Raw genomic sequence first — 141,651 nt, forward strand, 5'->3', positions numbered from 1 at the left:
TGGGCTGTAAAGAGAAAGCGCAGAAGAGAGCTTTTGGGAGGAAATTCTGGATCTTAAGGCAAAGTCACATGAAGGTTAGGCTACCAATGATGGATAGATTCAAGTCAGGGAATGGCAAGAGTCCAGAATGATAAGAATGCAGACATCTCAGAGGATAGTCTGGCTGGAAAAGGTTACCGAGATAGGTATGGACGAGGGAAAGATTTGAAATTGTGCATGAAAATTTTAAAACTCAGGCATTGCTTAACTGGGAGTCAAATTATTCAGTGAACACTGGGACGATTGCTGAATAGGACTTGGTGCAAGTTAGGACATGGACAGTAGACTTTCGGGTGACCTCAGGCTTAGCAAGGGTAAAGAGCGAAAGGCTAGACAGAAGAATTTTGGAATAGTTGGAAAATTTGTTACAAACAGATCCCAGGTGAGGTTCTTCAATTCATTACAATTCCAGATGGGATACCCCAAACTATTAAAATCTTAAGTGAGGAAGGATGAAGTGGCTGCCTTTCTTTATTCACCCTTCCCCTTTGATTGCAACAAGGTTAGTTTCAAAAGGATTCCTTCTGTTTTCTCAAAGATTAATCAATACTTTAAAATAGGAGCCAATTTAACCGTACACATTAGAAATAAGAGAGGAGTCCAAACGTTAAAAGTGAAAAAAATAACAGATTATGAGGGTCACTCTCTGAATAGTTTGTGAAGGACTGGTAAGACAGCTGTTATGGAATTACACCAGTCGCAACGACACTGCAAGTAGAACAGGATTTGGAGATGCCGGTGTTGGACTGGGGTGTACAAAGTTAAAAATCACATAACACCAGGTTATAATCCAACAGGTTTAATTGGAAGCACTAGCTTTTGGTGCGTCACTCCTTCATCAGGTTGTTATGGAGGACACAATCAGGTTATTGTGTCCTCCACAACAACCTGATGAAGGATTGACGCACCGAAAGTTAGTGCTTCCAATTAAACCTGTTGGGCTATAATCTGGTGTTATGTGATTTTTAAACAAGTAGAACAGTCAGTTTCACCATCCTTGGTTTGCAGATTGGTTGACATTCTTTGGGTGGAATGTTAACAATGTGGGCTGTGGTGATATATAGGGCAGAATCAGGTGAGAGACCCAGTGAAGCCTATCTCAACAATAGACAATAAACAATAGACAATAGGTGCAGGAGTAGGCCACTTGGCCCTTCAAACCAGCACTACCATTCATTATGATCATGGCTGATCATCCACAATCAGTATCCTGTTCCTGCCTTAACCCCATAACCCTTGATTCCACTATCTCAAAGAGATCTATCCATCTCTTTCTTGAAAGTATCCAGAGACTTGACCTCCACTGCCTTCTAGGGCAGAGCATTCCTTATATCCATCACTCTCTGGGTGAAGAAGTTTCTCCTCAACTCTGTTCTAAATGGCCCACCCCTTATTTTTAAACTGTGTCCTCTGGTTCTGGACTCACCCATCAGCGGAAACATGCTTCCTGCCTCCAGAGTGTCCAATCCTTTAATAATCTTACACATCTCAATCAGATCCCCCTCAGCCTTCTAAACTCAAGTGTATACAAGCCCAGTTGCTACAACCTTTCAACATAAGATAGTCCCACCATTCCGGGAATTGACCTCGTGAACCTATGCTGCACTCCCTCAATAGCCAGAATGTCCTTCCTCAAATTTGGAGACCAAAACTGCACACAATACTCTAGGTGTGGTCTCACCAGGGCCCTGTACAGCTGCAGAAGGACCTCTTTGTTCCTATACTCAATTCCTCTTTTTATGAAGGTCAGCATGCCATTAACAGGAGTCCATCTTAACAGCATGCCACCTTTTATGCTTTTCACATGCAGCATGGCATGATTCTCACTAAAGAGCAGCAAATTACCAATCAATGTCAATCAATGCTTTTTAAACATCTTTTTTGTCAGCCCAACATGTCTCATTAATATTTAGCTATCTATTTTACCAAACTCATCAAACAAGCCAGACATGGAGAAATCTCAACACAGAAAGCAGAGTGAGTACCTGACAGATTCAGTTCACCAAGGGTCTCCATTTTGGATATCAGGCATTAACACATGCAGGCACCCTCCAAGGGCACTGGGTCACCATTACACATCCCATGTCCACAGACATTGGCATTCAATACGTGTCATCTCTAAGAACCCTCATGGCACATCTCTGATCCATTTACAGGATACCTTTGCATTTCAATGCTGTATTTCAGACCGCACGAGTAACTCTAATTGTAACACTGCAGCGAGGACACTGTGTTCAGGAGACACACCTGGCTCATGGATTGGACCGGGCTGCATCTGGAGGTTCTTTCCTCACTGTCACAGCGCTCACTCACTCTGAAACGACCTAGATGATCACAGCTTCTCTGCCTTGACTTGCCTTTTTGAGCTTTGTCCTGTCATCCAGAGCTCATATTACTCCTGTCTTGCCTTGCAGTTAGTGCAGACACAAAGGAAGAAAAGGTTGTCAGCAGACCTCAGTAAAGTCAAGACAGATCAGCTTCATTCAGCGGGCACAGTAAGTCATGGGTAGTGCCCAAGTTAGTTCAGGAGTTACTCAGGGATCCTCTCGATAGAAAGTGTGAGGAGCTGAATAATGAGCAGCCCACCTCCTGCCTTGACTCTTCCCACTCTATTATGAGCTGTTTTCCTCCTGGAATGACAGAGAAGTAGGTATTAAGGCAGATGATGGTGAGTGGCAAAGGTGTTATGTTTGTTGCAGATTGCGAGATGTCCCGAGGGGATGTAGGCAATGCAGAGGGCATGCAGAGTTCGCGGTGTTGGGGGTTGATATGGGTAAAAACAAGTGAGGCAAGTTATGCAGGCATCAGTGAGAGTCATACAGCATCACCCTTGTGGAAGAAGCAGAAATAGAGTGAGGTATTTGAAAGAAGCTGGGTGTACTTATGTTGATTGTGTGGGGAAGGTCAATGACCTTCTTCCTATAATTCTGTGCATTCCTCCAGATGGCTAAGACTGCAATAGCCTGGGTGCAACCTCAGGCTGAGATGGTCTAGTGTCTTCTGCTGGTCATGGGATGAAGAGGGAGCCCATCTATGCATCCCCCCAACTGGCAGGACCTCCCGGACTCTGCCCACAAAGCAGGGCACTAAAGTCCCCTTATCTACCATGTCTCCAGCAAATGTCAGGAACTGTAATGCACCTTCAGTCTGATAATACTTGCTGGGGTGAACAATGAGTTTTCAAAGATGGTGCAAAGCCAAGGGATGCCAGTGAGTTGTAGGATATATGCGGGGTTGTGGATTGTTCCTGGAATAGTGCAGAGTAAGATAGGACTGGAATCTGATGTAAATGATACCATTGGAGCAGGGTAATTCACTGGTGAAGTGAGTTTGGTAAGATACATAGAGAGGACTCGCTAGCCTCACTGTATAAAATTCAGCAGAAAACCTGACTCAGCAAAATAAAGGTACAATTCAACCATCTAGTTCTGCTACCTTTTGACCACAATTGAATTTGGTATTCAGGGTGAGGGGGAGTCTTTATGTTGTCCTGTTTCCCTTTGCTCTAGCTGATTTCTAACATTCGGAGTGACAGTCTCTTCACCTGCAATGTGGGTGATTCAAGGCTAGTTCTTCAATTGTGATGTTCACAATATGTTAACAGTCAAACCCAGACTGGCCCACATGAGAATGTTCAGTCTACTAGTACACTCCAGTACGATTGAAACTGACTTTTTAACTCCTCTCCTTGTGTATTCTTCAATGGAAAATAAGACAAAATATGTCTGCAATTTGGGACAATCTGCAGAGCATTCCTTGCTGTTGAGCAGAGGTTTGTATGCCCCCTCATTATTTTAGCAGTCACCAGAGCAGTAGAGTCTGAGAGTTTTACAGAATAGAAAGAGGCCCTTTGGTCCATTGTGTCCATGATGATCATCAAGCAGCTAGCTATTCTAGTCCCATTTCCCAGGATATGGCCTGTGACCTTATATGCTATGGCACTTCAAGTGGTCATCTGAATATTTCAATACCTACCTCTTTCAGATGGTGAGTTCCAGACACCCATCACTTTCTGGGTGAATAAATTATTCGTTAATCCCAATCCAAACCTCCTGCTTTGTACCTTAAATCTATACCCCATTGTTATTGATCCATCTACCAAGGGCAGATGGTTTCAAAGGTTTATTTCTACATTATCCTATGCCCCTCAGAAATTTATATGCCTCAATTAGCCTTCTGCACTCCAAAGAAAACAAACCCAGACCTTCTGTTCTCTCTTCAGAGCTGCAGGCCAGACAATATCCTGGTGAATCTCCTCTGCAATCTTTTGAGTGCAATCACATCCCTCCTGTAGTGTGGCAACTGGAACTGCACACAGTGCTCTATCTGTAACCATCTCTATCTTCTCATAGAGGTCCATCCTAAGCTTTCTGCTCGTACATTCAATACCTTGACTAATCAAGATAAGTAACCCATATGCCTTCTTAACTACCTTATCTACATGGTTTCAAGAATGTGTGGATCTGCACACCAAGGTCCTTCTAATCCCCTGTACTTCCTGCCATTCAACCTGTATTCTCTTGCCGTGTTAGTCCTCCCAAAATACAGCACCTCACACTGTTCAGGATTAAATTCCATTTGCCGTTGTCCGTCCACCTGATTAGACCAGCTACATCGTTCTCCACTGTATGGCTTTTCTACTCTTCCCCAATTTACATGTCACCCATGAGCTTACTGGTCAAACCTCCTCCATTAGTGTCTAGATCATTAGTGTACACTACCTACAGCATAGGACCTAGCATCAAATCCTGTGGTATGCCAATAAACACAGGTTCACAGTCACAAACAACCTATTACCAAGATTCTCTGCCTCTTGCCACTAAACCAATCTTGAATCCAATTTGTAAATTATTCTGAATCCCATGGACTCTTACCTTTTTAACCAGTCTGTTACGTGAGGTCTTGTCAAAAGCTTTACCAAGTCCATGCGGACTATATCCACTGCACTACTTTCATCCACATTTCTAATCACTTCTTCAGAACCCTGGTTATTTACAAAATGCTTTCAGGTTTTCCTATTTTTTTTCCGCCAGTGTTTTTTACAAGCCCCCTCTTCGCTTTCCCACTTTGTCTTTAAGCAAATCCCTGCACTTTCTATATGTCTCAAGGGCTTCAGGTGTTCTTTCCTTAGCCAGTGTTGTGCAATACACAATATCCAGGATTCTCTAGGATTTTTGTTCCCACACTTCAACTTTACAGGAACATGTTGGCCCTGCACTTTCCAATAGAAAGACTCCCATTGCTCCAAAGTAGATTTGCCTACAAATAGCTGGTCCCAGTTCACTTTGGCATATTAACATATTAAAGCAGGCCTTCTCCCAATGGACCATTCTGGTCAATCTTTACCCTTTTATGTGACTACCTTAGTTAACTGAGTTATGGTTGTATCACTGAAAGGCTATCCCATTGACACTTCTACCATTTTCGCAGTTTTGTTCCCAAAAATAAGATCCAGCACTGCCTTGTTTCTTGTAAGTTTCTGCATGTTGGCTTTAAAACAAATCCTGGATAGATTTTAATAATTCCACCTTCTCTCAGCCTTTCACTTTTTGTCTATCCAGATAATATTGGGGAAGTTGAAATCTCCTATTATTACTTTCTACACTTCTCTGAAATTTCTACAATTCTCTGCATGTATGTCCTTCTATCTCTCCCTGACTATTTGGAGGTGTATACTAAACTCACAACACTTTTAATTTTTAATCTCTATGGTCTTAATTACAGAACCTTCTAAGATATACAATTGATGGTAGGGCCTTGGGCAATGTTGTAGAACAGAGGGACCTAGGGTTTCAGATACATAATTCTTTGAAGTTTGCAACACATATAGACAGGGTGGTAAAAAGGCCTTTAGCGCGCTTGCCTTCATTACTCAGTCCTTTGAGTGTAGGAGTTGAGATGTCATCTTGAGGTTGTACAGAATATTGGTGAAGCTTCTTCTAGAGTAGCGTGCCCAGTTCCAGTCACCCGGTTATTGGGAAAGATATTATTAAGCTAGAGAGGGCTCAGAAGAGATTTTCCAGGATGTTGCTGGGTATGGAAAGTTTGAGTTATAAAGAAAAGCTGGATAGGCTGGGACATTTTTTCATTGAAGTGTAGGAGATTAAGAGATAACCTCATATAGGCTTATAAAATCACGAGGGGTATAGATAGGATTAATGGTAATTGTCTTTTCCACAGAATGGGGAACTTCAAGATTGGGGCATATTTTTAAGGTGAGAGGAGAGAGATTTAAAAAAGACATGTGGGGCAAATTTTTTACAGAGGATGGTTCTCATGTGGAACGCACTGCCTGAGGAAGTGATGGATGCAGGCACAGTTAAGACATTTAAAAGACACTTAGATAATTGCATGAATACAAAGGATTTGGAGGTATCTGGGCCAGGAGCAGATAGGTGGGACTAATTTGGTTTGAGATTATGTTCAGGCATGGACTGGTTGGACTGAAAGCTCTCTTCCCATGCTGTACAACTCTACATCATCCCTTTTTATTACAGGAACTGACTCTTTGATTAATTGCAGTTCCTCTCTCACCACCAATAATCCCTCAACCCCCCATCCCCCCAACTGCCACCTTCTCGCCTGATAATTCAATGCCCTAGAATATTGAGTTGTCAGTCCTGGCAACTGGCTCAATCTCTTCTCCATGATTGCAATGTTTTCAAACCCCCATGTGATAATTAGCATCTTCAAATCATTTGCCTTACTCACAAAACTCCTTCCATTAAAATAAATGCCACCCAACCTTGCTGAGATTCCTTGTGTCTTAACTAGACTATATGCACACTGCCTGGCAAATTGACTTGGTTTTTCTTCTGTATTTGTCAATACATCACACACTATTGTACATCTACTCCACATCCCAGTCCACTGCCAAATTAGCTTAAACCCGAGCAATTGCAGGAAGAATACAAGAACTCACAGTCCAGTCTGTTTGAAGTTTCTTTTCACACTTTTAGGTGTTACATCCCATCAGACAGGCAAAAGTGAAGACTGCAGATGCTAGAAATCAGAGTTTTGATTAGAGTGGTGCTGGAAAAGCACAGCAGGTCAGGCAGTATCCGAGGAGCAGGAAAATTGACGTTTCAGGCAAAAGCCCTTCATCACGAATGAAGGCAGGGAGCCTCCAGAGTGTAGCGATAAATGGGAGGGGGGTGGAGCTGGGGAGAAGGTAGCAAAGAGTACAATAGGTGAATGGGGGTGGGGATGAAGATGATAGGTCAGAGAGGAGGGTGGAGCAGATAGATGGGAAGGAAGATTGGCAGGTAAGACAGGGCATGAGGATGGTGCTGAGCTGGAAGGTTGGAACTGGGGTAAGGTGGGGGGAGGGGAAATGAGGAAACTAGTGAAGTCCGCATTGATGCCCTGGGGTTGAAGTGTTCCGAGGCAGAAGATGAGGCATTCTTCCTCCAGACAGCGGGTGGTGAGGGAGCGGCTGTGGATGAGGCCCAGGACCTGCATGTCCTTGGCAGAGTGGGATGGGGAGTTGAAATGTTGGGCCACGGGGCGGTGGGGTTGATTGGTGCAGGTGTCCCGGAGATGTTCCCTAAAGCGCTCTGCGAAAAGGCATCCAGTCTCCCCAGTGTGGAGGAGACCACATCAGGAGCAGCAGATAAATGATATTGGTGGATGTGCAGGTGAAATTTTGATGAATGTGGAAGGCTCATTTGGGGCCTTGGATGGAGGTGAGGGGGGAGGTGTGGGCACAGGTTTTGTGATTTCTGTGGTGGCAGGGGAAGGTGACAGGAGGGGAGGGTGGGTTATTGGGGGCGTGGACCTGACCAGCTAGTCACAGAGGGAATGGTCTTTGTGGAAAGCAGAAAGGGGTGGGGAGGGAAATACATCCTTGATGGTGGGGTCCATTTGGAGGTGGCAGAAATGTCGGTGGATGATGCGGTATATGCGAAGGTTGGTAGGGTGGAAGGGGGGGTTCTTTCCTTGTTACGGTTGGAGGGATGGGGTTTGAAGGTGGAGGTGCGGGATGTGGACGAGATGTGTTGGAGGGCATCTTCAACCACGTGGGAAGGGCAATTGTGGTCTTTAAAGAAGGAGGCCATCTGGTGTGTTCTGTGGTGGAACTGGTCCTCCTGGGACCAGATGCAGCAGAGGCGGAGGAATTTGGAATGGGGATGGCATTTTTGCAGGAGGTAGAGGTGTAATCCAGGTAGCTGTGGGAGTCGGTGGGTTTGTAAAAAATGTTAGTGTCAAGTCGGTCATCATTGATGGAGATGAAGAGGTCCAGGAAGGGGAGGGAGGTGTCAGAGATGGTCCAGATGAATTTAAGGTCAGGGTGGAATGTGTTGGTGAAGTTGATGAACTGCTCAACCTCCTCATGGGAGCACGAGGTTGCGCCAATGCAGTCATCAACGTAGTGGAGGAAGAAGTGGGGAGTGGTGCCGGTGTAATTACGGAAGATCGACTGTTCTATGTAGCCGACAAAGAGACAGGCATAGCTGGGGTCCATACGGGTGCCCATGACTACCCCTTTGGTCTGGAGGAAGTAGGAGGATTCGAAGGAGAAATTGTTAAGGGTGAGGAGCAGTTCAGCCAAATGAATGAGAGTGTCAGTGGAAGGGTACTATTGGGGACATCGGGAGATGAAGAAACAGAGGGCCTGGAGGCCCTGGTCATGGCGGATGGAGGTATAGAGGGATTGGATATCCATAGTGAAGATGAGGTGTGGTGCCAGGGAAATGGAAGTCTTAGTGAAGGTGGAGGGCGTGGGTGGTGCCTCGAACGTATGTGGGGAGTTCCTGGACTAGGGGGGATAGGACAGTGTCGAGGTAGGTGGAGATGAGTTCGGTGGGGCAGGAGCAGGCTGAGACAATGGGTCTGCCAGGGTGGTCAGGCTTATGGATCTTAGGAAGGAGGTAGAATCGGGTTCCTGGACTACCAGGTTAGAAGCTGTCGGTGGGAGATCTCCTGAGGTGATGAGGTTGTGTCAGGTCTGGGAGATGATGGTTTGGTGATGGGGGGGTGGGGTCATGGTCAAGGGGGCGGTAGGAGGAGGTGTCTTTGAGTTATCCCATCAGTCCCACTTGATAGCCAGCCAGCCACTGGATTTGCACCTGCAATAATTCTGCCTCTGTAGCAATCCTTTTTTTTAAAAAATACATTTTCATATTTCAGGCTGGAAAGGCCCGTACCAGTTCAAGCTTCTAACCACACATTATAACAAAGTGAATAGTTTATATAGCAAGTTGTATGGAGTTACTTCCAATATAAAAAAACCATTAACATTACCACTCTTCTTCAATACAGCAACATCATTTTTTTTGTGAAATCACTTATTAAGATTGATTAGTTACATTTGCGAATTTCATTGTGACCAAACTTTATTTTAAAGTAATTGTTATGAGGTTGCAAATAAAAAAGCACTAACATCAAAATACATTATATTTGAGACATAATCACTAGACATAGATATAGATTTCTGTGTAACCATTGAAATTTAATTTGTTAGTTTCAAAGTATTCATAACTCACCAATTTAATGAATGTCAATACATGACAAAAAGGAAAATGACTGCATACACCATGCATTCTCGTTTTTTAAAATCAATGTGAGAACTGAAGAGGGAGACTGAAGTGTTGTTTGTGACTGATGAGACCATTATAAGTACATCCATCAAGCCACACACTAATTATGCTTAATCACCATTCAAATGAATTTACAATGTGAAAGCCAGTTGTGCATCTGACCAGAACGAATTTTTTTCTGGTCCTCCCTCACAATAATCGCAGCTCTGATCTCAGTCAGCCTTGTAATAAACCTGTTGAATAATAGTATCACCAATCTCCAGGGCAAAGGATACAACTTTCAATGAAAAAAGCTGTGTGAATTTGAGATTACTGGGCTAGCAATTATATAATGGTTTGTCAGTCGGCCCTGACAATAATAACTTTTGAATAATTTGATTAGAACTTCCTCGTATCTTCTTAGAATTTGCCTGAAATCAGAGTCTCCAAGCAATTATCTTTTATTCTGTTTAGTAATTTAATTCTGAATGTCATATGCTGGTGTTTGAGAAGTACTTTCGGGACAGTATTTTTTGAATGTATATTGTATTGTTTTCCATCTGAACTAAAGGATGGAACTGCCTTGTTAACCTTTTGAGTATTGAACTAGTGCAGTTGGAAAGATAATGATTCCTTCTTGTGGCAAGTAATTCTGTATTTTAATACACATTTCCAATCCTGAAATATAATGAAGTTGGGTTTTAGCTTCTTTTTTACCAGTTACAGCCTTCCTCCTCCTCAACTACATGCTTTGTTCTGTCTCTAAACCTCCTGGCTTAGCTTGGGTACCAGGAGCCAATGTCAGGCGTTCAGTGAATCTTTCCAAAGGGCCTAAGATTTTATCAGTCAATCATTCTATGACAAGACCAAGAGAAGAGCTCACTTGTAGGAAAGAAAGAGATCCTTTTTGAACTAGCATTATGGCAACCAATCTGAGGTGATGTGTGAATAAAGAAGGGAAGCCAGTTCATGTCGCCTCTCCCAGAGGTTTAACCATTCGGGGTGTCCCATTTGGAACCATGAAAAATTGGAGAGTCTAACCCGAGATCTGGTCATAGCAGAAGAAAGCTTAAACAGCTTTCATATTGGTAGGTGGTTGGGTAAGATTCCAAGTAATCTACCCTTAGTATTTGCAATGTTACATTGAGTTCCTTTATGATCTCCAACACTGAGGAATAATGGATCAGTTGGGCTTTTATATCAATTGGTGCTTGTTTCATTACCACCCTTCTGTTATTTATTTTGTGGGATGTGGGAGTCACTGGCTGGGCCAACATTTATTGACAATCCCTACTTATCCTTGAGAAGGTGGTGGTGAGCTATCTCCTTGCACTGCTGCAGTCCATGTGCTGTGGGTTAATCCACAATCCAATTAGGGAGAGAATTTCAGGATTTTGACCTAGCAACAGTGAAGAAATGGTGATATATTTCCAAGTCAGGATGGTGAGTGGCTTGGAGAGGAAGATTAGATTAGATTAGATTAGATTAGATTCCCTACAGTGTGAAAACAGGCCCTTCGGCCCAACAAGTCCACACCGACCCTCCGAAGAGCAACCCACCCAGACCCATTCTCCTGCATTTACCCCTGACTAACGCACCTAAAATTATGGGCAATTTAGCATGGCCAATTCACCTGACCTGCACATCTTTGGACTGTGGGAGGAAACCGGAGCACCCGGAGGAAACCCACGCAGACCCAGGGAGAGTGTGCAAACTCCACACAGACAGTTGCCCGAGGTGGGAATTGAACCCAGGTCCCTGGCGCTGTGAGGCAGCGGTGTTAGCCACTGAACCACCGTGCTGGTGTTCCCGTGCTGGTGTTGAAGGTGGTGGAGTTCCCCTATATCTACTGCCCTTGTCTTTCTAGATGGAAGTCATTGTAGGTTTAGAAGGTGCAATCTGAGGATTTTTGTGAATTTCTGCAGTCCACCTTTTAAATAATACACATTGCTGCTACTGAGCATCGGTGGCATAGAGAATGGATGCTTGTGGATGTAATGCCAGTCAAGCTGGCTGATTTTTCCTAGATGGTGTCAAGCATATTGAGTGTTGTTGGAGCTGCACTCACCAGGCAAATGGGGAGTGTTCCATCACACTCCTGACTTGTGCTTGTATGTGATGCATGGAGAGTTAGGAGGTGAGGCTTTGGAGAGGTGAGTTACTCACCACAGTATTCCTAGCCTCTGACCGGCTCTTGTAGCTTCTGTGTTTATGTGGCAAGCCCAGTTGATAGTCCCAGGATGTTGATAGTGGGGGATTCAGTAATGATAACACCATTGAATGTCAAGGGGTTATGGTTAGATTGTGATGGTCCATTGCCTGGCATTCGTGTGGTGTGAATGTTATTTTCCAGAGTTCTGGAGTACAAGTCTTTTGTCACATAACTATTGCTGGAATGTTGTCAGGGTCCGTAACCTTTGCAGTATCCAGTGTCTCCAACCATCACATGGAATGAATCAAATTGGCTGAAGACTGGTATGTATAATGCTGGGGACCACTGGAGGAGACTGAGATGGGTCATCAACTTGGCACATGTCAGAAGATTGATGTAAATGTTTCACCCTTATCTTTTCCACTGATATGTTGGGATCTTCCATCATCGAGGATAGGGACGTTTGTGGAGCCTCCTCCTCCAGTGAGTTGTTTAATTGTCCACCATCATCCAAGGCTGAGTGTGACAGGACTGCAGAGTTTAGACCTAATCTGTTGGTTGTGGGATCACTTAGTGATGCTGCCTGAACTGCTGTGCTCTTCCAGCACCACTAATCCAGGATCACTTAGTGCTGTCTATCACTTGCTGCTAATGCTGTTTGACATGCAAATAATCCTGTTTGGTAGCTTCACCAGGTTGACACCTCATTTTCATGTATGGCTGGTGCTGCTCCTGGCATGCCTTTCTGCATTCTCCATAGAACCAGGGTTGATCTCCTGGTTTGGTGGTAAAGGTTGAGTGGGGATATGCCGGGCCATGAGGTTACAGATTATACTGGAGTACAATACTACTGCTGTTGATGGTCCACAACGCCTCATGGATGCCCAGTCTTGAGCTGCTAGATCGGTTTGAAGTCTGTCCCATTTAGCACAGAAAGTGCCACACAACACGATGGAGGTTATTCTCAATGTGAAGGTGGAACTTTGTCTCTCCAAGGACTGTGTGGTGGTCACTCCTACCAATACTGTCATAGCAAGCATCTTATTGAGACTAGCTTTCAATTCTAGCTTTATATTCTGAATTTAAATTCCACTAAATGCCATGGTGGGATTTGGACCTAGTCCCCAGTATTCAATCTTAGACTTCTACATTACTTGACCTGAGACATTATAACCATCGCCCTGTAAATAGAAATGTGGTACAAGTCAGGGTGGTGTGAGGCTTGAAAAGGAACTTCAGCTGATGTGCACACGTTGCTGTCGTACTTCAAAATGTTAGATTTTGGAAGGTATTATCGGAGAAACCTTGCTAAGTTGTTTCAGTGCAGTACACACTGCTTCCACTGTGCACTTATTTTGGAAAGAGTGGATGTCGAATGGGATGCATGGTGTACCAAAGAAACAGGCTGCTTTGTCCTGGATGGTGTCAAGCTTCTTGAGTGTTGTTGGAGTTGCACCCATTCAGGCAAGCAGGGAGTAATGTACCACGTTTCCGACTTGGACCTTGTTGATGATGGAAAAGTTTGAGGAACATAACTTAATTCTATGTTGCAGTATTGAACCAGTGCTACACTCTCAGAGATGCTGTATTTAAAATTAAACATTTAACCAAGGTCCTTATTAATTTTTCAGCTGGACATTATATATTCCGTGCACTCTTTCAAAAGAAGTAAGAATGATAACTGACTTCAGGAGTTTAGTTAAGGGAGAGACTATACAAATAAGGCTGTTTTCTCTGGAATTCAGAGGGTTAAGGGGTGCTCAGATTGAAGTCTTCAAGATATTAATAGGAAAGGACAGGGTAGATAAAAATAAACTATTTCCACTGCTTGGGGATTCAAGAACTTAAGGAACATAGACTGAGAATTAGGGCCAGACTATTCAAGAGAGATATTAAGAAGCAGTTCTATGCAGAAAGGGTGGTAGAGGTTTGGAACTCTCTTCCATAAATGTCACAGGATGCTGGACCAGTTCTTAATTTTAAACTTAAGATAAATTTCTATTAAGCAAAGGCATTATGCACCAAAGGCACAGATTTGGAGTAAGGCCACAGCTCAGCCACAATCTCATTGAATGGGGACCACTGGAGGAGACTGAGATGGGTCATCAACTTGGCACATATCAGAAGATTGATGTAAATGTTTCACCCTTATCTTTTCCACTGATATGTTGGGATCTTCCATCATTGAGGGGCTGAATGGCTTACTTCCGTTGTTATGTTCATATAAAGGTTATCTCCACAAGTATTTATCAACATTTATTCCTCACCTTTAAAAAGCACAAGAACTTGCCAAATACTTCAGCGCTGAAATTGGCGGCTTCAGAAATTGGTGGTTGTGTTTCCTACATGACAACAGCGTTTATACTTCAGAAGCATTTAATTGGCTAGAATCTGCTTTGTGACATCCGAAAGGCCTGAAAGATGCTGCATAAAATGCAAGTCTATCTTCTTTTCTTTTAATAGTGCTTTTACACATTGGAAACTTGTTACATGCAATCATACTGCAAAACAGCATAGAAAAAGCCATTTTAGCCAACATATGACTGTCAACTCTGCAAAACGTACCCAATCATAATCACACCATCGTTCTTTCTTTACAACCCTACAATTTATACCTTCAAGTATTCACCCATTTCATTTTTGGGAATTGCTATTGAAGCTGACTCCACCAATCTTTCAGACAATAAAATCCAGATCATAGCAATTCACCACATTAAGAACAAAGTTACTCATGTTGCTCGAGCTCTTTTGCCAACCAACTTAAACCGGTAATCTTCTGTTGCTGGAAATAGTTTCTCCTTCTTTACTCTGTCAAAACAATTCATGTTTTTTGAACATCTCTATCAGTTTTTTACTGAGAGCAGCTTGGTTTCTCTAATCTCTCAATGGAACAGACATCCAACATCATAGTAGTTTTCTAATAAATCTCCTCTGCATACACTCTAATGTTTGACATTCTTCCTAAGGCATTATGCCTGGTATTGCCATGATAGCTTATCTGGGATCTAACTCATGTTTTGCAATGGTTTAGCATAACTTCCTTGCTTTTGAATCCTGCCTCCATCTATAAAGCCAAATATCATATAGAGCATTTTAGCGGCCTGCTCACCTTGCCATCTTCAAAGCTTTGTACAAATATTCCCCAAGCTCTCTCTTTCCCAAACCCTTTAGGAATGTGCCCTTTAGCTTGCATTTCTCTTTCTTCCTAAAAAAAACCATCACCTCACACCTGCCCTGCCATGAGTTGATATATACTTGTGGAGATAACCTTTATATGAACATAACAACGGAAGTAAGCCATTCAAATGGTGAACCCCGGTTCACCATTTGCAGCAGAGGCCTTGATCCAAGTGTAGGTGTTGTCAGATTGGTCTTCACTAGCTTTCTTCCTCAGACAAAGAAAGGGGTAAAGAATGCTGTTGAGTACCAGTACTGATGGGAATGCAGCAGCCTGATACCCTGATAATAATATACCTGACCTTGTTCCTTATCTGATTATCAAGTCCTTTTTATGGAAATAGGAAAATTCTGTTCATTGAGTCTGTGGTAAGATGCATTGGGGCAGCTGCTGACAGGCTCAGGCCTCTCACTGGCAAGAACAAGCAGGTGCTGGGTATTCTGCCTGCTTTCTGACTCTACTCTGCTGACAGTTAAAATCCAATTTTATATTAAATCGATTAAACTTCTTTTATAAATTCTCCTTCTCATTGTGAACTGCTTCAGTTGATTGTAAGGTCCAGCATTAACAAGGGTTGATGTTGGGTGTTTGTCCATGAAGAAGGGCTGATGCCCGAAACGTCGATTCTCCTTCTCCTTGGATGCTGCCTGACCTGCTGCGCTTTTCCAGCAACACATTTTTAAGCTCTGATCCCCAGCATCTGCAGTCCTCACTTTCTCCTGTTTGTCCATGATGCCTATCTCTCAAAATGCTCATTGCACAGTTATGAAATGATCAGCAAATGTGATAATGAACCCTAATTAGAGCTTTTGGAACTCCACATAGATCATAAAAGCCTTGTATAATCCTGATACAGCAAATTCCAACAGTAAGCCCTAATTAATGTGTACCTTACTGCTTGCCAATTTCTTACAGATCATTATTGTTAATTCATTCATAGATCATTAAGATACACATTGTCACCTATATAGACTTCAATTAACCACTGGCAAAATGAACCAAATACAACAATACTGGAATTTCTAATAAAATTTATTTTAATATCTGACCAGCAAAAATGGTGTTGCGAGCATCATCAAAATATCAGACTGTGTCTATCCTTGTTTTACATTTTATATATCTATATTGTTAAATATTGACCCTAACCCTGTCACAGTCCCGGTCTTCATCGTATAAAACAAAAAGATACAGAGACACTGGGAAAAGTATAAAAAAGACTCATAAAGTTCATGTCAAAGTCATGAAGGTTATTGACCTGAAATGCTAACTCTGTTTTTCACTCTACAAGAACTATCAGACCGGCTGAATATTCCCTGTAATTTTTGTTTTTAACTTTGGAATTCCAGTATTGCAGTATTTTTACAATATTAGAACTGAACATTTATAACTATTAGAAAAGAATGAAAACATTGGAGCGCTTTCTTCATGAGTGGCAGATCTTCAGCTTTTGTGAGGGCAGTAGAGAAAATGAGTTCATTCAGAAGGTATCAAAAATTAGAGATCATAATTATAAGATACTCATTCACTCATAAATCCAATAAGAAACTGAAGAGAAACTTGTTTAAAATGTGGAACTTACTATTGCATGATATAGTTGAGGAGATTAGCATAGATGCAATACAGTGGAAACCAAATGATCAGGCGAGAAACAAAACAGAAATTGCTGGAAAAGCTCAGCAGGTTTGGCAGTATCTGTGGAGAGAAATTAGAGTTCACATTTCAGGTGAGTAACCTTTCCTCTCCACAGATGCTGCCAGATCTGCTGAGCTTTCCCATCATTTTTTTTTTGTATTTGATTTACAGCATCCACAATTCTTTCTGTGATCTCCTGAGAGACAAAGGAACAGAAGGGTATGCTGATAGAGTTGAATAAAGGGAGGTGAAAGAAGAATTGTTTGGAGAATAGACTAGGTAAAAAAGCTTTTGCCCGAAACGTCGATTTCGCTGCTCGTTGGATGCTGCCTGAACTGCTGTGCTCTTCCAGCACCACTAATCCAGTATATGGAGAATAGACTAGATGAGCCGAATGACCTATTTCTGTACTGTATACAAAATGTAAAAGTAGTTCATAGCAAAAATCTTTATAGAGGATATGTTATATAACACTTTAGCTTACTAGTGCATTTAAAAAAAACAAAAATCCCACAGGGGACAAAACTGACTTATTTTTTGCCCGTGGACAAGCCTGCTTTACACTTGCCCACCAGTATTATATTTTCCTTGACTACTGACAAAAATCAATTTAACCACCACAGCCCCAAACCTTTATCTTTTGCATCTGTCCTCCTGTCTATGTTTCCACAGTTTGGAGAGCAGTGTGCATACTTCATGATCTGATCACAATTACACTGTCACCATTGTTCAGTATAATGCAATGAAAAGTAAAAAGGGGGAAAACAGTACAAGTCTATTTGACACCCAGTGCGAGAGAACAGATGCATACACACTGATTCAATTACTGCCGCTGTAGGAAACCGCATCAACCACAGCTGCTCCTACTGTGCGAAGATGTTGTAAAGTTGGACGCAGGTGAGTTGCTTTCACTTCAGACAAGCAGGAGAATTCCCCATGGAAATTCTCCAACTTAATATTAAGTATTTGGGCGGGGTGGGAGGGTGCGGTCAGGCTTAACTATGAAGAAAGTGGATTTGCATTTACCAAGCACCTTTCACAAACTCAGGACATCCTAAAGTACCTTCCAATGAAATAAACATTTTCAAAATGTAGTTATCAATGCAATATAGATAACATGGCTGCCAAACTGTGAATAGCAACTTCCTACAAACAGTAATGGTCTGTGCTACAGCTGCATGTTAAGGAAATGTGTTGGGGTGTATGGGGGATGTTTGTGAGGGCTAGTATCTATTATTCTCTGCCAAGTCACATGCCCACATCAGGAAGGGAATGGGTACTAGAAACCAGTGTCCCACAACTCTCACTACAACTCCAGCGCACCAGCAGCCATAGTCTGGGATCTGGACTCAGCAGTGATGCACTCCTCCAATTCAGCTTGGATGGAATGACAGCATCAGCCCCTTCTGATGTGCGCTAGGTCTGGGAATAGCAGTATGAAGCGCAAGGTCATAACAAGTTAGTAGGTGATGCTTCAGAAGCTGGAAACCGTCAAGCTAAGTGACACATCCAGAACACAGTAATGACACCAGGGCATGCAGCCAGTCACCTGTGAAGGGTCTTGAATCTGACACAATATACACTCATAGTTAGTCATGGTGAGTTGTAGGCATATCATGACAGTAGATGGTAAGATGGGTTGAGGGATGATGAAGAAGTTGCTATTCTTCAAATATTCTCAGGGTTTCTGTACATTCCTCTTCGAGGGCAGAAAGGACCTTGATTTAAAATGTCTAATTTGAAAGGCAGCACCTCTGACAGTGCAACATCTCCACAGTCCTGCATTGGAGCATCAGCCTAAATTAGATGCTGATGTCTTTAGATTGCTGCCATTTCAATACGGTCATCTGACATGAAGCACAGAGACACTTGGCACTTAGTGGGAGACAGGAAATACATAAGCAACATGCACACAGTGGAAAGGAATAAGATGAAAGCTGTTCTGTCAATATATCCAAAGGAGAAAAAAATTATTGAAGTGCCAAGCTATAGAACATGAGGGATTGAACATTACAAACAGGAGTCTTGCATTACAAACAATGCAATAGATTAAGCAGAGAAATTGAGAAAGTGCAATTAGGTTTCAGAAAAAAACCAACTTTCTTGGCAAATCAATTTATAGTTTGGATGGGAATGAGCCATGATCCATAGTTGAACTGCACTTCATAATTCGAAATGAAAATCAGGTAGAGGTATAATGGGTTGCTGAAACAGTATTGGCTGTTTTACACTGTGCCTTAATGTCAAAGTTACATCCCCAGGACTTGATGCAAATTTGAGAGTGTGAAGCTAATTAATTCTTTCCGCGAAATCAGTCTGTTACAGTTTAATGGTGAAATTTTAAAACTAAACTTTAAACACTTTATTTCTATTTACAACTGTAACACTACATATTGTACAGGTGTCTATATACCTCTGATCATTTACACTTTATTAAACACTGCAACATGCTAGCAGCAATTCCGTATAAATATCAATGTAGAATCTACAAAGCATGTTATCTATTTTGAGTTAACAACCACAGAAATGGCTATTTATCCATGACATTTGGGCAAAGCTTTTCATTCAGGTTCAAAATTAAACTGAATTGAAATATATATTTTTTCAACCATAGATAGTCTGTGCATTTTATATGTCCCAAGCAATTTAGAAGCAAAACAAACTGAATATAAGATGGACTACATATGGCACTCCACATAAGATTGGGAGATTGCTTTTGGCAAACTGGCTCGTTTACATATCTTTCTACTAAAAATGGATGGAAGCCAGGTCACACGTTACGTCAGAAACTTATTATTGCTTCCAATCTCTTTGAGCTTGCTGTTTTATTCATTCAACATCTTAGCAATTGAGTGTCTTTTTTTTCACAATGCCTTGGTTGCAATATTTCCACACTGGCTTTATATAGAATTCCCTTGTGGATATGAACAGCATAGGTCATTATGAGGACGTAGGCTGAGGTCAAGAACAAGCCTGAGCTATTTCCAATATTCTACACTGAATATGATAAATATCCAATAGCATTTTCACTCTTTCTCCTTCTGTACTAACCTCAGGATTTTAGTCATCGAGTCATAGAGATGTACAGCACTGAAACAGACCCTTCAGTCCAACTCATCCATGCCGACCAGATATCCTAACCTAATCTAGTCCCACTTTTCAGCCCTTGGCCCATATCCCTCCAAACCCTTCCTATTCATGTACCCATCCAGATGCCTTTTAAATGTTGCAATTGTACCAGCCTTAACTACTTCCTCTGGCAGCTCATTCCATACACGCACTACTCTCTGCGTGAAAACGTTGCTCCTTAGGTCCCTTTTATATCTTTCCCCTCTCACCCTAAACCTATGCCCTCTAGTTCTGGACTCTCCGACCCCAGGGAAAAGTCTTTGTCTATTTACCCTATCCAAGCTCCTCATGATTTTATAAACCTCTATAAGGTCACCCCTCAGCCTCCAACACGCTAGGGTAAACAGCCCCACTCTATTCAACCTCTCCCTATAGCTCAAATCTTGCAACCCTGGCATCCCTTGTAAATCTTTTCTAAACCCTTTCAAGTTTCGCAATATCCTTCCGATAGGAAGGAGACCAGAATTACATGCAACATTCCAAAAGTGACCTCACCAACGTCCTGAACAGCTGCAACATGACCTCCCAACTCCTGTACTCAATGCTCTGACCAATAAAGGAATGCATACCAAACGCCTCCTTCACTATCCTATCTACTTGCGACTCTACTTTCAAGGAACTATGAACCTGCACTTCAAGGTCTCTTTGTTCAGCAACACTCCCTAGGACCTTACCATTAAGTGTATAAGTCCTGCTAAGATTTGCATTTCCAAATCATGAAGATGTTGAATCATTTCTGTTGTGCATAAAAACATACAAAGCTATTGAGAGTGTAGCAAAGCAAGGGCTTGACCTGAGTCAAGTGTGTGGTGCTGGAAAAGCACAGCACATCAGGCAGCATCCAAGGAGCAGGAGAATCGACGTTTCGGACATAAGCCCTTCATCAGGAAGAGCTTGACCTGGAAGCATTTAAAGTCTGGCAATGTGACACAGTAGTGATACTTAGCCATCCGAATAGTACAGCATTGCAGATGATCAATAGCTTTTTGTTAGATTAAGGTGTAAAGGGTTAGGGAGCTTATGTGGAATTGACAGAGTCATAGAAATCTACAGCATGGATATAGACCCTTTGGTCCAACTCGTCCATGCTGACCAGATATCCTAAATTAATCTAGTCCCATTTGCCGGCACTTGGCCCATATCCCTTTAAACCCTTCCTATTCATAAACACATTCAGATGCCTTTTAAATGTTCTAATTGTATCAGCCCCCACCCCTTCCTCTGGCAGCTCATTCCATATATGCACCACCCTCTGCATAAAAAGTTGTCCCTTAGGTCCCTTTTAAATCCTTCCCCTCTCAATTGAAACTACGCCCTCCAGTTTTGGACTAACCTACCCTGTGGAAAAGACCTTGACTATTCACCTTATCCATGCCCCTCATGATTTTAATACCTCTATAAGGTCACCCCTCAGCCTCAAACACTCCAGAGAGAATAGCCCCAGTCTATGCAGCCTCTCCCTGTAGCTCAAACCCTCCAACCCTGGCAACATCCTTGTAAATTTCTTCTGAACCTTTCAACTTTCACAACATCTTTCATCTATCTTAATGCGTTAAAAGGTGGAGCATCCTCCTCAGGTCAAATAGTTCCTGGTGCTATGTTCCTTGTACTCTGACACAGATACCCCACTGAATTCAATGATAATAATTTGACAATAATTAATAAATTATCCAAATGCTGGCATGTACTGACATTTCTGAGGTAGAAATAGTAAAATGCATTTCTCTCAGGTTTTATAACTTCCCAGTCAGACAGTCAGGAAATTCAGAAAATACTTTTCAGATCCTGAAGTAGAAACTGTGTAACAACAGGATCTAATTTTAACAAACAAATCCAGAAGTTCCCACCAATTTCACAGGTGAACATTCTCCTGAGAAAGCAGTAAGATCCCAGTTAGAATTTCGAGTCTTTACTCATTAGTCTATCATAGTTGGGCACATGCTAAGATTAGTGAATTGGTGTTGAGATAGGAAAAGGAAGAGTATCAATCAGAGTTCTTCATCCTGCTTGCCATCCACTACACCCACAGGCACGACTGAGCTCAGCTCAGTTCTAAAAATGAACAAAGCCAATTTATTGAATTATCAGGAACAGTTGCTGTACTCCAGTAAGAATTAGAGGTTTTAAGGAGGAAAATGTGAGAGAGCAAAATAACGTCAAATTTAAACTCAGTGAAGGATTACAGTATGAAGCATCTGTCATTCAGCAATAATTTGCATTGATATCATGCATTAACACAATAGCAATTAAACTTAAAAACAAATGAAAAGGCTGTTAAGTCCTTTATCATTTTGTTTAACAATGCTCATAATATTTAAAAATGAACAGACATTTGAAGAGGTAAATCTTTGCTTGAAATGAAATGAGTTTGCACTGTCACAAGAATAGTTGTGTCACATTAAATTTCTGAGTTTTTTTAAAAATCTGATCACTATTTGTACATAAGGTTATTTTCATGCTTGAAAGATCATATCCACCTGAGCAGTATTATTCATCTTTAGAGCTTCCTGGTGACCAGTCCCTTAAGCAGAGAGAGTACATTATATCTCAGTTCATGATGAGCCAAGTAAAAGATCAGAAACAGCTATTTACCTTTTCTGATGCTTTCTTATTTCAGAGCAAGTGTAACGTTAATTTCATACGACAGGCAATTTTTCATTGAGTGGCATCTCTCGTCTACTGTCAGTTGATAATACAGTTGCCATGGTGCTGCCTTGGACAGATGATCCAATAATCCAATCACAACTCATTTAGTTCCAGCAACAATAATGCCATGTGTTTGTTCAAGTCTGGAGTGCTAAGAAACAAACCATGTACTCCATCATAAAAATGAACGCAGGGAGTGTTCGTGTGACTGCCAGATTGGATTCCAACCAGATGATTTGCTGAAATTGTCCTATTAGCCTAGTGTACCTTGGCACGTATTTTTTCTCTCTGTGTTTAATGCAACCCAGTCTGACTGCATAGGTTCACACTCTTTGACAGCAGGAAAAGGTCTTATGGGAAAGTTACTTATTCAGCCTGAAACTGTTGCCGGGTTGTTCACAAATCCATATTGTAAAATTACCCACAATTTGACACAGATTGACTTGAAATTGGTAGGCTCACTTTGAAAAGCTACAATGATACTTGTTATGGCAAATGAAAACGTCACATTGCTGTTAGAAGGCAATGCTTTTCTGAATCTGTTCTGAAGGACATATCACTGAGTTAATATAGGTTTAACGTAAGCAGGTCTTTTCCTGACTTGAAGCCCACACTGTATGCAACAAACACTCATGTTAAGTATCTGCTTTCAGTAAGAAAGATGCTGCCAAAATAATCATTAAAGAGGAGGTACATGGATCACTGAATAGACTGAAAATGGAAAAAGAAGTGCTCCAAGAAGGTAGGTTATATTCGAAGTTGATCTGTCACCAGGACTGGATGAGATGCATTCAAGGATGCCAAGAGAAACAAGGCTGAAAATTATATAGGCACTGGTCATAAATTTCTAATCATTCTTAGATACCAGAGTGTGCTAAGGACAGAAGACCTGCAATCAGTTGGTGTAGATGTTTTTAATAAGTCTGTTCTGATAAGTTATGAGACATCTCTGGAACACATAGGACTTAAACCGAGGCCTTCTAACTCCAAGATAGGAACACTACCACTACACCACAGGAGCTCCTTGCCTTCCCACTTAGACATTTTTAATCAAACTGTTCAGATATGCTGTGACACACCTCTGGAGCAGGTGAGACTTGCACCAAAGCATCTTGGCTGACAGGTAGGGTCACTACCGCTATAACACCAAGAGCTCTCCTGGTGGATTATTCTGTCAAAGTCTGGACACCACAAGGATGTAAATGCTTTGGAAAGAATGCAGAGAAAATTTTTGAGAATGGTTCTGGGAATGAGGGAGCCCACTTACATGGATAGAGTTGAGACGCTGGGATTTTTCTCTTTAGAAGAGAGAAGTTAGAAAGGATATTTGTTAGGGTGGCTCAAAAATCATGAGAGATTTAGACAGAGTTGTTAGAGGGAAATTGTTCCCATTTTTGGAAGGGTTGAGAGGTAGGGGACACCAATATAAGGTAAATGATAAGCCATGCTGACTATCCCTAATAAGACCATTCTTCTCCAATTGTGAGTAAATCCTTCCCTAAAAAATCTTCCCCAGTAATTTTCCCACCACTGACGTAAGGCTCACCAGCCTAAAGTTTCCTGGATTATCCCTGTTGCCCTTCTTAAACAAAGGAATAGCATTGGCTATTCTCCAGTCTTCTGGGACCTTGCCTGCGGCAAAAATGGATACAAAGATCTCTGTTAAAATCCCATCTTCAGTGTCCTAGGACAGATCACATTTCGCCCGGGGACTTATCTACCTTAATGTTTTCCAAACACCCAATATCTCCTTTTCAATATCGACGTGCCCCAATATGAACATATCCCTCCTTAATCTTATCTTCATCCATGTACTTCTCCTTGGTGAATACCACTGCAACATTGTCATCAGGCTGACTACATGTATAAAATTTAATTGCTAATGTCCAGAAGCATACAATACAAAATAAAAATTGCTCTTGGATCAAACAACTACTGATGATAATGCTAGTGTTGAGGTACTAAGACTACAAAGATGAAGTCAAATTACAGTGTGATGCCAGTGAGACAGGACATACAAAAATTACTATGCAGCAAGGACAACTCTTTACATTCACATCCAGAACATTAACAGAAACTGATTAATGTTACACTCAGATAGAGAGTGCCCGGCTATTAGTTTTGCTTGTGACAATTTCAGCAATATCTTTTTGAGAGATGCAAAGTGACAGAGGAATCTAACCTCCAGTTATTTCAAAGCATCTCCCACAAAACATTCTATCTGCTCCAAACACCTACAAATAATATCACTACATGTGAAAAGATTACATACAAACAAGGGAAACAGATATATATTGCCAATATGCTGTCAAGAGCAGCAGTCCTTATGAAGAAAATTGAGGAGGTGAAGACAGGGTGTGAAATAAGTGAGAAGCAAAAGCTTGGCAGATTGTGGAAAGCATCGACCCAGGGAGACATTGCATCTGAAAGACAGGTATCTTAGTCAAATCAAGTAAACTATGCAACTAGGTTCAACTCTCCAAATGTTGCAGGAAAGAATGATGGAAAGATGGTCTAAAAGCATCAGGGACAGATCAGAGGAAGTAACAAAGAGGATTGATGAGGGCAGAATGGTAGATGTGATCTATATGGACTTCTGTAAGGCATTCAACAAGATTCCCCATGGGAGACTGATTAGCAAGGTTCGATCTCACGGAATACAGGGAGAACTAGCCATTTGGATACACAAATGGCTCAAAGGTAGAAGACAGAGGGTGGTGGTAGAGGGTTGATTTTCAGACTGGAGGCCTGTGACCAGTGGAGTGCCACAAGGATTGGTGCTGGGTCCTCTACTTTTTGTCATTTACATAAATTATTTGGATGCGAGCATAAGAGGTACAGTTAGTAAGTTTGCAGATGACACCAAAATTGGAGGTGTAGTGGACAGCGAAGAGGATTAGAACGGTTGAGGGAAGCTGGAGAAATCTGCATTCATCCCTTGTGGTTGAGGAAATGAGGAAGCTTCTTCATTTCCCCTCCCCCCACCTTATCTCAGTCCCAACCCCCGGATTCAGCACCGCCCTCTTGACCTGCAATCTTCTTCCCGACCTCTCCGCCCCCACCCCCTCTCCGGCCTATCAACCTCACCCTCACCTCCTTCCACCTATGTATTCCCAGCACCCCTCCCCAAACTTCCCTCCCCCCTACCTTTTATCTCAGCCCGCTTGGCACACCAGCCTCATTCCTGAAGAAGGGCTTATGCCCACAATGTCGATTCTCCTGCTCCTTGGATGCTGCCTGGCCTGCTGTGTTTTTCCAGCATCACATTTTTAACTCTGGTCTCCAGCAATTGCAGTCCTCACTTTCTCCCAATGAGATTAAAGACCACATTAGTCAGTGTGGTGCTTAGAATGAATACCAAAGTATCCAACTTGATAAGCACTGATGACATATGACATCTCAGACAGACCATGGATGAAACTTGGAGTAGATCTCTTCACCCTCACAAGAACAGATTATTCTGTCACCATTGACTACTATTCTGCCTCCTGTGTGCTAGAATGGCTGATATTAATGACTACTGGACAGAATGTTGAATGCCTGAAATCACACTTCGGTCATTATAGCATTCCAGACATTGTAATGTGTGACAATAGCCCTCAATTCACAAATGAAAAATTCAGCTGCTTCATGAAGGATTCAACACAATACATCATCCTCACATTAGCTCCAGTGAACTGCAGAGGCTGAGGCAGCAGCAAAAAAGATCAAAGGAATAATAAAGAAATTGAGCAAATCCAGCACAGACTTGTACAAAGCAATCCTTGTGTGAAAAAGCAAACCTCCTGAAGGCACAGAAAGTAGCCCAGTCCAAATACTAATGTCATAATGCACCAAAAAAAACTACTGAAGCCAGAAATAGTAACAGGCATGAATGACAATAACAAGGTAAAATGACTGAAAGTCAAATTGCACTTTTATAAAATTGCCAAGTCATTGTCTAAGCTGAGCATTGGAGAGCCTAAGTGTAAACTTTCAATGCTTTCAACAAAGAGTCAAACCAAGTGGCAACTTGGGACCTGTGTAGAGCAGTTGTTACCTCAACTGTATGAGGTAAACATGAACAACAAGACAAATCAAAACAACCCAGAAATATACGTGCAACTAAAGAAGCTGTTCCTTCACCATGGGCCCTCAATTGAGAAGAAGCAATCTCACCAGTGTACACACTGACCATCAGCCCAGCAACAGGAATGGATCAGTAACAACAGTCAGCATGCCATCATTACTTAGCATGGAAATGACATTCTCTACAGGAGAAACGTCATCCTATGAACCACCAGATACCAATAAATCAGCCAACAACAACATGCACACATACATTGAGAAACCTGCACAATTTAAAGATTATATATGAATTGCATGTGCAGTGACTTATGTAAGAGGAACTGACTAGAGTTAACACACTTTTTTTTAGATTACTTCGGCCCAACAAGTCCACACCGACCCGCCGAAGCGCAACCCACCCAGACCCATTCCCCTATATTTACCCCTTCACCTAACACTACGGGCAATTTAGAATGGCCAATTCACCTAACCTGTACATTTTTGGACTGTGGGAGGAAACCGGAGCACCCAGAGGAAACCCACGCAGACACTGGGAGAATGTGCAAACTCCACACAGTCACCTGAGGTGGGAATTGAACCGGGGTCTCTGGCGCTGTGAGGCAGCAGTGCTAACCACTGTGCCACCGTGCCGCCCTAAATGATCATTTTAATTGTGATCATATACATTGGGCAACTGACATAACTTGTAACTGCAAATCATAGAGGATACATGTTTTCTTTGTTTTTGTATGGAGAAGAAACTGTGCAAAGAAATGCTCTTATACTCAGTATACAGACTGGTTTGCTGTAGTCCTGTGACCCTCAACTCTCACTGTAAGTGCCTTTGGGAACAGTCTGTAGCAGCCATTAAACACCAATGACATGAAACAAAATAAGCACGGACCTCATACACAATTGATTTATCGAAACATATAAACTACACACCTACCTCCCAGACAATGGTCCAGTTGGTCGCCTAACTGCGAGCTCTTAGATTCAATATATTCTGGTGTCTTCTACTTCACAGCCAAAATGCTCTCCATATTCCAGTGTTTCCTCATGTAATCAAGATATTTCTTGAAGAACTTCATTTCATTTCAGGACTATGAGTGATATGTGAGTATATATATTATGTAAGGGTATCAAGAGAAATGGGGCAAGAGACTGTGGGTGCAAATCAGCATTGAAGTATTTGAATAACAGAGCATACCCAATGAAGCTGAGTGATTTAGTCTTATTTCTAAATTCCTACAGAGAACCTTATTGGGCCCTGCCCCCAGATTAGAGCAGCATTTACACCATAATTGCAGAGTCACTGCAAAGTAAAACCACTTTGTGGTGATACCAGAATTGGAGTTTCAGTAGAAAAAGAAAAGGTTTTCAATCTGCGAATTCCAAAACTGAGCATTAAAGATGAAAATGTAGACTTGCACAGCTACAATAAGACCATCTAATTCTGATTCATGATTTCTTTCTGACAGTCTTTAGACCTAAAATGTTTTCTTGTGAACAGTGGTTCAGCTGGTCTTTCTAATTATTCGCTTGCAGTGTAATTGTTGGGTACAGTTAGGTTAATGGACAAATCACAGCTCAAGGGAAAAAACTGTACCAAGGCAGGTGTGTTAAAATGAGAGCCATGTGATAGTCGGGGGTGAAACTATGATTTGGGAGCTGACGTTTAATTTGAGTTGAGAGCACAAATACTAGCCAAAATAGTAATGATTGGTTAATGCATGCTATCAATCACACCTGGGGCCCCACACTGCTCTAAGTGACTGGGATTGATTTTGATGAACAGAGTTTGAGTTCTGTCATCAGCACCGTTAGTGGGATAAATAGCCCTGCTTTTATCAGAATGCATTGCTATAGTCCTGGCCACAAACTCTGTTTGCTGTAGCTGATAGTCTCTGAATAATTAGCCTCTGAATAATAGTCTGTTTTCTACAAGTCCTTTTGTAAGCCATGCCCCGTCTCCCAACTGACTGTTAATAGATATGTTGTTGTTTCCATTCAAGGTTTGATACATGTGAAATGTGTTGTTAGTTTGCCATGAAATGTGACTCAGAAGATGGTAACAACAGAATGTTTAATTATCAGCTTTCAAACATAGATCTAAGAGACATCTTCCTGAGGCTGGGTGGGGCTGATGTTCAATGATGAGCAACGTATATTACAAATTCAGTTAAGCTCTACCTGACCCATGAATGCTGAATCCCGTTGCCGAATTCCTGAAGCCTTCTTCTTCCTATTTCTAACTTTAATGGACAGAAAAATTCAACAAAGTGGTATTTCTCATTCTTTTTGCTGAAATTTTTATTCACTTTGTGTATAATGTTGTATGTTTAGTAATTATTCGCTTTTGAAATAAATAAGAGCTCAATCACAGTGTTTTTGTAACTGTGTACAGTATGTCAGCACAACATATCCATTCATGTGTGTTTTGCTCAAAGGCACGTCCTTAGCTCATTCATTATTGATTTATCTCAAGCCATCTTTCTTGGCAGTTCTTGTCAGTGATGGTTTGCCATTGCCTTCCAATCTTACAGGCAGGGAGAGGAGGAGGTCCCAAGTCTATCTCAGCTAGAATGAGAATGCAATCTGCTCAGTTGGTGTTATTCTGAATCACATATTGACTATCTAGCCAACTGAGGCACCAACAACATGCTAATTATTTAGAAAAGAATCTTTGAAGTGAAATTAATTCGATCCCTACTGTAACTGATCAGTTTTCTTTGACTACTTAGAATTTACAGCGAAGAAACAAGCTATTCATTGCCATTGGTAAGGCACCACTCAGCATTTTCTACTTATTTCATCTTACTTTGTCATGTACCTATCAAGTTTCCACCAAATTCATTTATTCTATTTGCCTCAACAATCTGATTGTAGTGGTGAGTTCCATACCCTCAGCCCCCTCTTGCCCTCCTCATTCGATTTCTTAGTGAATGTTTTATAGTTTTAGCTCATTGGTTTTGATTCCTTCAGACGTAGAAGCAGCTCCTCCATATCTACTTTCTTAAACCCACTTCAAAATTTTAAAGGCCTCTATAGCGTCACTTCTCTAGAGAATGGAGATTGAGGAAAGAACTTCAGCCTATTCAATCTTTCCTGACAATTGTATCCCCTCAGTTCTCATAACTGTTGATCATTTTGAAAGACTTCTTTTTTGTAATCTGCTGACACAAAATCAAAGTAATGTTTACAATGTCAGTGAAAATACAATAGGAGTCAAAGTGACTCAATAATCCAGAAACTACACAAAAAAATTAAAATGTACGTTTCTTATTGGAGAATGAAATGTAGCAATTGAAAAGCGAGGTGTTGGCCCAGTGGTATTATCACTAGACCATTAATCCAGAAACCCCAGTAATGTTCTGGGGCCTGAATTTGAATCCTGCCATGGCAAATGGTAGAATTTGTATTCAATGAAAATTTGGAAGTAAGCGTCCAATGATGACTATGAAGTCAGAAATAACTCTACTCCAGGTTTTAGTCCAACAGGTTTATTTGAGATCACAAGCTTTTGGAGCACTGCTCCATCATCAGGTGAAGTCTCCTGATGAAGGACCAGCACTCCAAAAGCTTGTGATTTCAAATAAACCTGTTGGACTAAAGCCTGGTGCTGTATGACTTCTGACTTTGTCCACCCCAATCCAATGCCGGCACCTCCAGATGATGACAATGAAATGATTGTCAATTGTTAGGATGTTCACCAATGTCCTTTCGGGAAGGAATCTGCCATCCTCTCCTGGTCTGACCTACATGCCCCTCCAGATCCAAAGCAACGTGGTTGACTCACAAATGTGATTAGGGTTTGGCAACAATTGCCAAGCCAGCAACGCTCACATCCCATTAAAAAAACTGCACAAAGGTGAATGAAAAATGAACATTAATTTTAAAATATTGACTTATTTAATAGATTTCCATATATCAAATTTTGTTGCTTTGAGCAACAAAATACAAGGTCTAGATCTCTCTGAGAAACCATTTTATTTGGTGATTTAAATTAATGCAAAAAACAGCAAAAATGTTGTTTCTCCATTATTTGACTATTAGAATTTGGGAAGTTTTAAACCACTGTCTTATTGATTCAATTCGCTTGTTCTGCTAGAAATGGAATGCTGAGCAGAGTAACCAGAGAAGATCAGTTAATGACTTTATTTCATCCATTTTCCTTCAACAAATATCACCTCAGCAAACTAACCCAAGTTCACATGCTGAAGAAAATATCTCCATATCAATCCAGAACCTTTGAAAATGTGAGCTGTCAATCCAAAAATCTTTGTGCTTCAAACATAGTAATTGAGACATGAGGAACAGAATTCCCTAGGGCATTTTATCCAAGGAGTGCATGGCCTAGATAATGCCATGCTACTTTCAGTTCCCTGCATTATGTGAGGTTAACTGTCCATGGGTGGTTACGCTCTCACCTCTAAATGAGGAAAGTTGTAGGTTCAGTTCTTGCTCCAGATGCATAAGTGGCAAATCTAGGCTGACACTCCAAATCTGTGCTAAGGGATTGCTGGATGATCTGAGGGGCTATGTCTTCGATCAGGTGATAAACTAAGGGTCATTCTGCATTCTTGGGTGGAAGAAAGTATTTCAGAGTGACCTGGTCAGTGACTCCCTCAAACTTCATCACTAAAACGAATTGCCAGAGGAAATGGTGGAGGCTGGTATGGTTACAACATTTAAAAAGCATCTGGATGGGTATACGAATAGGAAGAGTTTAGAGGGATATGGGCCAAATGATTTATATATCTATGACTATGACTATTATCACTTTGATTCTAGTCGGAGTTTGCTTTGCTTTGAAAATACTGTCTCTCTATTGCCACAGAGGGCACTTTTACATCTTAATTGATTGCTTGTTAAGACGATACACTGCTACAGATAGCTTTGCCCTTTTCTGAGTTGGCTTTCATCTATGAAACTAGGACTCCAGCCTTCTCACTGATGACATCGCACCTGTAATGTTTCCAAATGGGTGACATTTTGCATTAACTAATGTCGCTGAGTGTACAGTGACTAAGTGAGCACATAAATATACAAAAACACAATGGTATTTAAACCACAACAACTTATATAGTGCATTTAACACAGAAAATTGTCCCAAGGCATTTCACAGAGCTGAAATCAAACAAAAGAAAATGCCAGCCACACAATGCCAGCCTCAGGAGGTTGGTATGCGCATTTTAAATGAAGCCCACACAACCTTTCTGTTCGTGAAGACCGAAAGCTATGATGGAAAAACGAACAACAGTTAATACTGATAACCTATGGGCAGGTTGGATAGAAAATACATGCTAGCTGCTATTTAGACAACACAATTTCACAATAGAAAGCATTATTGTTGAAAACATTATATGTCCAAAGGCTCCACAGGATTCTCAGTCTCATCTTATTGGTATCAGTTTAATAGAACCTCATACTGTCAAACCACAAGTAACAGAAGAGTAGTTGAATAATAAATGATGTGCGCTGAAGGCTGGGGATTCCTGTTAGAAAGGTCTGGTACAAATCAACAAAGAATAAATATGAGGAACCTGAGAAAAGTGCATCACTGCCCTCTTGTGGTTTCAGGGAAGATTGTTCTTCCATTTTGTTGAATTTCCCACAGAACTTAGCACCAAAACTAATCATTTACACTGATTTCACACATGAAACAGCATTTGTTCTTTATAGTCCTTACCGAATTATTTCCATCCTTTCGTTTGTTTTATGTTCCCTCGTTTCCGAGATTCATCATGCATTGTTTTCTGTTGAGAAGTCATGTTATAATCATGAAAGCCAGTTGGTAAAAAAATAGAACTGGAACCAATATTATATTTATATACAGAAGACACACATTACAAGCATTCTTCTTCTCATCCAAAAACTCCAGTTTCACTCCAAGTCAATTTATAGAGGCATGAGTGACTCCCCAGTTAATGCCCACCACCAGCATATAATTAAACACAATAAATATACAATATACAGATCAGGTCTATCAACTTCTTTCCCTCATTCATTGCTGCACTGGCCTTCTACAGGCACCTTCAATAGATTTGACTTCAATTTTAATCCCCTTCTGACTGCAATTGTTCTTTCTCAACTTGGCTGCCATATACAAGTACAGAAAATCATTAATAGGGAATCAAATGGTAAAGCTAAACTTTGTCATCCTATAACAGCACACTAGGATTGAACTTATTCTTGGAGTTTTCATAACACGGCTGCCTATCACTAACTGGGCGGCACGGTGGCACAGTGGCACAGTGGTTAGCACTGCTGCCTCACAGCGCCTGAGACCCGGGTTCAATTCCCGCCTCAGGCGACTGACTGTGTGGAGTTTGCACGTTCTCCCCGTGTCTGCGTGGGTTTCCTCCGGGTGCTCCGGTTTCCTCCCACAGTCCAAAGATGTGCAGGCCAGGTGAATTGACCATGCTAAATTGCCCCTAGTGTTAGGTAAGGGGTAAATGTAGATGTAGATGTAGGGGTATGGGTGGGTTACGCTTCGGCGGGGCGGTGTGGACTTGTTGGGCCGAAGGGCCTGTTTCCACACTGTAAGTAATCTAATCTAAAAAAAAACTGTCCAGCCTTGCATTCCCCATTGCTCACTCAACACATCCATCCATATAAACAAAAACAGAAATTGCTGGAGAAGCAGTATCTGTGGAGGGAAATTGAGTTAACATTGAATCCAGAGACATCTCTTCAGAACTACATCCATTCTCATGGTGCTTCATACCCTCAGCCAGTTGGAATGGATCATCCTTTCAATCTGATGATTATTCAGTCAGTTAACACTCACATACAATATATTCATACAGAATAAATCTATTCTTAAAGGAAGTGCTTTTAAACCTCTTTTTGAATGCTTGTGATTTTTCTCCTGTGTTTCTGGGAGCAGAATCCTGCAGATTACTCTGTTAATTCCTGGAGACTCCAGAGCAATCCTGGAAGGCTGGCAATTCACAAAACACTGATACAATAACATAGCCTATGTCTAGTGATGATTGCAAAGCACAAGGAGCATTTGTGACAATAGTGTAAGCATTAAATTAGCTATCTGCTTTAAATTAGCATTGCTTTAAATAGCTGTCTGAGATGTCTTTGCAAACTTAATAAGACAGAATTAATGTTTTTCTTTGGTGTGTGTTGAAACTTCAGATAAATCTGAAAGATATTTGTGTGGTGTCCAACAGCACATGTGGCTGGGATAGATAATGTTAAAATAGCAAATTCCAATATGTCAGTATTGGACTAAAATACTGTAAACATTCATAAATGAGGGCAGATATATGGGAGATACAATGGAATGGTACATTGTGTATGTGTGAGGGAGATCAGAGGAAATGTTTAATGAACTGTAGTCAATCTGCTGGCAAATTATATACAATAACACATACTTGGAAAAAAAAACCTCTGTCATTATATCTGGATGGCTCCTATAAAGTTGTTCTGCAATTTCCTCTCTATGCTTTACAACATGAAAAGTATCGTGATGAAATTTATTACAGCCTGTATTGACACAGTCCATTCTTTTCTATCTTTCCATAAATGGTTACCATAATGAAACATTACAATACTGAAGCAAGATCACTTTGCTATGTTAGCGTCCATAGAGACATGAGCCTCGTAGGCATATAGAGTAGATGTGTTATTTTACATTCAGAGGCCACGATTGCCTGAGGTCTCATTTCCTGTTGTTAAAAAAGCATTCACAAGTGATCACCAGTGGGAAGACAAATCTGTACCTTAATTTCAACATTCTTAAATGCTGGCTAAGAGTGATGTATACAATGTTTTTGAGAAAATTATTAACAGCATCTCTACTTTTACTGCATAAAGTTATGCAATCACACATTTGCTTAAGTCTGTTTCATAATAATTTTACATCAGACACTTTGCCAGACAATGGAACCTCGAAAAGATTGCACCCTGCCTGTGAAACTATGCATGAAGAATGGTGTTACAATTCTGTAACAGACATTGGAGGGTTAATGATCCTGACAATAAAGTAGTGAGTTAAGAAAAGGGATGAGAATTGAAAGCAAAATAAAACTTAAACAAAACAATATTTTGTAAAAGTGAAATCTTGAGGGCAGAAAAATCATTCACAGTCCCACTCATTGTCAGATTGATCGTATCGCTGTCCACCATCTTCTATGAGTGATCACAAGTATTTCAGACTCAAGAGGTCGCAGATGGTCAAGAATGAAGTTAAAACTGTTATCACCATTGACTTACATATAGAGGTAAAAAGATTTAGTTTCAGTCGGACTATTCTTCACAGCTATAAAAAAAGGTAAGCGAACAATCACCACTCACAACATACTCAAAATAGACTTTGGTAGTAAAGAAATTAAATATAGCTGTAAAGAGAGGAATGCTATCAAAGCTTTTCATCTTGCACTCACAAATGCAAGCATGTCAGATTTCACAACAAATACAATTTATAGCACAGGAGACAAGGTAGCTAATTGATTGGCAAGTCAACTCTGACAGTCCCAAGTGCTAGTATGAAGAAAGAAATAGAGAGCTCTGGCCTCCCCTTGTTCTCTAGTAATTCAAAAAGCCAGACTTGAACACTTTCCTTTCCTTTTTGCAGAAAATGGTTCCCTGTGCTTGAATTGCAATGTGTCAGAGCTTAAAAATGTGTTGCTGGAAAAGCGCAGCAGGTCAGGCAGCATCAAAGCAGAAGGAGAATCGACGTTTCGGGCATAAGCCCTTCTTCAGGAATGAGGAGGGTGTGCCAAGCAGGCTAAGATAAAAGGTAGGAAGGAGGGACTTGGGGAGGGGCGTTGGGAATGCGATAGGTGGAAGGAGGTTAAGGTGAGGGTGATAGGCCGGAGAGGGGGTGGGGGGCGGAAAGGTCGGGAAGAAGATTGCAGGTCAAGAAGGCAGTGCTGAGTCTGAGGGCTGGGACTGAGAAAAGGAGGGGGGAGGGGAAATGAGGAAGCTGGAGAAATCCACATTCATCCCCTGTGCTGCAGAAATCCGCATTCATCTCCTTCCTCAGCACCTGCCTACGGAACCGACTGACCCCGCACGGACTCCGGACTACGTTCAGACCAACAAAATTTGGACCCAACCAGGACAACCAGTACCTACAACAAATCTGAAGCCTCCAGCAACAGACCTCCCTCCGGATCCTCCGCTCCACACTTGCAGCCATGTGCCGCTGTCTACATTCCCTACAGTCAACTCTACCCCAGCTCAGGACAACACTCTCACAGACCTGTAAAGGTCCTCTACTGTTCTTTATCCACAGAAGAATCCATACACTAAACAAACAGTACTTCCTAGCCATATCAGAAATTAAAGACAGTAAGTACCAAAAACTTTCATGTACTTACCCCCACACTCCGGATTCCTCAACTGTTCCAGAATCTTCCATCAGCCTCCGGAAGCGCTCAGGCACCATTAACCATGCAGTCACTACAGCAACTGCTGCCGCGAACCATGACGTCACTTCCGCCCCCACTGACCATGCAGCCTCCGCAATCACCGCCCAGACAACCGCCGCCAGATTCGCGGACTCCACGTGGTCCACAGCCACCGGGAACAACACCGTTTCTGCATTCGCCACAGCCACTTCCGCCCCCAGAGTTGCCGTCGCAGCATCCACTTCCGCCCCCAATGACGTCACTCGCCTACACACCGACCCCGCCGATCTCCGCCCCCTCACCGAACCCTGTCCCCATGCCAATCTCCACCCCCGTGCCTAACCCCGCCCCCAAGCCTAACCCCGCCCCTGCACCTAACCCTGCCCCCACTCCCAGCTCCAGCCCCACACCAGGTCCTAGCTCCCAGGCCTGCCGTATTTTCACCATCTCTCCAGGCCTACCCCTCTCTGAGGATGAAAGATCAATCCTCAGCAGAGGCCTCACCCTCATTCCCCTACGCTCTCGGATTAACGAATTCAACACACAGCAAGACATCGAACAATTCTTCCGCCGCCTTCGCCTCCGTGCCTACTTCTTCAACCAGGACTCCCGCCCATCCTCTGACGACCCCTTCTCCCGCCTCCAACACACCCCATCCACCTGAACACCCCGTGCTGGCCTCTTACCTGCCCTCGATCTCTTCATAGACAACTGCTGCCGCGACATTGACCGCCTCAACCTCTCTACCCCCCTCACCAACTCCAACCTCTCACCCTCGGAACGTGCAGCCCTCCACTCCCTCAGCTCCAACCCCAACCTCACCATCAAACCAGGGAGGCGCGGTGGTAGTTTGGCGCACCGATCTCTATATTGCTGAGGCTAAACGCCAGCTCGCGGACACCTCCTCCTACTGCCCCCTTGACCATGTCTCCACCTCCCACCACCAAACCATCATCTCCCAGACCATCCATAACCTCATCACCTCAGGGGATGTCCCATCCACCACCTCCAACCTCATAGTCCCACAACCCCGCACCGCCCGTTTCTACCTCCTGCCCAAAATTCACAAACGCGACTGCCCCGGCTGACCCATTGTCTCAGCCTGCTCCTGCCCCACCGAACTCATTTCTGCATACCTTGATACGGACCTGTCCCCCTTAGTCCAAGAACTCCCCACCTACGTTCGGGACACCACCCATGCCCTCCACCTCCTCCATGATTTTCGCTTCCCCGGCCCCCAGCGCCTTATCTTCACCATGGACATCCAGTCCCTATACACCTCCATCCCCCATCACGAAGGCCTCAAAGCCCTCCGCTTCTTCCTTTCCCTCCAAACCAACTAGTACCCTTCCACTGACACTCTCCTTCGACTGACTGAACTGGTCCTCACTCTTAACAACATCTCCTTCCAATCCTCCCACTTCCTCCAAACCAAAGGAGTAGCCATGGGCAGCTATGCCAAAGGAGCAGCTATGCCTGCCTCTTCATTGGATATGTGGAACAATCCATCTTCCGCAGCTACACTGGCACCACCCCCTACCTTTTCCTCCGCTACATTGATGCCTGTATCAGCGCTACCTCGTGCTCCCACGAGGAGGTTGAACAGTTCATCCACTTTACTAACACCTTCCACCCTGACCTCAAATTTACCTGGACCGTCTCAGACTCCTCCCTCCCCTTCCTAGACCTCTCCATCTCTATCTCGGACGACCGACTCAACACGGACGTATACTACAAACCGACTGACTCCCACAGCTACCTAAATTACATCTCTTCCCACCCTGCTCCCTGTAAAAACGCCATCCCATATTCCCAATTCCTTCGACTTCGCCGCATCTGCTCCCAGGAGGACCAATTCCAATACCGAACAACCCAGATGGCATCCTTTTTCAAAGACCGCAATTTCCCCTCAGACGTGGTTGACGATGCTCTCCACCGCATCTCCTCCACTTCCCGCTCCTCCACCCTTGAACCCCGCCCCTCCAATTGCCACCAGGACAGAACCCCACTAGTCCTCACCTATCACCCCACCAACCTCCAAATACATTGGATCATCCTTCGTCATTTCCGCCACCTCCAAACGGACCCCACCACCAGGTATATATTTCCCTCCCCACCCCTATCAGCGTTCCGGAAAGACCACTCCCTCCCCGACTCCCTTGTCAGATCCACACCCCCCACCAACCCAACCTCCACTCCCAGCACCTTCCCCTGCAACCTCAAAAAATTCAAAACTTGCACCCAAACCTCCCCCCTCACTTCCCTCCAAGGTCCCAAGGGATCCTTCAATAGCCATCAGAAATTCACCTGCACTTCCACACACATCATTTACTGCATCCGCTGCACCCAATGTGGCCTCCTAAACATTGGGGAGACAGGTCGCCTACTTGGGGAACGTTTTAGAGAACACCTCTGGGACACCCGCACCAACCAACCCAACCGCCCCATGGCTGAACACTTTAACTCCCCCTCCCACTCTGCCAAGGACATGCAGGTCCTTGGCCTCCTCCATCGCCAGACGATGGCAACACGATGCCTGGAGGAAGAGCGCCTCATCTTCCGCCTAGGAACCCTCCAGCCACAAGGGATGAATGCGGATTTCTCCAGCTTCCTCATTTCCCCTCCCCCCACCTTTTCTCAGTCCCAACCCTCAGACTTAGCACCGCCTTCTTGACCTGCAATCTTCTTCCCGACCTCTCCGCCCCCACCCCCTCTCCGGCCTATCAGGGGCGGGGTTAGGCTTGGGGGCTGAGTTAGGCACGGGGGTGGAGATCGGCAAGGGGGAGGAGATCGGCACGGGGGCAGGTTTCGTTGAGGGGGGCGGAGATCGGCGTGGGGGCGGAGACACATTCGGCGTGGTCGGTGTGTAGGCGAGTGACGTCACTGGGGGCGGAGGTGGATGCTGCGACGGCAACTCCGGGGGCTGAAGTGGCTGTGGCGAATGCAGAAACGGTGTTGTTCCCGGTGGCTGTGGACCACGTGGAGGCCGCGAATCTGTCGGCGATGGTCTTCCTGGCAATCGTGGAGGCGGTTGTCTGGGCAGCGATTGCGGAGGCTGCATGGTCGGTGGGGGCGGAAGTGACGTCATGGTTCGCGGCAGCAGTTGCTGTAGCGGCCGCATGGTTAATGGTGCCTGAGCGCTTCCGGAGGCCGATGGAAGATTCTGGAACAGTTGAGGAATCCGGAGTGTGGGGGTAAGTACATGAAAGTTTTTGGTACTTACTGTCTTTAATTTCTGATATGGCTAGGAAGTACTGTTTGTTTAGTGTCTGGATTCTTCTTTGGATGAAGAACAGTAGAGGACCTTTACAGGTCTGTGAGAGTGTTGTCCCGAGCTGGGGTAGAGTTGACTGTAGGGAATGTAGGTAGCGGCGCATGGCTGAAAGCGTGGAGTGGAGGATCCGGAGGGAGGTCTGTTGCTGGAGGCTTCAGATTTGTTGCAGATACTGGTTGTCCTGGTTGGGTCCAAATTTTGTTGGTCTGAACGTCGTCCAGAGTCCGTGCGGGGTCAGTCGGTTCCGTAGGCAGGTGCTGAGGAAGGAGATGAATGCGGATTTCTCCAGTACAGGGGATGAATGCGGATTTCTGCAGCACAGGGGATGAATGCGGATTTCTCCAGCTTCCTCATTTCCCCTCTCCCCTCCTTTTCTCAGTCCCAACCCTCAGACTCAGCACTGCCTTCTTGACCTGTAATCTTCTTCCCGATCTCTCCGCCCCCAACCCCTCTCCGGCCTATCACCCTCACCTTAACCTCCTTCCACCTATCGCATTCCCAACGCCCCTCCCCCAAGTCCCTCCTCCCTACCTTTTATCTTAGCCTGCTTGGCACACCCTCTTCATTCCTGAAGAAGGGCTTATGCCCGAAATGTCGATTCTCCTTCTGCTTTGATGCTGCCTGACCTGCTGCGCTTTTTCAGCAACACATTTTTAAGCTCTGATCTCCAGCATCTGCAGTCCTCACTTTCTCCTCCATTGCAAGGTGTCAGCCAATCAGAGTCAACTTGCCAACCGATCAGCACCTTTTCCTTCTATAGTATAAACTGTTGTGATTGTTTGAAAGTTGGAATTCTTGCATTTGGATTTGAATATAGGAGGTATAGTTACTAAATTTGCAAATGATATAATTGGTGATGTAAGGAACAGTGAATAAGATTGTCTAAGAGTACAATGGGACCTTGATCAGATGGGCCAATGGGCTGAGGAGTGGTAGATGGAATTTAATTGAGTTAAATGTGTGGTGTTGCATTTTGGTAAAACAACCAGGGCAGGACATGCCTAGTTAATGGTAGGGCCCTGGAGAGTGCTGTTGAACAAAGGGACCCAGGGGTTCAGGTGCATAATTCTTTGAAAGTGGCATAACAGATAGACAGGCTGATGAAGAAGGCATTTGGAATGCTTGCCTTCATCGGTCAAAGCATCGAGTATACAAGTTGTGTCATTACGTTGTGGTTGTACAGAACGTTGGTGAGGTCACTTATGGAGTACTGCATACAGTTCTGGTTGCCCTGCTACAGGAAGGATGGTATTAAATTGGAAAGGGTGCAGAAATGATTTGCAAGGATGCTAGCAGGACTGGAGGGTTTGAGTTTTAGGGAGAGGCCAGAGAGGCTGGGACTTCTTTGCCTTGAGAGAGGTTGAAGGGTGAAGTTTATAAAATCATGAGAGTCAGAGAAAATGAATAGGTAAAAGCAAAGACTGCAGATACTGGAAACCAGAGTCTAGATTAGAGTGTTGCTGGAAAAGCACAGCAGGATTTTCCTGCTCCTCTGATGCTGCCTGACCTGCTGTGCTTTTCCAGCACCATCTAATCTAGAGAAAGTGAATAGTCAAGTTCTTTTCCCTAGGGTAGGGGAGTTCAAAACTAGAGAACATAGGTTTAAGGTGAAAGGGGAAAGATTTAAAGGGACCTGAGGGGCAACTTTTTCACACAGAGAGTGGTGTATATATAAATGAACAGCCAGAGGACGTAGTAGAGGGGGGTACAATTATAACATTTAAAAGACATTTGAGCAGGTACATGGATTGGAGAGTTTTAGAGGGATATGGGTCAAATACAGGCAAAAGAGACTTGTTCAGTTTGGAAAACCTGGTTGGCCCGGACAAGTTGAGCCAAACATTCTGTTTCCAAGCTCTACAACACAAGACTAAATATTATGGAAACATAACAACTTTCAGCACCTCAAAATACATTTCGTCATTATTCCAGTCACATTGTTCATGTAACATTGTCCTAATTTATTTTCTGGAAGTGACTATTATTGGAAGGTCAGCATTTATTGCCCATTTGTTTGGGAGTGCAGCGATGGGCCACCTTCTTAAACTGCTGCAGTCTACATTATGAAGGTACTCCTGTGGTACAGTTAGGTAAGGGTTTTCCCAACTGTGACTCAACAAAAATGAAGGAAAATAAAATGATAAAGGAACAAATGTAAAATGCTGGGAGAATACTGCAAATTTACAATAAAAGCAAAAAGTGCTGAAGGTACTCAACTGGTCAGGAAGTAAAGTGGAAAGAAATGGTTAGTGCTCCAGGTTGATGGTCTTTTGTCAGAACAAAAAAAAGTACAAATGTAAAATTAAGAGGCAGCAAGAACCCAAGGGAAGGTTTGTGATAAGGTCATGGGCAGGAGAGATTAACAAACAAAAGATTTCATCATATAAAAACCAAAGAGAGTGGGAATAGATATAGTGAAGAAACAAAGGCTTTGTCCTATTGAGGGCTGAATCATTACATAGCAGCCATCTGAAAGTAATATGGATAGAAAAAGAAACAAGCCAGAAAAATAAAAATGAGGAAAATATATGATCAAGATGGATGTGGATGTTTTGATCAAAAGAACACGTATTGAGTCCTGAAGAATGGGCAGTATTGAGCCAAAAGATGTCATGGGGCAGTACAGTGGGTCAGGGGTGGCACAATGGCTCGAGGCGGCATGGTGGCTCATGGGTTAGCACTGCTGCCTCAGAGCACCAGCAACTCAGGTTCAATTCCAGCCTCAGGCGACTGTCTGTGTGGTGTCTGCACATTCACGCCACTGTCTCCGGGTGCTTCAGTTTCCTCCCATAGTCCAAAGATATGCAGGTTAGGTGGTTTCGCCATGTTAAATTGCTCACAGTATCCAGGGATGTGTAAATTAGGTGGATTAGCCGTGGGAAATGCAGGGTTACAGTAATAGGGTAAAGGAGTGAGTCTAGGTGGGATGCTGTTCAGAGAGTCGGTGTGGACTTGTTGGACCGAACAGCCTGATTCCACACTGTAGGGATTCTATGAAGTTCTACTCATCGGACATGCATTGAGCTTCATTGGAATGCCATGGCAGGCCATGGACAAAGAGGTCAGTGACAGGAAGGTGGGGAAAACGACAAGAGCCAGGAAGCTTTGGGACTGAACAAAGGTGTTCCACACAATGGTCAGCCAGTCTACATTTGGTCTCCCAAGTGTAGAGGAGACCACATTATGAAGAACAAATACAGTATACTAAATTGAACAAAGTGTTCAATATGGGACAGTCTTGGTCAAGAAGGAAAATAAGTAGTGATATCTTGAAAAGTATTCATATTACAGAGGAGCTGCTGGGTGTCATGAAATGCATAAAGGTAGATAAATCCCCACGACCTGATCAGGTGCACCCTAGAATCTTGTGGGAAGTTAGGCAAGTGATTGCTGGGCCCCTTGCTGTGATATTTGTATTATCAATAGTCAAGGGTGAGGTGCCAGAAGACTGGAGGTAGGCTAATCTGGTGCCATTATTTAAGAAAAGTGGTAAGGAAAAGCCAGGGAACAATAGTCAGTCAGCCTGCTGTCAGTGGTAGGTAAGTTATTGGAAGGGATTCTGAGGGAAGACTGGTTAGCGAGGTAAGATCACATGGAACACAGAGAGAACCAACAATTTGGATATAAAATTGTCTCAACAGTAAGAGGTGGAAGGTTGACTGGAGGCGTGAGGCCAGCGTTGTGCTACAAGCATTGATGTTCGATCAACTGTTTTTCATTATTTATATAAATGATTTGGATGTGAACATAGGAGAGTGGTTAGTAAGTTTACAGATGACACCAAAATTAGAGGTGTAGCAGACAGTGAAGAAGGTTACCTCAGAGTACAACAGAACAAATCAGATGGGCCAATGGGCCAAGATATGGCAGGTGGAGTTTAATTTAGATGAATGTGATGTGCTGCATTTTAGTCAGGCAAATCAAGACAGAACTTAACACACTTAATGGTAAGATCCTGGGGAGTGTTTCTGAACATTAGGCTGCGGGTTAATTGTTCCTTGAACGCAGAGCTGTAGACAGACTAGTAAAGAAGGTATTTAGTACACTTTCCTTTGTTGGTCAGTAAATTGAGTATTGTTGTTGGAATGTCATGTTGTGGCTGTACAGGACATTGGTTAGGTCACTTTAAAATACTGTGTGCAATTCCGGTCTCCCCCACTTTAGGAAGGATGTTGTGAAACCTGAAAGGACTCGGAACAGGCTCTGTGGGGCGGCACAGTGGCTCAGCAGTTAGCACTGCTGCTTCACAGCACCAGGGTCCCAGGTTCGATTCCAGCCTCAGGTGACTGTCTGTGTGGAGTTTGCACATTCTCCCAGTGTCTGCAAGGGCTTCCTCCGGGTGCTCCGGTTTCCTCCCACATGCCAAAGATGTGCAGGTCAGGTGAATTGGCCATGCCAAATTGCCCCATCGTGTTAGGTCAATTAGTCAGAGGGGAATGGTTACTTTCCGGATGATCGGTGTGGACTGGTTGGGCCGAAGGGCCTGTTTCTGCACTGTAGGGAATCTAATCTAATCTCACAATGTTGTACAGCAGGGAGGTTGGAAGTGTAGTAGGTGAGCAGTAGAGACAGGGGACTGTATAATCAGGGGCACAAATTCTGTGACAGCAAGTGAGACTCCACGATGGAGTGTTGCCTCCCTGGTGCCAAGGTAAATGATGTCTCTGAGAGAGCACATTATATTCTGAAGAGGGAGGATGAGCAGACAAATGTTATGGTCTATATTGATACCAACAACACGGGCAGTAAGAGAGATGCAGTCATGTAAAGATAGCTCAGGGAATTAGGTATGTAGTTGGAAAGCAGGACATCTAGGGTTGTAATCTCAGAATTACTTCCTGTTCCACATGCCAGAGAGGCTGGAAGTAGGAAGATAGTTCAGTTAAATATTTGGCTAACGGGTTGATATAGAAGGGAGGGTTTTGGATATGTAGATCATTGGGATATCTTTTAGGGTCGGTGGGACCTGTACAAGAACAGACAGGTTGTACCTAAACTGGGAGGCCACTAATATTCTGGCAGAGAAGTTCATTAGTACCACTCAGAAGAGCTTACACTAATATGGCAGGGGGGTGGGAACCAGAGCAGTAAGTCAGCAAGTAAAATGACCAAGGAGGAGTTTGAGACTAAAGCCAGTAAGACTAAGAGGAAGAGCAGACAGGGGAGGTTGCTGAACATGGCAGAATTAGTGGTCTGAAATATATTTGAATTCATGTAAGCAGTATGACTGGTAAGGCAGATGAAACGTACAGCTTAATACACATAACTATGAACTTGTAGCTATTATAAAGACTTGGTTGAGAGATGGACAAAATTGGTAATAACATTCTGGGATATAAATGTTTCAGGTGTGGTAGGGAGAGATGTAAAAGAGGTGGGGGAGTTGCTTTGTTGATTAGGGAGAATATCACTGTTGTGCTGGGGGTAGACACGTTGGAGTGCTCATCCAGCAAGGTCATATGGGTAGAAAACCTCCCAGCAGCCAATAAGTTGTAGGGGAACAGAAATGTGGACAAATTACAGAAAAATGTAAAATCAACAGGGTTGTTTTGCTGGGTGATTTTATCTACCCCTGTATTAACTGGGACTCACTTAGTGCCAGAAACTTGGATGGAGGTGAATTTGTTAGGAGAGTCCAGGTTGGTTTTTTGAAACAATATGTAAATAGTTTAACTAGTGAAGGAGCCATATTGGACCAGGTATTGGGGAACAATCCTAGCCAGATGTTCAATGTTTCAGCAGAGGAGCACTTCAGGAACAGTCACCATAATTGTGTAAGTTTTAAAGAAAAAAACCAAAAGATCTGAAGATATTGGAAATCAGAAATGAAAGCAGAAATTGCTGGGAAACCTTGTAAGTCTGGTAGCATCCACGGAGAGAAAGCAGAGGTAACGTTTCAGGTCCAGTGACCCTTCCTCAGAACCTTTCTGAACCAGTTCCGAAGGACCACTGGGCCCAAAATGTTAGCTCTGTTTTCTCTCCATAGGTGTGGCCAGACGGCTGAGTTTTCTAGCAATTTCTGTTTTTGTCTTTGTCCCTGTAAGTTTTAAGTTAATTATGGATAAAGATTAGTCCTTGAGTGAAAGTTCTAAACTGGGGGAAGGCCTCCTACCACAGTATTAGGCAGGAACTGGTGATTGTAGACTGGGGGTAGCAGTTTGAGGGTCAATCCACATCAGGCACATGGAAATCTTTAAAACCAGTTGATTAAAATTCAGGACCAGCATGTTTCTGTGAAAATGAAGGATAAGACTGGCAAACGTCAGGAACCTTGGAAGACAAGAGAAATTGAGAGTTTAGTCAAAAAATAATGAGGCATACAGAAGTTCACCGCTCCCCCCTCCCCACCACCAATATCTGCAGGGGATATGTTCCAAGACCTACCGCAAAAACCCAAAACTGCAGATAGGAGCAAACCCATTAATTTAAATGGGAAATTTACCTTCCTGGCAGCCCCCCGGTCCTTGGTTCTGGAATGTTCCCTGTAATATGTTCAGACCACAGTAAACCACGGGTAACTGAAACCGCAGACGATTCTGCAAATACTGGGAGAGGTGGTGGGGTGGTGGTAGTTGCCTGTACATATTGTTTAGGAAACTAAAGATAGACAGACCACTCAAAAAATACAATGATAGCAGGAAGGACTCAAACAAGGAATTAGGTAGGCTAAAAAGGACATGAAATGTCTTTGGCAAACAAGATAAAAGGAAAATCCCAATGGCTTTACATATATATAAGGAGCAAGAGAGTAGCCAGGAAAAGTGTAGGTTCATTCAAGGACAAAAGAAGGAATTATTGCATGGAGCTGGAAGAATTGGGTGAGGTCCTTTAACCTTTGCATCAGTATTCAACAGAAGAACAACATGGTGAGTGGTGAGTCGTGAAAGCAGTATGTTGAAATTCTCGGACATGTAAAAAAGATGTTGGGTTAAAAAGCATTAAGATTGATGGGTACCCAGCATCTGATGGGATCTATCCCAGAGTGCTGAGGGAGACATGTGACAAAATTGCTGTGGCCTTGTATTAAATCTTTGTTTCCCATTTAATCACAGGCAAGGTCCCAGAGTATTGGAGAATAGCCAGCATTATTCCTTTGTTTAAGAAGGGAAACAGGGATAATCTGGGACATTACAGGCCTGTGAGCCTTATGTCACGGAAAATTATTGGTGAAGATTCTTAGGGATACAATTTACTCACATTTGAAAAAAATATGGATTTATTATTGATAAGCAGCATGGCTTTGCATCTCACGAATTCGATTGAATTATTTTTTAAGGAAGTGACAAAGACGATTAAAGGGGATGGAGTGATAGATGTTGTCAATATGCACTTTAGCAAGGCCTTTGACAAGGCCTTCTTCTTTGTGAATACTGCTGCAAAGTATTCATTAAGGACCTCACCACCCATTTCCCAAGCTACCCCTTGCTCCTCATACATTATAAAACTGATACTGAGACGTGGTGCTGATCAAACAAATTGTTTTATCCTGAATAGTATTGATTTCCTTTACTACTGCAGCTGCACCCATTCACGTAAGTAGAGAACACTTCAGGACACTTACAATTTGTGTCTCGAGAGTGGTGAACAAGGTTTGGGGAGTCAGGTGGTTAGTCCTTTTCACCAGTCAGCACATTGTCAATCATATCAGCTACGTCCTTCTGACTCCACTCAGCAATATTGAAACATTGTACTAGTCAGACTGTTATACTGAGAGTTTTAGTTGGTAGCACCCTCTGCTGTTTTCTCAAAGTGATGGAAATAGAATCAATGATTAAAGCTTCAGTGTCATATAACTACGTACACGGTACACATCATGGCATCATTTACTTTCAAGGTACAGCACTTTAATTTAAAGATGCAACTTATTTTTCGAATCAACCTATTCAGGGATGTTATGACACACCTTTGGAGCAGGTGGGACTTGAATCTGGGCCTTCCATTGTTGGGGTAGGGCCACTACCACTGCACCACAAGAGGACACATTACTTAATCTACAACTTGATAACTTATTTTATAACGTGATAATAATGGTGAACTTTTAAGGTCTTCAAATGGTCAAATCAGAATATTTCAAAAATGAATGATTTAAGAGTTCAAGTTCATTTTAGCCTTGGAGTTCAGAACAAAAGTAAACATGAAAATAAATAAGTGCCAAAAGGTATAAAGCCAACACAGTGGCTGTTAGGACACATAAATAGGATTGTCAGTATTCCTGAATTCAGTGGAAAGATGGATTGCAGGAATAGAAACCAGATGTTCTCCCAAAGTCAGCAAGGTAAAACAAAAAGACTAATTGAATCGGCGCTTTTTCAGAACAATACTGGAAGAATCCCCCAGCCAATCCCTACTTACTGATCAATATACAGCACAGAAACAGGACATTCAGCCCAAGGTCTTTATCTTCCATGAGGTTATTCACATTCTCCTTCATCTCACTCTACTGACATCCCTGATGTTCCTTTCTTGCTCATGTTATTCTCATTAAATAAACTAATACTATTCATCAACAGCTCCACGTGGTTGCATAATGCATTTTTATCACAACTCTCTAAGAAGCGTTTCCTGAATTCCTTAGTGGAATTCTGTGCAATAATTATTATACATTTTGGGATCCCAAAGTTTAGAATACCTCACCCAATTTTAGTCACACAGCACAGAAACAGATCCTTTGGTCTAACCAGTACATGCTGAACACAATCCCAAGCTAAACTAATCACACCTTACTACTCCTGGCCATATCTCTCCAAACTTTTCCTTTTCATGTACTTATCCAAATGTCTTTTAAATACTGTAATTGTACCCACATCCACCACTTCTGAACACAAACCACCTTGTGTAAAAAAAATATTGCCTTGTGTCATTTTTAAATCTTTCCGCTCACCTTAGAAATAAGCCCCCAAATCTTGAAATCCCCTTGGAAAAAGACATCTACCATGAACTCTATTGCTACCTCTTATTATTTTATAAATTTCTATTAGATCCCCTCTCAACCTCCTATGCTCCAGTGAAAAAAGTCCCAGTCAAAACGTATGCCACTGGAAAAGCACAGCAGGTCAGGCAGCAGCCGAGAAGCAGAAGAGTTGACATTTTGGGCAAAAGCTCTTCAACAGGAATACTTCTTAAACTCAATCCCACTGATAATGAAAGCCAACACGCCATATGGATTATTAACAACACTATCAACTTGGGTGACAACTTTGAGGGATCTATGGACGTGGACCCCAAGATCCAAAATTATTCTTTTTGGAAGATCTCCATTTCCCCCAGATTTGCCATTGACCCAGAAGTGTCCCTTTCAAAGCCCACATTCCTGATGAAGGGCTTATGGCTGAAATTATGACTCTCCTGCTCCTCGGAGGCTGCCTGACCTCCTGTGCTTTTCCAACGTCACACTTTTGGACTCTGATCTTCAGCATCTGCAGTCCTCAGTTTCTCCTGAAAGAAGTCCTACCCTCTCCAGGTTTTCTTTTTAAGTCAAACCTTCCATACCTGGCGACAGCCTGGTAAATCTCCAACTTAATAATAGCCTTCCTAAAGATTTTCGCTACACCTGTCATACCAAGCCCAATCTTTATCAAGTCATTGTTCAAACATCTTGAGAGTTCCAACCTTAATTAAGTTTCCCAATAGTTGTCCATTCATCCCTATGCCTGGTTACACTTTATCAAGTGCTTACATTTGTGTAATGTGGAGTCCTAAACTCTGCACAGTGCTTGAAGCTATAAGCTTGAAGCAGTGCTATAACCAAGCTTCTACACAAGTTTAACATAGTATTTTTGAGTTGTACTCTAAATAGCGTCAGTGCCTCCACAAAGTATGTAGTTGTTGAGAAACTTGGGGCATGTGTGTATCACATAAATCTGAATGCTTCCAAAAATAATCTGGCCATTGAATAAAAACCAAAGTGAAATAAACCTGGTCTTTTAACATTGCTTAAATTATCTCTCTGTACACCAAACAGAAATAATCACAGCAATGAAATAAAGGGCAAGTATTTTTATTCAATCATGTATACTCTTTCAAAGGCAAGTCCTTAACTCATTCTCTGCTGATACTTCATCTTGGGTTTTTGTTTTAAAAGTGGTGATTTACCATTGCTTTTCACTCTTAGAGGCAAGGCAAAGAGCATGGTTCCTAAGTTTACCTTATTGAGAACAAGAATCAAACCAATACTGTTGGCATTACTCTGAATCACACACTAGCTGTCTAGTCAACTAGCCAAACCAGTCCCTGAGCCTTTCTGTATTGGTCTGGATTTCGTGTGATAAGTGTTTCAATATTTCCTAAGTTCTCAACAGGACAAGTAAATGGCAAATCTGGGGGAAATGGATATCTTCCAAAACAATTATTTTGGATCTTGAGGTCCATGTCCATAGAAACCTCAAGATTGCCACCCAAGTTGATGGGGTCGTTAAGGCACATGGCTTTCATTAGCAGGGGGATTGAATTTAAGAGGTGGGTGGTTATGCTGCAGTTCTACAAAGCCCTGGTTAGACCACGCTTGGAAGTCTTATGTAGAAAGGTTGAGGGGCTAGAGCTTTTCTCATTGGAGAAAAGAAGGATGAGAAAGTAATAGAGGTATACAAGATGATGACAGGCATAGATAGAGTGGATAGCCAGAGATTTTTTCCCAGGGCAAAAATGGCTATCATGAGGGGGTATCATTTTAAGGTGATTTGAGGAAGGATTTGGGGAGATGTCAGAGGTAGGTTCTTTACACAAAGGGTGTGGGTGTAGGGAATGCACTGTCAGCAATGGTAATTGAGTCAGATACATTAGGGACATTGAACCAACTCTTGGATATGCACACGGATAATAGTAAAATAAGGGGTATGTTGATTAGTTTGATCTTAGAGTAGGATAAAAGGTCAGCACAACAGATGGCCAAAGGGCCTGTACTGTGCTGAAAAACATAAACCTAAATAAAATAAAAACAGCAAAAAAATACTGTAAACAGTAGAGAAAACATAATTGTGACAATTCAAATTTGTACTATACTCAAACAGGCAAAGTACTGTTGTGAAGACAGAGGTATTCAAAAAGATGTGCCAGCAAAAGTAGGTTTGTATTATTTCATTTGTTCCCTTTGTGCTTTTACAAAATTTAAAAATCATATTGATAGAGACATAGAGACCTTTGGCCCAAATTGGTCCATGCCAACCAAAATGTATATCCACTCTAACCCCATTTCCCTGCACTTGGCCCATATCCTTCTAAACCTTTCCTATCCGTGTATTTGTCCAAATGCCTTTTAAATGTTGTTAAATGTACCCGCCTCAACCACTTCCACTGGCAGCTCATTCCATGTGTACCACCCTGTGTGTAAAAAATAGTTGTCCCTCAGGTTCCCTTTTATTCTTTCCCCTCTAACCTTAAACTGATGCCCTCTCGTCCTCGATTCCCCAAATGTGGGAAAAAGACGGATTGCATTCATGCCTCCACAGTCTTATATGCTTCTATAAGAATCCCCCTCAGTCTCCTATGATAAAAGTCCTAGCTTGTCCAACGTCTCCCTATAACACAGACCCTTCAGTCTTGGCAACATCCTTGTAAAATCCTTCTGCACTTTCTCTAGTTCCACAATATCCTTTCTTTAGCAAGATGACCAAAACTTAACACAATACTCCAAGTGCAGCTTCACAAACATCCTGAACCAGGCTCAGTGATTTGCACTGCTGTCTCACAGCACCAGGGACCCGGGTTCGATTTCCACCTCGGGCGACTATCCGTGTGGAGTTTGCACATTCTCCCAGTGTCTACATGGGTTTCCTCCCACAATCCAAAGACGTGCCGGTTAGGTGAATTGGCCGTGCTAAATTGCCCATGGTGTTCAGGGATATATAGGTTAGGTGCATGAATCAGGGGTAAATGTAGAGGAATTGTTCTGAATGGGAGACTCTGAGGGTTGGTGTGGACTTGTTGGGCCAAAGGGCCTGTTTCCACACAGTAGGAAGTCTAATTCTGAACTGCAACGTAAACTTTTCAACTCCTATACTCAATGCCCTAACTGATGAAGTATGAAGGCCAGTGTGCCAAAAGCCTTCTTCACTGCCCTGTCTACCTGTGACTCCACTTTCAGATAACTGTACACCTGAACTCCAAGGTCCTTCTGTTCCACTACACTCCTTAAGGCCCTACCATTCACCATGAAACGCCTGCCTTGATTTGACATTCCAAAGTGCAAGACTGCTCAAGTGAGAAAGGGGAGAGAAGAGGACAGCTTTTATAACTTGGCCACAGCTGCACAGACACCATTGCTACTTCAGAACTTGTAACCTGAACACTTCAGCTCCCAATTCCACGTGGGGTCCAGACCCAAACTTAGAGAAGCCCTTCTCAACACCAGACTTGTTAGTCTGTAGGTGCTTTACTTTGCACTCCTGATTTTTCTGTCACGAAATGAAACGTCAGCATGGATCACTGTGAGGAATCAAAATGTTAGGCAAAATAAGCTGCCTCACTCTTTTTCTTCATTGAGGGTTGAAAGAAACGAATGCATCACATCAAGATTTGGACGACTTCTCTGCAGATATACTTGGTGCTGTTTCTGGAATAAGAACACTAAAAATAAAGTAAAAATATGTTTCTATTGTAATAATTCAAGATTTATTTTGTAAAGTGCACATTAAATAATCAATTCTTAACAGATTGTACACATACAAAAATCAGTCAAGCATACCACATTTCTAAACCTCAAATTAACTCAAGTTTCAAAAATACTTCTCTAATCACATACAAATAAACTGTGAACAAAGTAGCTGATAAATATAGTCTGACAACATTCAATATGTTAAGCATTAAGAGACAGGAACTAACAGGCATATTTCATGGTTGAATTCAATTATGTACATGTTATTATCAGGCATTCTATGTAATGGGAAGAAACAAGCAATTACATTCTACTCGGACACTTGAGATCACGTGTTTATTAGTAGTCAGTTGTAAAATACATCATGAAAATGCTTCACGTTAAACCTGTTCAAAATACAACACTAAAATTAAAGTCACCGTGAGCCATATAAAAGAATATTATTAAATTTCAGCATTTCAGATTGCTTCCCATTCGTAAAATACTTATACCAATGAATATTGTGGAAATTTGAATGTAATAGCAGAGTCTAGAATACATTCTTGTTTCTCGGCACATTCAAAATTCAGAAAAGATAGTTTTACATTAGCATCATAAATTCAAAGCACGGTACACAAAAGCTTTTGACATATTACCAACACACAAATTAACCTTCAAAAACAAATCATAAGGGAAACATAGCTTTTTATTTGGTTTGAAACTTGGTTTTAAATGCAATCCAGACAAACAGAATTAAACTGTGTCTCAGCTGCAACTCAAGACATACTGTGACAACAGTAAGATGGGATGAACAATCCTACGGTGTTGCTCTGAATGGTCAAACTGGTCAGTATATGGGTTCAGGGACAATTTATTGGGACCAGACTACAACAGACTAGTGTGTACAAACATTTGGATAGACTGTGGTCTTTCTGTCTCTCCTTCTTTCTCTGTCTTCTTATTTTAAGTTCCCTTTATATTTTGTTTCTTGCAGGTTCACATCTCTGCCAGAAACTACCAATTCCTCCTTTCCTCTGCCTCTTCTTTGCTGAATCAGTTTCCTACTTTCCTTCTGAACAAACTTTTTTTGCCACATCTTTCAATCCGAGCATTGACTGATCTCTGGTCCAGGCAGTCTAATCTCCTCAAAATCCCACTGTTTTACTTCTCTAATTTCCAATAGCTTGAACTGCATTTAAAGGGCGACAAATTTTTAATGCCATCTGGCATACACACAGAAGAAAATCTGCACGCATTATACACAAAGGTTTTTGCAAAGCAAAACTTCTGCAAACAAAAAAAGCTTTGGCAAGAAACAGCACTTCGAAAGTGAACACTATAAAAGTTGTCAACACAAAACTGATGAGTATTGCTTCTCTTTTTGTGTTCATTGAGATAAAGAATGACAGTGCTGAGGCAGAGCAATATCAGGTTTAACGCTTTAATGTGGACTGCATTTCAGAATAGTACTCCCAATGACTGTAAAAACATCTTGAGATATCCTAAGATTACGAAAAACACTGTATGAATGCTTTTATTTTGTGCTCATGTGGCTTTTTATTCCTATATGAATTAGATTATCAACTTGTAACAAATTAAGAGTCTGTGTCCACGAGTAAATCTAATCATAGCCAGCAATCCTTTGACTGCACGACCAGGACAACTTTCATTCTCTCAGTTTAGGCTGGATTTCAATCAAAAAATAAAAAGCCTTGTCAAACCTACACCATCATCCCATTCTCAATGACTATAAACTAAATCAGAGCAGCGAAAGAGTTTATGCATGTGGAAAGCTGCTAAGTCCCAGACATTTCAATACCAAAACTAAAGAACACTATTGGGGCAACACAGAAGGCATCTCACTATCCATCTAGCTGCACTATACCCCTTCATTCTGTAACTTTTAAATACTATCTGTAAGCTAAACAGTTCCAAAAACTTCCTATCAGATCAGCCCGCAAATAAGGAACATTAATTGCACTCATTGCCAGAGCAACAATTTTAATAAGTACATAACATTTATGATATGCACTTAAGTTCAGAATATGTTGTTTCAAAGGGTTACTAAAACATATTCCTTACATTGAATAAAACCCAAAAAATCTGAAGATGCTGCAAAACAGAAACAAAACCAGAAATTACTGTAAAAGCTCAGCAGGCCTGACAGCTTCTGTGGAGAGAAATCAGAGTTTACATTTTGGGTCAAGTGACCCTTCCTCAGAACAGTTCTGAAGAAGGGTCACTCGACCCAAAACGTAAACACCGATTTGGGGTGAAATTGGAAGCTAAATGTTGCCAGGTAGGGTGATCAAGCTAGTAACTAGGGAACAGAGTTCACATCAGGGGCCAAAGATAAAAGTTCAAGTCTTCAAAATAATTGCTCATCCAAAACTGGACATCAGATAAGTAGGATTACTATTCAAAAGGTACTAGAGGGAGCCCAGAGAGGGGTAACAGTGGAGTACAACCAGATATTGCCAGGGTACATATGGAATCTGATGTTGAGTTTTCAGATAATGCTTTTGAGAGAGCATGCAAATGGTAAATGCAAAAGGTCAAGGAGGGACGCTTGCAGGATATCAGAAATAGTGTTGCATAAGTGGAAAGAGAAGCCATTGCAGGAAATTCTCTAGCTGTGATCAAATGAATAAAAACAGAAGTCCCACTCAAATGAACAACAAAAGTTAGGCACTGAATGAGTGTGGTCAACTATACTGTACAAGGTTGGAAGTCAAGAAGCTAAAGCATGTTTTAGTATCTCAACACTAAACAAATGCAATAACTTAATCTGCAAACATATTTACAGGTTTCTTTTCAAGAACCAGGTAAACATTACAGAGAGGTCTGTAAGTGTTCTGCGATCGAGATAGAATCTTTCACTGAGTCAGAGATACAAGATCTCCCAACACACTGAAGTGAAGCCGCATTATGGATTCTCTTGAGATACTTTGAGACTAGGACACCACATCTACATTCTATTTTATTTCAATGCGATCTTTAAAAATAAAAACAGTCCTGATAGGTTTTGATGAATCCAAGGATAAAATTCATTTCACTGAAAAACCAACTTACAAAATAAGTTTGAAACTTGACAGACTTTATTGTAATAAATATAAAACTCCAGAATTATTTGCAAATTTATGTTTGAAACAGCACCTTGACAGAAGTTAATGAAAGATGTGTCATTTGCTTTAATTAGTCTTCACATTTTCAAGAAGAAAGCTACAATACAATGTGGTATCTAGAGATAAAAAACAGCCTCAATATATCTTATAGGCAAGAATAACTGCAAATGCAACTCCTGTATAACTGAAAATAATTTGATGTTTAAATACCAAATTTCAGCAAGGTGTAGAATGATTTGATGCTGAACGCATGTATGGATAGCAGGCAAGCACAACAGCCTCAGCTATGAAACTCATTTAGTTCAACAATCTGCCGATACTTAGTATTTCAGTCACACACGAGAAATGTGTCACCTAGCTAAGCCTGCCACCAGCCATGAAATCATAGCCACACAAAAGTGGGGAAGCAAATTATTACAGAAAATAGAAACAGAATTGAGCTAAATAGTGTTCTTCAGTCATGCAACTAGTAAAAGAAAAATAAAGTTCCTTTGACCCTAATCAATTCAAAGATTTTCAACTCTTTCAAAAGCAAAGGCGGTGATTCTTCCATTTTCAGGACATGCATGTCCAGTGAGAACGGACTCGTCACCTCCATCACTGCGAAAACTCATCAGATCGCACAATAATTTAAGAGTTGACCATTGTGTTTGCCAGACTATCATAAGCTTCAAAAGTGGAAACTAACTAAGCTGTAAACTGTAGGCCAATAAGTGTTTAGGGGAGCCAACAGCAATAAGAGCAGGACATAAAAGTTCAGAGGTAAATCCATTCCTTTCCCGCATGTTTCCATGACTCTAATTGAGCTGGAACCCCCAACTTCCACCCGCCCCCCCTTCCCCCTGCAGGCAGACTACTCTGGTTGCCCATTCAGGAAAGCAGTCATTCTCCTTGCCTGCCAGGAAGGCAGGTAGTCATGCTGGTGGCAAGTTGAGACCCTTAATTGGCCAGCAACTGACCACTTAAAGGCTTTAATTGCTGTCAAGTTCAGAAAGTCCCCTGTAGACCTCCTCATCTACAGCTTAATTGGCAAGGTGCGGAAGGTCTCTTCTCCAGGGCCAGCTTACCCAAATATTTCCCATTCTTGCCATCTCTAGGGAGAGAAAAATGCCACCCATAGACCTTCTACTCCAGAACATTTGATAACAACCATATTACACTGACATCGCCTGTAATGAATTAGCTCTTGCGCCTCTGCAAACCTTATGTATGCATAATAGATAGGTGAATGGATTTGGAAGTGGAGAATGATAATTGTTATTGAGCAAACAACTATCACAATTGATATCTCTTTCTAGCACAGCACTAGGAAAACAAACCCATTGAGAGTAAAGCCAACTTAATTTAAAATACTGCTGTATCGAGCTTCAAACCCCACTATATATTTTGTGAACAAATTAATTGCAGACCCCTAAAAGAAACCTTCAGCCATAGTCATCATTGCTAATTTTGCCCTAAGACGGTTACTTCTTATCTCCCGATGACTCGCAGTGTCCAATATCAGATAAAAGAAGGCCCCAGCAAAACTCAATGGTGCACAATAAACAGTGTCCATCATAATGCATACGATCTCACCTCAAGATCCTGTTCATATGCTTATATCACAACATACGATATGAAACTGAACAGGATGAAAGACGTAACAACAGATGGAAAAAGGTTTGGAAAGACAAAGGGAAATCTGACTACTAGACATTGGAAACAAGAACAGGAACATACCACTCAGTGATGATGTTTCAATGACTTATTTCCAACTTGAAAGTTATATCTCTGCTACTCTGGTTCGCCAACTTGAAGAAATAATCACAGCATAGATATCTTATGGGCGCAGCAGGAAGACTTGCATCAAAAGCAATACCTCAAGGGTGGTAATCTCAGGATTACTTTTGTGATGTGCAATGGGTAGGTTGGACAAAGGCAGATTAGACAATTAATGCAGTTAGTAATTTGCAGGATATTGTCCAAGCCTATGGATAGAACAGAATTATTAAAATGGTGGAAAATGGTTAAGTGGTAGACAATGGACATGCTTGTGTAGGTATTTAATTGCCAGTCAGTTGTGGTGTCACAATGGTTTGGTACTGAAGCAATTACTAGTGATCATTTTTAATAATTTACAGGTGAGATAAGAAAGGCACCTAAAGTTGCAAACAACATAAAATTAGGGGCAGAGAAAAATAATTCACTGAAAATAATCAGTGCACAATACAGTTTTATTGCAGAGAAATATGCAGCAGTGAAGTTTGGCAAAAGGGAGACTGCTGTAGAATATATGCTAATGGAGAATGTAGGAGGCTTCAGAAAAATAGAAATACTTTTGCACTGTATTGGGCAGATGATTAAAACCCTCAGCACAATGTTTCCAAGCTGCTCTGAAAAAGGAACCAAAGTACTGGAATATTAGCAAATGATGTGATGCACAGGTCACATAGAATCATAGAACTGATATGGCTTAGAATGAAAATATGACCCATTGTGTCTGCACTAGCTCTCAAACAAACATTATCACTTAATACCACCTTTCCTGTCTTTCCTATACTCTTTGCATATTGGATAAGTATTTGAATAGAAACAATGCAGTCTTCAACAGCTCAATTGACTCTGCCTCCACCACACTTCCAGGCAGGGAATTCCAGACCCAAACCACTAAATCATGTGACATTTTTCTCACAACACATTTGCTAAATTTGTAAATCACTTTAAATCTGTGCCCTTTCTTTGGCCAAAGACCAGTGTGGACATTTTTAAACTACCTTGGTTCTAGTGAGCCAACAGCTGAAGTACTCCATGCAATTTTGGTTTCCCATTTCAGACATCTAATTAAATTATTATGAGGCTGTGGGACTTAGAGATAGCCTCACATCTGAACCCAGATCTTAAGGAAGTGACATTCAAGGGAACACTTTTTACCAAGAGACATATGTATGAAACAGTTAACTGGCACAGCTGGGTTTGAGGGAAGAACTAGGCTTTTTTTTTGCACACAATGGGATTCAGAGTTATTGTAGAAAGATAGATAGGTAAAGTCTTCTGCCTAAAACCATTACTGAATCGGCGTGAAGTTCAAATTCATATCCATAAATAAGTTTTTAAAAACCTGGAATATTTTGTGTGAATAAAAGGATTCTACAAGGGAATTGTAACCTGAGATATAACTTGAACTCCTGGAGAGTTCAAATACAAACTTTCTAAAAGTCCGACCTCAAAATCTGTGGAGGAAAACAAACTATCAATTCAGATGATATAGTCAAAGAAAATCATTCAATACTGCTGCTCATGACAACATGTTATTTTTGCCAACGTTGCTGTGTTTAGCATATAAACTGCAGGAGAGTAGTTAATGGCTGTTCAGCCAACTTTTGCATAAAGCTCCCTTGGTTAAACTGCCTCAAGAGAAGACACTTTCACAGAACACTCCACCTGGTGGCTTAGACAAGAACTGATGAAAGTTATGAAACCGTTATTATGCCTCGAGACTTCACACTGCACAGATGTGGATCAGTCAGATTTTGCAGCATGTTTTCTGCAGAAACCTACAAGTTCTCTTGTTGCAAGACTTAGCAGGCTTTTGAATAACTTCAACCTGACTGCGCAACCACACAAACAGGTAATGGCTACCATTAGCTTTTAATTTTAATATCAGTTTGCTTCAACCCCCGTAATTTGAGGAATTAATTACTTGAACACGAAAGTTAATTATCCAAGACTTCCCAGGAACTACTAATGAAATTATGATTTTCTCATGGAAAACATCAAGGTTAACCGGTGAAAAGCTGATTTCTTTGTCTTACCAACACATCAACAATTTCATGTAGGGAAGTTCAGTCTTAATATTTCAATATTGTGCAAAACAAAAAGCTGTAAATGAATCAAGGCACACATTGTTGCTTATCTTGAGCATTTTCACATTTCCTTAAATATAAGCTGTACAGTACTCAACTTAAAAAGGAGTAGGTAATCTACATGACATCTTGCAATAAGCCTAAAGCAAACAGAATAAAACTGGATGCATTTTACATGTGTGCTAGTCACTTCTGGAATTTTTATATAATACAGAATTATAATTGAATATTTCAGCTGGAGTATTTAAACTGAATTATGCCAAAATTCAATAATGTTAGTCATTGTAACCTTATAACGCAGTTACGTGGATGAAAAATGTAACTGAGCAATATACAGCTGCAAGTATATTTGGAACTGACCAATTATTGAATCATTTAGTGCTCCTCCACCTAAATTTTTATAAATAGTTTGAGTCCATTTAAGCTGCCAGGATTAATCTTGAAATATTCCCAAACCATTATGCTGATAAGAACTGCATCCCATAAGCAAAACAAGAACACAAGTTGAAAACAATGTTATTTGTATTGCTCTATTTTCATATAAGCCCAATTAAATCAGTTTAGTATGTTAATCCCAGTATTTGCTTGGAGTTAAATCTTCTTGAATACTTCTCCGGTACTTTCCATTGGGACTCAGAAAATGAAGAAAAAGCAAAGAAACAAAATGAAGAAACAAAGTTCGGTTTTATTTAACACAGCTATACTGTTAACCGTGAAACAGTGATATATAAAACAGCGACAGATTTGTTCCTACCCAGGAGATTTTTTTTGCCAAAACAGTTCTGAAAGCAATAACAACAGAGGGAAGCTTCTGATCAAAACCAACAGTTGATTTTCTTCCTGATGCTCACACGACTAAATCCATTCATCCCTCAGTTTCCTTTTTTTTAAAATCTTGCTGATGAATCAAATGCACCTTTTAAATTTATATCTTTTTGTTGCCGCAGCTCTCACAGACTGTTTAGGATATTTTTTATGAATAACTCGATGCCTTGCTTCCTACATCATCTTCCTGGGTGCCCATGCTCTAGAAAAACAAGTCATAAAAATAACATATCATAAGATTTTCTATACCTTCTATTCATAGAGCTACTGAAGAATGGTTCCTAACTTAACACTATATTGTGATATTAGTTAGCTTATTATAGCATGAAATGTTTTAGCAAAAAGCAGTTGCTTCCAAGTTACATTATGACAAATGTAAAGTATTAAGTGCAGTAAAATAATATTTTCCATCACTTATTGAACCAATAGCTTGTCAAACCCATCGCTATTTTAGAAATTTCTGATTCATTTTGATCTAGTTTCACCTGGATATATAACTGGCCCTCCTCCATTGCCGCAGGACTAGAAACGTCTGCAAATTCTCAAAGTACCCTGCTGTTAGCAATATCAGAGTTATCATGACAGAGTGGGAGGCCACTTGGCCTGCATGCCATCAATGCTGATGCTTTATAGAGCAAAGTCTATCCCCCACTGTCCCTTTAGATACACATGCTTATTTTTCTCAAGTGCCCATCTGATTCCAGACTGAAACCACTGATCATCTCCCACTTCCACCATCCCCATGGGAACAGAATGTTGCAGGTTCTCATTTGCTGCATAAAACATTCTTCCTTACATTCCCCCCTTGCCAAAAGCCTCCAATCTATATTCCTTAATCTTTGCAAAAGGAAGCTCATGAGGGCCGTTTTTCAATGGCTATGATATATCAATCTATCATGAGCTTGCACACATCGAGCAAATCACCCTTCAACCTCCTTCGCAACCAGCTTCACCAATCTAACCTTACATCTAAATTTTATGTTTGGAACCATTATGGTTAATTTCCTCGACATCAACTCTCAAAGTATGCAGATGAATTAGCCCACCAATCCCCAAACACCTGGGAAAACTAAAATTGGGGGTGACCAATCTGAGAAATGTCACCACATAAATAGAAAGGTCAGAATCAGTGAGGAGTTATAACTGTTTCTCACTGACCAGTTCATTACAGGAGCAGTGAGGCAAATAAGTGGTGGCATTAGGTGATTCACAATGAAGGGCATGATAGGAGACAGAAGAGGAGGCGGCTGCAAGAAGGGGCAAAGGGGAAGCGCAGGAGAAAGAGGCTATCAAAGATTTGTACAGTAAGGAAGAGATTGCATGAGGGATTTTCATCGGAACGTGCTGCCTGCTGAAAGATACAGGATTGGAAGGAGGAGACCCCAAAAGGGATGCAAAAGTGTAGTAGGAAGGAAGCTACATGATAGACATTGGAGGAAGAAAGCTTCAAGTGAGACACATAGCAAAAGGAAGACGCTGCATGAGGGGCAGCTGCAAAAAGGTTTGGAGAGTGGAGCAAGAGAAGCTGCAAAGGGAAGAGAACAATTTTAAACCTATCAACAAAGAAACACTCAGCTAACTGGGAGTCAGGAAAACTTGCAATCACTGAGGTAATGAATTCCTTACAAATAAATGTGTGATCCCTCATTTAAGACTGTATAAATTCACTATATCCTTTCATCATGTAATACTGCCTGAATGTTATTGTGAAGAACTGTGTGCATCAGTTGTTAATTTTAAATGAGATTTTGTTTTCTAGGCTTTCACGGAATGTTTTTTACCCATCCTAATTACCCTTGAATTGAGTGGTTTGCTAGGCCATTTCAGATGACAATTAAGAATCGATCCCACCATTGCGTAAAGAGAGTCACATATAAGCTAGGCAGGGTAAAAGCAGTAGATTTCTTTCCCTACAGAATATTAACGAATCAGATGGGTCTACAATAATCCTAACGTATAACAGGCTGTAGGTGGTAGCTTTCATTTTGTGTAGGTGTTGGAGGAACATTAGCCTTGGCCTGTACCATTCGATGGACAGTTATGTGAAGGGGAGTGCGTGTACATGTGTGTGCATCTGTGAGTGTGTGCTCATGTCAGTTGTTTTGAAAAAAAGAACTTTTGTTGGTTAAAACATATTTGTTGCCTTGTGGCTATTTTAATACTGTAGCATCTACAAAGTTAATGCTTACCCTGTATGTTGTGGTTTTATGTTTAATAGAGGCTAATTGTTCAAAACATTGTTGAATTCTTTCAAATCTGCTTCTGTGGGAATCCAAATACCAAATATGTCAACACGACTACAGAATATATTATTAGATTGTACTGCATCATTCAATAAATAAGTTTGTGAGAATGATAAACACACAAGAAAATCTAAATATCTCAGTTAAAAAAAAGTGATATGTCCTGCATCCTTTGAAGACCTTCATAACTTCACTAAAGTGTGGTGACCATAATCACAATTGCAGCAGTTCAAGATGGTAGTCCACCTGCACTCTCTGAGGGCAACTAGAGTCGGGCAATAAATGTTCACGTGGTCCACGTGACAGTAAATGAAATTAGTCCTACCATCCATTTCTTACCTTCTGTACAAACTGAGGATTAACAGTGATTTCCTGATCCATCGTTTTCAGTTTTTCATCTAACTCTATACATTTCTGCATCTAAAGGTTAAAATAAAACAAACATGTTTGGCGATTACACATTATTTGCTTTTTCAGGACCTGTTTTCTAATTAACTAATATATTCTGAAAATATTAAATATCATGCGTAAGCACACAATTCCTTTTTGTTTCAGTTGACTTGCTCTGGTATTAGGTAACACATCTGAGATTCAGCAATTTGAATTATAAATATCCATGTTCATGTTTCTAATTGAATGCACAAAGTCACAGTATTTTCGCCATTGGGTTCCTATAATTCCCAAATTCTGAAAATCTCAGCTAACCTTAGTAACTGAAACTCTATATGTAAAATAAGAGCACATTTAATAGTTAGAAACAAACTCGAAAAATTACATTTTTCAGAATGAGATCATTAAAGTTTATGTTGAACAGAATGTATGTTTTTAATGCATTTTCAGGTCTTCATTACGTCTTTCTTTGAAGACCTCAAACTTTCATAAGAACCTGGGTTTAAGTTGATATCTTCTGCCCAAAATGATGACATCAAACTAAATTGGATTACACATCAATACTAATTAGTTATGCCAAGGAATATTATTTTCTTCCTCTTTCAGCAATTTTTATTCTCAGTTTTTCAGAAGTATCTGAAGAACACAGGACAAATTTCAAAATATTTTCTCAAGATAAAACTCGCATTTAGTACATTACTTGCAGATGAATATCAAACTAGGAGTAATAATTACAAGTTAGTTACTAATAAATCTAAAGAGAAACTCCAGGACTCAGAATGGTTAGCATGTGGAAGAAAGGAAAATTCAGAAAATGCTGGAAATCTGAAATGAAAACAGACTGTCCTGGAGGAACTCAACACATCTGGAAGCAGCTATAGAGAGAGAAACAGAGTTAACATTTTGAGTCCAATATGACTCCTCGTTAGAACGTAGTTGCTCAAACTGAGTAAAAAACTTGTGAGACAAAAGGAAAGTGACAATGGATGGAGCCTGCTGAGGGCTCTTTTCAAGAAAGCAGAAAGCCTTTGGACCCACCCAATGGGGAACAGACATGGAGAGCTGTGAAGAAGAGTTATATTGTATTGAAATATTAACTCTTTCTCATAACTCACAACTGTTTGTGCCACATCACTTACCATTCAGCCAAAAGAAAAGCACATATTTGACAGAAGATAAAGTGAAAGGCAAACAATATGATAAAGAGTCAGGGGATACAATCTATATCCATTATATGATTAACTAGAAAATAACAATAGTGCAATAACTGTCAGCAGTTCCATGTAATTTATAAATCAGAACCCAGAGATGTTAATCATATATCCTCTATATACTTTCAGGCAGTTGAACACTATAGTATTGCTACTCTCAGTAATTGTGACTATGGCAAGTGACATGTTCGATTGTGAATTTCATTACTGTTTCAATTGTAAAAGTCTGCATTCAGTTATGAATGACAAATTACTTGTTACCTCATGGTCAATGTTGAGAAGCATAGCTGGGTTATTATATTTCTCTGGGTTGTCATGGAAACTGACCATTCCATCCTTCTGATTAATGCTAGCATAAATTTCCCCATCATCTATCTGAAAGAAAGTTAATGTCATGAAATCAAAGACAAATTATTCTCATCAGCAAATGAAACAAAGAATTTTTACTAAATTAATTCACAAAGATAAAAAGACTAAAATAAATTTCCTCAAGAGGGAATATAATCACAATATATTCTGGTCATAGCAGCGATTAGGCACTACAATTGGCTCTTGACTACATTATGGAGCAATAGGTCAGTGTGAGTTCCTTACTGATTGCTAGCTAATGACCTCTGCTGAAGAAAATGGATTTGTAAAATGTTGCATAATCAACTGGGTAAAATATCCCACTGGCATTCACCAACTAGACAGTAGGGCAAGAAAACAGTTAAACATGAGCCCATTCTGCCCAAAACAACATCACATTAAAAACAGCAGAACTAGAACAATGATTTAAATGCCAGATGTTATACATAGCAGCAGAAAGAACAGGGAGAAGGCCTGTAAAAGCCAAATCTCCATTCAATAAGATAATAGTTGGTGAATACCTCAATTCCATTTATCCACCTTTGCTCCAGTTCCTTCGAAATCCTTAACAAGAGTCGCAATCAAGTTTTGAAAATTTCAATTGACAGAACATTAGTATTTTGAAAAAAAAGAGACAGCAGATTTTGTTTTATCATCTTATGAAAAGGTGCTTCCTAATTTCACTATATGGCCTAGCCCTACTTTTAAGATTATAACCTCTTGGACTGTATTTTCTGGGAACATTGGGCATGATGTTCCCCTTTCCAGGTGGGGAAATAATGTGACATATTGGCATCTGGAGAGAAACTCACCTCCTTTTCACTACCTCACTAAGTTCTTCAGGAATGTGTAGGTTAGGTGCATTAGTCAGGGGAAATGGAAAACAATGGGGTAGGGGAATGGTCTAGCTGGGTTATTCTTCAGAGGTTCAGTGTGGACTTGTTGGGCCAAATGGCGTGTTTCCACACTGTAGGGATTCTGTGATTCTATGATATGGTCCAACTCAACTACCACTAAATAAGGGTCTTTCCTGGATAATCAATCAATAGCCTCAATTCACTGCTTTCCTGATCATCTGCCTCCCTGCTGGCAGGAATGGCAGCTAGTTTCTCGATCAAGAAATGAGAGCAATCTGCTTGCTTTGTCTTTTTTTTGTTTGGATGGTGAAACCTTCAATTGCATCAATCAGAGACAGTCTGAGGTATGGACAGGGATCAAGAGAATGATATCTGAAAGCGAACTTTTGTCATTGTTTCTGATAGCTTTGTCCCCACTAGTAGAGTATAAAACAAGTACATCTCGCTTGTGATCCAGGATGCCAGTATGGAGGCCTGTAATTCACATTAATGATCATTCATCAACCCTTAATGAGCTAATTATTGAGCAACTGCAGAGATTGCATCAGTGGTAGGGATGGCACACCAGTGGCCACCTATCACGCTCATTTCCAGATATAAAGAAATGGAAAAATTCCACCCATAGTTTAAGTCAACTTTATCTGATCTATATTTTTGGAAACACCTTGATTAGATCACCGCTCAACCTTGTAAGATGAAATGAGTGTTTCATATTTAAAATCTTGAAACACAGGCACCATTCTGGTGAATCTGTTTTGTATACTCATCAAGGTAAACACTTCGTTTCTGTGGCTCCATGTCCAAAACTGAATATACTATTCCAGACCATTGCTCTACAAATGAAGCATAATTTTTCACCTTTGAATTTCACAGCCTTTGAAATAAAGGTCAACATTCAATTAACTTTTTTGATTATTTTTCAACCTGCTCATTAACTTCTGGCAATCTGCATATATGGATGCTCCAAGTCCTTTGCTCTGTGTAATTCCTAGCTTCTCACCACGAAGAAAACATTCCAATTTGTCTTATTCAGATCCTGAGTGGATGACTTTCCACTTCCTCACATTGAACTCCATTTGCCAACATTCTGAATCCCCATTTGAAACAAGTTCTTCCCACATACACAACTTACTGTGATTCCAAACTCAGTGTTAGCTAAGACACTTGGACGTGAAAGTCTTAATTCCTTCCTCCTTGATGAAAAGCTCATGTATAACATAATATGATAGTTTGAATAACCATCTCCATTTTGTGAAGCTAAATGTTCTGGTTCTGTTTATCCAATTTTGGACACATGGAGGTGGACTGGGGCAGATAATTGATTTAAAGCTGGCCCAGAAGCTTGCGGCTGGTGTCAGAATTTTTAGGGATTTCCTGCTGAAAAATATGAGAACCATTGAATCTATCCACCAAATATAGGTGGACACATTCAAAGTCCAGATCCTTATGAACACTATTTGTCATATCCTTGTCAATTTAGAGACATTCAAATCAACGTGAACGTTTCAGATCTGGTGACCTTTCCTCAAAAATGTTGCTTTATGTACAGAAGGTAGGGTTGTGGGGGAGGGGAGAGAGAGAGAGAGACTAACTAAAGGAAGAGAGGAGCAATTGAACAAATTGTTGATCACAATCTGGCTAGGAGGGTGAAGAGTTGTTAATGGAGACTGTTAGTGGCTAACAATACCCCTTCCCCCACCCTATCTTCTGTAAATAAACCGACATTTTCCTAACTACCACTCTTCACAGATGCTGCTAGATCTGCTGATCTTTTCCAGCAATTTTTGTTTTAAATTGATGGTGCCTTGTAAATGACTTCCCCACCATGTGAAATCGTACTTTGCCATTAAAATCTTGGACAATTCTAAAGTCCTCTTTTGAATCTTTTTCGTATCACATTATGTTTTAATGAAAACAGTCCTAATATTTCAAGCCTCCTCTCATAACTATAAATTTCTATTATTAGCAGAACATTGATGAATGTACATTGTACACTATGCAGGTCTTTTTTTCCATAACAGAAAACTCAAAACTGCATGGAGTAGCGTTTAACTATGGTCTGACCAGTATTTTCTGCTCCAACTTACATAAATCCAAAATGTCATTGACCTTTATGTCTTCATCTACCTGCCTTTCCTTTTTTAGGGACTGATGGATTTGATTTTTTGTTAACATAAACTCTTTGGTAACTGCCTGCTTTCTTAGTTTGTCATCTAAAAGGCCTTACCATGTGAAGCACATATTTCTCTGCTTCTTGAGCACCTGATAATTGTACCCTACTAGCCATGTCTTGTAAGGACAATGTCAAAAATGTCTGCAAGAGAAAAATGAGACATGTTTTAACATAACAGAAAAGGTCAGAAATACTACTGATTGACCAGGTGTGTCTTCAAAAAAGAAAAGACAAGTTCCAGTTACACACAATTTGTTTTAAACTCTACATAATTTGAATCAAGGAAATTGTTTGTAGGAATTTAAAGCAATAACAACAGCAGATATTGGATTTATTACAAAATATTCAATGGCGTAAAATCAAAACTACATTTTAGGAAGTGGTAATAGAACTTGAATTTTAACAAGACACTTAATTTTCCACTTTTTTTTAGAACGAACTCCTTCAAGACTTTAAAAATATGGTGTGTGTTTTTGTTAGAGGTGTAGGGATTTGGAAGGTCCCTATTTCAAGTAAAATGCCTGAATTAACTTGGATATGGGTGTTAAAAGTTGTCCTCAAAATTGGTGGGATTTAGATTAGATTAGTTTCCCTACAGTGTGGAAACAGGTCCTTTGGCCCAACAAATCCACACCGAGCCTCCGAAGAGCAACCCACCTGGACCCATACCCCTACATTCACCCCTGACTAATGCACCTATCACTACAGGCAATTTAGCATGGCCAATTCACCTAACCTGCACATCTTTGGAATGTGGGAGGAAACAGGAGCACCCAGAGGAAACCCACGGAAACACAGGGAGAATGTGCAAACTCCACACAGACAGTTACCAGAGGCGGGAATTGAACCCAGGTCTCTGGCGCTGTGAGAAAGGACAGAAGAAGAAAATATAAATCATTATCCAATGCCCACTGCTAGGACGTACATTAGTACAAATTTTAAAACAACCATCTATACTTGGACCGTGTCTTCATAAGTATTATATCAATTTTCCCCATTGATAACATTCAGTTTGAATGATACCAAGTTAAAATTATTTTATTTAATAAATAATTGATCTCAGTATGGAAACTCACAATTGTATTTTGTGAGTATACAGTTTGTGTTTCACTTTCTTGCCAAATTCTTCCTCCAAAATAATGTTATCTTTTATTGGAATTAATGTTTGAGGAAGTCAAAGATTCATCTTAAGTTTCCAACCATGTGTAAGTCTTCAAACTGGATACTGACAGAATATCCAGATATCTACAAAAGGCATCAATTCATACATTTCCAGCCAGGGTCTCTATCAGTATTCCTGATTGTTAAATTAACAGCCAATTTCCTGATCACTCACAAAAGACACAACTCAAACCATAACATCTCAATAACATTCCCAGATGAGATCAACTAACAGTGCACAGAGCATAGCAATGGCAGAGTCTTAATTTTCCAACATTTGCCTCAAACATTTATCCCAGCCATTGAGGCACAAATCCACAAGTTTTCTTTGAACCTATTCACAGCTTGGGGGCATGCTCGGCAGGCCACTCCTATTTGTCCTGAGAGTTAAGAGTCAACCACATTGCTGACTCTAATTTGCATGGAGACAAAACTAGGTAAGGATGCCATGGTGGGATTTTACCTCATGTCTACAGAATATTAGTCTGGATTTCTGAATTACTAGTCCAGTGACATTACCACTATGCCCACTCCCCTACCCAGTTGATATGTGCTTTGAAACAAATGAATTCAACATTTTAGTATCTGAAATAACTTGAACAAATTACAAAGCAAACCATCTAAGCCAAGTAAAAGACTTCAAGGATATTTTTCGGGAAAAAAAACACTGGAAAATATTATAATTGAAAACTTGAGAACAAACGAAAGCTATGCAGACATGCATATTCAGCAACCGATATTTTAGTTATGATGTACGTTTTATGTGGATAGACCTTACCTTTGTTAGCCTCTGAATGTTCTTTTTGTAAAGAGAGGACAAGCACTGTTTGACAAGTCCCATGTTGTTCTCTCTCGTGAATGTTTCACTGTGTTTGTTCACCACATTTCGAAGTTCTGCTGGGTTATTTGTTGCATACACTTGTGCTAATTCATGGTAGGCATTACTAAGAGGCTGCATAAGGACAGACAAAATAAGACTTAGCTTACCTTGTTAATCCAAAAACAGCAACTAATACATTTTTCAACTGATAGAAAAATGAAAAAATGTAAATGCAAAATTACATTATATTACATTACATATGTTGTTTTCAAATAAGATATCTTGTATTATTTGTTCATTTATTTACATTAAAGGCAAGCTAAAAACCTTTAGGATAGATTAGTTATTAGACATTCTTTTTTGTCATTTTATGTGATTCCTCTGCCATCATTTGAACTTCACCACTAATTGCATAGGCTTCAGTTGAAGATGCTTTTGTGAGCAGCACAGCTAACAATAAATTCCCAGCCCTGAAATCATAAGATCAATCAGAATATTAATGATTTAAATACTGCTGAGTTTCACACTCTGAAGGCACAATGGGAGAAAAGTTTCATTCTACTTAACAGCAGTTCCTGTAATTCAGTGATTGCTTATTATTGTATCCAAATTACCTATTTCAGCAGAGTATTGATATCTTATCAAATTATCTTGCCAATGCAGAAAAGGCAAGAGAAGAAACAATTGTCCTTTAACTGTTGTTTTCAAAAACATCCGTAAACAGTTCCTAGCTCACTTTTTCTCTTACAATTTCCCATGTCCACATTTACAATCAAAACATGATTCTGTCACTTCATCATTCTGCATTTATTACCTCCTCCCAAGTGACAGGAGTGGCCATAGTGGCTTAGTTCTGCAACTATCAGCTTTTAGCCTACACTACAAGATAAACTCCAATGCTGCAAGGAACTCTATGCCTTTGCTTGCAAAATTGTGACAAGCTTCTCAATACGTTAAAAAAAAAAGTTTGTCTATAAAAACAGAAATCAAAATACGTGCACATTAATAGGTACAAAGAAGTTCTCTACCTCCTGAAAAAAGCAGTATATAAAAAAAAGCAAAAAGCAGTCTATATCCAGGCTACTCAGACATTAAAAAGGCCAAAAAAAAAGAGAGCAGCAGCAGCAAAAATGAATTTTAAAAATTTGTAACTGATATCAAGGATAATAAAACTTTAAATTCATATTTACATTAAAAAGGGTAATCAAAGCAAATGTTATGTCTTTTAAAAATGTGGGTAATGCAATAAATGAAAAGAAGAAAATGGCTAGATTATTGAATAAGTTATCAGTCAGCACTGTAGAGGAGGTGGATAATATTCCTAACATTCAAGGTAAATTAAAAATTCATCAAGGACTGGAATCTATTATGGTTAACATAAGAAAGATGTTAACTGTAGGATGGGAAAGAAAGTGACACCGAAGACTGACAAAACCCCACATAAGGGATAACAGATGCTTTAGCATAATCTTCTTCAATTTAAGAAGAAAATCAAGGGAACTGTGGAACTGCAAATATTACCTATTACTTAAGAAAGGTAAGTAAGAGAAACCAGGAAATTTTAGGTGTGTTCATACAACATCTGTTATGGGAAAGTTATTGAAATCAGCAAGTAAGGACAAGGTGATAAGACTACTTCAAGTAGTTTGAGTTGAGAGCTAACACAGAGTCTTAAAGGATATGTTAGATCTAAGTATCAAACTGAATTTTTTGAAGAACTAACTAAATTGTAGATGGGGCAATGTCTTTTAATGTAATTTATATAATATCCAGAAGGCATACAACAGTTTTAACAAACAGGATAAAGCTAAAGTTCACTGAATTAGAAGCAAATTTTCATCATTTATATAAATTATTTGGACGTGAATATAGCAGGCATGGTTAGTATTTTTGGAGATGACACCAAGATAGGTGGTGTAATGGACAGTGAAGATGATTATCTAAGAGTATAATGGAACCTTGATCAGAGGACAATGGGCTGAGAAGTGGCAAATGGAGTTTAATTTACATAAATGTGGGGGGTGTTGCATTTTGGTGTGGCAAACCAGGGTAGGACTTATACAGTTAATGGTAGGGCTCTGTGGAGCATTGCTCAAACAAAGAGACCTCGGGTGCAGGCACATTGCTTCTTGAAAGCAATGTCACAGGTAGACAGGGTGGTGAAGGCGTTGTTTGGCACATTTACCATCATTGGTCAGAGTACAGGGTATAGGAGATGTTACAACATGATGTTGTAGCTATACAGGACATTGGTAAAGTCACTTTTAGAATACTGCGTAAACGTCTGGTTGCCTTTCTACAGGAAGGATGTTGCTAAACCTGAAAGGGTGCAGAAACGATTGACAAGGACATTGCCAGAGAGACAGAGAGAGACTTATGGTGTCTGACAATGATTGTGCTGGAACTTCAACTGTTCATTATATTTCATGAATGACTTAGATAACATGAGAGTGCTATATGTCCGATTCTGTCAGTGAAGCAAAGATTGGCAGTTTAGGAACGTAACATAAGAACATAAAAAGCAGGAGGGTCATCTGGCCCTTCGAGCCCTCTCCACCATTCAATAAGATCATGGCTGATCTCTTCGTTCCTCAACTCCAATTACCCACCCTCTCACCATAACCCTTAATTCCTTTACTGATCAAAAAATTATTTATGTTAGCTTTAAAAACATAAACGAGGAAGCCTCAACTATTTCACTGAGCATGCAATTCCACAGATTCACAACCCTTTGGGTGAAGAAATTCCTTCTCAATTCTGTCCTAAATCTGCTCCTAAGTTTGAGGCTATGCCCTCTTGTTATAGTTTCATATGTCAGTTGAATCAACCTCCCTGCTTCTCTTATCTATTCCCTTCATAATTTTATATGATTCTATAAGATTCCTCCCAATTCTTCTAAATTTCAATGAATATAATCCCAGTCTACTCTGTCTCTCCTCATAAACCATCTCAACTCCAGAATCAACTGAGTGAATCTCTTCTGCACCCCCTCCATGCCAGTACATCCTTTCTCAAGAGACCAAAATTGCACTCAGTACTCCAGGTGCAGCCTCACCAGCACCCTACGCCGTTGCAACATAACCTCCCTGCTGTTAAACACAATCCCTCTAGCAATGAAGGACAAAATTCCATTTGCCTTCTTAATTACCTGTTGTACTGCAGACCAACCTTCTGCATTTCAGGCACAAGGACAGTCAGGTCCCTCAGCACAACAGCATGCTGCAATTTTTTACTGTTCAAATAATAGCCCTTTTGACTATTATCCCTACCAAAATGGATGACTTCACATTTATCAACATTGTACTCCATCTGCCAGACATTTGCCCACTCACTTAAACTATCTATATCCTTCTGCAAACTTTCAGAGTCCTCTGCACACTTTACTCAACCACTCATCTTAGTGTCATCCGCAAATTTTGACACACTACACGTGGTCCCCAACTCCAAATCATCTAAGTAAATTGTAAACAAGTGCAGTCCCAACACTGATCCTTGAGGCACATCACAGAAAAGCACAATTTATCCCCACTCTTTGCTTCCTGTTAGTTAACCAATCCTCTATCCATGCTAATACATGGCCTGTAATACCATGCATCTTTATAAGAAAGAAGTAAAAATCACAATCCACAGAGATGTGATTTGAGATGTTAAATGAGAGGACAACACCATGGCAGAAAGAATTTAACAAGGATAAATGCAACACCACATATTTTTGACCAATGAAGAGAAGATCTGAGTATTATTTTAAAGGGTTAAAAGTTAGGAACACTGAAGGTTTAAAGATCCAAATGTAGCATAAATTTATGGTGTATGTAGGAATATTGTTTCTGCTAATGAGGAAATCTCAAATTAGGGGACATGGTCACAGAATAATAGGATACTAATAATAAATAATAACTCAATTAAAACTGAGCTGCAATGCCTTGATTATGTTGAATGGCAGGGCAAGATTAAGGGGCTGAATGGCCTGCTCCTATTTTTTATGTTCCTAATAATGCCAAATAGCCAGTAAACTAGTCAAAGTGATCCCAAAACTAGATCATGTATTCAAGATCTCTAAATTAAAATGCGTGTCACCTACACCGAATTAAACCTCATTAAACCACGTACTAGTTAGGTGAGAAATAGGGAGAGAAAGGAGTTGAACACGTGGCTACAGGAATGGTGCAGGAGGGAGGGTTTCGGGTTTTTGGATAATTAGAGCTCTTTCTGGGGTAGGTGGGACCTCTACAAGCAGGATGTCTTCATCTAAACCAGAGGGTGGGAAATTCGCTAAAGCTATTAAGGTGGATTTAACTAATACAGCAGGAGGATGGGAACCAAAATTGTAGGACAGGTACAGAAGAGGATGAGAGTAGGGAGTTCCAAAATCAAGTATCTGACACTGGTAAGCAAGAATCTGGTTTGAGGTGTGTGTTCTTCAACGTGAGGAGCATCCGAAATAAAGTGAGTGAACTGGCAGCGTGGGTTGGTACCTGGGACTTCGATGTTGTGGCCATTACACAGACGTGGATAGAGCAGGGACAGGAATAGCTGTTGCAGGTTCCAGGATTCAGATGTTTCAGTAAGAACAGAGAAGATGGTAAAAGAGGGGGAGGTGTGGCATTGTTGATTAGGGACAATATTACAGTTGTAGAAAGGATGTTTGGGGACTCGTTAACTGAGGTAGTATGGGCTGAGGTGAGAAACAGGAAAGGAGAAGTCACCATGCTGGGAGTTTTCTGTAGGCCTTCGAATAGTCCCAGAGATGTAGAGGAAAGGATAGCAAAGATGATTCGTGACAGGAGTGAGAGAGGCAGGGTAGTTGTCATGGGGGACTTCAACTATTCAAATATTGACTGGGAACACTACAGTACGAGTACTATAGATGGGTCAGTTTTTGTCCCGTGTGTGCAGGAGGGCTTCCTAACACAGTATGTAGACAGGCCTACAAGAAGCGAAGTCACTTTAGATTTAGTACTGGGTAACAAGCCTGGCCAGGTGTTAGATTTGGAAGTAAGTGAGCACTTTGGAGACAGCGAACACAGTTCTATCAGGTTTACTTTAGTGATGGAAAGGGATAGGTGTACCCCACCGAGCAAGAGTTACAGCTGGGGGAAGGGAAATTACGATGCAATTAGGAAAGATTTAGGAAGCATAGAATGGGGAAGGAAACTGCAGGGGATGAGCACATTAAAAATGTGAAGCTTATTCAAGGAAAAGTTCCTGTGTGTCCTAGATAAGTATGTACCTGTCAGGCAGGGAGGAAGATATAGAACACATGAGCCGTGGTTTACTAAGTGGAATCCCTGGTCAAGAAGAAGAAGCAGGCTTATGTTAGGACAAAATGTGAAAACTCAGGGCGCTTGAGGGTTACAAGGAAGTCAGGAAAGACCTAAAAAGAGAACTCAGAAGAGCCAGGAGGAGGCATGACAAGTTGTTGGCGGATAGGATCAGGGTTAACCCTAAGGCTTTCCATAGGTATGTCAGGAATAAAAGAATGACGAGAGTTAAATTAGGGCCAATCAAGGATAATAGTGGGAAGTTGTGTGTGGAGTCAGAAGAGATAGGGGAAGCACGAAATAAATATTTTTCGACAGTGTTCGCTATAGAAAATGAAAATGTTGGCGAGGAAGATACAGAGATACTTGCATCTAGACTAGAAGAGATTGAGGCTCACAAGGAAGAGGTATTAGAAATACTGCAGTGTTCCCTTGTTCAAAAAGGGTAGTAGAGACAACCCTGGTAATTACAGACCAGTGAGTCTCACTTCAGTTGTTGGTAAAGTGTTGGAAAAGGTTATAAAGAGATAGGATTTATAAATATCTAGAAAAGAATAATCTGATCAGGGACAGTCAGCATGGTTTTGTGAAGGGTAGGTCGTGCCTAACGAATCTTATTGAGTTTTTTGACAAAGTGACCAAACAGGTAGATGAGAGTAAACCGGTTGATGTGGTGCATATGGATTTCAGCAAGGCATTCAATAAGGTTCCCCACAGTAGACTATTATACAAAATGCGGAGGAATGGGATTGTGGGAGACATAGCAGTTTGGATCAGTAATTGGCTTGCTGAAAGAAAACAGAGGTTGTAGTTGATGGAACATGTTCATCTTGGTGTCCAGTTACTAGCGGCATACCGCAAGGGTTGGTGTTGGGTCCACTGCTGTTCATCATTTTTATAAATGACCTGGATGAGGGCTTAGAAGGGTGGGTTAGTAAATTTGCGGACAACACTAAGGTCGGTGGAGTTGTGGATAGTGATGAAGGATGTAGTAGGTTGCAGAGAGACATAGGTAGGATGCAGAGCTGGGCTGAGAGGTGGCAAATGGAGTTTAATGTGGACAAGTGTGAGGTGATACACTTTGGACGGAGTAATCGGAATGCAAAGTACTGGGCTAATGATAAGATTTTTGGGAGTGCAGATGAGCAGAGAGATCTCGGTGTCCATGTACACAGATCCCTGAAAGTTGCCACCCAGATTGACAGGGTTGTTAAGGCAGCATACAGTGCCTTGGCCTTTATTAATAGAGGGATTGAGTTCCAGAATCAGGAGGTTATGCTGCAGCTGTACAAAGCTCTGGTACAGCCACACTTGGAGTATTGTGTACAGTTCTGGTCACCGCACTATAAGAAGGATGTGGAAGCTTTGGAAAGGGTGCAGAGAAGATTTACTAGGATGTTGCCTGGTATGGAAGGAATGTCTTACAAGGAAAGGCTAAGGGCCTTGAGGCAGTTCTCGTTAGAGAGAAGAGGGTTGATAGGTGACTTAAGAGACATACAAGATAATCAGAGAGTTAGATAGGGTGGACAGGGAGAGCCTTTTTCCAAGTATGGGGACGGCAAACACGAGGGGACACAACTTTAAAGTGAGGGGAGATAGGTATAAGACAGATGTCAGAGGTAGCTTCTTTACTCGGAGAGTAGTAAGGGTATGGAATGCTTTGCCTGCAACTGTAGCAGATTCGCCAGGTTTAAGTGCATTTAAGTCGTCATTGATTGCCTGTCCATATGGACGTACATGGAATAGTGTAGGTGGGATGGGCTTCAGGTTAGTATGACAGGGCGGCGCAACATCGACCTGTACTGCGCTGTAATGTTCTATGTTAAGTATATGATCACTAGAGATAGCCACTGCTTTTCTGCATAAAAGTTAAACAAGTTCTTTTCACTGACTGCAATTATCTGGCTCCATCTAGCAGCCTACTAACAAAGTCCACGCTCCATCTTCTTGGATTATATTCCAAAAAGGAGTAGCATTCTTGGAGGGGAGGTAAAAAGAAAGAACAAAATCAGCAATGGAAGATTATACTGAGCTCATTAGCTGGATTGTCAGGTACACAGTTTACGTTAAGTGCAAAACCAGACAATGTGGGATTGAAAAATGAAATGAGTAAGGCACCAAAATGTAATATGACTATTCATCAACTGAAAATAAAAAGTTTGCTTAATTATATGTTGTAACAAAGACATTAAGTGTCTGATATGACAAACATTTTCCCATCAAGAACTACATGCACTATTTAGTATATTGTCCTTCTGTAATACAAACAGAAGAGGTCTATTTCATCTTGCTATATGGAAAAATGCTGGTAGTTTCACTCAATTTATCAATGTAAACATAGGATCTCCTGCCTCATTTCCCAAGATACAAAACAGGGCAACCAGAGAGGATAGTAACCTTCAAGCTGCAACACATTTGTAGAATTTTGAAATGGTAACTTTTAGACTTTACCATTGTAGGCACCATCTCCCAGTCACTTTTTCCTCAGCACTACTATCATCATGTCAGCCGTGCTGCTCACAAGGTGTTCAACAGTTTACATGATATCCCAGTCCACATCTGAATTAAATCAAACCAAAGGACAGCAGGGGAAAGAGCACAAATATTAAAATAAATAGTTGAAATTAACCAAGTAATGGACATGCTTAGTCAGTTTGATGTACACATTTCTCACTGATACGCTTTTTTGAAGCAAAAAAAAATGCACACCACAATTTGTTTATATATCTTAGAAAAATGTCCAAGGTGCTTGACAATACAGATAATGAAGAAGCAGCTGGCATTTGTCGGAGGGCTACGAAAGGTGACCAAAAAATAGGTGGGAGAGAAGAAGATTTGGTGAGGCTTTTAGAAAAAGACATACAGGAAAGAGAAATTTGTCTCTCCCACCTTGCTTGGGAGAGGAAATCCAGGCAGAATGACAAGACGAACACCCAGCAGGCAACTTTGGGCAGGCAACAAGAGAGAGAAAGAAGAATCAGTTGGTGTTAATGCTCAATAAGGCAGTGACAACTGAATCAATGGGCTCTTTTGGAGAATTTCAGCAGATGCCCTGGAGTTTAGAGGCTTATCCTAAGGGAAGTCAAGCCTGAGACAATGGCAGGAGAAGATGAAGGTAAAGGAATAACAGTGACAATTTTCTGCAGGCTCACCATTCAAGAAATGCATGTTCTTCAGGCTCAAATCAAATAATTTCAAAAATATGCATTTTTTTTTCAGCTACAGCTTCAAAAAGATACACATTCCAAATATTTATAATGTGTTGTGATTTGGAACATGGATTGGACACTTTGTTAGATTCCAAAACAAACTAAAATTGCAAAACATCACACAGCATAAACCAAACGATTTTCATTTTAAAGATGATTATAAATTAAAAGATTTTAACACACGAATTTGTAAAGACTCAGACTGACTGCGAAGTCTAAAGGGCATGCAGTATAATGTCAACAGTGCAATTCAAAAAACATTATTTTCAACTAATTATGGCAAGCATTAGCCAAAAGCGAACTGCTGAAAATTCTCTTCTGTAATATTAAATCTGCAATCTCACCTTAATGAATCTTCCCACTATCTGTGATGTGTACTTGGGCAGCTGCTGAACTTTCCCATGCAAGATCAAGGAGACAAGAATATACTTTTTATAAGACTCCAACATAATGTGACTGACTGCCATGGCTGGAGTTGTTATTGCCTGAAGAAAAATAAAAATGGATACTTCTAATTGTTAATCAGCCACCTACTTTATGAGTAAAATTGCAAGAACAATAAATAAGATTTATAAAAGTAAAGGCAGGTTTCCCTGCTTGCACCACAATTGCAATACGACTCAAATTCCATGCAACATAGATGCAATATTTAAGATATTTACTAAATAGCCCTGAATGTGTAATTTTCTAGAGTGTGTTGCATTCAATGCAGAAAACCTCTCATCCAATCTGCTTCTTAGAATAAAACTGACATTACACCTGAGGAGATGCAGCCTTCATGAAAAGTAAATCATAATTGCTAAACTGGTAGCATTTAAAACAGAGTCCAATAACCATCAGTCACCTGATAGCATCAATAATTTGGTGGAGGGAATTCATAATCACAAAATACAAATATTGTATTGCAACTTTACAAAGGTTTTAATATGTTAATGCAGTATTGTTAAGGAAACAAATATTCAAAAAAGTAGGATATGTTTTCTGATATCACCCCCAACTATGTTCATTTTTACCTGTTCATAGAAATACAGTGCCCGCTCAAAATTCTTGAGTCCCGTGTAAATCATGCCACCATAATAGTAATAACATAAAAAGTGCTTGGCATCATAGGCTCCATTTTCTTTACAAATATCTGTCATATCTACCTCCAGGTAAGGAATTGCAGGATTGAAGCATTTTGCTAGCAGGCAAAGCTATAAAATGGAGAAAAAAGGGTCACTGAACATATAAAGATCTTGGATATTACTGTGCTTTTGAAAGCTAAGAGTAAGAAATCATGCACCAATTTGATAGGTGAACAGCTTTAAAAGATACTGTGATGCAAAAGTCAACCCTCACAAAAGAATAAAAACAATGCAACCAGCTATAATTCGCACACCAAATTACACAAAACTACATGGAAACATTAAATGGTGTAAATCAGGATGCAAAAAATTCTTAAATATAGATTTAACCATACATTGTGAATAAATGCAAAAAATAATAACTTGCACAGTGTAAGAGTGCATGTACTTCTATCATTGATGAAATATTTCATGTACACACAGCATGGCACTTGATTACAAAGTTTACTGCCTCTGATTTTGGCAAGCATGAGAAACAAACATCATCTGAACAGTGATATTGGGAGGTCCAAAGTAAATGTAATCCTCAAATTTACAACTTGTACTGCAATACAAGTTTTAAAGTCAACTGAAACCATCTGAAGACTAAACGGACAGCAAGTTGCATCAAACATGTCATTGTACTCAGCATCGCAACACTTAGACTGCTCATGCTGCTTGTTGTATAAATAGCTGCTTGTTTTGAAAAAAACTGGACTAATTTTCAGTCATTTAAAAGTACTGACAATAATTAAAATAACAGTAAATGATTTGGATATGAGCGTAATAGGTATTGTTAGTAAGTTTGCAGATGACAACAAAATAGGAGGTGTAGTGGACAGCGAAGAGGGTTACCTCAGGGTACAACAGGATCTTGATCAGATGGGCCAGTAGACTGAGGAGTGGCAGATGGAGTTTAATTTAGATAAATGTGAGGTGCTGCATTTTGGGAAAGCAAATCTTAGCAGGACTTATACACTGAGCTGAAAAAGTGTTGCTGGAAAAGCGCAACAGGTCAGGCAGCATCCAAGGAGCAGGAGAATCGACGTTTCGGGCATGAGCCCTTCTTCAGGAATGAGGAAAGTGTGTCCAGCAGGCTAAGATAAAAGGAAGGGAGGAGGGACTTGGGGGAGGGGCTTTGGAAATGCAGCAGGTGGAAGGAGGTCAAGGTGAGGGTGATAGGCGAGAGTGGGAGTGGGGGTGGGGGCGGAGAGGTCAGGAAGAAGATTGCAGGTTAGGAAGGCGGTGCTGAGTTTGAGGGATTTGACTGAGACAAGGTGGGGAGAGGGGAAATGGGGAAACATCATTTATTGCATCCGCTGCACCCGATGTGGTCTCCTCTATACTGGGGAGACAGGCCACCTACTTGCGGAACGTTTCAGAGAACACCTCTGGGAAACCCCGACCAACCAACCCAACCACCCCGTGGCTCAACACTTCAACTCCCCCTCCCACTCCACCAGGACATGCAGGTCCTTGGACTCCTCCATCGCCAGACCATAGCAACACAATGGTTGGAGGAAGAATGCCTCATCTTCCGCCTAGGAACCCTCCAACCACAAGGGATGAACTCAGATTTCTCCAGTATCCTCATTTCCCCTTCCCCCCACCTTGTCTCAGTCAAATCCCTCAAACTCAGCACCGCCTTCCTAACCTGCAATCTTCTTCCTGACCTCTCCGCCCCCACTCCCCACTCCTGCCTATCACCCTCACCTAGACCTCCTTCCACCTGCCGCATTTCCAACATCCCTCCCCCAAGTCCCTCCTCCCTGCCTTTTATCTTAGCCTACTGGACACACTTTCCTCATTCCTGAAGAAGGGCTCATGCCCGAAACGTCGATTCTCCTGCTCCTTGGATGCTGCCTGACCTGCTGCGCTTTTCCAGCAACACATTTTCAGCTCTGATCTCCAGCATCTGCAGTCCTCACTTCTCCTCGAGTACTTATACATTTCATGGTAAGGTACTCGGGAGTGTTGCTGAACAAAAAGATCTTGGAGTGCAGGTTCATAGCTCCTTGAAAGTGGAGTCGCAGTTAGATGGGATAGTGAAGACTGCGTTTGGTATGCTTTCCTTTATTGGTCAGTGTACTGAGTACAAAGTTGGGAGGGTCATGTTGCAGCTGTACAGGACATTGGTTAGGCCACTTTTGGAATATTGTGTGCAATTCTGGTCTCCCTGTCAGAAAGATGTTGTGAAACGTGAGAGGGTTCAGAAAAGATTTACAAGGATGTTGCCAGGGTTGGAGGATTTGAGCTACAGGGAGGGGTTGAACAGATTGGGGCTGTTTTCCCTGGAGCGTCAGAAGCTGAGGGTTGACCTTTATAAAGGGGGATGGATCAGATAAATAGACAAAGTCTTTTCCCTGGGATGGGATAGTCCAGAACTAGAGAGCATAGGTTTAGGATGAGAGGGGAAAGATATAAGACTTAAGGGGCAAAGTTTTGAGGGTGGTACGTGTATGGAATGAGCTGCCAGAGGAAGTGGTGGAGGCTAGTACAATTGCAACATTTAAAAGACATCTGGATAGGTATATGAATAGGAAGGCTTTGGAAGGATATGGGTTGGGTGCTGGCAAGTGGGACTAGATTGGGTTGGGATATCTGGTCGGCATGGACATGTAGGACCAAAGGGTCTGTCTCTATGCTGAACATCTCTATGACCAAGACTAATCCATTGAGCAACCCAGGTGTACCAAACACCAGATATCATCCATCTGATTGCATTTCATTCAAGTAGGTTTCTCCTCCTGTCCAGTTTTTCTCTATTAGTCACTTTAGTTTATGCCAAAATATAAGGGAAACAAAAATACAAATGGGGAAAATGTTTGACTTGCCACCACACTTCTAATTTTCAATTTTAAAAAAATTGCAATGCAAGAAAGAAAATGACTGTATTCCAAAGGGCATCTCAAATTATCAAACTATTCTCAAGAAACATTACGATCCTCAAAAATATCATAACTGTCAATGAAAATACCATTCATTGTATCCAAATTAAGGCTAGTTGCACACAAAATAACACATCTTACCTGGCAGAGGTCAGCATGAACGGAGGTAAGTTGGTTTGTATTCATCTGCATCTTGTCAATGGCCTGTTTTAGAATGCTAATGCCTCTCAGTGGCTTTAAAAGATAAATTTTAAATGAAATATCACTTTTTTTCCTCTAATACATTAAATGCAAAAACAAGAGTTTTCCCTGAACTAGTCCCACTGATATCAGTAGTGGGCTGAGCAGTATAAAATCTCTCATAAGTCCCATGCACTACATTATGAAAGTGATAACTTGACACAGAACTAAATCTTGCAAAATTTAGCATAAACTTTTTAATACATCTCATATTGAAACCACTAATATGTCAATGTTATGTGTATAAAGTTGCAATTGTTGATAATCTACCTTCCCACATAAAAGCAGTCTTTGATCTATAATCAAATTTCTGGGTAACAAGTGTTTCAATACTGAACCATCCATCCTTAATCAGAGTGAAATGCATAATGATGTATTTCTTGAAATAGTATGTACTTTGTTTTTGTTCTTACAAAGAATGTAACTACTGCACTTCCCTGAATACATGAATGCCTAAAGTCACTGATCCAACATGAAATGTTCTGGTCGAAAACTCCTCATGCACTGATTTTATGCAGATAAATTTTACAGATAAAAGTCCTATCAAAAGAGATTGGCAGCGTTTATGGAAATAGTACACTAGTATTAATGCACACTGTAAAAGTCCCAACTTCTGACCAAGACCAATAGAATTCCACGTGCAAACATGGTTTTAAAAATCGCATATTTACACCCACAAAAACAGATTGCTGGAAAAGCTCAGCAGTTCTGGCAGCACCTGTGAAGAGAAATCAAAGTTAACCTTTGGGTCCGGTGGGGACCCTTCCTCAGAGCCGGACCTCAAATGATAACTTTGATTTCTCTTCACAGATACTACCAGACCTCTGTTTTTTGGCTGTAAATATGCAATGTTTTTAAAATCTCAAAACTGTTTGCACATGGAATTCTATTGGTCTTGATCAGAAGTTGGGACTTTTACAATATACATTAATAGTAGTGTACTATTCCCATAAATACTGCCAATCTCTGGTGGGACTTATATCTGCAGATATTATCGCATAAAATCAGTGCATGAGGAGTTTTCCATCAGAACATTTGACGTTGGATCAATGACTTTTGGCATTCATGTAATCAAGGAAGTGCAGCAGTTACATGAAGTGTAAGCACAGATGCTACCAGACCTGCTGAGCTTTTATTTTTCTGATCTACAGCATCTGCAGTTCTTTCAGTTTATACTGCATATTTACAAGGCAGCCATGAAAATTATTGAAATACAAAGCAGGATCATCTAGTAATCATATTTAACATCAACTTTTAAGGTGCATAGTATAGTTAAAGTAGCTAGTTAAAGTAGAAAGGAGATATAATCATAATCTTTATCATAGAAGCATATAACTGCCAGGGTCAGCTCTGCGAAAAGGTTATCCAATTAGACCCATTCCCCCACTCTTTCCCATACTTTGAAAATGCTTACTTTTCCAAGTACTTAATTTGACACTGTCCATAATTATCTGAAATTAGAAATATTTACTTGTAATTTTTACCTCATTTGCTATTTCTCAACATCATGTACTATTTCCATACTAAAAGAACAGGCGGTCGACTTGTAGCAACATCTGCCAATGCTCTTCACTAAGCTGCTGAAATGTGCAAGCATATTCCTCATCTCTCCAATCTATACCTCAAACCAACTTGACTTTTAATAAACTTATTAGAACATGATATAATAATTATCCAGGTAATAGTTTCATAGTGATACTTTTATGCAAATATTCACAGTAATGTTTTATTCAAATACAGATGTGTAAGAAGTAAATGTGAAATATTACAAATGTTTACCTGTTTTCTTTCTACTAAAGCATTTGTCAATTGATGGCAAAGGCTGGCAACTACAGAAAGATGAAAATATAAACACAATCAGTGCGAAAAATATATTTCAATAAATTGAAAAGTGAAGATTTGATTGTAAATGTGGAAAGCACATTATAGAAAAGGGACTTACAGGTATCTGTTGCATATCTGATGTGTTCACCATTGCAAGTGCTAATAAAAAGTTGAACTTGCGAAAATAAGGTCTCAAAATCTGGGATACTGGGCATAGAAAATTTCACATACCTGCACAAAAAAAAATTTAAAAATATTGATTTATATCATTCAATTTTCTTTGGTAATATATCAAAACAATATTATTTTTCTTGCATCTAGCAATGTTAACCTAGAAAACAAGTCCAAACATACCAGTCTTCACAATTACAATTATGTAAAATTAAGATTTTCATCTAATACATTTACTTTTAATCCTTAAGATTCTAAAGCATTTCAAAGACAATTTCTACAGCACCCACATCCAACCTGTTGAACAAGGAAGTGTGGGTTCTGCAACATGTCTATACAGAAATTTAGATTATCTCAATGCAAGAAATAAAAGTACTGTACATTCAGACAGTGTCTGCAAATCTAGAGAATATTCGTAACCTCAACGGTATGTTTCTGTCTCCAAAGTATATGATGGAAATTATTAACTCAGGCTTAAATGTTAAGTGTATATCATTTTACAGACAGTTTGGTTCTACAAAGTAATACTGTTGTAATTTGGACTACTCCAGCTAAAAGTTTTCTGCATGCCAAAACGTATTTCCATATTCAGGTCTAAACCTCTCACAAACTAGAATATGAGCACTGAGTCAGTCATAGAGCTGTACAACTTGTCCATGCCGACCAGATACCCCAATCTAATCTAGTTCCACTTGCCAGCACTTGGCCCATATCCTTCCAAACCCTTCCTATTCATATACCCATCCAGATGCCTTTTAAATGTTGCAATTGTTCTAGCCTCCACAACTTCCTCTGGCAGCTCATTTTTTTATACATACCACCCTCTGCGTGAAAACGTTGCCCCTTAGGTCTCTTTTATATCTTTCCCCTCTCATCCTAAATCTATGCCTCTAGTTCTGAACTCCCCCAGCCCAGGGAAAAGAGTTTGTCTATTTATCCTATCCATGTCCCTCATGATTTTATAAACCTCTATAAGGTCACCCCTCAGCCTTCTATGCTCCCTGGAAAACAGCCCCAACCTATTCAACCTTTCCCTATTGCTCAAATCCTCCAACTCTGGCAATATCCTTGTAAATATTTTCTGAACCCTTTCAAGTTTCACAACATCTTTCCAATAGGAAGGAGACCAGAATTGCACGCAATATTCCAAAAGTGGCCTAACCAATGTCCTGTACAGCTGCAACATGACCTCCCAACTCCTGTATTCAATACTCTGACCAATAAAAGAAAGCACACCAAACGCCTTCTTCACTATCCTATCTACCTGTGACTCTATCGTCAAGGAGCTATGAACCTGCACTCCAAGGTCTCTTTGTTCAGCAACACTCCCTCAGACTGTACCATGTATAAGTCTGACATAAGTTTCAAAGTACACCTTGAAGAAATTATTGACCAGTTTCTTTCCTTTAAATTTCATGTTGGTTTCTACTTTCACACACTATACTTTAGGGGACAATTACCAAAGGCAACAGATATTCTAGAAACCAATTAATTAGACAGTAATTTACAAAAGCAACACAGCCTTTTAAGTAAATAACACTTAAAAACTTAGTGAATATGAAGCTCCTTCTGGTCACAGATAGCAATAATGATTTTTTTGGGAAAAGCTAACTATAGAGTAACAGTTTAGATTAGATTGAGGCAGGAATTGAACCCGGGTCTCTGGCGCTGCAAGGCAGCAGTGCTAACCACTATGCCACCATGCCGCCCACAAAATCATTTCCTATTACAATAGCATCCACTGGAAACCCACAGAGATGTGGGGAGGACATGTAAACTCCACACACGCAGTCATCTGAGGCTGGAATTGAAGCCAGGTCCCATGTATTGTGAGCAGCAGTGCTAACCACTGAGCTATTGTGACTTCAATATCTGTGTCGCTAGCACAATGGCTAATGAGTACATCAAAAGTGTTGATCCCCAAAAATCCTCAAAACGCACAACTAACCCTTTGAAAATTAAATCTGAGGTTTACACTCATTTGCATAATGAAAATCTATCCTTAAGACTATTACATGTCAATGGCCACCTACAGAGTTTCACAACAGTCAAAGTTTGGACTACCATGGTCAGATTAACTTATGTGATTTAATTACTTGGTATACTTTGTTTCTCGGACATGAATAAATAATTCCTAATGTATGCAAGTAGCATTGGCTTAACTGCCTTCTTTCTGATATACTTTCATCCGAACTGATAACATTTTCTAATTCCTTAACATATGACTAAGCCACCGCAGAGAAGGTAACTTCCTTAAATGAGCAACCACAACATTTTTATGACAGGAACAAAGGAAAAATATCATTATTCTGTATGAATTGTCCCATCCATATAATTTACATTATTTGATGATCCAATAATCATTTGAAACTTACAATACAGCCAAGACTCCCAGAGAATGCTCCTGCACATCCAACGCACCTAGCACTGTATCCAAGTGAGACAGGTTTTTTGCAAGCAGCTCTCCACTCTTATTAATGAGGTCACATAGCTGAGTCATTTGACCTAAAAAAAAAGTAAACCAAGTGTTAAATCTATACAACTAAAAGTTTGCTTCAAACATATTCTAAACTTCAAACAAACAGAAAATTGATGTTTATCTACCCACTCTACTAAGTGATTTCAATCCTCTTCAGTTAACTGAGTATTTAATGCTATCAACAAATTTTGATATTAAAACCATGATATGCAACCAAAGGATATTTTGAGAAATAGCATCCAAGTATGGCACAGCACTGTTTACATCCTTCATGTTTTCTGAAAAACCCATCCTTTCCATATAAATAACAAACTAATCAAACTGTCAGCTTGATGTCAATACAATTTTTATTGAGAAGGCCCTGTGACCTTATCCATGGTCTTTTGAGCGCACATTTCATTTCTTCTATTTTTTCAATACCCCTATGGTTCTTATGAAGTTATATTGGCCAGTGATTAATTTACATCTTTTCAAACGAGTATTAGTCTTATTTACTTTAAGGCATGAGTAGCTTACTTCAACTCAATGCTGACCAATTCAAAACAATCTTCCTCTATTTTAAACTGTTATGCTGAACTGTCTCAAGTTCAACAACTCAACTCCCATATCAAAAGGAATTTTGACAGATCATGATAAAAAACTGCTAGTTGTTTCTCTACCCCTGAATAAGGTTGATAATTAATGAATGACAGCAGGGCTCATATTATTTCCATTTTGAGGTACTCAATTTGTTTTCCTATATGATTATTCCATCTCTCTTTTTGCGTACTTGCACTTCAATATGATAACCAAGGCAAAGCATGTGCCTTGTTTCCATAGGATTTCTCTTTCATCACTCTTTCATACACCGCTGTAGCTTTATTTTTGAAAGTCTATAAAATAATTTTATTATTTCCCTTTGTTACCAATGAGTGAGTGAGTCTTCCTTTTCTATTATTAGACCCACGTTTCCTTTCTAAAATCCCTTAAATTTAAGTTTCTCTGCTCAGCTAAGTCTCTGTGCTTTATGTGATTGGTTATTTTCCTGAGGTTTTGCACACGAGATACAATTCGCACACAAAAACTTCTGCAAACAGTTAAAGTTTATTAAAGCTTGTACAAGCTGGATGACCCCCTTTGTCCTCCCTCGCAGGCGTGCGAGGTTGAGTCAAAGTGAAGCCCTGAACAAAATAAATACACCCCCTTTACACAGGTCAGTTGTCCATGCCTCCGATGCTCTGGCCACTCCCCCACAATCACATACCATGCAAGACAACCACCAATTACTCACAGTCACATGTTACCCCAGGTACAATGTTAGAATGAGATCATCCTCAGAGATAATGCAAATGCTAATGTCCTAATCCTGGGGAATCTTTATGCAGATGATTTTCTGACTCAATGATTCCCCAAGACAATGCAGGTGTGACATACCTCTGGCCAGAAAGCATTTCTGGATGGAAGAGATTGAATTATAGTTTAACTTGACAATAGCAGGGGAGTAATAGCAAATGACTGTCTAAATGAAGTGTAAATTATAATGGATAGTCATCTGCATTCTTTCATGATTGTCGTCCCCACCCAAAGAGAGTGTAGTTTAACCCTTTAATATTACATTAATGTCCAGAGAGATATTCCCATTTAATCTTTTAATGTTACATATGTCTTGAGACATGATAATAAATTTGCACTGATTATTACCTGTTTAACTGTTTCCAACTGCATGTGTTATTTTGGCTTTAAGTTAAAATATTTAGGCTTTAAAAATAGTCCATCAACAATTCTTACATTCATTTGAAAGATGGCACCCTTCAGTAGTAAATTGGAGTTACAGCCTAAACAGTGCACAAAAGCCTTTCAAGCGTGAGTATCACCAGTTCAGATACAACTGGCACTAAACAATATAAGCCTGAAGATCCTAGGTCAAATCTTCCACTCACATTAGGTCACTTCATTTCAGCCAGACCTAGAGCTGACTAATCTTTCAACAGACATAGAAAGTGAAAAACAAATTTTAAGTTTCTGCTCTCACTTTAAAATGAGTGCTGCCAGAGGAGAGCATCATGTTCAACTGTGACATCCTGTACATTCAATTACTCAAACTCAAGTTCTCCCCCCTCACCTACACACTCACTGTCTCTCTCTCTCTCTCTCTCTCTCACACACACACACACACACTCTGCAACTTTTGATCATTACTTTGTGAAAATTAGATACCAATATGAAACCAAATGTATTAATTTTCTTAAAACTGGGTTAATTGCGTTTCAAGGTCACACCATTCTAAAGCAGGATTTCTTAAACTGAATCACAACCACCAAAGGGATCAGCTGAAACAACCTGGGGGTCCCAACTCCCAAACTTTTATTGGTGGCCATGAAGTACAGCAGGGCTCAATAGCGCGTTTGGGGCCAGGACGACTGGCCAAATAGTCTGTCAATTAAGATGGTGAGCACCCACAGCAGCCAAGCTAGTTTAGACCATCCCATTGACTAGCTAATCAATGATTGCTATTTTTCTGAACAACAATCTTTGGCCTTTAGGACATGCCAGATTGAGTAATGTTCTTTCTTTCTTTCTTGCCTACCTCACAAACTGGACACTTCTCTTGATGTATGCTGGAGTTTGTTCTACTGCTTGAATTGAACATGACTACAAATGACTCTTCCACACCCCACTTCCCGACTACGACAATGTCTGCTCCACCACACAACTTGACTGCAACTGCTGCCTTCCCCCGATTCTTGAGAACCACTCCTCAATGTAGCCAGACTACAAATAAATGCTTGACGCTGCAAGTGAGAGCACATGCAACAGACAGCGTGTACAACAACGGTTTAAATGGTCTATGTGAATATGAAAGAACAAGTCTAAGAGTGAGAGGTTGTGTGATGAGAGAGGGAGGGAGACAGAGACAGACAGTGAGTATAGGTTGTGAAATGCGTTTCACAGAACACCACCTGCTATAATTCTAAAACCAAGTGTAAACATATTTGTCCTAAATTCACCAAGTTCAACAGGCACATGACTGCACATTATCCGCCAGTGCTTTGAAGTTTGCAGCTTAAGACTGTTACATAAAGTCTGTTAAATAGTAGGTGTGATACTTGAATTTGATTGACTTAATTTGAAGTGCTACAGCATTAAATTGGGAGGACTGCACAATAATTTCAATTTAAATGCATTCACTGCATTGATCATATGTGCCAAGTATCTGTCGTTTCTCTGGTTCAATGCATTCAATTTTGATGTTATGTTTACAAGAAATTCAGTCTAACAACCACGGTATGTGACAGCTCACTGCACGCTTCATTCCTGAATTTAAGGAAAGCAATGATTTTCAGACAACAGATCTAAAAATCTTGACTTAATTGCCTCACATCAGCATGGAGGATTAGTTCACCACAGACAGCTTGGAGTTTATTGAATAAGGATTTAAACAAATCAACAAAGATAGTTGCCCAATTGAACCCAGGTCCCTGGAGCTGTGAGGCAGCAGTGTTCACCAATGAGCCACCATGCCATCCAGCTATAGTCACTGGTTTGTGCTGGATGGATAATTCACTTAATTTTTTTGATCACATTTGGAATTCCTAATTGTTTGGGGAAATTAATTTTGACTGAGTAAGCATATAACTACTTGAGATTTCAGGATTTTTCTTTTTTTTTTAAAGAAGTGTGCACATTCTGTTAATTCTTTCCACATAATCTATAATCAGGGCCTTGACATTACTCAAAATTACATGGCTCAAAATTTACAAGCTTAACAACTTTCATGAAAGAAATTCAAATCTTTATTTGTTAATGCTTGTTGTTGCGATTTTAGTGCTAATTGACAGAATTTCTACAAAATGTATCAAAGTCCACATTTGTGCCAAGCATGGCTGGTATGCCTTCAGTTGTGATGGAAATCAGTTTCTTGATTGGAATGTTTTTGAAAGTCTGTGTGTATATCCTCACTTCTATTCTCTTGGTAAGGAATAAGAGGATAAGAAGACCATCTTTAGAAGTTTTGCCCTTAAGAACTATAGGTATAAAATGATCAGTCATCGTATTACAGTGAGAATTTTCACAGTCCTTGTCCTGCTGTAGTTGACGAAAGACATCTTTGGACAAAGATTTCACTCATCTCAGAAGCACAAAGTGATATGCTCTAGATTGCTGTTATTTCTTCCTTATTCTTAAAAATCATTAAATAAAGATTCAGCAACCAGTCATTACTTTTTGAATTACTTCAGCAACTGCGAATATTCTTGTGTTTTGCCTAAAGATGGCAAGTATGAAATCATGCTTCAGCACAAACCATACCTTTTGCAGCTGATTTTTTAAAAAAAACAAATGTTGAGCTTTCAAAACAGCTTTCAGCTTGTCAATTTTTTTGTCCGAAGTATTCTGCTCAAGAAAATACTATCCTTAGATTTACTGTGTACTGTTCTGGTGTCATTACAAATTCTCCTTTTTACTTATCAATATAATTTAATGAAATTTAAGACAGACTCTCATCTTTTACAGTTGTTAACAGAAATTCATTTTCCCATTCAGCATGGAAGTTCTACATTTTTAATTGGTCTAGGCTCATCATCCTTCATTATTGCTTCACCCTACAGTTCGTGAGAAAATTCTGCTGCATATCACGCTGGAGATAGGTCTCTGGATCCAAGCTTCTGGAACATCCAGAACGCTGCTGGCTGCTTTCAAGTGTGAAGACATGGGAGCTCATGTCAATGGTCATGATTTCCCAGCACTGGTCAGCAGTTCCCCAAACCTCAGATCTACAAAGATAAGCAGTTGAAGAAAAAAAATGCAGGTCTACAGAGAACAGACACAGGAGTGAAACTAACTGGGCTGCTCTTCCACTAGTCTGGTTGGACATGATGGGCCAAATATGTTTCTTATTTCTAGTGAGATGTTAAGGGGCTAATTTGCTCTGCTGACCTGCAGGAAATTAGATGTGCCGAGGCTACAGGCTGTATGCCTCTGTCTTAGGGTAGTATGTCTCCGTCTTACAGTTAGAATGTAAGGAATTTACATTTCCATCTCTTGCCATTCAGAGCCATTTGCACGGCCATTTCTTAGTTATTCAGAGTAAAAGAATTACATTGTCATTTCCTATTCAGAATCAATAAGAACATTGCAATTAAAATTCTGACCACTCCCTGCAGTTTAAAAAGAAATTCACAACAGATCTGGCCATTAAGGGATGTTTTACATTACATTGTTTCAGGAAATGATGTGATCACTACATCGTGTCTTGAGTGTCATGTGTCTGTGGGGGAATGGCTGGAGGTCATCTTATGGGCATTACTGATGGCAATGTGAAACTCTTGCACTGTATAAAGGAAGAACTGTTTTCTTTTGTTCAGGGAGATCCCTTGACATGGCTTCACAAGCTCTGCGAAGAGTGTTAAGGGTTCCTCCACAGCTTGTACTTGCTTAATAAATTTTGGTTGTTCACAGAAGTTGGTATATTGCAGTTGCATCAAGTATGTAAGAATCTCAAGAAAAAGAACCCAACACTAGTACTGTAATATAATGACTTCACACTTCAGTTTCTAGGATTTTTTTTACTAATTTGTTTATATTGCCACCAGAAAACACATTTTACCCTACAAAGATTGATTGTATGGACCAAACTGAAACCAAACATAATGCACCAAGCTAGCAGAGCCTATTAAGACTGTGCACTTTTCTCTATCTGGGCAGTTTCTAGAAGCTTTACATAAGCAGATGGTGAGGTCAACTGTTAGACACTCAGTGATCGATGATCCTGGAAGGACAAGAGTGGCAAAAGCAGTGAAAAACCTCCAATTGCAAGTATCCCTCCAAAGCCATGAACTATCCTGAGTTCACATTTCTTCACAATCATTGGACCAAAATATGGAAGTACCCTTCCAAACAATATGGTGTTTGTACCCAATCAAGGTGGACTGCAGCAGTTCAACACAATGGCTCAAAAGCATCTTTCAGGGCAATTCAGGATAGGCAACAAATGCTGGTTTTGCAACAACACTTGCATTCAATTAACAAATAAAGAAAAACGATGTTGCCAGAACTGAAGATCTTGAACTACAAGGTACAGTTGAGGAGGGAGACTGATGGAAGATTACATCAAGATGTATAAAATAACAAGTAAAGATGGAGTTTATATTTCCTTAGGGGAGAAGTCAAAAACAAGAAGTCATAGGTTTAAACTAATGGGTGTCAGGATTAGAAGTGAGTTAAGGAGAACCTTTTACAAACAAAGGTTGACTGGGACCTGGGACACTGTCTGAATGTAATACAGTCAGAAAGATCCAGCACATTTAAAAAGTATTTGGTCTTGTACTTTAGTTGCAGTACCAAGACAAGTTTTAGCCATCTTGGTGTAGATATGACAGGCTAACACAGACCACTTTTGCTGCTATTAATATTCGTAATTTTAAGAAAGGAGATAGTGGTACACTTAAATCCCAGGAACAAAAACAGAAACCTGAATTTCGGACTAGGTAATTGTGTCCTCAAGACATTATAAATCATTTTATTTTGGATTAGAGAACATTAGCATCATTAGTTATGCTGCTGAACTAGTAATCAAGAAACAAGAGTTCAAATCCCACCACAACATCCAGAGAATTTAAATACAATTAAACAAACCTGTAATTAGAAATTGCACCAGTTAAGTCACCATGCAACCATAGGACTGTTGTGAAAATCCATCTCATTCAATATCAGCTTTTTGAGAGGAAAATTTGACAGCCACATCTGGTGTGACTGATGTATGATTCCAGACCTACTTGCAGTTGACTCTTAAGTGCCTTCTGAAATGGCCTAGAAAATCACTCAGTTGTTAACAGTGCAGTTTACCATCATTTTCTGAAAGGCAATTAGGGATGGGCAACAAATACTAGCCTTGCCAACGATGCCCATTTCCAATAAAGGATTTTTTAAAAAATCACTTTTTAAAATTTCTAACATGCAAATAACCAAGATCATACATATTAAATGTTCATTCTCATAATGTACTATATTTAATTAAATTAAATTCCGAAAGAGTTATCAGACTCAAAACTGCTTCTCTCTCAACAGATGCTGCCATACCTGTTGTATTTCTCCAGGATTTTCTGGTTCAGACTTCTACCATCTGCAATATTTTGCTTTAAGTGACAAATTCAGTGCCACTTCTGTTCCAAGCATGCCCATCTTTAAGAAATTCAGTTCTTCTCACCAAGTGCATTGACATTTTAATACTTTGGCTCATTCACTTTCATTGCTTTTTATCTCCCTCGCAGTGTTTGATAAAGTATTTGCTAAAAGTCACTTTCACAGCTACACCTCCTTCCTCAATGACAACTCCGGCTACACCTAACTCCACGGATTCCAACTGATGTTCCATTCTTCATATTTAAAATCCAATCAAGATTATAAGTATCTCCAAGATATATAACATTCCTCAGACTGCGGCTCCTGCCACAACCTGAGAACCATACTTGGTGCCATGTGTCATCACATGCATACTCTTGATCCTTCTCTCCATCTGCACTGCCTTATGATAGCTCCTGAAGGGTTACACACGAAATGTCAACTTCTGCACTGCCTGATTTGCTGTGTTCTTCCAGTCTCCTGTCTGTCTACTTTTTATTCCAGCGTCCGCAGTTTTTTTTGTCTCATGATATCTCAAAGCTGTCTTGATCTCCTGTTCTATTTCATTTTTCGTTTAATTCAACAAGTCAACAAGAGACTTTTATCAGACGTTAAGATATGCAAGCTCCAAAATCTCAAGACCTTCTGAAGAATAGCCATATTGGACTCAAAAATAATAATTGTAGCTCTCTCCACAGATGCTTCCAGAGCTGCTGGAAAAAAACTATTTGTTGGTGTTGTTTGAGGAAGGAATGTTAAATAAGGCTCACGTGAAAAATGACGCTTCCAAAAACACAGCACTCTCAGCAACAGTGACAAGTATTAGGGTAGGTTACATGATTAAAGGAGCAGGGGAGTCATGATGCTGCCTGACCTGCTGCACTTTTCCAGCAACACATTTTTCAGCTCTGATCTCCACCATCTGCAGTCCTCACTTTCTCCTAGGTTACATGATTATCAGACTGGTGCTAGAACTACAATCTTTCCAAATCAGAGACAACTGCAGTACATCAAGTCAACCAGACATCTCCCATAGTTTTCTAAATTTTGGAACTGGTTGCAGCATTATCTCTAAAATTTACTCAATGTTTAAAAGTTATATTTGGGCTGGGTCTACGAAATAGACTTTTGCACTATATTTATTGTCCCAAATACTCCAGCAGAAATGATGGAAGGTAACACTTACATTTCCCTAGTAAAACCCACAATAGACATTTCTCTTCAAATTAATTCCCTGTTAGTTTAACTGTAATTCACTAAAAATTTTAATACCTAGAATTCCACATTAAACTTTCCTGCTTGCATCTCAAATGAATTTGCAACAGAGCAGACCCCAACCATTGTGACTACTGTATGAACAAACTTGAAGTTGCACTCAGCAATTCAAGATTATTTAACAGCATCCCTCTCCCCCAACCACCAAGAACAAGGCCCCAATGTTGCAAAACACTAAGCCACAAACCCCATGGCCAGACTCAATCACGATTTTATACCAGAAACTTGAAGTTTCTGATCAGTCACTTGTTATTCATGGAGAAGGCCCACCATTACCTTGACAACACAGTAAAGTAGCTCTGCCTCTTTGCAATGTCCCAAGCCAAATTTTTATAAGATCTGTAAAGTCTCAGCTTCAGAACAAACATGCATTTACATACAGGAAACTGTTCACTTTAAAAATGCAATAAAATTTCTAGCATCTGCAGTACTTTGTTTTTCTTGAAGGAGATATTATAATTGGTGATCAAAGTGGTCAAATTTAAGGAAGCCCTTAAAAGGACATGGGAAGAATTGGAGAGCTTAAGGCCTCAATGGATGAATACACTGAAGCTAGTAGGAATTGAAGAGTGGACATCTATAAGAGGAGCACAGAGAGAAAGACCAAGGTTTTATCTGAACATGGGGAAATAATTTTGAAGTATAGACGACAGTGGAAATCAATTTGGGAAAGCAATGGACAAATTAAATTTAATGCAAGTAAGCCTACTTTAGTGGTCTAAATTTCCAGTTTCAAGAATTATTTGTAACTCTCAACCTACTAGTATAGATCCAGGTTGAGCCTGAAAATAAGTTTTGTACAAAATCTGCTGATTCCACAATTGCTTAGCTCATTTGGCTGGACAAGTGGTTTGCAAATGCAGAGTACTGCCAACACTGAGGGTTCAATTCCCTGACAGCTGAGGTTTCAATTTAGGACTCAACCTCTCTCCTTGCCTGAGGCATAGTGACCCTCAAGGTAAACTACCATCAGTCATAGAGATGTACGGCACAAAAACAGACTCTTCAGTCCAACTCGTCTGTGCCGACCAGATATCCATTCATTCCTGATGAAGGGTTTTGCCTGAAACGTTGATTTTCCTGCTCCACGGATGCTGCCTGACCTATGCTTTTCCAGCACCACTCTAATCTAGACTCAGGTATCCTAACCTAATCTAGTCCCACTTGGCCCATATCCCTCTAAACCCTTCCTGTTCATACACCTAGCCTGATGCTTTTTAAGTGTTGTAATTGTACTAGCCTCCACCACTTTCTCTGGCAGCTCATTCCATACATGAACCACCATCTCTTTAATGAGAGAGCAGACCGATGGTCTGGTCGAACTCTGGCGACTTTATCTGTAGGCAAACCTTGTAAGACTACTTATATAATAAGTTGAAGAACTAACTTATACCTTTCAAAATCGATTGGTAAAGAAGCAAATCACTTAAGGAGAGGGAAGCAAACACCATTGAAAACAGTAGAACTTGAAAATGAACACACTGGTTGTACTGGAGTCTCATTTTCAGAAATAAAAGGCCAATTTGTGCTATTCTCAAGTATGACTGGATTTTCCTCCTAGATTTACAAACTGGAGAACGAGACATCTGTTTGGATTACACCAGGCATCTTAAAAGTACGTTAGTGACTGAAGAATTGCCTGCCCTTCCATATAACCTCTGTGGATGGGATCTGATAGTTGCCTAGGCCCAATGTTACTGAGTTGAGCTGAATGACGGCCCCGTGAGCGAATCAGCAGCGAGAGGCGGACGTCAATCACCGCCCGGAGACCAATGGGGCCTGGCAGAGGCTGGTATATCCGGTGTCATGATGCTCACTCGCGTTAAGGTAAACAGGCCGCGGAACATCCATCAAACGAAAGCAAAACGTGTGGAAGACCTTCTTCCCCTCCCGGTACGAAAAGACACTTGGAAAGGATCGAAGCTTTCACAGGCTGAAGGGTAACCGGCGCTTGGAGGGAGGGTAAGGAACGAGTATCTTTACCCTCCCCTTCAAAGTCCAGTCTGAGGAAATCGCCCTGAGAAAGAACCCTCGTTGGCACCGCTGTCCCTTACCTTGGGAGGAGAGCTGCCTCACGCTGTTGACGAACTGCTCCAAGGCGGACGCCATTTCTCAAACCGCCTCCCTTGCTCCTCATTCAAACACCGTGACACAGCAGCGGAGCGGCACGGCCGACCGACACCTCTCGCGAGATCTCGGCTGCGGCTCTCGCGCGGGAGGGGCGGGGGGGGAGAGCCTCGTGCCAGGACTGAGGGCCTGGAGGCGGTGAGGCATCTTAAAGCTGTATTACAAGGGTCTGATCTGAAGAAGGGTTGCTGCGCGTCGGCTCAGCTTTTTCTCCAGACATGCCGCTGAGTTGCTCCAGCAATTCCTGTTTTTTTCTTACAAGAGCCTCTTGTGGTGCAGTGGTAGTGTCTCCACCTCTGGGCGAAGAAAGCCTAAGTTCAGGTCACACTTGTTCCAGAATGACTAATAACATCTCTGTGCAGGTTGATCTAGTAAAATATCGAAAGCTGCATTAAAATAGGCACTTGTAGTAGTCTGGGTTCAAGTCCCACCCTGCTCCAGAGGAGTGTAGTGCGAGTTTCATTAGAAAATAAATTAGGTTGATTAGAAAATATCTAAAGCTATATTTCAAGTGCCGCTTGTGGTACACTGGTAGTGTTCTTACCTCTGATTGAGGAGAACCTGGGTTCAGGTCCCAGCTGTTTGCTGAGATGTGTGGATTGCCTTAAAAATATCGAAAGCTGTTTTGTACCTTTCAGACACAATTGCCATCTAATGAACCTACATTTTTGCTAGTTCGCAAGGTTACCATCTGTTGCTAGCAGAGTTTCTCACAATTGTGAAGTCATTGAAAACTATAAACTGGTCTCTGGAAATCTGGGGTACAAACAGAAAACACTTTTTAGATTAACACGTGAAAAATCACGATGTACGTGTCAAGAGCTGAAAACTTTAGATTAGAATGTTTGCTGACTAGTACAGAAAAGGGCTGCCTCCTCTGCTGTAACAAAAACTCTTTATGACTATGCTGTAGAAAGTCAACAGTCTGGCAGCATCTGTGGAGCGAGAAACAGAGTTAACATTTTGATTCCAATGACTTCTTCAGATTAGATTACTTTGTGTGGAAACAGGCCCTTCGGCCCAACAAGTCGACACAGACCCTCTGAAGAGCAACTCACCCAGACCCATTCCCCTACATTTACCCCTTCACCTAACATGATGGGCAATTTAACATGGCCAATTTGCCTAACCTGCACATTTTTTGGACTGTAGGAGGAAACCAGAACACCCAGAGGAAACCCACGCAGACACTGGGAGGATGTGCAAACTCCACACAGACAGTTGCCGGAGGCAGGAATTGAACCTGGGTCTCTGGCGCTGTGGGGCAGCAGTGCTAGGCGCTGTGCTGCCCACAAAATGAACCCTGAGGTCCTTGCTGGGGCCTCAGGGTTAATTTTGTGGGTGGCACAGTAGTTAGCACTCCTGCCTCAGCGCCAGAGACCCAGGTTCAATTCCCGCCTCAGGCGACTGGCTATGTGGAGTTTGCACATTATCCCTGTGTCTGCGTGAGTTTCCACCCACAGTCCAAAAAATGTGCAGGTTAGGTGAATTGGCCATGCTAAATTGCCCGTAGTGTTAGGTGTAGGAGAATGGGTCTGCGGGTCGGTGTGGACTTGATGGGCCGAAGGGCCTGTTTGCACACTGTAAGTAATCTAAGACTTATACTTGACTCAGCATTCACACAGTTTCTCTCTCCACAGATGCTGCCAGAACTGTTAAGTTTCTCCAGCATATTTTGTTTCTTTTTATGAATAAGAAAAGGGATACTTCAACTGTGTCGTGGGGAAGGGTTTAGATTCCTTGTGATCATAACAGCAACAGGCAATAAGTATTTGTAAAGCGACTGAAGCTTACAAGTTAACTTTTGAAGTCACAACGCTATCGTTCCTTTGCCTGCCCAAGTAACAGTTCCAAGTCCTGTTCAATTGAGACTCTCGCGAGTCAGTCTCCCACAAGCTGTCCAAGAAATAAGGAACAAAAGGGATCCCTTAAAGGGCACGTAGTCAAAACATGGGACAGTTTCTTAAATTACAGTTCAGAGGGTCTCTGAGCTCCATAGCAATGTGTTTGATTTTTAACTGCCCTTTTGAAGTGGCCCAACAAACCACTCCATTCAAGGAAAATTAGGGGTGGATAACAAATGCTAGCTGTGTCATTGATGCACATATTCTGTGAAAGAATACAAGGAGGATCTTAAATGCCTTGTTTAAAACAGTCCTACCAAAGATTTCAATCAAAGTATTTTCCTTTTAAATTAGAATTATGCCAATTTAACACTTTACAGATATGTGGAATTGAAACAATAACATGAAAACTGGAAATACTCAAGTGCACTGCAGGTCTTGGCAGCAACTGTGGAGTGAAAAATGGAGTCAAGAACAGTTCAAGAAGAAAAAGAATTTCATTGCATGATGTCTTTTATGACCTTAGGACACTCCAAAATATTTTGCAATCAATGAAGTACAATTGACGATAGCTACTGTTGTAACATAGCAATACAGAATTAAAATATTGTGAATGCTGAAAATCTAGAATAAAAACAGGAGAATGCAGAAAATACTCTGCAGATCAGGCTATATTTGTGTAGCTAGAAACACAATGAATATTGAAACTGTAACTCTATTTCTCAATGATTTGGAAATGTTTGTCATCCAAAATCTACCATTTCTTCATGTACACTTAATGCAGAAGTAATTGAAATTGTTATAATCTATAGCATGACTTTCTCACTACTTTTTCCCAAATTTTCATCTCTTCACCTGAATGTTAAGTTTTCTCAATGCTTGATGTGCTTTCATAACTTTTAAAAAGCAATACATTTCCTTATTTTGCAAGAGGGCAAGATAAGTTGTAAATACTTAAGAGTCCTGCCATAAGTATTTGACTGTTATGTCTAGGGTACAAAAATGAAAAATGACCATTTGTTCAACATCCTGGAAGATAATCAATGGTGAGGGAGCTGTTCTCTGGAATTGAGCAATAGCTTTGGCAGAATTTGAACAGGCTGCTTTAACATACTGGTTATGGTACTGGACTAACAATTTAGAGTCCCAGACTATAGATTCAGAGATTTTAAATCTCATACACTGTGTAGCTGGGGACTTTCAGGTTTTTTTTTATGTTTATTCATAGACTGAGAGTTCACTGGCTAAGCTAACATTATTCATTCATCCTCAATTTCCTTTATTAAGTTGTGATGCCTTTTGAATCACTGGTGTCTATTTAGTGAAGGTAGATTTAGTGCTGTTAGAGAAGAGGTTCCAGGATTTTGATCCAGTGATAGTGAAGGAGATAGGGTGCTGTGTGTGGCTTAGACTGGAGAATATGCAGATGGTATTCTTTTGTGTTTGCAAACTTTGTCAGTCTGATTGGTAGGGTTCATGAGTTTGGCTGGCACTATTCAAGGAAGCCCTAACGATTTTGAAGGTGAGGGATTCAGCGATGATAATGTGATGTCAAAGCAAACTTGTCAGATTCTCGCTGGTTGGAGATTGTCATTGCCTGGCCCTTATGTGGCATGAAAGGTATTTACAGTTAACACTACAAGCTTGAATATTGTTCTGCTCTTGCTGCATACAAACAAAGACTCCTTTTGTATCTGAGGAGTCACAAATGATATTGAACAATCATAGAATCCCTACAGTGCAGAAATAGGCCATTTGGCCCGTCAAGTCTGCACCTACCCTCCAAAGAGCATCCGACCTAGAACCATCCTCCCAACCTTATTCCCTGTAAACCTGCATTTCCCATGTCCACCTAGTCTGCACATCTCTAGACACTGCAGGGCAATTTCACATGGCCAGTCCACCTAACCTGCCTATGTTTGGACTGTGGGAGAAAACCAGAGCACCCAGAGGGAACCCATGCAGACACAGTCACCCTGAGAATGGGATTGAACTCCATCCCTGATGCTGAGGTAGCAGTGCTAATTACTGAACTACCATGCCAATCATTAGCAAATGTCCCACACCTGGCCTTTTGATGGAGGAATGGGCATTGATGAAACAATTGAAGATTTGCGATACTTGGACACCACCCTAAGCAACTCCAGCAATGATGATCTGGGGCTGAGATGATCGATGGTGTGAAACTTGAAAGGGTTCAGAAAAGATTTACAAAGATGTTGCCTTGTTTGGAGGATTTGAGCTATAGGGAGAGGTTGAATAGGCTGGTGCTGTTTTCTCTGGAGCATTGGAGGCTGAGCGGTGACCTGATAAAGGTTTATAAAATCATGAGGGCCATGGATAAGAAACTGGACGGCATAGATTTTAGGTGAGGGGGAAAGATTTAAAAGCGACCTAAGGGGCAACGTTTTCACGCTGAGGCTGGTGCATGTAGGGCATTGGCTGCCAAAGGAAGTGATGGAGGCTGATACAATTACACCTATCCAGATGCTTTTTAAATATTGTATGAGTAAGAATGTTTTAGAGGGATATGTGCCAAATGCTGGCAAATAGGCCCAGATTTATTTAAGATATCTGGTTGGCATAGACAATTTGGACGGAAGGGTATGTTTAGTTGCTGTACATCTCTAAAGCTTTATGACTTCCTATAAAAATCATAACACACCAGTACCACTAATGATGACCATCCAAATACCAGGCTGTAGTAAAACCCGATCTGGTTTCCTAATTTCCTTCTTATCAAAGGGTCAGTTAGGCTTGAAATGTCAGCTCATGGTGGCACAGTGGTTAGTAATGTTGCCTCACAGTGCCAGAGACCTGGGTTCAATTCCCACCTCAGGCGACTGACTGTGTGGAGTTTCTCCACACATTCTCCCTGTGTCTGCATGGGTTTCCTCCAGGTGCTCTGGTTTCCTCCCACAATCCAAAAAATGTGTAGGTCAGGTGACTTGGCCATGCTAAATTGCCCATAGTGTTAGGTGCATGGGTAAATGTAGGGGAATAGGTCTGGGTGGGTTGCGCTTCAGCGGGTAGGTGTGGACTTGTTGGGCCGAAGGGCCTGTTTCCACACTGTAAGTAATCTAATCTAATCTAATCTTTTTTCTCTCCTTTACAGGTGCTGCCAGACCTGCTGAGATTTTCCAGCATTTTATCTTTTAGTTTCTGATTCCAGCATCCGCAGTAATTTGTTTTTACCCTTATCATCAACATCTGTGAATTTTTTTGAAGAATGTAGAGTGTCATAATTTTTTAAAAATTCAAAGCGACCTTTTTATTGACGTTTACGAGTTGTCGCTCTGTAGTGTGGCAGTCTGAAAGCTTTTTTTTATTTGAAGTGTAAATATTTTTCCTACAACATTTCGATGAAAAGGCAGGTTCTAAATTGCTGCTTTGCCTTGATGATTTTGTTTGTGACATCGCTCTTGGAAACTTTTCCTTGGGGAAAACTACAAACATCGTCCCTCCAGACAATTTGCAGACATTGCCTCGATTGGACAAGAACCCTGCAAATTCTGGTGCCTTTATAGCTTTAAGAGGAGAGGGCGTAATTTCCGGAGATTAAACGAGTGGTCATTTACAGTTGTTTCATATGAGAGGGGTCTTGTCGGTTTTGTAAGCGCCGGAAGGTGTGACTTCCATCATTGCAGAATACTGAAGTATTTTGACCTCTCGGTAGAGCACTCAAATGCAAATCCAGTGTGTTCCGTCACTGTGCAAGTAAACACTTTATAATTAGAACGCCGATGTAAATTATCTGTAAACCATGGGAATGCAGGAATATACCGACGGCTACCTCCATTGAATGCATATGACTCAGTGATAGTGTGTTTTCTCTTTCCTATGAATGCAAAAACAAAATTGATTTCCGCTTTGGGAGGATTGCTTTTCATTTTGCCCACTGTACCTGAGCATGATCTTCCTGGCTCGACTGGCAAATCTCCGGAGATCGGGGAACAAAGTGCTCGGCGCAGTGATCAAGTCTGTTTGTGCAGGGCATCACAGTGCTGGAGCCAGGCTGCGGGTGCTGGTAGACATGGACGGGGTGTTGGCCGATTTCGAAGGTGGATTCTTGAAGAAGTTCAGGGACACGTATCCCGAAGATCCCTACATCGAGCTTCAAGATCGCAGAGGTTTCTGGGTTTCGACACAGTATGGAGAACTGCAGCCTGATCTCTGTGTAAGTGGAAAGGCGATTGCTGCAGCGGTTTGATATTAGCTTTGCACATGTAACATTGCAGTAATAGTGTCACTCCCACGTCTCGCTGCCACGCTTTACAGCTGCAATATACACTATCTCTTGTAAGAAAATGTATAACAAACGTTAGTAATTGGCAGATTAAAATAAAAACAATGAATGCCAGAAATGTGATGTAATAAAAAAAAGGCTGGACACACTCAGCAGGTCATCCATCAATGGAAAGAGAAATACACATGCTTTAGATTTCTGACTTTTCATCAATCATGACCCCACAGCCAGTTTATGACATTGGGAGGCCCTACGCTATGTCAAGTTTAAGAGGACCCTTTGCATGCATTTCCAACTAAGGGGCAACTTTTTCACGCAGAGGGTGGTACATGTATAGAATGAGCTGCCAGAGGCAGTGCTGGAGGCTCGTACAATTGCAACATTTAAGAGGCATTTGGATGGGTATATGAATAGGAAGGGGTTTGGAGGGATATGGGCCGGGTGCTGGCAGGTGGGACTAGATTGGGTTGGACCGAAGGGCCTGTTTCCATGCTGTATATCTCTATGACAATGAAAATAGAAATGATAAAGCTTTATATTTGTATAGGTTAAAGCACAGCAAAAAAAACTAATTAACTGAAACATACCTTGTTAGATGTCTACTTGCAATGTGAAAAACTTTCAAACAAAAGATTTTGGATTTTTTAATCTGGAGAGATTATAATGCCAAAATGGCCCCCATGCATTCAAGGCCTAAGATATCACCTGGCTGCAAAACACAACAGAAAGTACATTAGCCATTGATGCCACCACATTTAACAAGCAGTGAATTAAAAATAGCTATTAGAGAGAATTAGTTCTGAGTTTAACCTGACAGTCACCATGCCCCAAATAAGCAGCCAAGTTGTGAAAGTGAGTCCTTCATGGTGACTTCAACTGGTACTGGAATTGAGACTGTGCAGTTGGCATTACTCTGCATTGCAAAACAGCCATTCTGCCAACTGACTCACCAACCTAGACACAGTGTGCTACTGAGGGACTGGGGAGGCTCAGTCAAAAGCAAAACAGACATGGGATCAGCCCTCCCTAGCAGGATCAGGGACAAAGGCCAATACCAGGATTGGGAACAGGCATAGGCTTGCACCAGGAATGAAAGGGAGGGGAGGCCTGCACTGAGAAAGGTGGAGGAACAAAGCTGGTACTTTTAGATTCTTTTCCTGAGGTTTCACACACGAAATGCAATTCATACACACCAACATCTGCAAACAGTTAAAATTTATTACAGCTAGGTGACCCCCTTTGACACTCTTCGTAGGCGTGCAAAGTTGAGTGAAAAGAAAGCCAGAACAAAGGAAACACACCCACTTCATACAGGTCAGTTGGGAATGCTCACAGGTACTCCGGTCACTCCCACCCACCCACCCCCATAACCGCACGTTACCCCAGGTACAGTGGTAGGATGAGGTCATCCTCAGAGATAATGTAAATACCCTAATCCTGGGGAATCGTTATGCAAACGATTTCCTGACTGTGTGATTCCCCAAGACAATGCAGGGGTGATATATCCTAGCTCTGGGGCAGCCCTACAAATGAGTTCTGGCTCCACTACCCTGAACAATGTAGGTGTGACATACTTCAGTATCGGGGCATGATCACGCAAACAAATTTGATTGGTGGATGGCGATGAAAGCATTTCTGAATGGAAGGGACTGGATGAGAGTTTAATTTGATACTTACATTAAAATAGTAGTAAATGGCTGCCCAAATGAAGTGTGGATCACAATGAATAGTCATCCACATTCCTGCAGGCTGTCTGTGAGACAGAATGTCACCCCACCCACTTCCAGAATGTTCAGCTTCTTGGAGGAAGACAGTACAGTTTAATCCTTTAACATTACATTAATGTCCAGAGAGAGTGCAATTTAATCTTTTAACATTACATTCCACCCATTTTTCATTTCATGATAAGTCCCCTAGATAGCGGCTGAGAAGGACCTTAGCAGCTTATTCATAAAGATCCCACAACCAGTGTTTAAGCAAATCATTGAGATGCAACATGCAATGAGTAGGACAGCAAAAATTACTAGCACGTGAAGTTAATAGGATCTCCAGGATCCCCCGAACAGCCACCTGAGCCTGTCTTCTACATCCCAAGGGGCCTGTCTGAAATCATCTAATTGGTGCTAAATGGACTGAATCGCGTGTATTGTGTGATTCATCTGTAATGTGGGTAATGCATTTATTTCCCACAATTGACCAGACCCCTCCTTGTTGGACCAATAAGTAGTCAACAGCATATCTGGTCTGTTGTGCATACACAGAACATAGAATAATACAGCACAGAACAGGCCCTTCGGCCCACGATGTTGTGCCGAACACTTGTCCTAGCTTAAGCACCTATACAATTGCCGCTTAAAGGTCACCAATGATTCTGACTCTGCCACTCCCAGAGGCAGCGCATTCCATGCCCCCACCACTCTCTGGGTAAAGAACCTACCCCTGACATCCCCCCTATACCTTCCACCCTTCACCTTAAATTTATGTCCCCTTGTAACACTCTGTTGTATCCAGGGAAAAAGTCTCTGATTGTCTACTCTATCTATTCCCCTGATCATCTTATAAACCTCTATCAAGTCACCCCTCATCCTTCGCCATTCCAATGAGAAAAGGCCTAGCACTCTCAACCTATCTTCGTATGACCTATTCTCCATTCCAGGCAACATCCTGGTAAATCTCCTCTGCAACCTCTCCAAAGCTTCCACATCTTTCCTAAAATGAGCCGACCAAAACTGCATATAGTACTCCAAATGTGGCCTTACCAAAGTCCTATACAGCTGCAACATCACCTCACAACTCTTGAATTCAATCCCTCTACTCATGAATGCTAATACACCATAGGCCTTCTTACAAGCTCTATCCATCTGAGTGGCAACTTTCAAAGATCTATGAACGTAGACCCCAAGATCCCTCTGCTCCTCCACCTTACTAAGAACCCTACCATTAACCCTGTATTCTACATTCTTATTTGTCCTTCCAAAATGGACAACCTCACACTTGACAGGGTTGAACTCCATCTGCCACTCCTCAGCCCAGCTCTGCATCATATCTAAGTCCCTTTGCAGCCGACAACAGCCCTCCTCACTGTCCACAACTCCACCAATCTTTGTATCATTTGCAAATTTACTGACCCACCCTTCGACTCCCTCTTCCAAGTCATTAATAAAAATTACAAACAGCAGAGGACCCAGAACTGATCCCTGCGGAACTCCACATGTAACTGGGCTCCAGGCTGAATATTTACCATCTACCACCACTCTCTGGCTTCGACCGGTTAGCCAGTTCTCTCTCAACCTGGCCAAACTTCCCACTATCCCATGCCTCCTGACTTTCCGCATAAGCCTACCATGGGGAACCTTATCAAATGCCTTACTAAAATCCATGTACACTACATCCACTGCTCTACCGTCATCCACATGCTTGGCCACCTCCTCAAAGAATTCAATAAGACTTGTAAGGCAAGACCTACCCCTCACAAATCTGTCCTGGCTGTCCCTAATCAAGCAGTGTCTTTCCAGATACTCATAAATCCTACCCCTCAGTCCCCTTTCCATTACTTTGCCTACCACCGAAGTAAGACTAGCTGGCCTGTAATTCCTGGGGTTATCCCTATTCCCTTTTTTGAACAGGGGCACAACATTCGCCACTCTCCAGTCCCCTGGCACCATCCCCATTGACAGTGAAGACGAAAAGATCATTGCCAACGATTCTGCAATTTCTTCTCTTGCTTCCCACATAATCCTAGGATATATCCTGTCAGGCCCGGGGGACTTGTCTATCCTCATGTTTTTCAAAATGCCCAACACATCTTCCTTCCTAACAAGTATCTCCTCTAGCTTACCAGTCCGTTTCATACTCTCCTCTTCAACAATACGGTCCCTCTCATTTGTAAGTACTGAAGAAAAGTACTCATTCAAGACCTCTCCTATCTCTTCCGACTCAATACACAGTCTCCCACTACTGTCCTTGATCGGACCTACCCTCATTCTCGTCATTCTCATGTTTCTCACATACGCATAAAAGGCCTTGGGGCTATCCTTGATCCTACCTGCCAAAGATTTTTCATGCCCTCTCTTAGCTCTCCTAATCCCTTTCTTCAGCTCCCTCCTGGCTATCCTGTATCCCTCCAACGCTCTGTCTGAACCTTGTTTCCTCAACCTTATGTAAGCCTCCTTCTTCCTCCTTACAAGACATTCAACCTCCCTCGTCAACCAAGGTTCCCTCACCCGATCATCTCTTTCCTGCCTGACAGGTACATACATGTCAAGGACACGTCATATCTGTTCCTCGAAAAAGTTCCACATTTCAACGACATCCTTCCCTGACAGCCTGTGCTCCCAATTTATGCTCCTCAGATCCTGTCTTGCAGCATCGTATTTACCCTTCCCCCAATTGTAAAACCTGCCCTGTTGCTCGCACCTATCTCTCACCATAACCAAGGTGAAATTCATAGAATTGTGGTCACCATCACCAAAATGCTCACCCACTAACAAGCCCATCACTTGTCCCGGTTCGTTACCAAATACCAAATCCAATATGGCCTCCCCTCTGGTCGAACAATCTACATACTGAGTTAGAAAAGCTTCCTGGACACATTGCACAAACACCGCCCCGTCCAATTTACTTGATCTAAAGAGCTTCCAATCAATATTTGGGAAGTTGAAATCGTCCATGACTACTACCATGTGGCTTCTGCACCTTTCCAAAATCTGTTTCCCAATCTGTTTCTTAAATCTCTGCTGCTATTGGGGGGCCTATAGTAAACACCCAACAAGGTGACTGCTCCTTTCCTATTTCTGACTTCAGCCCATACTACCTCCAAAGGCAGATCCCCCCAAATTGTCTTTCTGCAGCCATTATACCATTTCTAATTAGCAACGCCACCCCCCCCCTCCTTTTTTACCACCCCTCCTAATCTTACTGAAACATCTGTAACCAGGAACCTCCAACACCCATTCCTGTCCCCCTTCTATCCACGTTTCCGTGATGGCCACAACATCGTAGTCCCAAGTACTGATCCATGCCTTAAGTTCACCCACCTTATTTCTGATACTCCTTGCGTTGAAGTATACACACTTGAGCCCATCTCTGTGTCCGCAAGTATTCCCTGTCAGTGCTACCTTCTCCACAGCCTCCCTACATTCTTGGACATCCTGACAAACAGCTAACCTACTTGCTGGACTACAAGTCCGTATCCCATCCCCCTGCCAAATAAGTTTAAACCCCCCCCCCACCACCACCGAAGAGTGCTAGCAAACCTACCTCCCAGGATATTGGTGCCCTTCTGGTTCAGGTGCAACCCGTCCTGCTTGTACAGGTCCCACCTTCCCCAGAATGCAGTCCAATTGTCCAAATACCTGAAGCCCTCCCTCCTACACCATCCTTGCAGCCACGTGTTCAACTGCACTCTCTCCCTATTCCTTGCCTGACTGTCACGTGGCACTGGCAACAACCCAGAGATGACGACTCTGTCCGTCCTAGCTTTTAGCTTCCAGCCTAGCTCCCTGAGCTCCTGAATGACCTCCCCACCCCTCTTCCTACCTGTGTCGTTGGTGCCAATGTGCACCACGACTTCTGGCTGCACACCCTCCCCTTTAAGGATTCTGAAGACACGGTCCGAGACGTGTCAGACCCTGGCAGCCAGGAGGCAACAAACCATCCGAGAGTCTCGCCCATGTCCACAAAACCGCCTGTCTGTCCCTCTAACTATAGAGTCTCCTATAACTAGCGCTCTCCTCCTCTCCCCCTTTCCCTTCTGGGCCTCAGAGCTGGACCTCGTGCCAGAGACCCGGTCACTGCAGCTTACCCCTGCTAGGCCGTCCCTTCGTTCTGCCAATTTGCAACTAACTGCATTTAGTCCCCTTACGGTACTATTTCCGAGAATGGTCAAACTACTAATGAGGTAATTTCTGTTCTTTGGCATGATCATCCCTGCCGATCCTCCAAGGGACAGCACCTCCAGGAACCCATAGCCCAGGGAGGATCCCAGAGTTACTGGGCCCCTCCAATCTGCACTCAATCTTCCACTAATCGCTCGGGCTACTGTCCTGAGTTGGATGGAGTCTTCTGTGGACACGGCTCAGTTAGTGGTCCTGCTGTCTTACAGTGAATAGGATGGGAGAATCGGGGTTGACGTTGTGCTGGTCCCATTGAGAAGGAACACAAACCCTCTTTTGGTCCAGTAGCACTTAATTGCTTTGTGGCTGTCAGCCGCGAACTGTATGTACCGCCAGCTCCTGCCCTGGCTGGAGTTTCCCCAGATCCAATCACCAGATAATCAGAAAAAGGGTAAGGTCAAAGGCCAAGCTGACATGGGTCCCATTGCAATGCCCACACATTAACTGCCATCCTGCAGTAATATTTAAGCACCTTTGCTCATCACAGGTGCAGGCGAATATTCCATGGCTGACCTGGCAATGCCGCGGGTACATTGTTTCTGGGCACAAGAGACATTCATCGGGATCAAGGCATAGGCACAACCCCACTCCCGTCCAGAGAAGCAAAACAGATAGCTTGTGGGGTCGTGGGAAGCAGTACCTTCTCTTCCCTGGGGTCCCGTGTAGTTAGGAGCCTGAGCCTTATCTGAATTTATCAGCTCTACACAGTGACCCGTAGCCATCCTTCTCAGCCTCCTTTTCTGGCCTACACAGGGGGCATCTGAGGTATCGACCTGTGTATAGGTTTTGGGGGGGGGCTCACCTGGGAATGGCAACAAATAACGCATCTACTGACTGGGAGAGTGGGTAACATACAGTCCAATTACCATGCAAAAGCATATGAATCTTATAAAACAAATTGTCCTCCAGGCTGAATACCGTGACGGCAGCTATGGTGCTGTAGACTGCGAGTACAGTTGTCAGGCTGCTTGAGGCGACCATTGTTTACAGTCACTTAAATGGACCCATGGATCCTGAAATGGATCTTTGGACTTTGACTGCCATCGACAATGATAGGAGCATCTGGTACAGTCCTCTCCACTTGTGTCTGAACTTGGGGTAGTCCCAGTTTTTGGTCAGCACAAGCTATCCTGTCCGCAGGCTGGGAAGTTCATTTGGGTCGTCGAGTCCTGGTTCACTGCTTGTGGTGGTGATCCAAAGGTGTTCCTGACCTGTGAGTGAAGGAACTGTAGATACGAGGTTAGCTGCCAAAAGTATGCCTGCATTTCCTCTCCCATAATATTTAAGTCTATGTGAGTGGGTGAGTTTGTGTCTGCATCCCAAAGTTCCTACTGGGTCAGCCGTAGATTATCTCAGCTGCCAACAGCCCAGTGGTCCAGTGTGGGGTAATCCTCATGTGATACGGGGCCAAAGGCAAGACCTTCAACTCATTCAGGCCTGTTTCACATGTCAGCTTAGCCAATTTGGTTTTAAAGGTCCCGTTTGCCCTCTCCACTATGCCTGATGCCTGGAGGTGGTCGGTGCATTGGAATTGCTGCTGGACATGCAGCACTTCACACATCTCTGCGTTAACTTTCCGAACCCCAGTGGGGTCATTCTGAACTAAGCTGTCGGGGCCCCCCAAACCTCGGTATGATCTCTGTTAGGAGTGATTTTACCACCGTTGAGGCCGTGTTATTAGTAATGGGAAAGTCTCAATCCATCTATTAAATACATCAATAATAACAAAGCAATACATATAACAATATACATGCAGTAGTTCAGTAAAATCAAGCTGAATACATTCAAATGGACCTGCTGGCATTTTTCCTGTTACACACAGCACCCCCTTGACCTGCATTATTTTGCTGACATATCAAACATGATCTGGCGCGCTTTTGAACTACCTTGGCCAGTCGGGGGTACCACCAGGTCCGCAACATCATACTACTCATTCCCCCCTTGCCAAGGTGTGTATCAGTATGAAGGCAGTCAATGATCATTGGTAACATGGTATCAGGTATACATACTTGACCAACTGGAATGATCCAGAGGCCTCTTGACACAGAGTGCAAGCACCCATATGTCTTCCATATCTGCTTTTCTGAATCGGGGCATCCCTCTGTAAATGCTGCATTGTGACAATGTCGAATGCCTTTTGTGTTTGCGGCAGGTTTTTAGTTGGGTGCCTGCCGGTTATGAGTGGACACAATTGAATTGCAAGCTCTCGCCGCATCTTTGGCGGCTTGGTCAGCTCTGGCATTGCCATTGGCTGACGTCTGTATTGTCCATGACATGGTTAGCACATTTGATAATGGCTAATCGCTTGGGGAGGAGATTGGCCTTTAGACATACAGTATTGTGCATAGGGGTACCTGAAGAGGTCAGGAATCCTTGCGGAGCAGGGTATAGCAGTCAACATGAGGGGGGGAGGGACAGGGCACTAGCTGGAATTTGCCCGTCCTCATCCTGCTCATCAGTGTCATCAGTTTGGAACAACATCAGCAGACATGTCCAGAAGTGCCTCCATTTTGAGCTCGGCCAATAGCTGCATTTCGCACTTTAATCCTGGTTTGTTAGTCTGCCTATTGCCTCTTAGCTTTCCCTGGTTACTCTCATTTAGATCATAGTCCTCGCACTGACTCTTCAACACTATCAAGGCTTAGGGTTTCCCCTGTTATCACATCATCTAATCCCTCTCTGGCGCACGCTGTTCTCCCAGCTGCTCTGCTTAGATTTGTTTTTCAATTCCAGTCGCTTTTTGCCACGTGGTTATTAAAGTTTTCCACTGAGTGCCCACATTGTGCTTCCAGATTGCCTCTTCGGCCTTTAAATATTTCCCTATGTCCCACGTCCCTCCTCGTGGGCAGGTTTCATTGCCCAATTTCTTTTTTAAACATCCTGAGAGACGCCTGAACCATTCCCCGTTCTGGGGATCATCCCAGCTTAATCGATACAAAGGGGTTCCAGACAATGACTTATCTAACATTTGACCCATGTTCGTATGATATTTTTATAATTTCTCTTTCTCTAGTACAGGGAGAACTGTCCATTTGGATACAAAACTGGCTTAAAGGTAGAAGACAGAGGGTGGTGGAGGAGGGTTGCTTTTCAGACTGGAGGCCTGTGACCAGTGGTTGGTGCTGGGTCCACTACTTTTCATCATTTATATAAATGATTTGGATGTGAGCATAAGAGGTACAGTTAGTAAGTTCGCAGATGACACCAAAATTGGAGGTGTAGTGGAAGTGAAGAGGGTTACCTCAGATTACAATGGGATCTTGATCAGATGGGAAAATGGGCTGAGAAGTGACAGATGGCGTTTAATTTAGATAAATGTGAGGTGCTGCATTTTGGGAAAGCAAATCTTAGCAGGACGTATTCACTTAATGGTAAGGTCCTAGGGAGTGTTGCTGAACAAAGAGACCTTGGAGTGCAAGCTCGTGGCTCCTTGAAAGTAGAGTCACAGTTAGATAGGATAGTGAAGAAGGCGTTTGTTATGCTTTCCTTTATTGGTCAGAGTATTGAGTACAAAAGTTGGGGGGTCACGTTGCGGCTGTACAGGACATTGGTTAGGCCATTGTTGGGATATTGTGTGCAATTCTGGTCTCCTTCCAGTTGAAAGGATGTTGTGAAACTTGAAAGGGTTCAGAAAAGATTTACAAGGATGTTGCCAAGGTTGGATGATTTGAGCTATAGGGAGATGCTGAATAGGCTGGCGCTGTTTTTCCTGGAGCATCGGAGGCTGAGGGGTGACCTTATAGAGGTTTGTAAAATTATGAGGGGCATGGATAGGATAAATAGACAAAGTCTTTTGCCTGGGGTGGGGGAGTCCATGACTAGCGGGCATAGGTTTAAGGTGAGAGGAGACAGATATAAAAGAGACCTAACTTTTTCATGCAGAGGGTGGTATGTGTATGGAATGAGCTGCCAGAGGAAGTGGTGGAGGCTAGTACAATTGCAACAGTTAAAAGCATCTGGATGGGAATATGAAGAGGAAGGGTTTGGAGGGATATGGGCCAGGTGCTGGCAGGTGGGAATAGGTTGGGTTGGGATATCTTTTCGGCATGGACAAGCTGGACCAATAGGTCTGTTTCTATGCTGTACATCTCTATGACTCTATAACTGACTTCTGTATATCTGTACTGGTAGTCTCCCCACCCACTTCAGGGTCCTGACCTTCACTTGGGGGATTTCCCCTCTTAACAACCGGTGTAAGGCAGGGTGCTGAGACAGACATAGTGACTAAACATTACCTGGTGTACTGTATCCCGAGGCTACAAAATTGGGGTTAGGGGATTCTAGGCTCTGAATCCCAGGTAGGCAGTGGCGTCCAACCTCCCTGCTTCGTACGAGACTATAATCTCCTAGCTTCAGAGGACCCTAACCTCTCAGCTTCCTGCAAAGTGACTCGTTAGTGTGCAAGCGTACAAGTTACCTCAAAGATTCCATCACCCGAGTCCCAGGAGATGAGCGGTCGACTGAGTGTTAAGTTTATAGAGAGAGATCAAGGTGGATCATCCGTGTCATGCAAGCAACACTCAGACAGTCACTTATTCAGTTCACTCGGAAGCTCCGTGTATGTTGGAATCCCACTGCTGCCACCATATGTTAGGTTCTTTTCCCGAGGTTTCACACACGGGATGCAATTCACGCACACCAACTTCTGCAAACAGTTAAAGTTTATTAAAGCCTGTCCAAGCTAGGTGACCTTCTTTGACCCTCTTCACAGGTGTGCAAAGTCGAGTGAAAAGAAGGCCCGAACAAAGGTAGCATATCCTTTATGTTAAAGGTACAGGTCAGTTGGTAATGTTCTCAGATACTCAGGTCACGCCCCCCCCCCCCCCCCCGCCCCCACATAACCACATGTTACAATCTTCCTCAGAGATAATGAAAATGTAAATGCCTGAACCCTGGGGAATCGTTATGCAAATGATTTCCTGACTCTGTGATTCCCCAAGACACTGTAGGAGTAATATGTTTCGGGGCGGCCCTGCTGCAAACAAATTTGATTGGCTGGCGGATGGCTATGAAAGCATTTCTGAATGGAAGGGACTGAATGAGAGTTTAATTTGATTATAGCAGTAGAATAGTAGTAAATGGCTGTCCAAGTGAAGTATGGATTACAATGGTTAGTCATCCACATTCCTGCATGCTGTCTGTGAGACAGAATGTAACCACCACCCACTTCCAGAATGTTCAGCTTCTTGGAGAAAAACAATACAGTTTAATCCTTTAACATTACATTAATATTCCAAGAGATAGTACAATTTAATCTTTTAACATTACAGTATCAAGAGGCAGTTTCCTCTTGATGGGAACTGGGGATGGGATGGCTGATAAATGCTGGCACTGGGAACCAGCTTCTCATTTTTTCAGTGATGAGCAGGATGACATGGAGTAAAATTAACTTATTTTTCATTTAAAAATCTGAAGAAAGAGCATGTCTAAATGCACATTTCAAGCAGTGTTATCTTTGAGACAAGCTGTTTCTCTCCATCACTAACCAGTCACATTGGCTTTCCCTTTGCAAGTATATCTACAGGTGGCACTTCTGCAAATCACAACCTTCTTAGTTTTCAATGTTGAAAACTCTCATCTTCACAGAGACAAGAGCAATTACTTAGATCAGCACCTATGAAATTGGAACAGCAATATGACCTGCATCAAATTTAAAACATTTTCTTTTGTGATTATTGGACAGCAAGGTCACTGATGATATCCACAATAATAATGTATGAAGCTTATCATTTTCTATGCTTGGAAGTGCTTTACTTCTATAGTGAGGTTAATGTCACCATCATCAGGATTGTCTTTCAACAGAAACTTCATACATCTCTTTTTTGAAGACATCTAAATCAACCAAAAACACAAAATTGTTTGTAACATTCTTGTACATGGTTACCCTTTCCTTCATGTCAGTTTGAAGTACATCCATCATAGAAATCAAGGATTTCACTTGAAACTTGTCTGTTGGAGGAGAAAGCATTTCATCAGTATTAACCACATCGCCATCATTGACTTCTCTTCTATTTCTTTTCCTTTCATTCACAGACTTGTAATTTACATCAAGCAGTTTTTCTTTTGTTCTAAAGTTCAATCCCATCAAAACAGTTCAGGTTTCTTCTGGAAGTGACTGACGTGTCAAGTGCTATACGTAGAAGCTTGGTGGGTTTATGGAGCTGATCGAACAAACAGTTCCAAAGTTTCTCCTGCAGAATTCCACCTTCTCTCCTTGTATTTTTTCAATGCTGTCAGTATAAAGATGAGTAAGACCATCAAGAATTGAACCAAAACTCTCAGCTAGGGCTGTAGTAGCCTTTTGTTTAGCACACAGTCTGTAGGCAGTCAGTCAATGTGACATTTTATAAATTCCTACTTTGGAAATTAAAAATCACACCACACCAGGTTATAGTGCAACAGGTTTATTTGGAAGCACTAGCTTTCGGAGCACTGCCACAACCACTTGATGAAGGAGCAGCGCTCTGAAAGCCAGTGCTTCCAAATAAATCTGTTGCACTATAACCTGGTGTTGTGTGATTTTTAATTTTGTACACCCAGTCCAACACTGGCATCTCCAAATCATACTGTGGAAATAGAACCAGTTTGATTCAAGTTTGGAATACAGACTCTAACCTCATACCTTTAATACATTGTTTGAGCGGCGATGTCACTTTTTTTTAATAATACCTTAAGTTATCTCAGGACTGTGACTTAAAAGAAGTTCTGGGATTTACATATTAATGAATCAAAACCTGAAACCCATTTTAAGTGACTAAATACTTAATAGCAAATTAGGTTTGTTCAATACATCGCATCAGTTGTATGACACTTTAATCTTTTACTACAATTCCTGTGTCCTACGATCCTGCCCCATTAACTACCTGAAGAAGGAGCAGCACTCTGAAAGCTTGCACTTCCAAATAAACCTGTTGGACTATAACCTGGTGTTGTGTGATTTTTAACTTTGTAGTAACTTTTGCATGTCTTCCCCACCTAGTTTCAGAGTAATGTTTTGGTACAGTGGAATCAGGACACAGAAATGAGGCGTGTATGTCCAGTGTTCTGTAAAGACAAGAAAGAATGTGTACATTTGTTGCACAACTGCAGAAAAATTTACTGCAACTAGGCAGCAATCAACTGTAGCCAACAAAGTTCTAGGATGTCTTGCAGAGGAGATATATGATATGCATCATCATCTGATTGCCCTCAGCACTTAGTGAAGTCAACCTTGCAGTCATGGCCTAGATAATTGTGCACCTTTTTGGCCGTAATTCCTCCACTATGCTTTTCTAATTCAAGGAAAGTTAAGAGAGTGTTCAATGGGGAAGCTATCATCAGATGACAGCCATCTTACAGTAACAGTTAGTTGGATCGATATGTGAAAGATCTGGTGTAGAGTTAACAAACAAACTTAAATATCCTGTTTTTCTCAAGTTATCCAAAATAAATTCTTACATTTTGAGCCGTTGCCTGGGTGATTTCCTCACATTTTGTTTTAGATGATTTTGAAAGCTTTCCAAATCCATTGTTTCAATAACGACTTATGTTGTTGGCAAGAAATGGGTCAAACTGAGCAGTGAGTTCTATGAAGCCAAGAAAGTTTCCATTATGTTTGAGCCAAACCTTTAATTGCCTCCCCTAAAGCCTAGTTCATATTCAGTTAATGTACACACAACTGCAATAGCGCTTTCAAGTTTGCCTAATAAATATTAAATGTGGCCTTCCTTCAGTGCTAGAGCTGTCTCTGTCAGAAATGTGGATATCCAAGCCGTGGTTCGGGGACTTGGACAAAGAATTTAACTGGCAATAGTCAGGTAGTATACTGTACTATGAGGGATGCAGGTTTTGTTTGCCCAGTGAATTCGTGATAATTCAGCAGCAAGAGTTGTAAGAAAATTTAACACAACCATTCCTATCTTCTAAAAGACCTCATGGGACTGAAGAAAGAAAGACTTATGTGAATCATATTTCTCACAATCATCTCTAAGCAAATGAAATAGCACACTGATTACAATTATGTAAAGAGATACAGCAGCTGTCTTGCATAAAGGAAGATCCCATGCACAGGAAGGTTAACACTGGTATTTGGTGATCATGGTTGAGAGAGCATTGTTAGCCAAGATACCAAGAAAATTCTCTGTCCTCTGACAGTTTCTTGGAATACTCAACATCTGTTTGAACACTTAATTAGAAACTAAGTTTCATAATTCATACAGCTCCAATGAATACAACACTCTCCCTATGCTAACTTTCAAGTCCAGATTACACGCTTATCTTTTGGAATGGGCCTTGAACCAATAACCTTCTGGTTCAGCACCAAAAAGATGACCAACTGTGTTAAGCAGATATCAGGCGCATCACATATTTATGATTTCTTGACATGCAAACTTTTTCTTGTTAACTTTTTGAAATACATTTGCATAATTCACCCTTCATCTAAATGGATATCGCCTTTGACACCTAGACAGTATCTGTAGGATTCAAGTATTCAGTTTATAACACATATTTTCAACAAGAAGTAGGAATCATATCAACACTGGATAGAAAATGGTCTATTTTTGCTTTAACTGTAGATCACTTCCAGTGCCACCTGATATTTTTGTCTTGCATCTAATTGTACTTTACAATCAATTAAGTCACTTAACTGCTAACATAAGAAAGAAAATTATTTGAGAACAACATATCTGTAAATGAAAACTATTTATTATACTTTCTTTTGAATATAACATTCATGCATTTCTTTAAAACAAATATAGGAGAAAGCAAAAAGTATATGGGAGTCAAAGAACTTTTTCATTGAACTTGAACCTATTCCTGGTGCAGTGGAGGCTGTGAAAGAGATGGTCAACGTGAAAGAGTGAGTCTGAACTGCAGAAGTATTCATATTCTTGTTTAACCTAACAAGTTTTCTGTACTAATATTATTTCTGCATCTTTTCCATAGCACTGACGTGTTCATTTGCACCAGTCCAATAAAGAAGTATAAATACTGCCCTTATGAAAAAGTAAGTTATGTTGTAATATTGACCAAAACAATGGCTGACATTTATTAAGATTTATAATGTTTCTTCCAAAATTTGAACTTTTATCTCGCATGAATAACCAGCTGCTATAGTGATCTCCAAAATGGAAAGTCATTATACGCAACCCCAAGTACACTGGATAAAACTATCTCGCCGTTTGAAGTAAATTACTATCCTTAATGACAATCCAAACTGTGACTAAAAACAAACTAATAATAACTCAGCAGATTTATGAACAATGGATTTGCAATTTTGCTACACTGGATGCAGATAAAATGTTTGCCATTGATAGCTATCTGAAAAAAAATGGCCTCATAATCCTTGGAAAGCAATCTAACTGGCGTACAGGAGCAAAGAGATTTGTAGGATGTAGATATTGCAAAGCGCTAAAAATAGCAATGTAAATTAACAAGATCACAAGGAAGCAATCAAAGCACTGAGGTTCGTATCCAATGGGATATAACTGAAAAAGAGAAATCATCTTGAAGTTATAACATGCTTGGACCACTGTACAGTTTTCATCTCTAACATAAAAAGGACATAGAGGCAGCAGAAGAGGTTCAAAAACATATTTGCTTTGTATTAAAGCAACAATTATGTAAAATAGGAAAGATTACAAATTGAGACTCTTCTCCAGAAAATTGAAGACTGAGGGGTGACCTGGGGTTAGGCTAAAGAAGACACAGGACCCAGGAGCCATCCATGTTAAGATAGTCACTAATAAATCCGTGAGGGAATTTAAATGGAATTACTTAGTCCAGATAGTGGTTAGACTGTGGAACTGTACACACAGAGCTTTTAAGGTGAATTGCATAGATGTATTTAAGGAGAAGCTAGACAAATATGTGAAGCGGAAGGAATAGAAGGATACATTATAGAGTCTTGATGAAGAAAGATGGGAAGAGGTTCATGTGAACATAAATGGTCTATTTCTGTGATGTACACACTGACAACTGCAAATAACAAAGAAGGTAATACTGCAAAAGAAAGGAAAATTAGCAACTCTGTTCATCTTTCTAATATTACTGTAACATTATTTGGACATCATTTTCACTCTGTTCACAGTATGCCTGGGTAGAGAAACACTTGGGTAAAGATTTCCTGGAGCTAATGGTACTAACTCGGGACAAAACACTGGTATCAGGCAATTTGCTGATCGATGACAAACCAGATATATCAGGTAAAATAAGTGATCAACGTGTTTTCAATTTAAGTGTTTGCTTAGATTAAAATGCCATTGAATGTCAAGCAAAAATAGACAAAAATATATGTATATTTTGAAATGGAAACCTTAAAGCAATTCCAACCAGTCCAAAGATTCAACAAATAAAAGCTACAGTTCACATTAGTGTCAATATTTGTTCCTGGTTCTCTAAATAAAAAAACAACATTAAAAGGGAATTCTGTATTTGTTACAATCAAAACGATATCTATAAGCATTTAACATTTGGATATATCATACTACAGGAGCTTTTATGATTCAGTGGTAGTGTTCCTATCTCTGAGGCCTGGGTTCAAGTCCCACCAGTTCCAGAGGTGTGTCATTACATCTCTGAGCAGGCTTATCAGTATATTTGTTGTTGCTGGTAGCACTGTGATTTAGCAGGTTAAAATACCCATACTGGAGATCTTGAGTTTAATTCTCAGAAGGGCTATTGTTACAAATTAGCAGCCATGATCACTTTACAAGGGGATTCTTATGGCCCTACCTCTGAACTATGAGGCCTGGGTTCAAGATTCACCTGCTCTATAGGTGTGTAATAACCTCGCAAAAAGTTGATTAGGAAACATGCTACATGGATGGTAGGAATATGTCTGAAATCACTTCAGAAGGAAGATAATATGAAGCACAACATATCTTTTACACAGGATTAACAGGTTTATTAGTTATTTCCAAATTACTTCTAAACTGAAGGGGAATAATGTGATATTGAACTATTCAAAACAGAAACAGTGAAAAATGGTTTAAATAAATGGACCAGAGCATTCACACTTCTTATGCAAATTGTCATGAAGGTTACTTGTGAGTAGAACCTGCTGTACACATAGGAAGGACTCAAACCCATGCTCATTGGTTGCCAGATAGTAATTCTCCCAGTTGGGGGTGAATAGGCGAGTGTGCAATAAGGAAAAATAAAAAAGAAGGTGGGGAGAAAGACTTCCACTAAATATCAATGATTGCTGGATGGTACATCTTTTTGGTAATTCCATCCAGTGGCCACCCAAGACACAACCAGTTCCGTTTTAGAGTGGATCTCTAAATTAGTGCACTTCTGCAATTGTAGAACTCCACACTTCTTCATTTATTAGTGGGCCGGGTTTTTTAATGCAGTGTGGAGGATCAAGCTCATGTACAAAAATGCCCCACTCCATTAGCCAATGAATTCTGACTCTGATTCTCAGAGGATCTTAGTCGTCCATTATGCAATTTTTTTGTATCATCTGATCTGTGTTCAAAGTAATTTCCAAAATAATGTCTCTCATTTACACTGCCAATTATATTTTGTAGGTGTGGAACCTTGTCCGAAATGGGAGCATGTACTTTTCTCAGCCTGTCACAATATGCATGTACAACTGAGACCCCCAAAAAGGCGATTGCATTCCTGGGATGATTGGAAACCACTACTTGACAGCAAACGACAATGATGACCTGAGTGGAGCCTGAAATGTCTCAGTGACATGGAACAATGAAACCTAATTGTTTGGTGCAGAACTAAAGGAATGGCGTTTGAAGTTAGTTAATAACTGCCGGTTATTTTGCGCATAAACAATTTATCACCTTGTGTCAGGGATTCTGTTTTCCTGTGTTTTCCATTGATTAGGTACTTTTCAATCAATTATATAGATGATACAGGTTTGGTTAGAATCCAATAACATGCTAGTAATTGCATCAATTTTCTATCACTTTTGAACATTGTGCAGCACATTGCAGTTATCAAAGTTGCCAAGATAAAGAATCAAACATAATCCCATTCTGAAGTAGGCTCAAAGGACCTAAAATGTTAGTCTGCATTCTGTCCACAAATGCTGCCAGACCTGCAAAGTTTCTCCCAACAATTTATGTTGTTGTTTCATAATATTCAGCTGTTCTGTGGTATTTAATATGTTGCAGGTTAGAATTTCAAAGAAGTCCAGAAATACTTGACAAAAGACACATTGTCAATTAACACACCCAGGAGAAAGTGAGGACTGCAGATGCTGGAGATCAGAGCTGAAAATGTGTTGCTGGAAAAGCGCAGCAGGTCAGGCAGCATCCAAGGAGCAGGAGAATCGACATTTCGGGCATGAGCCCTTCTTCAGGAATGAGGAAAGTGTGTCCAGCAGGCTAAGATAAAAGGTAGGGAGGAGGGACTTGGGGGAGGGGCGTTGGGAATGCGATAGGTGGAAGGAAGTCAAGGTGAGGGTGATAGGCCGGAGGGGGGGTGGGGGCGGAGAGGTCACGAAGAAGATTGCAGGTTAGGAAGGCGGTGCTGAGTTCGAGGGATTTGACTGAGACAAGGTGGGGGGAGGGGAAATGAGGAAACTGGAGAAATCTGAGTTTATCCCATGTGGTTGGAGGATTCCTAGGCGGAAGATGAGGCGCTCTTCCTCCAATGTGTTGCTATGGTCTGGCGATGGAGGAGTCCAAGGACCTGCATGTCCTTGGTGGAGTGGGAGGGGGAGTTGAAGTGTTGAGCCACGGGTTGGTTGAGTTGGTTGGTCCAGGTGTCCCAGAGGTGATCTCTGAAATGTTCCGCAAGTAGGCGGCCTGTCTCCCCAATATAGAGGAGGCCACTTCGGGTGCAGCGGATGCAGTAAATGATGTAATTGGAGGTGCAGGTGAATTTGTGGCGGATATGAAAGGATCCCTTGGGGCCTTGGAGGGAAGTAAGGGGGGGGGAGGTGTGGGTGCAAGTTTTGCATTTCTTGCGGTTGCAGGGGAAGGTGCTAGGAGTGGAGGTTGGGTTGGTGGGGGGTATGGACTTGACGAGGGAGTCACGGAGGGAGTGGTCTTTTCGGAACGCTGATAGGGGAGGGGAGGGAAATATAACCCTGGTGGTGGGGTGCGTTTGGAGGTGGCGGAAATGACGGCGGATGATCCGCGGAGGTTGGTGGGGTGGTAAGTGAGGACCAGTGGGGTTCTGTCCTGGTGGTGATTGGAGGGGCGGGGCTCAAGGGCGGAGGAGCGGGAAGTGAAGGAGATGCGGTGGAGGGCATCGCTGATCACGTCTGGGAGGATATTGCAGTCTTTGAAGAAGGAGGCCATCTGGGTTGTATGGTATTGGAACTGGTCCTCCTGGGAGCAGATGCGGTGGAGACAAAGGAATTGGGAATATGGGATGGCGTTTTTACAGGGGGCAGGGTGGGAGGAGGTCTAGGTAGCTGTGGGAGTCAGTCGGTTTATAGTAAATGTCCGTGTTGATTCGGTCGTCCGAGATAGAAATGGAAAGGTCTAGGAAGGGGAGGGAGGAGTCTGAGACGGTTCAGGTGAATTTGAGGTCGGGGTGGAAGGTGTTGGTAAAGTGGATGAACTGTTCAACCTCCTCGTGTGAGCACGAGGCAGCGCCGATACATCATGGACATCCAGTCCCCATACACCTCCATCCCCCATCACGAAGGACTCAAAGCCCTCCGCTTCTTCCTTTCCCGCCGTACCAACCAGGACCCTTCCACTGACACCCTCCTTCGACTGACTGAACTGGTCCTCACCCTGAACAACTTCTCTTTCCAATCCTCCCACTTCCTCCAAACCAAAGGGTAGCCATGGGCACCCGCATGGGCCCCAGCTATGCCTGCCTCTTTGTAGGATATGTGGAACAGTCCATCTTCTGCAGCTACACTGGCACCAACCCCCACCTTTTCCTCCGCTACATCGATGACTGTATCGGCGCTGCCTCGTGCTCCCACAAGGAGGTTGAACAGTTCATCCACTTTACCAACACCTTCCACTCCGACCTCAAATTTACCTGGACCGTCTCAGACTCCTCCCTCCCCTTCCTAGACCTTTCCATTTCTATCTCGGGCGACCGAATCAATACGGACATTTACTATAAACCGACTGACTCCCACAGCTACCTAGACTACACCTCCTCCCACTCTGCCCCCTGTAAAAATGCCATCCCATATTCCCAATTCCTTCGTCTCCGCCGCATCTGCTCCCAGGAGGACCAGTTCCAATACCGTACAACCCAGATGGCCTCCTTCTTCAAAGACTGCAATTTCCCCCCAGACGTGATCGATGATGCCCTCCACCGCATCTCCTCCACTTCCCGCTCCTCCGCCCTTGAGCCCCACTCCTCCAATCGCCACTAGGACAGAACCCATTGGTCCTCACCTACCACCCCACCAACCTCCGCGTATCATCCGCCATCATTTCCACCACCTCCAAACGGACCCCACCACCAGGGATATATTTCCCTCCCCTCCCCTATCAGCGTTCCGAAAAGACCACTCCCTCTGTGACTCCCTCGTCAGGTCCACACACCCCACCAACCCAACCTCCACTCCTAGCACCTTCCCCTGCAACCGCAAGAAATGCAAAACTTGCGCCCACACCTCCCCCCTTACTTCCCTCCAAGGCCCCAAGGGATCCTTCCATATCCGCCACAAATTCACCTGCACCTCCAATTACATCATTTACTGCATCCGCTGCACCCGATGTGGCCTCCTCTATATTGGGGAGACAGGCTGCCTACTTGCGGAACGTTTCAGAGAACACCTCTGGGACACCCGGACCAACCAACCCAACCACCCCGTGGCTCAACACTTCAACTCCCCCTCCCACTCCACCAAGGACATGCAGGTCCTTGGACTCCTCCATCACCAGACCATAGCAACACAACGGTTGGAGGAAGAGCGCCTCATCTTCCGCCTAGGAACCCTCCAACCACAAGGAATGAACTCAGATTTCTCCAGTTTTCTCATTTCCCCTCCCCCCACCTTGTCTCAGTCAAATCCCTCGAACTCAGCACCACCTTCCTAACCTGCAATCTTCTTCCTGACCTCTCCGCCCCCACCCCCACTCCGGCCTATCACCCTCACCTTGACCTCCTTCCACCTATCGCATTTCCAACGCCCCTCCCCAAGTCCCTCCTCCCTACCTTTTATCTTAGCCTGTTAGACACACTTTCCTCATCCCTGAAGAAGGGCTCATGCCCGAAACGTCGATTCTCCTGCTCCTTGGATGCTGCCTGACCTGCTGCGCTTTTCCAGCAACACATTTTCAGCAATTAGCACACCCACTCAATTTACTTATTCGGCAATGTGTTGATTTTATTTCTTTTACTTGCTGCCTTTCAATTTTGTATAAAATTTGTTGCAGTGATTATCAGCTCTGATGCTATGATATGCTGTGAGTACTGTCACTGTTGCTCATCAGAAAATACTATTCAGTAACCCATCGCTATTATAACTTTGCCATTTCTGGCAGTGCAGTTGCATCTTTACTACAAATCACATTTATTTTAATTGATAGTGGTGCAGACTGAATATGATCCCCTACTCCCTACTACCAAATAGACATGGTGGCTGGGAAATCCCTGTTCAACTCAACCTTTGGGATGTTCTGTAAGGTAGACTTGTGGTGATGGAAAGTGTGATGCAAAAACATTTTCAAGGATTTTGTGCTGTATTACATTAGAAATCCAACCGCCCCAATAATTTGAAACTAATCTGGGATTAACTTCTTAATTGGCTCATCCAATTAACTATCAGTTAAACTGCCTTTCTGATTACTCAGTGGCTGACAGTTGACTGGGTACAAATGCAGTGCACATTCAAATAAATTCAAACTGAGGATAAACATGTACTTTTAAAACTGGCACACTACAAATTTTGATTTTCTTAGCTCATACTTTATTTGTAATTAGCCAATATTGCCACTGGATGTGCACAAGGAAAAGAAACCACTTTTGGCCCAAAATGATTAGCGAAGATGGCAACTAAAAAAAAGCTAATATATATGTGTGAAACCTGTATAAAGTCATTTTTTAAATTATATACTTGAAATATATTTTAATTTTGTATGGTATTTAGTTTTATATGGCAGTTTAACTCATTGCATATATTGTAAATAGAGGATCGGTTGGCTCAGTTGGCTGGACGGCTGATTTACAATTCAGAATGACGTCAACAGTACAAATTCAATTTCCGTACCAGCTGAGGTTACCATAAATATCCTACCTTTTCAACCTTCTCAAACTCCCCACCTGCTATCTCTCCCAAATGAGACAGCAACCCTCTGGGACAATGGCAACTCCTGTTGTCAATCAGACTGCCAATAAGCCCCATGGCCTTTTAGGATAGACAAGGGTCCTGCTGGGTGTGTTGTCAATGGCAGTCAAGCCAATAAGCACTTCCTGATTCTGGTGCTTTCTACAAAAGATTGGTGCTAGTGCCTTATTTTCAGATGTATGTAAAATGCTTGTAAAGATACACCGTTTGAACCACTAAATGTTTACAACAGTGCTTGGAAAAATGTGTGGGAATAGATTTATTTATACATCTAAGTTTAAAATTGATTTCAACTTTTTTGCTTCAAAGGGGATCAGCAAGATCAAACCTCTGCAATTGCCCTAAAAGATTTAGGGAAAACTTTTGTAATGAATTTTCTTGTGTCCTGTTCACCAGAGTTAGAAGAGATTTGCCTGTTTCATATGTCAAATTGGAAATGACAGAAATAAGACTGTAGAGGAAGTTGTCCACATGAGCACATTAAGATTACAGCTTGGTGACATAGTCATCTCCATTAGCATTCTAATAGTATTTTATATATACATAAAACTTGCACTGTGGAGATGGGGTCACTCAGTCAGATAGTCCATTTTGGTATTTATGCTGTAGTAAACCTCCCCCACTCCCTTTCATCTCAATGTATCCTTCTATTCCTTTTTTCCTCATGTTTATCTGGTTTTCCTTCAAGTACATCTGTTATCCATCTCGATCACCAAATTATCATCGCTTTCTTGAGTAAAAAGTTTCTCCTGAAGTCTGTATTGGATTTATTCATGAGTATATTAATGGCTCAGTTTCAGACTTGCATCACAAATGGAAATATTTTCATGATGTCATCCTATATGAACTGATCTTTCTTTAAGTCAAACTGAAAAATGGCATAAGAATTCAAGAAAACTATTTGTTTGAATGTACATTTATGTGCATAGCACATAGCTGGCAACTGAAATTTTTCATGAGATTCAAATAAGCTTTAAACGAATAACCATCCGTATTATTTGCACATTAATCAAGAATTTATTCACATACACATCAAAGTAAACAGATGCATTCTTATTGTGTAATCCTTACAGAACAAATGCTGCATTTAATACAGTGATGACATTTTCAAACGTCAAATAGTTTAGACTCTTCCAGTTATTTATAGAGTCATAGGGATGTGCAGCACATAAACAGACCCTTTGGTCCAACCTGTCCATGCCGACCAGATATCCCAACCCAATCTAGTCCCACCTGCCAGTACCTGGCCCATATCCCTCCAAACCCTTCCTATTCATATACCCACCCAGATGCCTTTTCAATGTTGCAATTGTACTAGCTTTCACCACTTCCTCTGGTAGCTCATTCCATACACATACCACCTTCTCCGTGAAAAAGTTGCCCCTTAGGTCTCTTTTATATTTTTCCCCTCTCACCCTAAACCAATGCCCTCTAGTTCTGGACTCCCCCACCCCAGGGAAAAGACTCAGACCTCACCCCTCCAACCGTAACAAGGACAACGCCCCTGGTGCTCACCTTCCACCCTACCAATCTTCGCATAAACCAAATCATTCACCGACATTTCCGCCACCTCCAAACAGACCCCACTACCAGGGATATATTTCCCTCACCACCGTTTTCCGCCTTCCGCAAAGACCGTTCCCTCGGTGACTACCTGGTCAGGTCCACACCCCCCTACAACCCACCCTCCAATCCTGGCACTTTCCCCTGCCACCACAGGAACTGTAAAACCTGCGCCCATACCTCCTCCCTCACCTCTATCCAAGGCCCTAAAGGAGCCTTCCACATCCATCAAAGTTTTACTTGCACATCCACTAATATCATTTATTGTATCCGTTGCTCCCGATGCGGTCTCCTCTACATTGGGGAGACTGGGCACCTCCTAGCAGAGCGCTTTAGGGAACATCTCCGGGACACCCGCACCAATCAACCACACCGCCCCTTGGCCCAACATTTCAACTCCCCCTCCCACTCTGCTGAGGACATGGAGGTCCTGAGCCTCCTTCACCGCCGCTCCCTCACCACCAGACACCTGGAGGAAGAACGCCTCATCTTCCGCCTCGGAACACTTCAACCCCAGGGCATCAATGTGGACTTCAACAGTTTCCTCATTTCCCCTTCCCCCACCTCACCCTAGTTCTAAACTTCCAGCTCAGCACTGTCCCCATGACTTGGCCGGACTTGTCCTACCTGCCTATCTTCTTTTCCACCTATCCACTCCACCCTCTCCTCCTTGACCTATCACCTTCATCCCCTCCCCCACTCACCCATTGTACTCTATGCTACTTTCTCCCCACCCCACCCTCCTCTAGCTTATCTCTCCACGCTTCAGGCTCACTGCCTTTATTCCTGATGAAGGGCTTTTGCCCGAAACGTCAATTTCGAAGCTACTTGGATGCTGCCTGAACTGCTGTGCTCTTCCAGCACCACTAATCCAGAATCTGGTTTCCAGCATCTGCAGTCATTGTTTTTACCTACTTTGACTATTTATCCTATCCATGCCCCTCATGATGTTTAAACCTCTATAAGGTCACCCCTCAGCCTCCGACGCTCCAGAGCAAACAGCCCGAGCCTATTTAACCTCCTCCTATAGCTCAAATCCTCCAACCCTGGCAACATCCTTGTAAATCTTTTCTGAACCCTTTCAAGTTTCACAACATCTTTCCAATAGGAAGGAGACCAGAATTGGACGCAATATTCCAACAGTGACCTAACCAATGTCCTGTACAGCCACAATGTGACCTCCCAACCCCTCTATTCAAAACTATGACCCATAAAAGAAAGCATACCAAACACCTTCACGATCCTATCTACCTGCAACTCCACTTTCAAGGAGCTATGAACCTGCACTCCAAGGTCTCTTTGTTCAGCAACACTCCCTAGGACCTTACCATTAAGTGTATAAGTCCTGCTGAGATTTGCTTTCCCAAAATGCAGCACCTCGCATTTATCTGAATTAAAATCCATCTGCCACTTCTCAGCCCATTGGCCCATCTGATCAAGATCCTGTTGTAATCTGAGGTAACTTTCTTCACTGTCCACAACACCTCCAATTTTGGTGTCATCTGCAAACTTACTAACTATATCTCTTATGCTCACATCCAAATCATTTATATAAATGATGAAAAGTAGTGGACCCAGTACTGATCCTTGTGGCACTCCACTGGTCACAGGTCTCCAGTCTGAAAAATAACTCTCCACCACCACCCTCTGTCTTCTACCTTTGAGCCAGTTCTGTATCCAAATGGTGAGTCCTCCCTGTATTCCATGAGATCTAACCTTGCTCACCAGTCTCTGATGGGAAACCTTGCTGAACGCCTTATTGAGGTCCATATAGATTACATCTACCGCTCTGCCCTCATCAATCCTCGTTTTTTTTTGTAAATAAATTTATTAGCAATTTTTTTTAGCTTTACAAGCATATAAAATTATTGAAAAAATCAATCACAAATATCAGTGTAATAAAAAGAAAAAAAACCACAAATTACAATACAACTACTATCTACTAACTAGTAACCTACTCTATAATACAAAGCAAACCCTAACACTGTGCAAAGCAACACCAAGAAAAAGAAAGAAAAGCAAATAAAAACACGAAAAACAAAACAGCTATGCTTGGCGCAAGGCTCCCAAACAAAGGAATGGGAGCATTGTATACATACCCGTATTAACTCGGGAGACCCCCTCCAGGACCCAGGGCTTGACAAATCTAATCATCCTGGTTAAACAAACGCCCTAGTTAAGATAACTGATAAATCTATATCCAAATAACTCAAGTAGGGCTGCCATGTCTTACAAAAATTGTTTGTTGTGTTGTACACCATGTTTGTGAAAAAGTCCAAGGGAATGTGCTCCATAATTAATTTCTACCATCCCAGTAAGCCCGGCGGGTTCTCAGACACCCAGTTCATCAGAATATTCTTCCGTGCACAGTATGCAAGAATATTAAGTAGTTTCTTCCCATGCCCGTCTATCAGAGGAGAGATATTGGGTCTACTTTGACTTCAGTCCTCAATACCCTATCTCTCCTGCCACAGCGCTCCAATAAACACAGCACCTGTGGCACATCCAGAAGCAATGGGTAAGAGTACCTACACATTTTCATTTGGGGCACACTGAAGATGCCCCTTTTTTAAACTTTGCCAGACGGTCTGGTGCCAGATGAGCCCTGTGCAGAACTTTTAACTTTTAGCGCATGTCCTGTTACAGATTGAGATCTTTGGAGCATTCTCCCATATGTTCTCCCATGTTTCAGAAGAGATCTCCACTCCCAGCTCTTGCTCCCAGACCTCACGTAACCAGTTAATATCTTGCCAGGCCCTGCAACCCAGCAGGCGATAGAGGGCACTAACCGAAAGGGTGCTTGTGGAGCGTAGCAACAACCTCTCTGTATCAGTCTTATAGGGCTTAGTGAGAAATGTAGTCTTCTTCTGGATGAAATCCCTAACCTGAAAAAAATGGAAAAGGTCTCTGCTGGGCAACCGGTATTTGCAGCTCAGTTGCTCAAAAGACCTCTCCCTCAAACAAGTCTCCCAAGCTAGAAACTCCTCTCGCTGCCCATAGTTTGAACCCTGAGTCCATCATCCCTGGTCGGAACCCTGGCATGCCAACTATAGGTGTAAGTGGCAAAGTCTTGATTAAGCAACCCTCACTCTGACGCATCGCCCTCCATGCCTTGACTGTACTAATGACAATGGGGTTCCGGCAGTGATCCATAACTGTCCTCATCTTATCCATGAACAATAGGTTAATGAGAGGGCACTTTGCCTGGGAGGCCTCAATATCCAGCCATATTGAGTTTGGATCGTTACCTACCCAATCACAGACAAAGGACAGCAGGGAACTCAATTGATACCTCCTGATGTCTGGGAAATCAACTCCTCCTCCTCCTCGAGGCAACTGCATTTTAGTAAGTTTGATGAGGGGCCGCCCACGATGCCAGACAAAGGAACCAAACCACCCCATAAGCTTCCACAAGGTTGACCTGGGAAACATTATAGGGAGCATACGCATGGGATAAAACAAACGAGGAAGAACATTCATCTTAATGAGAGATATTGGGCCCAGCCATGAAATTGGAAGAGCCTCCCATCTCTGGAGGTCTCGCTTAATATTGTCGAGCAAATTAGCAAAGTTAGTCTGAAATAACAGATCAAACTTGGGGGTAATAAAAACACCCAGGTAGCGAAACCCTGCCCGTGACCACTTAAAAGGGAACTTAGGGCCACCTTCAACTTCTGGCACATCCTTAAGGTTCCCCAAAGGCATAGCTTCCGATTTTGCAAAGTTAATCTTATATCCTGAAATAGCCTCAAATGAATTGATACATTGTATCAAATGGGGTACGGAGGTCATCGGGTTTGATAAAAACAGAAGGACATCATCCGCCTACAGTGTAATCTTGTGTGCCCTCGATCCCACTTCCTGAGCAGTTATGTGGACATTTTGATGAATGGCCTCTGCCAGCATCTCTATCACCAAAGTAAACAACAACGGTGAGAGGGGGCAGCCTTGCCAACTACCCCTACCAATCGTAAAATTCCCAGTCTTCACCCCGTTGGTGATGACCGCAGCCAGAGGTTGGCAATATAAAACCTCCACCCACCTAGCAAAGACTCCACCCAACCCGAACTGTTCTAAGACATAAAAAAGCTATAGCCATTCCACCCGGTCAAAAGCTTTCTCTGCATCTAAGGAAATCACCAACCCCTGAATTGATCATTGCTGACAAACTTGGACCACATTCAGCAACCTTCTAATATTATTAGAGGACCTACGGCCCCTTATAAAGCCTGTCTGGTCCTCTTTAATAAAGTGGGGCAACACCCTTTCCAATTTCAGCGCCAGGATCTTGGACAGAATCTTAAAATCTGAATTTAATAGAGAGATGGGCCTGTATGAGGCACAATCCTCAGGAACCTTCCCCTTCTTAAGAATTAAGGAAATATTAGCTTCTCTCAAAGATGGTAGTAGGCATTCATGCATATAGGGGTGACTGTACATCTCCAACATCGGCCCTCACAGAATCCAGATAAACTCCTAATAAAACTTACCCGGAAGACCATCAGGGCCAGGCGCTTTCCCACTCTGAAGTTGTCTAGCTGCCTCCTGCATTTCCTGAACTGTCAAGGGGGCATTAAAGAGAGAGGCCTGTTCCAAGGTTCTTGGGAGGTCCAGGTTCTTAAAAAAGGTCTCCATTTTAGTCCTCCTGTCCTCGCAACCTTCAGACCAATACAATTCAGAATAAAAGCTCCGAAAAGCCTCATTAATCTTTTTAGCATCATATGTAAGGACCCCAGCGCTATCTCTGATTGCAGTAATGGATTGGGAAGCATGCTTTTTCCTAGTCAGGTATGCTAAATACTTCACTCGCCTATCCCCATATTCGAACAACCTCTGTGTAGCAAAAGCAAGTTCTTTCTTTGTGTTTTGTGTCAGTATCGAATTCAAGGCAGCCCGAAGAGCCGTGATCCGCTGTAGCTTAGTCACCGAAGGCCACGCAAAGTGTGCTGCCTCCGCGGCTTTCAACCGCGTCTCAAGAAGACGCTGCTGTTCCTCCTTCTGTCATTTCCGGCTCGCCGAATAGGAAATAGCTAATCCCCTAGCAAAGGCCTTAGCAGTCTCCCATAGCATGGACGGACTACTAGCTGTGCCTGAGTTGATAGTCAAGAATTCCTGAAACTCCTTCAAAACGTATTCCACAAATTTGGAATCCTTAAGGAAAAAAGGGTCCAAACGCCAGTGCAGCAAACCTAACCTTTCACTCTTGGCCTTAACCTCCAAATAATCTGCCGCATGATCAGAGATAGCTATATTCCCAATTTTACAACTCATAATCGAATCCAGAAGGGCCGAGGGAGCCAGAAAGAGGTCAATCCTCGTGTGACATTTACGTGGATTTGAAAAAAAGGTGAAGTTCCTGCCAGTAAGGTGAAGACATCTCCAAATAAATGCCAGCCCCAACTCGTCCCATAAGTCAACCACCTGCTTGATCTGCAAAGAAGTAAGTGGGGGCCCACAAGGCATCCTTTCCACTGTCGGATCCACAAAAAAATTAAAATTCCCCCCCCCCCATAAAAATGTGCCATGTTCCAAAAGCACTCAACTTAGAGAAAGCACTAACTAATAATTTGAGGGGAAGTGCCGGAGGACAGTAGACGTTTAAAATGCCATATTCCTCCCCATGCATCAGGGCTTTAAGTATCACAAACCGTCCCTGCTCATCTTTCACCTGCTCTAATAATGTGAACGGAAGATTTCTCTGGATAAGTACTGCCACTCCCCTACTTTTAGTAGTAAAGGATGAAAAGAATACCCATTCATAACCCCTCTGTTGTAATCTCAGGTGTTCCCCATCATCAAGATGGGTTTCCTGCAACAAAGCGATATCAACCCTTTCCCTCTTAAGGCTAGAAAGCACGTTTTTCCTTTTAATAGGTGAATGATTTCCCTTAATGTTCCAGGTGCACCATTTAATAAGACACTTAGCCATATTCCGTTTCAGACACCCTTGAAACCCTCAGAGGGAGAACCCTGCTTACAAAGCGCCGAGCATAAGTAAATAAAGACTCATAGAATCGAAAAACTATATATACAAAAACTACTCTATCATAACTATAAACAACTATTACTACCAAAAAACTACAAAGAAGACCAACTTTAGAACCTTGAATGGAAGACTCTTCCCTCTGCCCATAGGGGGCACTCACCCTACCTATCCGCTCCTTCACAGCTCCTTCAAACCTGGACTGTGCCCCAGCCTTAGGCCAGAAAAAAACAAGATGATCCTTAAATCAATAGAAAAAAAGACAAAATCAGGATGAGCGCTCCACCCATCACCTCCTCCAGCCTCTCCCCGAATCCCTGGATCTCGTGCTCGTGCTTCTTCAGCATGGATGTGATAGGTTGGACCTGGGCACAAATCTCCCCATAGATCTCCTCAATTACAGCCGCAACTTTCAAGGTAAGTCTCTCCATCGCCACAGCCAATTCCTGTGAGTCTGTCAGGTCCCCGGGGGGTTCAGGAGAGGCTGTTGCTGCTGCAGACTCTGGTATGGTAGGTGCTGCAGGGGAATGTCCTCCCTGCTGCTGTTTGCTGGCTCCTTTTCCCTTTGGCATCCTTCCCTCTCCCAAATATTAACAAATATGTGTTAAAATCCCCTACCATAACCACCTTATTCTTACAGATTGCTGAGATCTCCTTACAAATTTGTTTCTCAATTTCCCTCTGACTATTAGGGGGTCTATAATACAATCCCAATAAGGTGATCATCCCTTTCTTATTTCTCAGTTACCCGCAAATAACTTCCCTGGATGTATTTCTGAGAATATCCTCCCTCAGTACAGCTCTAATGGTATCCCTTATCAAAAATACCACTCTCCCTCCTCTCTCGCCTCCCTTTCAGTCCTTCCTTTAGCATTTGTATCCTGGAACATTAAACTGCCAGTCCTGTCCATCCCTGAGCCACATTTCTGTAATTGTTATGATATCCCAGTCCCATGTTCCTAGTCATGTCCTGAGTTCATCTGCCTTCCCTGTTAGGCCTCTTGCATTGAAATAAATGCAGTTTAATTTATTAGTCCTACCTTGTTCTCTGCTTTGTCCCTGCCTGCCCTGACTGTTTGACTCACTTCTGTTCTCAACTGTACCAGTCTCAGATTGAAATCTTTCCTCACTATCTCTCTAGTTTAAATCCTCCCAAGCAGCTCTAGCAAATCTCCCTGCCAGTATATTAGTCCCCTTCCAATTTAGGTGCAATCCGTCCTTCTTGTACACATCACTTCTACCCCAAAACAGCTTCCAATGATCCAATAATGTGAATCCTTCTCCGTACACCAGCTCCTCAGCCCTGCATTAATCTGCTCTATCTTCCTGTTCCTGCCCTCACTAGTTCATAGCACCGGGAGTTTTCCAGATATTACTACAGCAAGGAGGGGACATGAAAGGTCCTTAGTTGGTAGGATTAGGGAAAACCCTAAGGCTTTCTATAGGTATGTTAGGAATAAAAGAATGACTAGGGTAGGAATAGGTCCAATCAAGGATAGTAGTGGGAAGTTGCGTGTGGAGGCTGAAGAGATTGGGGAGGCACTGAATGAATACTTTTCGTCAGTATTCACTCAGGAACAGGACATTGTTGTCGATATGAATACTGAGGCACGAATAAGTAGAATGGATGGCTTTGAGATATGTAGAGAAGAGGTGTTGGAAATTCTGGCAAGGGTGAAAATAGATAAGTCCCCTGGGCCTGATGGCATTTATCCTAGGATTCTCTGGGAAGCAAGGGAGAAGATTGCAGAGCCATTGGCCTTGACTTTTGTGTCCTCTTTGTCTACAGGAGTAGTGCCAGAGGACTGGAGGCTAGCAAACGTGGTTCCCTTGTTCAAGAAGGGGAGTAGGGATAATCCTAGTAACTATAGGCCAGTGAGTCTCACTTCTGTTGTGGGCAAAGTCTTAGAGAGAATTGTATGGGATAGGATTTATGCACATCTGGATTGGAATAATGTGATCAAGGATAGTCAACATGGTTTTGTGAAGGGCAGGTCGTGCCTCACAAACCTTATTGAATTCCTTGAGAAGGTGACTAAGGAGGTAGATGAGGGGAAAGCGGTAGATGTGGTGTATATGGATTTTAGTAAGGCGTTTGATAAGGTCCCCCATGGTAGGCTACTGCAGAAAATACAGAGATATGGCATTGAGGGTGCGTTGGAGGTTTGGATTAGGAATTGGCTGGCTGGAAGAAGACAGAGGGTAGTAGTTGATGGCAAAGGTTCATCTTGGAGTGCCGTCACTAGCGGTGTTCCGCAAGGATCTGTTTTGGGACCATTGCTGTTTGTCATTTTTATAAATGACCTGGAGGAAGGGTTAGAAGGTTGGGTGAGCAAGTTTGCGGACGATACGAAAGTCGGAGGAGTTGTAGACAGTGAGGAAGGATGTGGCAGGTTACAGCGGGATATAGAGAAGCTGCAGAGCTGGGCAGAAAGGTGGCAAATGGAGTTCAATGTAGCGAAGTGTGAGGTGATTCACTTTGGTAAGAGTAATAAAAAGATGGGGTACTGGGCTAATGGTCAGATACTTGGTAGTGTGGAAGAGCAGAGGGATCTTGGTGTCCATGTACACAGATCTCTGAAAGTTGCCACCCAGGTAAATAGTGCAGTGAAGAAGGCATATGGTGTACTGGCTTTTATTGGTAGAGGAATTGAGTTCCGGAGTCCTGAGGTCATGCTGCAGTTGTATAAGACTCTGGTGCGGCCGCATCTGGACTATTGTATGCAGTTTTGGTCGCCATACTATAGGAAGGATGTGGAGGCACTGGAACGGGTGCAGAGGAAGTTTACCAGGATGTTGCCTGGTATGGTAGGAAGATCCTATGAGGAAAGGCTGAGGCACTTGGGGTTGTTTTCATTGGAGAAAAGAAGGTTTAGGGGTGACTTGATAGAGGTGTACAAGATGATTAGGGGGTTAGATAGGGTTGACAGTGAGAACCTTTTTCCACGTATGGAGTCAGCTATTACAAGGGGGCATAGCTTTAAATTAAGGGGGGGTAGATATAGGACTGATGTTAGGGGTAGGTTCTTCACTCAGCGAGTCGTAAGTTCATGGAATGCCCTGCCAGTAGCAGTAGTGGACTCTCCCTCTTTATGGGTATTTAAGCGGGCATTGGATAGGTATATGGAGGATAGTGGGTTAGTGTAGGTTAGGTGGGCTTTGATCGGCGCAACATCGAGGGCCGAAGGGCCTGTACTGCGCTGTATTCTTCTATGTTCTATGTTCTACTCTCGAGGACCTCCTTTTAGATTCCTGCCTAACTCTCTGTAATCTCCCTTCAAAATCTCAACCTTTTCCCCTCCTATGTCGTTGGTTCAAATGTGTACAATGACCTCTTGCTGGCCCCTCTCCCCCATGAGAACATTCTGCACCCTCTCTGAGACATCCTTGATCCTGGCACCAGGGAAGCAACACACCATTCTGATTTTTCACTACTGGCCACAGAAACATCTGTCTGTACCTTGGACTAGAGAGTCTCCTAACACAGTCGATCACTTGGAACCCAATGTACTTCTCATTACATTAGAGCCAGTCTCAATACCAGAAACTTGGCTGTTTGTGCTACGTTCCTATGAGAATTCGTCATCCCCTACATTTTCCAAAACAGCACACTTGTTTGAAATGGGGATAGCCACAGAAGACTCCTGCACTACCTTTCCTGGAATTAACCCATCTATGTGGCTGTACCTGAGATTTTCTCCCCTTCCTATAACTGCCATCCATCACATCCCCTTGCTCTTGTAAATTCCTCATTGCCTCTAACTGCCACTTCAACCGATCCATTCGAGCTGATAGGATTTGCAACCAATGGCATTTATTGCAGATACAATCCTCAGTAACCCGTAAACTCTCCCTCAACTCCCACATCCGACGAGCAGAGCATATCCCTCTACTAAGGGCCATTTTTGCTTCTTTCAATCTACAGGCCCAGAAAATAGCACTGTCTTATTCCTCTATAAAACACTGCTCCAGGTTAAATTAACACTTATGGCTTATATTTTAAGTTTAATCAAGAGACATAGCATAATAAAATATATAATCAAGAAAGAACCCACTCCACTCACGAATAGAACAGCAAAGGCAATAACTGCTGACTCTGTCAGTTAGCAATGTAGGTTTCTCTCTCTCACTCCTGCACTGACCTATGTGCTTCCTTTGTCTGTTTTTCTCCCTTTTAAAACTGCTGTTGTTTTGACTTTTTTCTTTTCAAAGTTCCAAAACAATGCAACAGCATACAAAACAGTAATTGCTGCTCCTGGACTTCAAAAAAAATCACCTCCAACACCTAAAATACCTCAAAAAAGGAGCAGCTGTTACAGCCAGAAATTTTTCCTGTCCTCCATCTTGGATTACCCAGTATCCTTTACAACAGTTATTGAGGGAAATTATAGTAAAACAAATACAAACTTTTGACAAAGAAGATTGATGAGGGCAGAGCAGTAGATGTGATCTATATGGATTTCTGTAAGGTGTTCGACAAGGTTCCCCATGGGAGAATGATTAGCAAGGTTAGATCTCATGGAATACAGGGAGAACTAGCCATTTGGATACAGAACTGGCTCAAAGATAGAAGACAGAGGGTGGTGGTGGAGGGCTGTTTTTCAGACTGGAGGCCTGTGACCAGTGGAGTGCCACAAGGATCGGTGCTGGGCCCTCTACTTTTTGTCATTTACATAAATGATTTGGATGCGAGCATAAGAGGTACAGCTAGTAAGTTTGCAGATGACACCAAAATTGGAGGTGTAGTGGACAGCAAAGAGGATTACCTCAGATTACAACAGGATCTTGACCAGATGGGCCAATGGGCTGAGAAGTGGCAGATGGAGTTTAATTTAGATAAATGCGAGGTGCTGCATTTTGGGAAAGCAAATCTTAGCAGGACATATCACTCGATGGTAAGGTCCTAGGGAGTGTTGCTGAACAAAGAGACCTTGGAGTGCAGGTTCATAGCACCTCAAAAGTGGAGTCGCAGGTGGATAGGATAGTGAAGAAGGCGTTTGGTATGCTTTCCTTTATTGGTCAGAGTATTGAGTACAGGAGTTGGGAGGTCATGTTGCAGCTGTACAGGACATTGGTTAGGCCACTGTTGGAATATTGTGTGCAATTCTGGTCTCCTTCCTATCGGAAAGATGTTGTGAGACTTGAAAGAGTTCAGAAAAGACTTGCAAGGATGTTGTCAGGGTTTTAGGATCTGAGCTACAGGGAGAGGTTGAACAGGCTGGGGCTGTTTTCCCTGGAGCGTTGGAGGCTGAGGGGTGACCTTATAGAGGTTTAAAAAATTATGAGGGGCATGGATAGGATAAATAGGCAAAGTCTTTTCCCTGGGGTTGGGGGGTCCAGAACTAGAGGGCATAGGTTTAGGGTGAGAGGGGAAAGATATAAAAGAGACCTAAGGGGCAACTTTTTCATGCAGGGGTGGTAAATGAATGGAATGAGCTGCCAGAGGATGTGGTGGAGGCTGGTACAATTGCAACATTTAAGAGGCATTTGGATGGGTATATGAATAGGAAGAGTTTGGAGGGATATGGGCCGGGTGCTGGCAGGTGGGACTAGATTGGGTTGGGATATCTGGTCAGCATGGACGGGTTGGACCAAAGGGTCTGTTTCCATGCTGTACATCTCTATGATTCTATAACTCTCTATGACTGAGGCCCATATGGAAAACAGACAGAACATGCTTGGAATACTTTCTGTTTTTAATACATTATTAAAATTTTAAACAGGTTTCCAGTCATAATTAAAAGTTGGAAGGCCTGTTACTGCAGTGAAGCAGACTAGTAAGATTAGGCTTCAGGAATGAAGGAAAATGGAAAGGTGGCATATTGTTCAGGTTGTAAGTTTGCTTGCTGAGTTGTAAGGTTCATTTTCAGACTTTTTGTCATCATCAGTTTAGCCTCCAGTGTTATGTCCCACTTTCTAGTTATTTGTTTAGGTTTCTTTGGGTTGGGGGTGTCATTTCCTGTTCTTTTTCTTAGTGAGTAGTAGATGGGGTCCAAATTGATGTGTTGGTTGAGAGAGGTCCAGTTGAAATGCCATGCTTCTAGGAATTCTTGTGCGTGTCTCTGTTTGGCTTGTCGTAGGATGGGTGTGTTGACCCAGTCAAAGTGGTGTCCTTCCTCATCTATATGTAAGAGTGCTAATGATAGTGGGTCATGTGTTTTTGTGGCTGGTTGATGTTCATGTATCCTGGTGGCTAGTTTTCTGCCTGTGTGTCCAATTTTTGTTACAGTTCTTGCAAGGTAATTTGTAAATCATGCTCATTTTGCTTGTTGTCTTAAAGGGTCTTTTTAAGTTCAAAGCTACTGTTTTAGTGTGTGAATGAGTTTGTGGGCTACCATGATGCCAAGAGGTCTGAGTACTCTGGTAGTCATTTCCAAGATGTCTTTGATTTAGGGGAGAGTGAATAGGGTTTCTGGGTGCGTTTTTTCTGCTTGTTTGGGTTTGTTGCTGAGAAATCAGCTGACTGTGTCCATTGGGTACCCATTCTTTTTGAAGACATGATCCACTATCAATAGGAAGGGTCAAGAAGATCCAGGATTTTCCCTGTATCAGCCTGAGGGAGGACCAAAAAGACTATCCAAGATTACCTGAGACCATCGCAGAAGGATGGAGGACCAATGGGATGTGGGTGCGTGCAGCCTATCCTCTCCCATTCTACAGAACGGCTCTGAGATCAGAAAAACATTTTCAACTGTCAGAGGATGCATATTTCCTTTCCTAATTAATTAATGTACCATAATTTAACTGCTGCTCCTCAATATACTATCAGAAAACTACAATAAATCATCGACTGACTGTTTAGGTAACTGATCATGAACCTCCTAGGATCAACACTCTTACCTTGAACTCTGGACTGAGAGCATGTTATAGCTAGTACTATAATTTGGACTATAAACCGGCCATAACCTGCTGCTCTAGCAATGACACTACATAGTTTATGTGCATTTTTATGTCAATATGTTCTGTAAACAATATTAAAGCACCTGTCTGTTAGTTTTAAGATAGTTTAACGTGCAAAAGTCCAGTTTTCACTTCAGTCTAGTTTGGACATTTGTATCGAAATTGAACTAGGGGTTCTATTGTGGCTTTTCATATAAATGTTACGTTTTCAAATTCTTAAGAAATGTACCTTCTTTCTGTTTAAAAACCTGTCTGAGTGCACTTTCAATGCACACGTAACTTAAAACTTACTATAAAATAGCAAAGTGTTTATTTTTGTTTCTTGCTTGCCTCATGATTGATCCCAACTGAATTAGTGATTAAGTGCCATGTTTTATGGTTCAAGCTTCAGTTTGTACATCCAGTATTATGGTTAACAACAAAAAGGATGAGAATAGGTGCAGGGAATGACCAAGAAACTCTCCAGTTTACACTGATAGCTGGAAAACTCAACTTTTGTAGTCATGGTCAACATACATCTGTGACTTGTCACTTATCAACACTTATTCTACCTGAATAGCAACATGTATAAATCTAATTTGCGAAGTCCTAAATGCACTCCAAGTGCACACCAATGCATACTAGAGCTTTTGGCAATATTGGAGTCTGATGTAATAAGTTAAGGCACAGAGGACGTTGGAGCCAACTTCACAAAGTGAACTCTTTACGTTTGCAATTTTGATGATGTAAATTGACAATTGATGATAATCTCAGTGACGTAAACGAATGCACCAATATTCTATGTAACACAATGGGAGAGGAACGTGTACTTGTATGTGTGAACTTTCTCTGATAAGCTGACAATTATGCCTATTTCACTATGGGAGAAATGGTGACAATATAGTGAATTTTTAAGCGTCTTCTGTGTGTCTTGGCAACCCAGTGGTGACATGCCTTGACATGCAGCATCAAGTGATCCATCAACCAGTTCAGTCGGGATATTTTGTCTAGTGCAGGAACCTTGTGGCGGCAAAATTTTTTTAAAATTCCTTTGCTGATGTGGTAAGTTTGTTAATCTTTATTGAAATAAGAGACACTTACAAAAAGTACTGTCTACATGGCTTACAAACAAACAGAATAGCAGCAAGAGTAGACCTTTCAATCCCTTGAGGCTGTTCCTCAATTCAAGATCATGGTTGATCTGTTGGTGTTCCATATTCCTGTCTTCTGCCAATAACTCATGATTCCCCTGCCCAAGAATATCTTACTGTCTTAAATATGTTCAATAAAGCTATCTCCATGATCTTCTGAGGCAGAGTTCCAAAGTTGCACAGGCCTTTGAGAGAAAACAATTTCCATTTCTGCCCTGAAAAAGAAACTTTAAAGGTGCCCTAGGGCTCACCATTGGCCCATAAAAAGAACATCCTTTCCATGTTCAACCTGTCAAGTCTGTTCACTTCAAATCAAGTTACCATTCACTAATCTATACTACAGTAAAATAAGCCCAGCCTATGCTCTTAAGCCAACCTGCTTAAATCTGCTCTGAATGTACATCCTTCCTTAAATTGAGAGAACAAAACTATACATATTATTCAATATGTGGTTTCGTGAGTTGCCTTTAATTACATCCTTACTAATATGTTCAATTCCTCTCATAATAAGGAAAAGCATCCAATTAGGCTTTTGATTTCATACTGTGCTCGTATACTGACTGTTTGTGACAGACACTAGAACATCCAAGTCCCTCTGCACCATGGAATTCTGCAGTTGTTCTTTGTTTAAACAATACTCTGCTTTTCCATTCTTCCTTCCAAAGCGCACAACTTTACATTTTCCCACATCATACTTCATCTGCCAGATTTTTCCTTACTCACTAAACCTATCTATATCCGCCTGCAACTTTCTATCCGCCTATCTTGGTGTCATCTTTAAACCTAGCTACAATGCTATCTAAGTCATTGATGTAAATTGTGAAAAGTTGAGGTGGCACATGCAGAAGTCCACTCATCACATCTTGCCAATTGGATGAAGGTCCATTCATGCATACTGTCTTTCTGCAAGCTGGTGTTACATGAGATACCATGAGTTTTTATCTTCTGCAATAATTTTTAATGTGGCATCTTACCAAATGTCTTCTGGAAATCTAAGTACAGTATGTCTACAAGCACCTGCTTATCCACATCATAAGTTACTCCTTCAAAGAATGCCAATAAATTGGTTAACCATGATTTTCCTTACACAAAACCATGCAGACTTTTCCAAACTACATTGAGATTTTTCTATTTGTGATCTCTGACACCTTTCCCACAGCAGATGTGAGCTAACTCGTCTACTGTCTCACTCCCTTCTTGATTAGATGATTTATATTTGCTCATTTCCAGTCTGTTGGAACCTTGCTTGAATCTCAGGAATTTTGTAATATGACACCAACACATCTACTACATTATCAATCAAAGATCCTAAAATGGAATCTTTCTGGACTTGAGGCTCCTTATCCATTAGTGCATAGAACTGTACAGCACAGTACAGGCCCTTCAGCCCGCGATGTTGTGTCGGCCTTTTACCTACCCACCCTTCATTGTACTTATCATCCATGTGCCTATCCAAGAGTCTCTTAAATGTCCCTAATGTATCTGACTCGACTACGACTGCCGGCCATGCATTCCAAGTAACCACCACATAAATAACCTACCACTGACATTTTCTTTCAATTATCTTAACATATACTCCCTTGTGATAAACATTTCTATTATGGGAAAAAGTCTTTAGCTTTCCACTCAACATCTTGTACACCTCTATCAA

At 41.6% G+C, this 141,651-nt stretch overlaps 2 protein-coding genes across 3 annotated transcripts; one reads left to right on the forward strand and one right to left on the reverse strand.

Moving 5' to 3' along the window:
- Nucleotides 1-59,186: 59,186 nt before the first annotated feature.
- cops3 (COP9 signalosome subunit 3) lies at nucleotides 59,187-102,112 on the reverse strand. Of its 2 annotated transcripts, none has more exons than XM_072559912.1 (12): nucleotides 101,973-102,112; nucleotides 85,621-85,750; nucleotides 83,193-83,305; nucleotides 83,030-83,079; nucleotides 81,152-81,244; nucleotides 78,033-78,212; nucleotides 77,364-77,504; nucleotides 68,508-68,681; nucleotides 66,623-66,709; nucleotides 63,452-63,565; nucleotides 61,929-62,009; nucleotides 59,187-59,548 (listed from the first exon to the last, which is right to left on the reverse strand). In XM_072559912.1, exons 2-12 carry the CDS (start codon nucleotides 85,743-85,745, stop codon nucleotides 59,495-59,497), a joined length of 1,212 nt encoding a protein of 403 aa, XP_072416013.1. In that variant the 5' UTR covers nucleotides 85,746-85,750; nucleotides 101,973-102,112; the 3' UTR covers nucleotides 59,187-59,494. The 2 variants fall into 2 exon arrangements, with proteins under 2 accessions (XP_072416013.1, XP_072416012.1); XM_072559911.1 differs by lacking the exon at nucleotides 101,973-102,112 and adding an exon at nucleotides 96,152-96,294.
- On the forward strand, nucleotides 101,979-120,456 carry LOC140464614 (5'(3')-deoxyribonucleotidase, mitochondrial-like). The gene is made up of 5 exons (XM_072559914.1): nucleotides 101,979-102,245; nucleotides 116,947-117,047; nucleotides 117,134-117,194; nucleotides 118,278-118,392; nucleotides 119,722-120,456. The coding sequence occupies exons 1-5, from the start codon at nucleotides 101,979-101,981 to the stop codon at nucleotides 119,856-119,858; spliced, it is 681 nt and encodes a 226-aa protein (XP_072416015.1). The 3' UTR covers nucleotides 119,859-120,456.
- The last annotated feature ends 21,195 nt before the right edge of the window (nucleotides 120,457-141,651 follow it).

The sequence above is a fragment of the Chiloscyllium punctatum genome, chromosome 40 (assembly GCF_047496795.1).
Source record: "Chiloscyllium punctatum isolate Juve2018m chromosome 40, sChiPun1.3, whole genome shotgun sequence".
NCBI classification, from domain to species: domain Eukaryota; kingdom Metazoa; phylum Chordata; class Chondrichthyes; order Orectolobiformes; family Hemiscylliidae; genus Chiloscyllium; species Chiloscyllium punctatum.

Coding starts and splice junctions, on each gene's coding strand:
- LOC140464614 (XM_072559914.1), top strand. CDS start 101,979: ATGATCTTCCTGGCTCGACTGGCAAATCTCCGGAGATCGGGGAACAAA. Junction 102,246..116,946: donor AACTGCAGCCTGATCTCTGT/GTAAGTGGAAAG, acceptor AAACAAATATAG/GAGAAAGCAAAAAGTATATG. Junction 117,048..117,133: donor GAGATGGTCAACGTGAAAGA/GTGAGTCTGAAC, acceptor TCTTTTCCATAG/CACTGACGTGTTCATTTGCA.
- cops3 (XM_072559911.1), bottom strand. CDS start 96,206: ATGGCGTCCGCCTTGGAGCAGTTCGTCAACAGCGTGAGGCAGCTCTCC. Junction 83,306..85,620: donor CTGGGAGTCTTGGCTGTATT/GTAAGTTTCAAA, acceptor TTTTTTGTGCAG/GTATGTGAAATTTTCTATGC. Junction 81,245..83,029: donor CTTTAGTAGAAAGAAAACAG/GTAAACATTTGT, acceptor TATCTTTTAAAG/CCACTGAGAGGCATTAGCAT.